Source organism: Halichoeres trimaculatus, unplaced genomic scaffold, assembly GCF_033239565.1.
Source record: "Halichoeres trimaculatus isolate MK-OKI-2021-1 unplaced genomic scaffold, fHalTri1.1 fHalTri1_scaffold_20, whole genome shotgun sequence".
NCBI lineage: Eukaryota > Metazoa > Chordata > Actinopteri > Labriformes > Labridae > Halichoeres > Halichoeres trimaculatus.
In genome coordinates, this window is record NW_027437198.1 from 16735423 (window position 1) to 16876089 (window position 140667).

Genomic DNA, 140667 nt, shown 5'->3' on the forward strand with positions numbered 1-140667 from the left:
CTGCCCCCTGCAGTTTGGAAACGGACACCAACTGACGCCATGCGGGTGTGTAAAAGCATAAAAGTCTCATGTGTTTTCTTGTGCAGATCTCGTGCGTCTGGTTTCCCCATAACACAGCTTTAACACTTTCAGACCAGTAGAAGGCAGTTAGATGATACCTGAGACCATTTGGAGAAGATGATGATGGAGACAGACAGGATGTTATTTGTATCACCCATAGACTGTATATAGAGTGGACAGCGTGGCTCCGCCATTTATCATTGTACGGTTTTGGAGCTAAAATTCCCCTGTCACAGGCGCAGCCATTGAGCAGTTTTCAGCCAGAGTCTGCGCAGTAGAGATGATGAAGGATTCTGGGAGAATCTGAGTGGAGCTGGGTGACAAAAATAATATATATTTTTTTCTTTCAAGAGTCTAATCACTTCTTGACTCTACCTCCAGACATATTTTGCAATCCCCGAAAAAATACATGAGAACGGCAGCTGTCAATCATCGTTAAATGTGACACAAAGCCTCATTTTTAACCTCGTATAACTAATGAAAAGGAAACTTTTTAGAAAAAAAGAGGACTTGAATACAAGAAAGCCAAATAATATCTTCAAACCACCACAACAATTGGACGTGAGAAACATTTCTACAAGGTGTATTAATATTGTAAAGTTTGACCACAGCCCATCTGAAATGGCTGGAAAGATGGATTTCTTAACCTATACTGCAGCCAGTCACCAGGGGGAGCAGTTTTAGTGGAGACCTCACTTCGAGCCGAGCAAGCAGATGTCCATTCTTTTTACAGTCTATGGTATCACCACAGTAAGAATGATAGTATGGAGGATACTCAACATGTGCTGGTTTCAAAAAGTACTTAAATCTTTAAAAAGCTCCTGCGGTTGAAAAGCACCAGAAGATGGAATCACACACCCAAATCTTTCACACCTTTTTCAGTCTTCATATAACTTGAAGGTTGTTGGTAATAAATAAATGTAATACTGTGAATTAAAAAAATCACTGCAGCAACAGTGACAGTTACAAACATCTCCACTAGCTTCACTAGCTGTAGAGCAGCCAGCTCAGCTGTACTGTAGGCAGGATTTAAAACTTTGGCCTGTAGGATGAAGAAGAGATCAGAGAGGGAATAATGAGATTCATGCTCTACCTTCCACAGCTGTCATGGGAAATGTGCAGTTGTTGAACAGGAGGTGGATAAGCTCTCCGCCTTGATCTTAACTCTTTGGGAATATCTCAAATGCCTCCTAATATGCCTGAGTGAGAAAACAGGGGAAAAATAAGTGAGTCATTGATCGTGCCGCGGGGTTTTTCACAGAGTGTGGGCTGAGTGCGACTGAAACAGGAACGCGCTGTGGCTGGAAGTGGACTCTGGAAGCAGAGATGGGGTTTGCTCCAGGAACAGGAGAGTGTGGACGGTAAGTTCAGTCTTTGAAGTCTAACTCACTAAACTACTCAAAACATTAGAAAACTTTTTTTTTTCATAAACTTCCAAAAACTTAAATTTTCCAATGAAAACATCAGTTACTGTATAGGTTTTACTTTAAAGGGGGGTATCATGATTTTTTTTTAGGTCTTTAATCTGTTCAATGGCTTCACATGACTTACAGCTCATTAAAATTCTTAGTTTCTCACAATTTGTTCAGAAAAACATTTAAAAAACCATTATGTCTGTCTCTTTAAGGCTCCACCGCCCCACAAACCCCCATCCCTCTGATTGGCCAGTCTTCTTGGGGGCTGGTGGGGGTAGGGCTATGAGCAAACCTTGGTGTTTGAAGCCCACTCAGTGTGTCATGATCGGTGAGGAGATTGATATGTGATGCCATTTGATGGAGCATTTATTTACAGACAGATTCAGGGAATTTTTTTCCAGACTATGGACATGAAAACCTTCTCAGCAGGCTCAACCTAGCAGCTAATTGGAGTTGGTGCAGCTGAAGTAGCTAAAAAGAAAAATAAATTTTTTTGGTTTAGACTGAAACGCTGAAGATGATCCAAAGTCATAGGACGGATGAATGTAATCACAAAATATAGGGAGTGAGATCAAACACGTAAACCTGAAAGCACATCAGTAAAAACCTGCACCATCCCTCTCCCTCTCTTTGGCAGGAGTTCAGCAGTTTTGTTGAGCAGAGGGGGAAAGTATGGAAGCTGTCAAGGGCCATATGATGCTGCCTCTGCAGTTTACACACAGACGGGAAGAGAGATTGATGACAAGGACACGCTGACACTCAGAGGACGGTGAATCTAACACAGAGCTGAGTTTAAAGCAGAGATAAAAACACACTCGATAAGTGACGTGTGTTTCCTTTTACCTGAGCTTTTAGCAGTCTAATGTGTGTGTGTGGTAAAGGTCAGAACTGTCTCCACTGCCTGGTTGACCTAGATTCAAAAGGCCTCTTGTGTGTTCTTGTGATGGTGTGTAACATTCGTATAAGTGTGTGTGTGTGTGCGTGTGGATTCGCCTGCCGCTGTCTGTATAATCCTCCTGGAAGCGTTTGGTTTCCAGCGAGAACAGTCAGAGACTGGCTTCGCAATACGCATGACCTACATCGACTGCTCACTGCATGCTTAAGACGACACGAGAAGTCACATTTACTCTGTCTTCCTGCAAAATGTCTGTTTTTCAAGATCCCCTGAGTGTGTGTGTATGTCTGTAAGCATCTGTAAGTGTGTGTTTGTGCTCAGCAACACACAACGTAGCTCAACAGTTTGGTAATGATGCTGGTTTCATGGAAAATGCTGTTGTCACATTAAGGCGAGGATTAAATTCTTCTTAAGCTTCTCTCACCAGGCTGCCTCTCTCCAGGTGGTTAACGGAAGAGGTGTAATCTCACACACACTCTTATACACACACATAACACACAAAGCATTACAGGCGCTGAAAAGCAGTGATTCAACATGCAGAAAGTAACAGGGTAAATCTCATCCTGCACGTTTTTTAACACACACACATACACACTTTGTTGTGTGCTTTTTGGAGCAGTAATTAGAGGTGCGACAGCCCGACAGGTAGAGGCGATGATAATGGGCCGCAGCTATTTCCATCTCTTCACCTCTCTGTCTCGGTTTCACATATTTTCTAACTGTCAGACACCCGACTCCGGTCTAGGAGGAACTGTGATGTTCCTACACACATGTACACACACACTCCTACACTTCTCTTCCCCTGGTCGCTCTCCAACTCTTTTCTCCATTGTTTTTGCTTTTTTTCTCTCAGCTGTGTCTTCTGTCTTCCCTTTGTGTGTTGAGTTGATGTCAGCATTTCCGTCAGCACCGTTGCTCTCGTCAGCCAGCGCCACAGACGAGTGGGAAGGCAGGCGGCAGCCGTGTTTCAAAAAAGGAACATTAATTGTCCATTTGGGATTCGACTGGGGAGGCTGTACCTTAGGTTTGTACGTCTGCGCCTGTCTTCCTTCGATGTGACGTCACTCTGCTCTTGTCAGACCGCAGGGCAGATTATAGGCTGTTCTCTGTCATGCTAGCAAGTAGATTAGCATTAATTAGAGAAAGATAATCTTATCACAGAAAGTTCAGTCTATGCCAGAGCTGTGCTTAGTGAAGAGGAGTGAGAGTGAAATCTAACCGCCTTCTACCAGATGATGGAGGCTGAACTTTTTGGACTTGATGAATCAAGCACTGAGCTGATGTTTATGCCTGTTTGTGTGTCTTCCACATGTGAATCTGACAGCTGCTGTCAGCATTTATGTCCTCACATGAAGCTGCAGTGTGCGTGTGCTCACGTTTGTGTCAGATTGAACATTTCATCACAGCAGTCTTCCATTAGAGCCGACAGGACTTAGCATATTATCTATCATCGACAGCGAGCGTCCCTCGACCTTGAGAATCTCACACAAAGACGACATGTTGAGCATTATTCTACTCAGGTGTTCCTTTCTCTCTCCCATCTAGCCATCCTTCTATCACTCATTCGCTCAGTCTGTTCCCCTCCTCTTGTTTCTTCTTTCAGCTTGAAAGGATCCTGCTTCAGTCACTAGACCTCCCAGCCTTCAACCACTCATGCTAGTCTCGAATTAACCTCACTCAGTGGATGTGTCAGGACGTTTTGTCTGGATTAACCTGAGCTTTCAAAGGACTGTCACATCCATTGAAGAGAGACGGGAGTGAAACACCAAAAGCTTTATGCTCTGTGACAGCGGAGGCCTTCACATCAGTGTGTTCACAGGTTGGCACATTGTTGTTTGGACAATGTAAGCGTAAAAAACATCACATCACAATACTGTTCTAAAATGTCTCATTTTAACTTGTGGTTGGTGTTTGGTCTGCTGGAGATGACTATGTCTCACACAGAAGGAGAATTTAGATGTTCTTTAACCTGCAGTTTGCAGCTCTGTGAAGAATTAATGTTTGAGATTGGTTTCAGTGACCTGTAGAATCAACAGTGTTTCGGGATCAAAGACTCCATTTCCCATGAGCCCTGGCACAAAGGTGCACTCCCTGCAAGACTTGTGTTGTTTTGGAAGCAAATGAATGAAGAGCAGATCCTCTTTTAAACATTACTTTTCTTTGTTCGAGACAATTTCAAGACTTAAGACAGCTAATGTTAATGTGCTGGAAAGTGCAGTTTGTAAAGTGACCACTAGAAGGAGCCACATCAACCAGGTGCATGCATTCTAGCTGCTTCAGTGCAGCTTACGACAGCACTAGATCTCTGCTTTCTTGGGATTACATAAATGCCATTACAGCTGCGTTGTGGCTCCAGGGTGAAGTGATCTACGTTATTCTTTGACATTTGCTTAGTAAAGTCGGTGAAAATATGACCTGGGTTGAAAAATACAGGAATTCAGTACCAGATATATAACATACACTGTTTGATACACCTGTACATCACTTCTGTACTTTTTAATATAGAAACACGAGGGTGGATGAGAGGAAGTTTGCAATGAGTTGGCATCTGGATGCTAGGATCTTACATCAGTGGTGCAGAGATGTACATTTAGGAGCTGTTTATTCACCCACACACACTCTCACACACTCTTTTGTTATGGGCCGCAGTGGGACGACTGGGATGTGCACGGGTTACATATACAGTGTGTCCACCTGTTATCCTCATCCACTGTTTGCTTAAGAGTTCAATCAGCCAATTGGACGCCTCCATCGCAAGCCCACCCATGTCCTGTTTTCCGCCCTCTTGTGACTCACTTCCACACACACGCACATTTTAACCCCTGTGTGTGTGCGTGTGTGTGTAGGTTACAGATGCTGTGAGTGAGCGTGCCTGTGTCAGCACTTTATGCATCTTCAAGGATATGCAGCGAGGTTTCCTGCAAGAGTAAACGTGATGAATGCTCACACTTACATGTGATTATGTTCAGCTTTGCAGCTCTGTGTACATTATAAGTACTGTGTGGAAAATATTGGACAAACGACAGCATGTGAATGCATGATTTTGTTCCAGCTTTCCCAAACCAAAGCTCTTTCAGTTGATAGATTAAGGATGAAGTAACTCTCAGCTTTCTGAGACAGCAGTACTCAAATAAATAAGGTGATTTTAAATCATTATGACATGCATCTGAAAGAATAAACCAAACATAGATGTGTTGGTGAATGACAGCTGATGCTACCTTCAGAAAGGTTTCATGATGTAACGTGAGATTGCTTGTGGTAGGATGAAGATGAAGGACCCGCCTAATGATCATATGTTTGAAAATCAATACTGCAGCGTTTGAGTCAGATAAAGGTCAAAGTGGTTGAAGATTCAGCAGATGGAGGGCACTCTAATGACACACTAAGGCTCAGAAATCAATGACATGTTGTTGCACATGTGTAGTTGTGTGTTATTTGGATGCTAAAGGCAAGAGTCCCACTGTATCTGAAGGTCGATGCTATCCAGAAAGTCAGTGGAGAAAACACTAGGGGGCGTTTGAGGTCCCAGTGGGTCCAATGTGACCGTTTCCTCTTCCTTTATTCCTCCCACATGGAGATCCAACCAATCCATACCATCCAGTTCTTGCTCTCCTTTGGCTGCTGTATCGAAGACGTCCATCGGGGATGGGGGATGGTCCAGGATGCTTGAACTACACAGCATTTGGCTGTGGAGGTCATCGATTAATGTCAATCCACCGCCAAGCTCCACCCCTAGGAGGGGTGTACCCGAGGTGCTTTCCAGAAAGTCCTCTAGGCGTCCACAAGAGATGTACTGCTTCTCATCCATCGTGTCGGCCTGGGTCTGAGACTCAGGCTGCACAGAGCTGGAAGGGTTTGGATGCTCTTCAGACGTATCTTTTCAAAGAGGAAACACAAGTTTAAAATAACTTTTTGCTCACAAATCATGAAGGCACTCAGAATACAAACATGACAGAAAATATTGTTGTATAATATAGCAGCTCACCTCTTGTCTGCAAAATGCTGTCTATAAGATTCTCTTCCTGCCCCAAACCCTGAGGACACAAAGACACATGTCTTTACGGAGCTGCATTTAGTTTATTTTAAAGAAAGACAGTCCGCATTTGTGAGCTTTGTACTTTGCTGTGAGGAGATGATTTAGACGTCTGGATGGAAGCTGGACTCACAGGACTCAACAGGACGTCTGAGCTGAGGCACATCTCCTAAAAGAAAGGAGAGTAAGTGAAATATGAGAAATGTAAACATTATTACAAAAACCTCCCAAAGCCAGATAGCTCATAAAAACTTCTATCAGCACAGAGGAGTCGTTGTCTTTGTTCGTCTTCACTTGACAACATTAATCATATTAATCTCGGATGTCGTCAGAGCAATTAGCAAAGCAATAATTATCAGCATCATGATATGGTCGCACTCCATCATGAAGTGATGCTGTCACTGTCTCAAACATCATTAACTTCCTCCGCTGTTGGACTCGCTGCAGCAGGTCTCATCTCTCTCTTTATGGAGCATTAACAGTCTGCTCTGCTGTCGTTCCTCTGATGGAGGCTGTTGAGCCTTGTTGAGAGTTGAAGTGTGTGATGAAATATACAAGAGAGAGTTGTAAACATTTGAGTGTTTCTTTATCATTTAAACGTTTAACATCTGCTGCTTCATTCACTTCGCTTAACTGTTCAATCTGATAAATGATTCACAGGATTGGTGTCTTGATGACGACAGACTGTTTGTTTCAATGAATCACATACCTGCAGTTGGATGTGATTGGTTGTGTTGTTCTCAGATGTGTCAGTCCTCTGGTTGTCAGTGTGATTGGTCAGAAAGTGGTTAACGTTGTTGTAGGCGACCAGAGTTGGAGTTGAGTCTTGCGAAAGGTGTGTCTGGTTGAGATTCCACTGAGGTTCCTGCAAGACCCACAAACTTTAAGAGGATGGAACTCTGTTTTTTCACATTTAATGATATTCTTGTGCTGAAAATTAGTGATTTGACAAAATATAAAGCAGAAACTGTAAAATCTGACCTGATAAATATCCTTAGCGGCAGAGCTAGGTTGCCTCTGCTGCTGTTTGAGCTCTCTGTGAGGTTTCTTCTTCCTCTGGAGCATCTGCTTCTGACTGTCGTGCTGTCCCAAATCTCTCCGTGTAGCCTGTTGCTGTAACACTGTCAGATTCGTTTTCCGGAGGTGTGAGTGTTTCTTTGTCTGTGTGATCATCTGCTCTGGCTGGATTCTGAGATGAGTTTGCTCCTGCGACTGTCGAGTTTGGGTGGGAGATGGTGTTAATCCATGAGCATCTGGTGTTTGCAAAGTTGTTTCAGACACAACTTCCTCTGCCTCTGTGCTTTCTTGTTTGACTTTGGTAACATTCATCCCATGTGTGAAGGGTACATGATGAGAGAGAGGGTCACCAGGCTTATCAGGGGGTTCCTGTTTGACTCTTACAAGAACAAGCGACTCGTGTACCTGCCTTTCTCTTTTCCCACGCTCCAGCTGCATCTTTAACAACTCCACCACCCTCTGTATCTGCCTCAGCATCCTGCGCAGCTCCTCTATCTGCTTGTCTTTTTCCTTCAGCATCTTGTCTTTGTCCACAGTCACTGCTGGAGCTTTGTCATTCATGTCGGAGCCAGTTGATAGGACTGGGACGTGCTTCTGCAGACAGGCTGGCTTTAAAGAGAATTGACAAGGTGCTGAGGTGAAGCACGTCTGCTCTTTTTTAATATTTGCTGGAAACAGAGCAGCTGAACACGCCTGCAGGCTCAGCTGGGTGTGAGGTGAACCCATCTGGACAGAAAAAGAGAAAGAGAAAGGAAAACAACAGGAAACCTTGAAATTAAATTATAAATAACTCCAAAAGTCTGGAACTGCTGAACTCTTCTCTGTCAGCCTGTAAACACCAACCCTGAACATCCATGCTAAAGCTAAATGCTAACGTTTTTGTGCTAACATGTTTCAGGCTGAACATTAACATGGTAATATCAAGCTAAAGCCTATTTTGCAGAATGTTTAACATGACAATGCTAATTATTAGCTAGCATATGTTAATTAGTGTGGTCAAACGGTGATGTTAACATTCTTGAGTCAGGTTAGTGTCTAAATGTTGCATTTTCAGACTGTTAACATGTTAATGTTTACCTAGCAACTGTAAGCTAGTACATTCAAAATAACAGTGTTAAAATGCATATATTTGGAAAACATCTGTTTGCTAGCATTTATGCTATTGTTTACCTAGCATGTATACCTGTTAGATGCTATATTTTTTGAAATAACAGTGTTAACATGCTAATGTTAGTTCAGTTGACCTTTGTTCATAGCATGTTTATGGATACACATTTTTTTTAAAATCAAAATTAAATTTTTATCACCATTTCCTTTGTTTGGTCACATTTAAAACCACTATCTTCATGACTCATGGAGCTCAATGTCACAGATATGGAGGAAGAAGAGGCTGTGCTGTCACTGCTCCCTGAAACACACACAGACATAATTCTTACATCCTAGTATTGGAATAAATAAAACATTTTTGGCGCTGTTTTCTGTCATATTTATCCTCTAACACTGTGCATCTCTGATGGATTCAAACACCTGAGTGAGCGCTCCGCTGTGGCTGAAGCTCCTGCTGAAGCTGCTGCTGATCTGATGTCTTGTTGTTGTTGATGATGGTAGTAGTTGCAGCAGTTTTAGAGGATTTTCCTGCTCCCCCTGTTGTCAGCCCTGTGACTCCCCCTGCTGTTAGAGAGGAGGTAGTGTCACTGCCTCCATTCACCTCCTGGTAGCTCCTCAGTCTTTCAATGAGGTCTGTTTTAGTGCCTGAGACTGGCAGGCTGCGCAGCTTCAGCTCTGACTTCAGCTCTGCAACCTGACAGGAGATAGAGAGATGAAGAGTGAAAAATGTACCCACTGTGCACTCTCTAAAAATAATGATGTGTTTATGTATAGTTCACCTTCATTTCATCCAGGTTTGGAGGTAAAGATGGCATTTTTATCCCAGCTAGAGGAGCACCACTGTGGCTTGAAGAGGCGGTTGAAGATGCAGTGACAGTTAGAGGTGAGGAGAAGGTGGTCATGGAGTCAGAGAAGGAAGAGGGGGATAACTGCTGATCTGTCTGAGGCCTGTTAATGAGAAGAGGAGAATAACACACAAAGTTTTCTCCTTCAGACTAAACACTGGGGGACTGGTCTTCCACGGTGGATAAATGATGAATGATTACTTGGCCGGCGCCGGCAGGATGGCGTGGTAGCTCTGCTTCTGCTGACTGATGATCTGGAGCTGCAGGAAGAGCTGCTGCTGCTGGACGATTTTGGCGTAGGATGAGTCCAGATGAGGAGGAGGCTCTTTAGCTCCTCTCTGGTCAGGAGGGACATACTGATGGTACTTCAGCTTTTTGACCTAAGAGGCATCCGTTGACAAGTATTACAGATACATCTTTTAGCATTTGGTCGGTCTTCTGTTGATTCATAAACAGAAATCTACCTTTGGCTTGTCCTCTTTTGGCTTCTTCTCTTTCTGTGAAGAGTAGTCAGAGTTTGTTTTGAGCTGAAGCTGAAAAAAATGAAAATGTATTTTACAGGTATGAATAAATCTGCATAAAAGGATCCTTCCAGTTCAAAAGGGTAAACAGCAAAATTATCCCTCATACGGTCATGTTTCTGGCCACCAGACTTCTTGTCGCTCCGTTTTGGTCTCTGCCACATTAGCAGAGAAATATCTGATTTTTTAGCAGCTTCCAGGTCAATTAAACAATATTTACAGGACTACCAACCGTGTGGACATCAGTAGTCTGAAGTAGATTTGTTATGACAAACATTTCATACCTTACTCTGTGATGTCACACATGCGCTTTGCTCAGGTGATGCTGCTGTCCTATTGGTCACCTTCAATGAGGGGGAGGATCCAGGGATCTGTTTGTGTGAGAAGAGCAGAAAGATTGACCTCATCAGTAGGGATGCACCGACGTGACAATTTAAGCTGATACCGATATCTGATATTAAAATATTATTGATATTGGGAAAAAAAAAATCTGAGATGATGTGTTGAGATAGTTCAGAGAGATAGAGTGGTGCAATCGTGAGAAGAGACAACCATGGATGGAGCGCCCAACATGAACGTAATCAAAAAAGTACATATTGTCGGTTTTTTGATCAAAACAGGAAGGAAGACATAGGAGAAGAGGGTCCACTCTTCTTAAGTAGTTTTGGTGTTTATATAGTCATAGAAAACAATATTATTTGGGTCTTGAGAGATCGTTCAAGATCTCAAAAAACACGGGCAGCTTATGAGTAATCGGCCAATAACGATGTGTTAAAAAATGAAGAACATTGGTCAATGCCGATATTGATACAGGTATATCGTGCATCTCCACTCAAAAGTACTTAAAAAGATACTTTTATATCCTACATTTACTTAGGAGTCAGAATTTTAAGTCAATAGAGTTTTGAGATTTGACACAAATCTGGATCTCAGAATTTTGCCTTTTTTTTATCTTTGACCTCAAAATTCCAACTTTGACCTCAAAATTCTGACCTTAAAATGCTTTCTTTGTTCTTAGAATTCTGACATTTTCTCCTGGAAAAAAATCTGAATATTAAAAAAAGGTTAGAATATTTTTTTGGTTTAATTTTATTTGTGTCGGATGGTAGATGGAAGTATCAAATCCATCCTGGATGAAAAATATAGAGCTACATTTTATGTTGTTTTGTATTTTGTAATGCGTTCACTTAAGAACCAGCCTACACATTATCAACTCTTTCACCTTCTCTGCAGTGGACAGCTACCTGTGTAGAGGACAGGGCACCTCCTGCTGACGGTGAGTTCAGGGGTAACAGTAAAAAAGAAGCCTCCTGGTTTACCGACTGCTCTGGAGACAGACTGTAACTGCTGTCCTCTTCACATGACCAGTTCCCACTTTGCAGGTTTTCAACTTGAGAGTCTGAGAAAGAGAGGACAGATACACATCGAAACAGGTAACATACATGACCTTTGGGTTCACTGGCGCATTCTTCACCCCCCCATCAACTATAATTCAAACAAGGTGTGCTGCTGATGCAATCCAAAGCCAGCCAACTGATATTATCTTAACTGAAAAGTGCTTCTGATGCTCATTGTGAATCCAGCACGAGCCAAGATTTGTCCCTGAGAAAGTGTTCATTCATCCAAGTTTACTTTTAAGCGCTGCCAAATGAAGTCTGTCCTGCCATTCATACTGTTTCTGAGAGACCGATGGTATCTGTGCTTCGTTTGCATGCAGAAAGTATCAGTGCACTTCAGCCTCTATTTTAATAACCATAACAAACCTCAAAACTTTCATTCAGTCATTCTTAAGATGTTTTTTGATAACTTTGAGAATCTCTGAACATATGGTCAAAACCAAAAGTTCACATGCAGGCTAACATATGATTCTGACATATTCAAGCTCCTGTTCCTTCTCCCTCTGGTGTCACATAATCGTCTCATCAGTCTTCAGACTTCTGGGTCTTTGCAGAGCTTTAAAGAGAGAATACCTGCACATCTCACAGATTGAAGATAGAGTCCTCTCCTTTGGAGGTAGGCCTGTGTTATTTCATTATGGAAGCTGTCGTGGGCTGGAGCGATATAGAATGACCCGCTGGTCATTAATTTAACACCAGCGGGGGGATGATGAAAAGACAACATGGGGCTGATTTAACAGCCTCAGATTCAATAATGTGCTGACGTCCGTGCTGCTGCTCTGGGCCTGTGTGGCTCTGTGTTTGGTATGTTTGTATCTCGGAGTGTCACGTCTGAAACTCAGATTTAATGTGATTGTGGGATGTTTCGCAGTGGTGGCAGAGATGGATAATCCTCTGACACTGTACATTATTGAATCTTCCACCCAAGCATCAATCAGGCAGCTGGTCTCATGGTCTCCGATGTCTTTGTCTAATATGATACACGACTAATACAGGAGTAGAGGTACACGATGGTGAAACATTTACCACTGGAAAGGTCAAATTGGGATCGCTATTTCTGTCCCTGATCTTAATTGAGAAAAAAAGTCACTAGTTCCTGGGTAATGTTACTGCAATTGAAAAACACCTCGAGAGAGTGTCTTGTCTTTCAAGGTGGAACAAGATTGTTAGAGGTTTCCAAACTCAACAGAGTAAACGTGAAGAATAATACTCTGATAGAGGAGTGTATTTATACATTAGATGGCAGAAGTTGAGCTGAGGATGAGAAACAGTCCAGTGTAAAGTTAATTTGTCAGAAAACAGATCCAGAACCATTCAACTGTCTTTGACGGCTTCCGTGTTTCACTTTTGACAGCCTGTAGGAGAGCAGAAGAAACACTAAGCACGTCTGCAGTCTGGCTCGGCTCACCTGTGATATCCTGTTCACTGCTGCAGGAAACGGGTTGGATGTTTTTGTGGATCAGCTCAACGGAGCCCGGCTGGTGCTTAGAGATCTTATCACTCAGATCATCAGCAAGGCGAGCTCTCTTCTGCTGCATGTGCCTGGCCTGAAGCAACGGCTCTGCAGATGTCTCTGGAAACAAACAGAAAACAAAAGGAAATGTTTCTGCAGTGTGTGTGAGGACGCTGAAAAGTAAAGAGTTTGTGGGACTCTCACCATCTTGGACGTGTGTCTCCAGTGTGGAGGTCTCTGGCCTCTTCCTGATCATCCTCTTGAGGATGTCTTCAGTCTGCATCAACAGATTATCTGTGCTCATCTGGACTTTCTTTTCCAAGTTTTTTTAAGACATATTTAAAAGTTGAGAGTGGACGACAGTTCGGATGGTTTATTTACCTGTGTTTGTTCCAAGCTGAGACTCTGATCATGGCAGGAGACAGAAGTTTCCAGAGCTAAGAGAGTAAAATAAGGGAGGGAGGATGTAAACATTGACGTATGAGATATGAGGACTTTCAGACGGATTCCTCACACAATACGAGATGAGGCCGCTTGAGCAAAGGAGCAAAAATCAACTGTCTCAACTAAAAGCTAAGAGTCTGCATGTTAACTTCATAATGAGGGTTTAATTTAAAGTCCAATGTTCTGGAAAAATCGTGGCAGAATATGTGTTGTTGCTCTAATTCTTTGTGACTACACTGTACATACACACACTCACACTCACTCACACACACACACACACACACACACACACACACACACACACACACACACACACACACACACACACACACACACACACAAGCAAGCGCGGGATGTGACCAGATTAGCAACCCTCAGGGGAGACTGCTGGTACCTGCACAAGCCTGAGTTCACGTCACTGAGCACTGTCACACTGCTGCTACACACTCACTCCTGCACACCCCGGGGGACATTAACCCTCTTAGACCTTTTCACCATCCACAAGGCGCTCCGCGGGCCTCCTTTAGGGCGCGTCAACCTGCCTGTCAGTCACATACATCTGAGATGAGTGTCAAGACACACGGGAGAGATGGATGAGCGCATAATATGGATGGAGGGTCAAAGTGGAGAAGATGAAGGAGACGATGGGAGGGGAGATAAATGGTGAGAGGCAGCTGGAAGAGGAGTGGAAAAACAGACCAAAGGGGGCATGAAGAGAGGGAAAGAGTGGTGGGATGAGGTCAGGGAGAAAAGACCCCATTATGTGCATGAGTGGCTGCATCATGGCTTCTTGCCAGACGGCTGCATGCTGCATCCTTCCCTCCTGATTCAACCGCTGCGCAGGAGACAATTTTTTTCATGTTGTTTGAGAACTTAAGACAACTCTCCTGTGGATATCACTCCAGGGTCTGACAGATCAGCTCTTTAAACCCTTGCTCTGTCTCTCTCTCAGCTCCTTCTTATCTTTCATTTTGTTTTCTCTCCCTAAATAAAAAGAGCAAGCAGGTTAAACTGTAAACTCTGAACACAAGCAGGAGGAGGATTTGAGTCCGAGACTGCGAGCGGAGCCGCAGCAGTCCGAGTTGTGGAGTTCTGCTATCGTGATGATCTCTACCTTTCAGCAGACTGCTGGGGGGTAGCTCAGGTATGATAAAGGTCATGTGACGGATGATAGTAGCTAAAATGTCACTGACTAATTGCTCTGCCGTGTGTTAACTTCGAGCTGAGCTCAACCACCTTTAAACTACAACCTAAGCATCCTCAAGAGCAGTGCTCTGGATCCTTATCTGAACTGAAGAGTAGGGGTGATGCATAGTGAGCGGGTGGATCGTGCCCTCAATACACCAGAATTATAATTTTACTTTGCTAAAAACCACTGAAATTATTTATTTATTTATTTATTTATTTAATCTCTATTCTTTCCCTCAGTGCCCCCTTTAGTAGCTTCTTATATCTATTTTTCTCACACTGGTGATCCAGAAAACCATTGTTTCAATTCAATTCTATTAAAAGAAAAACTTTATTCACCCATGAAGGACAATTAAAAGCGCATAGAGCAGTCAACAAAGCTAGGAACAAACAAACAGACCATATTGCTCTTTAATTTCAGTGTCTGAAATGCTAAAATGCTAGGTCCAAGAAGATTTTAAAAAGTAAAAAGTAATTGTTTCATCCTGTGTATGAAGAGCTGCTGTCTCTTTAAGGCCCCCCTATCCACGGACCCTCATCCCTCTGATTGGCCAATCTGCTGGGGTAGGGGTGGGTATCGATAACTGGTTCCTGTTAAGAATTGGTTAGAAATGGTTCAATCAGTTAACAACGTAAGCTTTATGCTTAATGATTCCCTTCTTGATTCTCTACATCATGCTGTAGTGGTTGGATCTTGTGTCAATGTCACGTGACGTGCCACACGTCAACCAGGCTCATCAGTCAGCAGCAGAATTTCCAAAGCAATGGGGGGAGACTGAAGTGATGGAAAGCTCGGCTTCACTTCACCAAAAAGGACGCCAACAACGCAAAGTGCAATTTGTGCGGCGTCATGTCATACTTATTTACTTATATTCTCAGTAAAACGTTGACGTAGGAAACCTGTAAAGCTAACTTCGTACAAGAAAATCCACTGGGGGAATTGATGAGGGAATCCGAACTGGCATTGATATCAGTAAAATTTTTGTTTGCGTATATCCCTATTCTGTTGAACTGTTAGGGGCAGAGCTATGAACAGACCTTGGTGTTGGAGGCCCACTCCTGATGATCCAGCATACTTAGCTAATGAAGCTACATCTGACCAAGTTTGGGTTGAGTTATTGACTACTTACACGGCACCGACTCTTCTTTGGACCGTTTCTGTCTTAGCTTCAGCTGGAGGACTGCACACAGAGACAGACAGACAAAAGAAGAAGAAGACAGAGAGGCAGAATATTAAAGACCGCCTCATTCAACAAAAACACATCAATGGCTCCTCAGATACCTGCCAAAGAAATCCAGGAGAGTACTTCCATTACTCACAGCTCACAAAGAGATTTAAATGAAAAGACAGTCTGCTGTGAACATGAGTAATAAAGGTGTGCTGTTCCATTTAAAGTCCTCTGCAGAGGTTTATGTTCCCTGTTAACTTAAAGTCCTCTGTGAGACAAACAAAGGAGAAGATTAAAGTTGTTATGATATTTCTTTATGAATACAGAGTCAACTGGAGCTCTGCACTTTCTTAAAGAAGAATATCACAGACCCAAAGTAAGAATAAACTCATGAGGGTGACACTTTTTCAAAAATCTCGTCTCCATTCATTCTGCTATTGAGCCTGTTCTGACTCACCGTGTCCCAATCCAACCTCCCATTTCCTCAGAGGACATGTCTGCAGAAAGTTTCTGCACCTAACTTTCAGGATCAGAATGTGACTTTGCAGGGAAAATGATCTCCTGCAGATCAGCAGCTCCTATATATCTGTGTCAGGACATCAGCATTACAGCAGGGTAGCGGCATGTAGCACCCGGGAACATTTTCAGGAAATGGCTTTTTTTTCATACTTGCTGCCCCTAGAATACAAGCCCACAAATATCTCAATGTGGTTTTGCAGAGTGGGTGAAATCATGTGGCAACTTCTGCTGAAAATGACACTTTTTCAATATTATTTGTAGGAGAGATGCAAAGGTAGAAAAACACCAAATAAAACATGGTGAGTGCTCCAAAAGTAGATGATGATAAAGATGAAGGCTCTGCACCAAATGTTTCCTGTAATTAACTTTAAATTTGATTGTAAAGGGACTGGATAAACTGATGGTACAATGTCTGCTGTTGTCAGGACCAATCAACGTCAGGGGCAGGGAAATCACCGGGAATCAGCCCAGGAAGTTACCAAATGAAACACATAACAGCTCAGATGAGACCCGAACCGATACAACAGTTACATTTTTAGACGTCCAGTGGGTATGAAAACTTCTAAACAGTCTTTTGGAGCAATTTTCTCGCCATATGTTCTCAACTTTTTCAAATTTTCAATCTTCTTCTAACTGTGTTCAGTCTCCTCCCACCCTTGAGGGAAATATACAGCTTTTTAGCTAATGAATACTCAACTCTGTCAGCTGCTGCTCAGATAAATTGTGGTGTTTTTTGTGCAGAAAACAGCTGCAGCAAGAAACACATGAAAGCAGTGGAGAATCCACCATGTGGGAGGATGATCAAAGTCTCCATTTGGCATCTTTATTTCCCTAGAAACCCACATCCAAAGCTCCCCCCAAACCTCACATTTCCCTCCTAATGTCCCAAAACACAACAGTTATCAACCAATAGGTGCCGGCTCCAGACATGCCTCTAAATGTTCTCTTTCAATCTCACTTTTTATTTTTCTGCTCATCCTCTCCTCTGTTTCTCTCCTTTTTTTTCTGCAGAGTAACATCAAGATGGTTCAGCAGCATCACCCTCATATCTCTCTGGAGTCTGTCATCATGAAAGCAGCTCTGTTGAAGTCAGACTCCGCAGACAGTCCCTCTGCGTGTCCTGCAGTAACCTGAGGTAAAACATTCATCTTCCTTTGATTCCTGTGATGTGGACGTTGCTGACGCACGATGGTGCACTTTCTCCCCACGGCAGAGAGGAAGATGTAACGGACTCCTTCAGGCAAACATGCGCAGACCAAAAGTCCGACACAAACAGCTGAATAGAATATCAAACATGCAAACATTAAAAATGAACAAATAAAAACACATCAGACAAGCAGGAACACACACTGTATCTGCTGCAGATGTTTTGTGCCAAGAGACAATAGCGAGTGATGCAACGTGCTGAATCATAGCCTATTCTTGGAAAATGTCACAGCATGAGAGCAAACGCACCTTCAACTGTCTGAATCTTACAGGTCTACAGCTAACGGGCTACAGTTGTTCCAAAGTGAAACAAAAACAGAGTGAATGTTTTACGAGAGAGTGTTTGAGTCAGAGTGAACACTTCATTCATGACTTCAAACTGAAGCAAAACAAGGAACGCTAAGGGTTTGTGAAGTTTGGATGCATATTTTGGAAGCTTTGGTCGACAAGGTTAAGTGCAGACCCTTGACACTCAGCAGATGACACTCAGCACAGAATCCCCCTATGAGAGGCTAAGCTAGAGTCAGGAGAAATGCATACTTATAGTCCAAAAATTTTAAGTCACAGCACTTCCTGTATTTTGCACTCTCTGCCCTCCTCCTCTTCCTTTGGCTCTCTCAAACACTTTTCTATTTGTGTCTGTGTTGTAACCACTGGGAACCTGATCCCTCTGGACAGGCACTTAAATTAAAGTGAACACTACTGTAAATCATCAACACACACGCTTTAAGACACCAGACTCTCAGGAGGGGGTGAAGAAGTTCAGGGAAAAAGAAGACAGTTTGATTCATGAACAAAATCAAGACTTTAAAAAGTTTTAAGGCCAGTTAAAAAAAAAAAAAAAGAGAGAAGAATGAAAAAAAACAAGATCCTGATTTTGGAGTTTTATACCTCATTGTTACATTTTGCACTTTTCTGGATGTCTTTTGGAGTTTGCAGAGTTTTTCTTTGCTCAGACCTGCTCTCAGCCCAGCTTCACTCTGATACAGTAAACAGGTTGCTGGGTTCACGTGCCTGAGCTGGCAGAGACCCAAATGTAACCCAGCCACCTGAGGACTATTTGAGCCACCTGACACCTCAGTGTGGCTGAAAGTGCAGGAGGTTTATACAGCAAGAAAGAAGTTCAATGCACTTTGCAATGTAAACCTGTTTATTAAGACAAACTGCAAACAACACAAGTTGCCTCAGTTTTTCTAAAGAGGACTGCAGCTGGCTTTAAAGCACAATCAAAATTATCTTGATTTAATTAAAAGGCAAGACATGCATGACAGTTTCTTTAACAATCCACTTATTGATTTATTGTTTTGCAGGTACCTCACCTTGTCTGAGACTCTGACAGGCCCGGCGCTCCAGCTCAAATCGAACAGCTCTGCTGTCGAGGTTTCTGTTCACAGGTGGAGTCCTGTGAAGTGCAGGGTCAGTGCGGACACAAGGTAGGTGATCAAGTATGGCCGACATGAGCAAACTGGGGTATCACTCTGAGAGAGACTCAATGAAACCTGCTTAATAATCTATTTTAAAATAACAGGTCAGCTCCAGCTGTGCACAGGTCATCTCAATCTACAAGTTTTCACATCCAGTTTACTCCTCTGATAGTTTTCCTGCAGATGTTGAAGACTCAGGTCTTTAAAGTCAAGTGTAGAATGATGTCGTCTTTGAATGAAAACAGTTGCGTCCTCCTTGAATGCTCAGATACACACATGAATTAATACTGCTGTAAAAAGAAGCTTCACAGCTTTACAGGCTGCAACCACAGGCTGACTGACTGATGTGTGTGTGTTAGTGTCAGATATCACTGAATACATGGTCCAGTCCAGCACTCACAGCTGTTGGTGTAATCAGTCAATCAGCTGACAGACACAAATACACACATATGAGCACACACACTTGCTGTGTTTCCTCTCACAGAGCACCTGTGATCCAAACTTGGGGTGTTGGTGGAGTGCATCTCCCTGAAGTTTTGCCTTTAGGCTGAAAAACATACATTTGAAATCCATGGACAGAAAAAAAAAAAGCCTGCTGTTTAAAAAGATAAAGGGGAGTAGCAGAATTTTAAATTCATCTTATAAGTAGTCATACTAAAACTGTGGTTGTGCCTTTCCCTCTGAATTCTTATTGATAGTATTAAAATTAGTATTATTATATTATTAGCATTGTTTGTATGTTAAGTATTATTAGCACTGTTTGTATGTGAAGTGTTATTAGCATCATTAGCGATACTCTACAGTTTATCCTTTTTATCTGTTTTATATTCATATGTGTTTTCTTTAAAGCTACCACCAGGGGGCGATATGTACTTGAGATAACTGAAGGCGGAACCTTTGTTCGCGCGAGAGTAAAAAGGTGATGACTGTTCGTGACGGACCAACATGGCGGCAAAACAAAATATAAAACAAACGTCAGGAAAATTAAATTTGTGAAAATAACAGATATTAATTCACAGTTTCAGTCTTACAGTTTCGTTATTTATCGTCTATACATATTTTTTTTTGTTTTACTGACAACAAACAGTAAAAAAAGACGACACCGTGTAGCTGCTGTTTCTGTTTAAAGACGTTTATTTGGGGCTGGCTGTTTGCAATGTGGGGCGAAATCGACCCTCCTGTGAAAACACAAACAAAGACGAGTGAAAATGAAGAAAAAAGGAAAACATCGTCAGAGGATCCACTGCAGTGCTCCCCTCCAACAGACACGCAACGTGACACACAGGTATGTTCAAAATCTCATTTACATTTATTTCTGGAAACACATAGGTAATCCTATCTCAGTTATTTTTTTTTATTTACGTCTCAACTCTTCAGTTTAACAGTCAGCCGGAGCTCGGGTGTGTGAACGCTATGATAGAGGCCATAGCTCAGAGTGGGAGCTCCGTGAAGAGCCAACAGATCGGAGACTCTGAGCTGAGCTTGAAGGAGCGCAGAGAGGAGCTGCAGCAGCAGTACAGGAGCAAGCCTCTGGTGTTCCTGGAGAGGTATCATGTATGTGGACGGACTTTAAACATCTGCATGTGTGGGAGAGGAAACAAAATACTGAATGTTACAAGATTAAAAAAAAAAAAAGTTAGGCTGCCTATATTGTCTACATTCTGTCAACTTTCTGTCTCCATCAAATGTTATATTTGCTGTTGCTATCACTTTTCTGCAAGAAGGCAACTTGAGAAAGGGCATTGTGGGTTTTCTGCACTCTCAGCCTGGAAACTTTTTTAAGAATAACTAAAAAAAAAAAACTTAACATGTAACTATTTTTGCTGCACTCCTCACCTCTTTTCTAGGCCTGCCTGAAGCCCCAGGACCTGTCAGCGTTTGCCCATGTGAGCTCAGACCCCCGGGCTCAGCACTACAGCAAAGTGATCCAGAGAAGAGCTGCAGGGTGCACCAACAGAACCAGGGTCAGAAACCAGCGATATGCTGCCCTCAGAGTCCTGCAAAGAGGTACCAGCATCAGAATACTCTGCTTAAAGTTTTCTTCCAGAGTTCCTGCAGCTCCACGTCAGTTTCAGTTTGGCAGTCATGTGTTTTTTCTTAAAAACTTAAAGTAGTGCTTCAAAAGTTTGTGAACTTAAGAATTAAAACAGTGTTCTGTCTTTTTACCTCCCTTCTCATCCTCTTCTTTTAGAGGGTCAGTATTTTAGTGAGGAACAGATGCGGATGAGAGAGCCGCTAATGTACGAACAATATATCGGCCAGTACCTGACTGATGAAGAGGTGAGTGTGTGATGCATCAGAGAACTTTCATACTTTAAAGTTAGGGTTAAATGAAATCAAAAGCAGACCTCTTTTTGTGTTATTTAAATACTCTTCTGGAAGTGCTCCCTCACTGAGCAGGGACTTCTAAAGAGGTAGATCAGCTACCCAGGAACTAAGTTTACGCCTAGTGCGGTTTTCAAAGGTCCCTGGTAAAAGCGCATTTAATAGTTGTACTCTGTTGTACCAGTTGCTTAAAGGAAATTTACACCCTGTGATTCAGGTGTTGGAGCGCTCCCAGGAGGCCATGCAGGATAACGCGCCGGGGCAACCAGCGGGGGAGACAGGAGGGCTCGCCCACCTCCTGCTCAACAGCTATCAGGAACGCCTCATTCAGAACCGTCTGCAGGAGGAGCAGGAGAGAGAGGATGGAGCAAGGGAGGAGGAAGAAGAGGATGAAGATGACAGTGAGTGAAGAGGTTTTCTTCCATCTACAGGTTTCCCTCACGATCAGTCTTAACCATCTCTGCCCCCCTCTCTCTTTTCCTCCTGGCTCAGATCCGTCTCCCCAGCAGAAGGGACAGGATCCGAGCCCCGAGGAGAAAGCTTTGCTCAGGGAAGAATTCATCACTCAGATGCACCAACGCTTCCTGGACGGCAAAGACAAAGACTTCAACTACAGGTGAATTTACTCTGTCAATGTCAATGTCAGTTTTCTTTAAATAGCACTTTTAAACCAGCCAGTGGCATACCAAAGTGCTTTACATTACAGGTTGGCAGAAACAATAAAAACTCTGAACTTTGTCTGCTGTGTTAATGACTAATGTTTATGAAAGACTTTATGATGTTGCTATTTTAAGATTGGAAGTGACGCTGTTTGACCTTTGCCGTCAGTTTTTTGTTCAGTCACTTTAACACACCAGTCATAAACCAGTTAAATAGTGACTCTGAGTTAAACTGCTCTTGCTGTTGCTGATTTTGAGAAAGATTTGAGGAGATTATTATTATTGTTTTTTTATTTTTATCATATAAATTACACATTTTTTCTCTCTCACACAGCGAGGTGGATGAGAACCCCGACTACGATAATTTGGATATCATCAACAGAGACGCAGAGGACAAATACTTTGATGAAGATGACGAAGAGGAGGAAGAGGAAGAGGAGGAAAACATGACAGAGTAGAGGCTGTGGCTGTTGAACACTTTGTGTTTGGATTGAACTGTAAATACATGTATACAAAAACAGGTTACGTTAAATGTTTTCATGTGAAATGCCCAGGAATAAACAACATTTTTGGGGTCTTTTGATATTTATATCAGCCTCCTCCTCCTTTCTTTATTTCATTCTTAAACAGGTCTGGTTAGTTTAAACTGGAGTGATCGAAACCTGTTCGAAAGCTCCCTTGTTATGTCTTTCTCTTTATAAGCTGTAAACAGAAAAAGATTTGTGGTCATCAAAACACGATCAGGGACATGATTAAAACAAGATGTTATTTGTTGATTAGTTGTCCGATAGAGCTGTTATACACATGTAAGAATATATTATTCACCAAGTTTTCTCTGTCCAGGAAGCAGGTTTAGTAAAACAGCCCGTTAACCCTGAAATTAAATTAAAGGGACTGTGAGAACTATCTGTCTAAAGTAAATGGCATCAACGCCTTTGGCCTGGAGGCACACACCACCTTGAGGATATGACTCATAGCAAGGCACATGTTTATTTTGAAACAAAGTTTTGTTGTGCTGTTGTTTAAGACATGACAACAAAAAAACTTTGTAGGTTTGTACCGTACAATAGTAGCCAGCCATATGTAGCGCTACTGACAGCCTGTAACCTCACTCTTCATTTTATTGATAGACTCTCAAGTTTGAACAGACCACTGCTGAATAACTGTTTCATGTGGGTTGGAGTGAGCATTAACATAAGCGGTTTAGCCCTTGTTTTAGCCTTAAGCCTGTGCTCTATCACTCTTGTTTAGCTAAATAGCGTTTAGAAATAACCTTCTTTGGCGCTGACTACATCATTTTCAGTTGTAAATTAAAATCAGGTATAAATCTAGAAGGGAGAATTTTTCAAGATCACTTCGAAATTCCTCACAGCCCCTTTAAACTGAAGCAGAACCTACTTTATGAATATCAGCAGTCGCCATGATGTACTGAACAGACTTAATGTTGAAAAACTCAGAGCAGCTGTTCAGAAACAAAAACTCAGTGTTCTCCATTTAAGAGTCAACCATCTCAGAGTTTATTGAACCTGCTCCCTGAAATAGATTCCTAACACTGAGTCAAGATGATCATCAGCGTACTTTGAAGGCTGCTGTGATATTATGTCATTCTTTATGGTCCCTTTTGTGTTTCTTTATTTCCAGAGTGTAGTATTCCTCCTGTAGCCACACCCCTTGATTTGCATTTTTAATTTCTCCCTTTTCAGCTCATCGGGGTCCATCATGTCCAGACAACAGTTGGTGGGAGGCCCAGAGGATGGACCCTCATCCATGTCAGAGGACTCTGTGTCGGGTGAGACTTGGGAACCACTGAGGGGAGGATAAGACAAATTACTGAGCATGTTAACAAAACATGTTGTTCATCAGGATAAAGTAATTGTTTGACCTTACTCATTCTGCTGTTTTACTGCTCTGACTTGTGATATATCTGTGCAGGTGGCGGCTTCTTTTGTGTGTAAACTCCTGACCTCTGATATCTGAAGTTCTGTAGGAGGCCCACCACCAAGAATACAACAATAAATCAGTTATCTTTGTGAAAGAGAACACATATGATCCTTCAAATCTTGAACTATCTTCACTTAAAAAGAAGAGTAATGATTTGATGTTAACCTTCCCCACAGCTTGTGCTCAGAGCAGTGGCAGGCAGAACAAGTGAAGCTGTAAGGTTAGCATCAGGGTCTCCTGCTTGGTGCAGGATTTCAGGTTTGATGTTTGCTTCCTGTTGAACTGAAGAATTTACTGCTTTACTTTTGATTTCGCTCTCTATATCTTCTATTCTTTCATCAGTCTGTGCCGACTCCTCTTCAGACTCTCCCCTGTTTCCACCTTCAGAGATGCCAGCAGAGATGAGTGAGGGACCACATGGTGTAACAGAGTCAGAGAGGTCAGCTGGTGGTGGAGTGGTAGGATCTTCCCCCTCTTTTATTTGTGTGAAATAACATACAGAGATATACTGATGATACAGAACATAGTGACCAATGACTCTAAGTAAAATAAAATAACTGATTTAACGCACTGAAAGCTGCTCATTCAGTCAGACTTGTTACAACATCCTTACTTACCTTCCACTGATTGCTCTGAGTTAGTCGGACTGTCACTCCTTGTCTGAAACAAGAACGCATACAAACGCTCGTCAAAGCAATTTTAAATATGCCCAAAGTCTTACTGTTCTTATCCACTATGATTACTGAATTCATCTTTTTTTAATCTGAAGAAAGAGCTGCTGTGGGTCAAACAAAATAAAATTATAAGAACTTTTTATGACATCCAACATGTGTCCTGATATTTTACGCCTTTGACCGTTCAGAACACGCTCTACTGGTTCTTCTAATTAGCAGTGCTGAATATATGCCGCACCTTTTCTTTGTCTTACCAGTGAAACTTTTCTAAAAGACATTTTAGTTTCTTTTTCAGAGTAATTATCTCTGCTCTTGATAATTTGATTTCTCTTCCTTGAAAAGTAAGAGACAAAATTGTCATACATTGACATAAAAGTGTTTGGATTGAGTTTGTGTAAAAAAACAAAAAAAGTAAATAAAGTTCAATTAATAAGTGTACATCACCCAACGAATCATCATTGATGTTTTCAGCAGCAGCCAAATCTCTACCACTTATTTTTCCATTTTCCCTATCCTCCTCCTCCTCTTCACTCACGTCCTCTCCTGAGTCGTCTCTCCTGTTCTCAGTCTGTGGGCTTCTCTCCTCTTCCCTCTCTGACTCAGCTCTTAACTCATTGCTGTCTGGAAGCCAGTCTTCATCCTGACCATCCTCCTCAGTGTCACTCTGACGCTCTAAAGGGGAACAAATAACTTAATGCACACTTCTGATACTTTCATATGCTAAACTTAACATCCATAAAGCTTATTGTGTACTTTTATTTTGGTTTAAAGAAAGAAACAAACCTTCAGAGGAGCTGTCCGATGAGTCCCTTAGTATAGGTCTTTTCTTCTGCTCATTGAATATTGTAGAAAAAACAATGCTCTAACAGCTGTTTGATGAACAGTAGTTTGAATTCTAATGTTGAGGTACCTTTTTAGTCTTAGCTCCTCTTCTGTTAAACCCCTTTGTCATTATTTGCTTTTTCTGGGATTGTAAGAAATTTATTTAGCAGATATAATGTTGTTTTTTTTGATACAAAAGGCTCTGTATAAAACGCTTACCTCAATCCAATACTGCAGAGGTTTATCTTCACAGTAAATACTCGCTTTCCATTTTTTACTCGAGCCTCTCCCCCCATTTTCTTCAAACTCTCGAGGCAGAAGCCATTTATCACCACACTTGATACAGGCCTCACCTGAACAGTGTGGACACACAGTAACATACATTGGAGATAAACTAATACAAAAAGAAAGGTAGATGCTATGCATCAGAACTAAGATCACAAAAAGTTTAAGATATGTTTTACCATTTTCAAATTTTTCACGATCCAGGAATCCCTCTTGGTTTCCACAAGTCACAAGTAAGGTTTTTGTCTTTGGCAGTGGTTGTTGGGATCCATCTATTTAGAGAAAAAAAAAATTGAAAACATTCATCATACCAAGTTCAGTGAGTTGAAGTGTTCTTTGTTCCGTGTACAAGCCCTCACAGCACCTTTAAAACATAATGGGTTGTTTTTTTTCTATAAGACGTTTTTGAGTGTCTTTAAAAAGCGCTATAGAAATCTAATTTATTATTATTGTTATTATTATTAGTAATAATAATAATAATAATAATAACAACAACAGTAAACACTCACTGTGCTCTCCTTCCCTGGTTGCTCTGGATGAACTTGGCTGCTCGTTGTCTTCCGTTTCTATCCCATTTCTCTGGTAACTTCCTTCTTCTTCTTCATCATCTTCTTCTTCTACTACTACTAGTACTTCTTTTACTACTATTACTTCTTGTCCTCCTTCATTATAATCCACAGGGGGTCTTTTTCTCATTTCCATCCCCGGTTAGTCGTATCATAGCACCACAGAAAATTGTTTAATACTGACGTGAAGTTATCACGTGACGTGACCAAAACAACCTTGATCAATTCAACGACTAGTAAATACGTAAATTTAAAAAAAAAAAAAAAAAAAAAAAAAAAACAAGACCAAAAGTTTAAGTTACAGACTTCGGGAGACAGAAAACAGGCAAAAAGTTATCAGGTCTACGTCTTCATCTACGCCAAATAGGATATCAGCATTTCTTTACGTTAAACCCTAATACGTCAATCTCTTGGTGGGAATTTTTCAGAACTTCTGGTTACATTTTAAGCATAATTTGTGATCGTTTTATATTAGTATGCGTCTTGAAAATTGTATAGTAAATATTTAAAAAATATATTTAATTTTTCAATATGAACATGATTATGAATATGAATAAAATATAGGCTTACTATTAAAAATAAATGTTGAATAACTTCGGATTTCTAATCACCGCTGCCTTCAAACATAGAAACTTGTAACTTGTAATAATAGATGGAAAAAAAGCGACCTACCTCCGCTCCGGTTAAAGCAGAAAACAAAACCGACGGTTTGAAATGTTAAGACATTACAGTCGGACTGACTCATTCCGATAAACGCGGACTTTTGGGGCCCGCCCAGCGGGTAGTGGCGGGTAAGGTAGTGTAACCAAGCTTCCACCAGATGGCGCCGTCAGGATGAAAATAACTAACAGTCCGTATCCAGCTCTTTCCTCACCCAATAAAACCCTTAACCCTCAATAAAACTCAGGTGAAAATCTTTTATTGAATATCAGAGTAAGATCATGACAGCTAAGGATACAAACAATAAAGAAAGCCTCCATTAAGCCTTTATGCATTTTTTAAAAGTTTATTTACATTTTATACGTTTTCAAACAATTATTTCTTTCTCTGCAACAGATTCATAATCACAATACTGCACACTCTCCCAAGTATTACCACTTTTTTGGTGAATCATTCCATTTTCTGTTCCTTAACAAAAAAGTAAAAAACAAAAAGAAACAAAATACAGTACCACAGTGTCATGATTTACAGGTAACATATATGGGTGACAACCTTTTTTCTTGTGAATTCATGGCTTTTCTGGAACAGATGGACTTCATTTAAGAGGCACAGCGAGTGCTACACAGAAACAGGCCAATGTCCAAAGTAATCATCAAAGATTTTAAAGTCTTACATCAAAAACATGGCTGACAACTGACTGCGTTACCTCAAAACCATTCATTTGTGATACCATATATGGCATGATAAACATGATAGATGGAACCATGTATTAAATTGAAATTGAAGCTGCAGCTAAGAGAGGAATAGAATATTTACTGTTGACAAAAAAGTGAAGGCCCAAATGACTTGATATTTTGAAATGTCAAAATTAATCTATAAATGTAAAATAAATTTTAAAATTGGTGTTTTATTATAATATCATTGACATCCACTCAGCCATGAAGTCTTTATTTTGAGCATTACTGGTTGTTTTGAAGCCAGAGTCTCTTTACAGTTTCACCCACCTCACAGATTTTTTTCCTTATAATGTTTTGTAAGCAAAGCAATGCGATTTAAAAAAAAAAAAAACTGTTTTTAGACAGACTATTCTCAAAAGCAGCAGAGAAAGTTAAATGTAAAACAAAATAATTTGAGGGAGGGCAAATGAGGTCACTAGTGTCAGCATATCAATAAAAAATATCTGTTTCAATCAGTGGGTCTTAACATTTCATAAAAAGGTATCCTCCATAAACCAAACCAACCAGAGCAATAGCTGGAACGGCAAAGGACAAAAGTTCGATGGGCCATTCAACCTTCTCTGCAGTCTTCCTGGCGTTGTCCTCCTCTTCCCACCACAAATTCCTCTTTGCATCCTCAAGCTCTTTGCCCTGGTAACGCTCCATCAGATCTCTCTCCATGCGTTCAATCTCCTCAGCTCTCGCCTTCAAGATATTTCCCTGTCTTTTTCTGAGCTTCCTCTCCTTTACAGGATACAGGTCAGCGTGGTAACGCTTGTCTCCATTCAGGGCCACCAGGGTCTGAATCTTTGCGATGAAGCTTGAAACCTGTTTCTGGTCCTGCGGGTCTTTGTTGTTGAAGACATGGAAGCCACCGCTGCACTTACGAATGAAGTTGCGGAGGTTTTCATCGCTCTCAGAGATTACATCATTTATGGTTTTTCCTTCCAAGCGATCCCCATGGGTAAACAGAACAATGGTATAGTCCCAAACTTTTGGGCCAAACTTTTCTTCAATCAGCGCCTGAGTTTCTTGGTCCTCCTGAGTCATCCGTCCAACAGGGACTACAAGCACGAAGGCGTGAGGTTCTGGTTCCTGGAGTTCGATGGACTTGAGGATCTTTCGCATAGTTTCTTCCTTTTTGCTGTCCTTCTCAAAAAGGCCAGGTGTGTCGATGATAGCGACAGGCACATCCACACACTTGTCTTTGCCATCAATTGGCACATGACTGACTGTTCCTTCTCCTTTTTCACAGTGTTGAGTGACTCTCTGAACACTCATGTCTGACTTGAACTCTTGTCTTCCGAGGATGGTGTTCCCACTGGAGCTCTTCCCCACACCGCCCTTCCCAAATAACATGATCTTCAAGGTCTCTGTGAATTCAGAGAACTACATTTCAGTTTAGATCATGCTCACTTTGAGTGCTCAGGTCAAAAAAAAGAAAACAGGAGCATAGGGGGAGGTGTAGAGTGGAAGACTGCAGATAAGAGCCTGGCTCTTTAGAAACTTACGGTAGAAAAAGAGCAGCTATGTGGGTTGTCTGTGGGACACTGAGTAGAGCTTGTGCTTCAGTAAAAAGCCTTTTCTCTTTAAAGACCAGACTCTTTTCCTCCCTATATTTACCCATTTATACAATGGAACAATGGTGAATATTCATACTAAACCTGTCCAGATTTCCAAACTCTTACAAATTCAAGTGTTTAGGAAATCTCTGAATCTGTTAACCGTTCAATGAATGCATGTTCACTTGTAGCAATGGCATCGATTTTGTTTTGAAGTTTAAGAAGTTGCATCAAGTTTCTGCAGCTGAAAACATCTCACTTCCTGATTTGGCTCTTACACAATAAAGACACTAAAATTAAAAAGTAAAGACAGTAAAATGCACTCAGCACCTCAACACCACGTTCAGCTGTAAAGAGTTTAATATTTACGGTTGCTTTCTTGGCTACGAGTCACAGCCACAACTGCTTCTCTTAAACGAGTTCAGCTTCGGCTGAAACACACCTATGCAAATCCAGCCCAGAGCCGATGTTAAAGCCTCAGACGGACCCAAAGAGAGTCATCAGCAGAAAATCAAATTCAGAGAGAAGTCAACTGATGACTGAGACACTTTTTCTATCACCTAAATACATACAAATACTAAAACTAAGGCCATGAGTAGCAGAGATGTGGGTTGTTCCCACTTTGAACAAAAGTGAAACCCTTCCAGACCAAGTTCAGGTGGTTTAAGGTAAGACTGACTTAAATCTTTTCATTCATACTTACTAGCCACAGGCTCCTCTTCCTGTTTTTTCTCCTCCATCATCTCAGGGTCTGAAACAGATCCAGCTATTTCCATTACCCGAACAGGCAAAGACCAGGTCCAGACGACTGTTAAAGCACTCTGTGGGCAGCTGTTGAAGCCAAACTAAGGTATGCTGTGGTTGAACTCCTCCCAAGTGCTGTTGGGTGAAATTATGCAGAGACAATGGAGCAAGAGTGCCCAACCACACCCATGTAACTTTGAATGCAGTGGTATTAATAGATACAGGTTTTGAAATGTGAAACAGGGCACATCATTGGCAGCTGGCCAGCAGAGGGCACTATATCTGGCTGATCCAGTTCAGTCTCTTTCATCTGTAATTATTCACAAAAAATTTTCCTCTTGAACAAAGTTTGGAAAAAAAAGCATACAGAGTTATTTGCATTATCAGCAACCTTTATTGTTAACGCCATCAAACTTTAACCACCAATACTCAAAAGGGCGAATTCAGAATTGCTCTTCTGGGATTATTTCTGCAATGCCAGCTCAGGTGGCTATGTGTATTTCTTGCCCCACCAACACTCTCTTATTGGCTACTTGTCTTTGCTTCAGGGGCACACACACACACACACACACACACACACACACACACACACACACACACACACACACACACACACACACACACACACACACACACACACACACACACACACACACACACACACACACACACACACACACACACACAAATATGTAATACAAAGCAACAACATTTTATGTTCTGTAATGATACCACAAAGTAAAGAAAAACCACTACCATAGTGTGCCATTTATCAGCATGCAAATTTAAGGTTTAATTACAGACAGCATCAATTGTTCATCATTTAAGACAGTGAAAGCACTGAGGAATACTGTTTATAAGTAACATTTATTAGTTCGATTGCATTGTTTTCCTATATCTAACCATTTTTCTTGTGAATTCATGGCAGTTTTTCTGGAACAGATAGACTACCTGATCTCCCAAATCATTTCCACAAGAGACACAGCAAATGCTATAGCAGAAAACAGGCTGATGTTTAAAGTGTATACCAGAGATGTGAAAGCCTTGCAGGAAGCACATGACTATATACTGACCATGCATGACCTCAGAACCATTTATTTATGTTATCACGTACTGCATGATAAACTTTATCCAGTTTATTCCGAGCAGATGGAACCATGTAGTAAATGAAACTCAAAACTGCAGCCAGGAGAGGAATTAAATAAATAAAGCCAAAAACCAAACCAACAAGAGTGATAATTGATAAGGCAATGACTATGATGGGCCATTCAACCTTCTCCTCTGCAGTCTTCCTGGCGTTGTCCTCCTCTTTCCACCACAAATTCCTCTTTGCATCCTCAAGCTCTTTGCCCTGGTAACGCTCCATCAGATCTCTTTCCTTGCGCTCGATCTCTTTGGTTTTCTCTTTCAGGATGATCTCCTGTCTTTTTCTGAGCTTCCTCTCCTTTGCAGGATACAGGTCAGTTTCGTAACGCTTGTCTCCATTCAGGGCCACCAGGGTCTGAATCTTTGCGATGAAGCTTGAAACCTGTTTCTGGTCCTGTGGGTCCTTGTTGTTGAAGACATGGAAGCCGCCGCTGCACTTACGAATGAAGTTGCGGAGGTTTTCATCGCTCTCAGAGATTACATCATTTATGGTTTTTCCTTCCAAGCGATCCCCATGGGTAAACAGAACAATGGTGTAGTCCCAAACTCTTGGGCCGAACATTGCTTGGATCAGTGCCTGAGTATTTTGGTCCTCCTGAGTCATCCGTCCAACAGGGACAACAAGCACGAAGGCGTGAGGTTCTGGCTTTTGGAGTTCGATGGACTTGAGGATCTTTCGCATAGTTTCTTCCTTTTTGCTGTCCTTCTCAAAAAGGCCAGGTGTGTCAATGATGGCAACAGGCACATCCACACCCTTTTCTTTGCTATCGACAGGCACATGACTGACTGTCCCCTCTCCTTTTTCACAGTGTTGAGTGACTCTCTTAACACTCATGTCTGACTTGAACACATGTCTCCCAAGGATGGTGTTCCCACTGGAGCTCTTGCCCACACCGCCCTTCCCAAATAACATGATCTTCAAGGGCTCTGTGAATTCAAAGAACAACATTTCAGTTTAGATCATGCTCACTTTGAGTGCTCAGGTCAAAAAAACAAATCAGGAGGATAAGGGGGGCATGTAGAGTGAAAGACTGTTGCTTTAGAAACTTAAGCCCCATTTCCACCAAGCAGTCCAGTTTAGATCAGTACAGGTACTGTTTGGATTGGTTATGCCTGATCCTGTTTGTATTTCCCCAGCTAACCATGCCCCCTTCTTGGTCTACAGCGTGTAAGCTGGATGCTGATAGACGCATCAGTTACAAAATAGTGTGACACCATAGCAGCGCGACAGTGTACCCTGCTAATAAATCCAACAAAGAAGAAAAACATTATAGTAACCAAAGAGTAATGATGGCAGACATCCAGCATTTCGTCCTCTGTGTGATTGGCATGTGGCCCTTTGTTACAAAGCACAATCAAGCTTTGTTTCAGAAAAGGCTGTGTGCCATGAGAAGAAATACGGCAGCCACTGTTGGACACTAAGTGATGATTCTTTTGACCAGTGAACGGTCTGCAGTGTTGTAGCTTCACCTTCTGGGGTCAGTTTAGTTTGGCACCCCAAGGGCCACAAAAAGTGAGACAGCTTGCTGGGATGAATTGAACTGTACTGAACTGCTTGGTGGAAAGTTTAGTTACAGTAGTTAAAGAATGGCCATGTAGGCTGTCCTCATGATACACTAACTAGAATAAAATGTCCTTTATTAATCCGTAATAGAGCTTTGGCTCCAGTAAAAAGGCCTTTCGCTTTACAGATCAGGGCCCCACTTCCTGATATTTTAAACATTGATACAAAGGGACAATGCTGGATGTTCATACTAAAGGTATGCAGATTTTCAATCAGTTCCACTTTCAAATGTTGAAGAAATCCTTGAATCTGTTAGTTGCTCAAAATGTGCTGCTCTGAAAAACAGCACAAGATCTACAAAAAACTGATAAGGTCATAAAAATATCCTAAACAGTTAATGAAACATGTATGGGGTGGGCCTCAAACACCAAGGTCTGCTTTATAGCCCTGCCCCTGCCAGGCTTCTGGAGGGTTGGTCAGTCAGGGGGAATGGGGTATATGGCATGAAGAGCTTCAGCAAATGCTTTTTTATTTTTTGAGCTGTAAGTCCTGTAAAGTTACTACAGGGAAGTTTTAAAGTCACATTTTGTAAAAGACTAAAGGTCTGTTTTAAATCTCTCTGTGCTTTTGCATACATCTCAAACTATCAAATCAAAACAACAATCAGCATTTGTGACAGGCTGAAGTTATCTGTGTCTACCAAGCCAAAAAGTACAGACTTTTACAGCATAAAAACTTCTTATTTCCAGTCTGGTTTAAAAAACTGCTGGAGTCTGAATCGCTAATTTCTCTATGTGCAAAAACTGTAAGAGAGTGATTTTTTTTCTATTCTAACTCAGCAGTTGGGAAGATATTAATATCACCAGTTTTACAATCATGTGGCTGACAGGTCTGGTGCACTAAGGGAGGAGGCTTAAAGATCACCTGTTGAGTCAGCATGTCCAATATAGCCCCTGCTAACAATTAGTTTCATAACTTTGTAAAGACAGTGATGCTGCGGAGACCGTATTATACAGTATGTGGTTGAACGACATCTTCTAAAGGTGTTTTACGGTGGTCTCAAAAAGTATTTACCACCAAAACATCATATTTCTGTACACCTGCTACTGTGGCTTGTAGATAACAGAATGCGCCAACATCACGGGCACGTGCTTGTGAATGCATTCACTTGTGGAATGAACATCAATTTATTGAAGGAAGTTACAGGAAGCGCGTGAAGTTTCTGCTGCTGAAAACACCACACTCACTCTTGATGCGGCTCTTTCATAATACAGGCAGCCACATAAAATATGGGGTAGAGACTTTTATTTTGAAAAGATAATCTACAAGCTTTTCGTGTGTTGGTTCTTTACTTTTGCTCTTCTGACCACGAGGAGTCACAGCCATGGCTGCACCTCCTAAACATATTAAGTATAAACGCATCGTACTCCGGTAGAACTGTTTCAATGGGGATATTAACCTAGTATAGTGTCAGCAGTGATCGTGTGGCGCCAATACAGCACAGAGCTGATGTTAAAGCCTCAGACAGACTAAAGGGAATAATTACCTGAAATTAAATTCAGAGAGAAATCTGATAACCGAGACTCTACTTTTCTTTTACCTTAAGACGCAGGCTCAGTTACAGAGTTTTGAGTTGTTCCAGGTAAACAAAAGTGAAACTGTTCACTTTCTTTGCAATACTGATTGAAACGCTTTTTTTCCTCTATACTTACTAGTTTCAAGCTCCTTTTCCTGCTTTTCCTCCTCCTTCACCACATCAGATCTCATGGCAGAAACAGATATTTCCAACACCTGAACAGCCAAATACCAGGTCCAGGCCACTTTAGGGACAGCTTCTTAAGCTAAACTGAAGGTACGTAACTCCTCTGGAGTGCTGCTCTGTCAAAGTGAAAGTATGCCGAGAGGAAAGGCAGGGCACTTCCTTATTTCTCTCAGCTATAGCTGAGAGAAATAAGGAAGTGCCCTCCACATGACTCTGGACTCAAATTCAAAACAAGTTTTATTTGCATGAAGTCTTTTTACTAAAAGTAGCAGGTATTTCTTTGACATTAAGGTTCATGCAAAGATGGGAAACAGAGTACCCTGAACAGAATAAAAAGTTTGAGTTCTTTTCAGCCAAAGTCCTGAAAGTTTACACTCTGCACATTATAAAACTTAGTGCTACATTCTGAACACTGTAACTAGTGAGCTTCTTTCTGTGCTAAAGAATGATGGTGAAATGACTCCAGGATTCATTTTCTTTGTCTCTGTTTATTTTGGCGCACAGACAGAACCACCATGTAAACACAGACCTAGTTACTGCGAGTGACAGTTATGCAACCTCAGGAAGTAGGAGCCTTCCTTTTCAGTTCAACTTGTTAATTCATAGATTAAAGCTGCAAACACAAACTTTAAGGATGCATACTTTTCAACGGAAGAAACATTCAGTTGAGGGAAACAACTGCACATCTTTGTCCATAATGCTGCAGAGTCTTTGTTCATTTACAGTCTAAGTTGTTAGAAATTAACACTCACTTCTATCTGATTTACTGCACACTCAGGCTCAATTTGTAATTGTCACAGTAAGTTACATAAGTGTGTTAGCAAGACAACACATCACTTGGTCTTGTTGGTTGCCACCTCTTCTGTAGGGATAAAAAGAATCATAGCCACAAAGATCCCAAATACAAACAAGAAGTATCTCAGAATATTCTGGAGGTAGTTTTTCTTCTTGGTCTTCTGTTCTGCTTCGACCCTGGCTTTTTCCTCTTCAGCCATCCACAATCTGTTCTTCCTTATCTTCAGCTCTTTCCCCTCGTGGTGCTCCTCCAGTGCTGCCTCCTCTCTCCTGATGTCAGCATCTCTCTCTGTTAGGATGGTCGCCTGTATTCTCCTGATCTTCTGCTCCTTTTCAGGATACAGGCTGGTGTCAAAACACTGCCCTCCGTTCAGGGCCACCAGGGTATGGAGCTTTTCTATGAAGCTTGTCACCTGTTTCTGGTCCTGCGGGTCTTTGTTGTTGAAGACGTGGAAACCACCACTACACTTGCGTATAAAGTTGCGGAATTTTGCATCGCTCTTGGAGACAATGTCGTTAATATTTTTGTCCTCTAGGAGATCCCCATGGGTGAACAGCACGATGGTGTAGTCCCAAACTCTTGGGCCGAACTTTGCCTCGATCAGCTCCTGAGTTTCTTGGTCCTCCTGAGTCATGCGTCCAACAGGGATGATGAATACAAAGGCGTGAGGTCCTGGCTCCTGGAGTTTGACACGCTTTAAAATCTCTCTCACAATCTCATCCTTGCGCTCCGGCTCAAAAAACCCAGGTGTGTCAATCACAGCGACAGGGACATCCTCAACCACCCCCTCTCCTTTTTCACAGTATCGAGTGACTCTCTGAACACTCATGTCTGACTTGAACTCGTGTCTCCCGAGGATAGTGTTCCCACTGGAGCTCTTGCCGACTCCACTCTTCCCGAGGAGCATGATCATCAGCTTTTCTGTGAATTCAGTGGACAAGGAAGGTTTCATTCAACTTTTTTTTTCGATCGTATTTTCTCAGACTTCCATGCTGTCAACATTAATATTGTGCTTTAGCCTGGATGTGGAGGGAGTCACTGTTCCCCTGCAGTAGCTTTACCTACTGCGAGGCTTTAAACCATCTTTTATTGTCTCTATCAAATTTATCAGGATCAGTTTTTTCACAGAAGGTCCAGAGATGTATAAACCCCTATTACTTATAATTAATCAAAGTTTATTCAATTATCATGGCCTCTTTTTAGTCAAAATATGTTTGTTGTAAGAACAATTCCAGCTGGCCACAAACAGGAGGATTTTAAAACAAATTTAGGGCCTGTTTGCCTCCCCTAGTGATCAGGGGGTGGCCAAATTATGGTATCCTAGCAGCCGACTGGAAACAACATGGACGTAAAATCAGTGATGTCACCCATTTGTTTCTGTTGCTGCATTTTGAAACCTATATGTGGAATAACAACCACATGTACAGCTGTCCAGACACCAGCCACTTTTTGAATCAGGCTGTATTAGAGCTGAAACAAGTCCTTGAATGATTCAAGGTACTCAATTACAAAAAATACTTGAGTAATTTTTCCCGCCTCATGGAATCGTTTAATTTTAAAAAAGACCAAAGAATGGTAAATCAAATACAGCTGAGGCCATATTAAGAGACTTTTCAGACCCCTCAAGCTACCTCTTATACAAAATAGCGACTAGCAACAAATCTAGCTTCTTTTCTGGAGTTTGGAGACTAATGGGTCATTCTACAAAACAGGTGCCATTTGGGTCTGCAACATTTGATGAGATATACAAGGCACAAAAAATGTGTCAAAGTGTGTTTACAAATTTTGGAGCTACCAAAGCAAGTGCTCTTATTTGATATGCTGTATCAGAAAATTCTATTTCTTAAATAGACAAATTTTCATTTGAAAATAACTGCTCTTTAACTAAACAAAAATGTATTTTATCCAATTACTCAATTAATCGGTGGGATTTTCAGTAGAATACTCAAATACTCAAATTTCGATAGCTGCAGCCCTAGGCTATATCCTTTTTTTTCTTTATTTATTAATTTTTTTTATCTGTGAAAATATGCTTTTTGAGTAAACGTGAAACTGCAGTTTTTAAAAATACTGCAAAGGTTTTAATTATTTAGCTAAGGAGTTACCACTCCTATATATATGTATATATGTATATTTGTCAAAATAATTATCAAGTGTGGAATCCTAAATAGCACGTGTGTTTATATGTATGGCTCTGACAGAAGACCAGCAATAATCAATGAAAGGAGCAGATTGGAATGTGCTGTAGCTCTAAGCATGGCAGTGAATGAAGATTAAACTGCTGTCAGAGCTAACAGGAAAAACTTAACATGAAGCAGTTTGTGGTCTCTTTTAAATAGTTTCTCTGCCTCCTTTGTGTTGCTGCTGATAGAGATAAACACCAGGACAGCTGTCAGCTTACTAGGCCCACCGTATTTGGTTTAATTCTCAAGTCACGTTTGATCACGCGAGCTTATGTGAGATTTCATGTTTATGCAGTTTTAAGCGAGACGTGATTAAACAGTCCTGGGTTATTTCATTAGGCAACAAAGATATTGAAATATTTTTAGTGTTTCGTTGTTTAAATCAGAAAGACTTCAACACTGCAGCAGTTTGAATCCTACTCACTTCTCTCCTGCTCCAGCGGCTGCGCATCAGGTACCTTTTCTTCAGCCATGGCAGACACAGACCGAGCTATTGTGCCCACACCAGAGCGAGAGAGTTAATGAATGTTCTAGAGTCACTTTGTAGTGCAAGTGTTAAGTCTGTTTTTGAAGTTTGACGAAATTCGAATCACGTCTCTCCTCCGTGTCCTTCCAGCTGCGGATCCAAAGTGAAACCGAAAGTAAAGGGGGGTACGGGGATGTAACCAGTGCGTGTATCTTTCTGAGGTTACAAGTTCAAAGGTTTGAAAAACTCCACATGCGTTTTCAACAGGTTATAATATGATTTTTATTTTATTTTATTTTAAATCTCAATAAAAATCTGAGCAGAGATTCCTAATTTGGTGGATGAACTTCATAGAGTAGAAAAATAACTCCACTTTAAACAGCCTCTGCGTTTTAAATCACGTGACCAATGTAAACTAACGGAAGATTAGCTTTGGTGGTGACCTATGGTAGTGACACTTTCCGCTTTAGTCTACTCCAGTTATGACAGTTTAACTGACAAAAAGTGCCATCTAGTGGCAAAGAAATATAACATTTTAAAGACATCTGTGCAGAGACAACAATATGAAAAGATGGGTTCGTTCGATGCATTTATTCATTTAATCTGTGTTTTTCATGTAAATAAATGTAAAAGTATATATCGCAGTCTCGGTTGGTGTTAATACAAGTGTTTGGCAGTTGTCTTTAAATAATTAAATCAAAATTTTGCATTTTTTAAGAAAAAAAAATGGAATTGGTAATTCATGAAGTTGTGTAAATAACCACAGATTACCCTAATGAAAAGGTGAAATCAATTTAATCTTTTTATAACAGGAGTATAAATAGAAATAGGCGTTTGGACATATTAATTTTGTCTGAACCGATATCTTGAAATCTAAAGGATCAGTTTGAAAAGTGAACAGCTTGTATAATTTCATTCTTGTTTATTCACATTAGGTAGAGGAGAGTGAAACTCCAGGTTCCAAAGTCTGAAGACCTGCCATCCAGCTCTTTCTCACTTCCGATCAGCCAGTCTCTGGAGGAGGGCGATGACTGTGTCCTGTTTGGAGGAGAGCAGCTCCAGGGCTGTGGCTATCCTCCCCAGAGACTCCGCCATCCTCGTCTCCCTCCTCTCGCGCCTCTTCTCCCTCGCTTCCACCCTGCGGCGAGCAACACGCTCCAGGTAGGTCTGTTCCTCTTGGCGCCTCAGAACTTCCTGGAACATGACTGTGCTGCATTGCTCCTGGTTCTGGTTCTGACCATCAGCTCCTGACAAGACCGCTGCAGATAGCGAGGTGGAGAGAGGGGACGTAAGGCAGGAAGTGTTGGGGGGTAGAGAGTTTGAGAGGCCAAGGAGGCTCTGATTGGTGCTGAGGCGAAAAGGGATGACGCCTGATGAGAGTGACGGAGCTTTGCAGCCTGTGTAGCGTGATGTGTGGAGATCTGTGGTACTCGTTGAGTTGAGGGAAGCAGTTGTAGATGCTGCCTCTGTGAATACTGGAGTTGAGATAAAAGCTGGAGTCGGCACAATGGAGGCTGGATGAATATTTGTAACAATTTCGTTGTTTAGCCCAATAAGTGGCTTCAGCTCAGGAGAATGTGTGGGGCTAATGGTTGCCGAGGTGATGGCACCAGAACCACAGACCATCTGACTGCTGACTGCTCCCCGACCTGCTGAGGCCACATCAGGGGAAGTAAAGTCCCCGTTAGGGCGTATACTGGAGGTGGACGGGGCTACTTTGGGCTTTGACGCTACCTTGGCTAAGGGAGTAGGCTGTGAAGAAAAGGTGTTTCCTGTTTTGTGTCTTTTATTGTTGATGATCTGAGAGCCCACAGTGTCACAGAGTGTGGCGTCCATTAACTGCAAAGGATGAAAACAGGAAGTCAGAGACAGATAACAAGAAACCTGAGTTACCTGAGATGTTGCTGCCTAGTAAAGATTTTGACGTTATTTTCCAAAGTAATCTAACCATTTTGATATTTCCCTGTGTGAATAAAGAGAGCAGAATGACTCTGACTTACATCAAAAAACTCCCAGGAAGTCTTTGCGTGTCCTGTCTCACGGCTGCGGTCTTTGACCCTCTTGTATGTGACGATGAGGTTGTTCCACTTGCGGCGGATCTTTTCGACAGGGAGCACATGCCCTTTAGAGGCCATCTCCTCCTGGACACTTTGAAAGAGCTGAGAGCGTTCCCGGGTCTCGTACAAACCCCATCGGCGGCCCACTGCCTCGATCAGACACAAAACAGCTTTGGAGGAGAAATCTGAGCCGGTGGGGAGCGTGTTCTCTGGGGGAGCGGAAGGCATAGCTGAAGCTGGGGAGGACACAGATAACATTAGTTAAAATTTGTCACAAATGGTGATTTTTGTTTGGGTTTGATCAATGAAAATACACTTTTAAAAGCACAAAAAGTAGGTTTAAGCATAAGTATGCACCTTGAGATGTTTCTATGGGTTACAGACCAAAAAAACCCTACTTTTCTTACACTGGTGTTTTATAAAAAACCCTCATTTCAGCCACTGTCTGAAACACCTTGTTTCAGCTACTGTCTTTTTAAGGCTCCCTGCTCTACAAACACCCTTCCCTCTGATTGGCCAGCCCTTTGGAGGACCTGGCAGGGGTTGCCTGACAGCTACTGGCAGACCTTGGTGTTTCAGGCTGGCCCCTTGAACCCAATTTGTCTTGTGATGATCTTGAATTTACATGAATATGTCACGGTTTGAAAATCTCCACACGCTAAGTATGAACATCCAGCATTGATACTTAATATCCAACTTTAAAATGGAAAGCAAAATTACCATCTCTTTAGAATGCCATGTGCACCCTGTCAACCAGATGTGCATGGCAGATATTTTAATAAAAGAACAGGAGTCTCATAAGACTCACCTGGAGCTATCTTCAGGTATGTTTTCCCCTCCCCTGCTGTGGTAAAGAAGCGCTCTGTGCTCACACGATCTAACAGAAAAATAAATAAGATTAAGAAATTAATTTTATATAGAATTACAATTTTAAAAGATAAGGTGAACTTTACTGGCTTAACTTATGACAGCATATCAATAAACCAAAGAGTAATTAGAGGTTGTAGAATTAAAAAATAAAAAAGCTAAGTAATTCCTTACTAATAGTTTAGCCTTAAAAATACATAAACTGCTTTTGCTTTAGGACTAAAATGGGCCACCATACACATTCTTTCACACAGTGTGGATAAACAAATAAATAAATTCACAGTAAAAATGCTCCACAATAGAATGTACGGAACATAACCGCACTGTTGATTTGAAGAAACACTAACGAAACAGACAGAAACAGTCTCGGAAACATGATTATGAATGAGCTCATGTCTGCACTCACACAGCAGCACAGACGAAGTTGTTGCAGCTGCATGCAGCTCGGCGTCAGCCAGCTCCTCTGCAGCCTCCTCTTTTCCTCCCCCTCCTCCACCGCATGCGGTATCTCCGCAGGGCGCAGGCGGCTCCTGACTGCCCAAAACCAGCGCAGATGTGTTCTCATCGACAGCCTCGTTCCTCACATGCATCGCTGCGACGTCGCTGCAGCCTCTCGGCAGATTTCCCTCCATTTCTGACAGACAATCACATTTGGGTGGGAAAAAAAACGAAAACAAATGAATTCGTAAGGATCACAAGTTTCATCCAGCGCTGCAGATTTCAACCTCTGTGTTTGAAGTCATGACTCGCGTGGATTGGGTTATCCATGCGCGTGCTGGAAAAGCGTCATCCGCTGCATGTTTTTCACAAGAAGCGGAGAAATGGCTGCGTTACCCCCCAACAGCCGACGGATGCGCAGAGCAGCTGCGCAGCTCTCAACACAGATTTGCCACTGTGACGTCAGCTGACCGAGAACAAGGGCGGTGGAAAAGCAGGAAGTTGGGGGTTCATGTCCCGAAATATAAGCCTTGTTCTCCCTCAATGCATAATATTTATTGAACAAAATACTCCCAGAGACGTCTACTGGCTCATGTAATGAACTTAATACAGCCATGTTTTTATCAGTTCTCAGCACAAGTTATGACTGTTTTTGCTGTTTGTTTTGTGTTGACAGGCAAATGTCACAGGAGCACAGTGATTCATTAACAGTATGCTTTAATGTGGAAAAGCTAGTCAGCTAATTGTTGTCCTTTTTCATTTTATAGAAGGGAAAGTGGAGGTCATCAAAAATCACAGGCTGCTTTAATTGCACAAAGTTTATAGCTAACAAGAAAAAAATCCAAACATACAAACAAAACCCCTAAAATGCCTGACAACCATTGTGGAGGTATTTTATGAAAGTCATAAAAAATGTTGTAATTCCCCCAGTTTTTGGTCAGATCCTGTTGTCATTGGTTTTTCACACAGACTGTAAAAAAAATGGACGTTATCTTGTTAGGCTCACAGTGAGGTCACCACAAAAACAGCTCCTTTCGTGACTAGCTGCAGGAGCCTATAGGTCAAAAAATCCATCTCCTCAGCCATTCCAGATGGCTGTGGTCAAACTTAAAAAAATGAATGCACCTCATAGAAAGATTTCTCACACCCTTTTGTTGTGGTGATTTAAAGATATTATTTAGCTGCCTGGTATTCAAGTCCTCTTTTTTTTCTGAAAAGTTTCTTTATCCTTAGTTATTACAGGTTAAAAACAAGGCTTTTAACGTCTCTTTTAACACTGACTGACAGCTGCTGTTCTTGTGTATTTTTTTCAAGGATTGGAAAAAATGTCAGGAGGGAAAGCTAAAAAGAGATTAGACTCTTAATTCATAAATATATATATATATATATATATATATATATATATATATATATTTTTTTTTTTTTTTTTTGGTCACCTGGCCCCACTTAAATTCTCTCTGAGTCCCTCATACTCACTACTCTACTGCGCACTCTGGCCGCAGAATGGCAGTTTCACCGACAGGGGTATTTTGGCTTCAAAATTGTACAATGGTAAAAGGCAGAGCTGCGCTGTCCACTATACTCCATATATACAGTCTATGGTTTTACAAGTCAAATTAAGTCCTCTTCTCATGCCTTAGATCCAGGGGTGAGTCTAGAATTTTTCTTTTTGGGGGGGCGCAATTATTATTAATGAGTTACAGAACAATGTTAGTAGGAAGTAGCTTCATTGGGACCAATGCTGTTTTTTGGAACATGTCTCGCGGGCACCTTATGTACTTCTTGGGGGCGTTCAGGTGCCCACGGGCACTGTGTTGGTGACCCCTGGGCTACAGTTTGATTGAAATAATACACATTGTATGATTAATAGTACAGATAGATGGTCTTCAAATAGTGCATGTGGTTCAGGTTTTGAAACTCAAAATAGCTGGTGCAACGCCCCTGCTTACATCCAAACCTTAAAAAGAAACATCCAATCCTCTCCCTGTTGTTGGGTTAATCCAAAACATGCAATGTAAGATTGTCTCTGACTGATTGGATCAACAGTTCTTTGAAAATAAAAGTATTAACATCATATTTCATGAGTTATACTTCTGGGCAAGAACAAGGTGTGAAAAGCCTTTTTATTACTATGTGAGTAAATCTGCAACTGATATAACAAATACATTCAAAGTCATAACAAGTTTCATACCTGAGCTCATTCCTTAAAAACATACAGCAGAGGCCAAAGAAAACAAAGACTAAATCGCATTCTTTAAAACTAAACCTTCTGCAAGAGTTAACAAACAACTTGAAGCAGGTAAGGTTTCCTGTAACAGGACTTTTTTTAAATCTACATATAGACAAATAGCACCACTCCTTGAGTCTTGCAAACACGTCTTCACTGATTGGGTACATGTGTTAAGTTTAAAAGCATACATTAAAATATAACACATGATCAAGATATATATAAAAAAAACAGTAAAAATGTCTCTGTGGAAAAGTTAAATGCTTTAAGATAATACCGAGTTGTTTTTGTACTCAGGTAGGGGAAATATTATTTTTATTTACATGTATATTTACATGAAAGCACATTTATTCTTCAATCTTGAACACTTTCTTGAGTTCCTCTTCAAATAACTCCTTCAGTGTGTTCCCCATAGTCAAGTATTTAGCATTCCTCTGCAAAACAACACGTGTTAGTTAAGATTTCATAAAAATAAATCTTGATTTCTGTATGATTCCAGGATTTAATGACACTGTGTATTACCTGGTTGTACAATGCACAGTTGGTAAAAATGAGGTGGACATCAGCTACAAACTCCCCAATGTTTTGGTAAAGTTTGTCCTCAAGTTTTTCTGCTATTCTTTTCAGCCACATCGGAGTGTTGATCAGTGTGGAGTAGTCCGCCAACTGTGGGTGCAAAGCAAAAATAAATTGACTGGTAATATGATTCCTCCATTCAGTTCATATGAATTCAAAATTGTTTGTATTGTTCCAACACAATAAGACCATTGAAGGGTGTATGGTGGTAGAAAAAAGACTTGCATAGAGACGTGGGTCTTCCTCAAATGTTTGTTCTTCATCAGCACTGAACAGAAACATGAGGAGGTACTGGCATCCCTGTTGATGTGAGAGAAGAGGCAGATTAATGTCACACTGAGGGCCAAAAGATGAAAGACATCAAAGATGGAGGATACAGGATCTGACCAGCATGCGTTCAGATATCTGTCGGGACATTACTGCTTCTCGTCTCAGTTTATCGGGGAACATCCACCTCTGAGCGGTTCTGAACACACAGAAAGTACACACCCAGGGTCTGTCGTCCCTGTACACACACACAAATACACATTTATATAATAATATATACTGAACGCAAAACAGTTAAAAGTTTGTTAATAGTGTCATATTCAACAACTTTGTCTTTTTTTATGATTTGCATGTTTGTTTTTTTCTCACCGTAAGGTGGCGTCCTCTACATGTGGAAGGTGACATGTCTGGTGGAAGGCACGTGGGCAATCATCACACAACACCAAGTCTTCTTCTTTTCTGCAGATGCAACACTCGTCATCGTTCTTCTGATCCTCCTGCAAAGTATGACAACACTCTGTTCACTCTCAGTGCAGCTATATGTCCAGTGATGTGACTTAAAATGCACCTTACGTGTCATTTTTTTTCAGCCTCCCTTATGTGCATTAACACCAAAACTGAAGTGTGCAAAACCAAATAACTGCATTATAACTGGTAGTTATGATGCTGCAAAAGCTATGAAGCTGCACCAGGTAAACATTGGTTTACAGCTCACCTCAAGTTCCTGCAGACATCTCTTAACTATTGTGGTATTTCATTTAAGACCATAGTGCAATGAACCATGATCCACAAACTCACCAAGTCTGTCTTATCTGGTCTGCAGAGTCTGCAGGTACACAGCAGAGAGTGTATCCTCAAGATTTTCTTCTGGGAAAGACACATCAACAGTTTCTTTCACTTTAGTGCTCTCTTTGCCAGCATCTCATCTGAGCTGAGAATTTCTTTCATTTCACTGCAGCCTTGAAGTGTCCTGGCCCCACTGAGAGCCTTGTTACCTCTATGAGGACACTGATTGGGTTTCCATCCCACTTGATGATTTTCCTCCAGGAGGATTCAGTCTGACCCAATACTGAATTCACAAACTCCTCTGGGGTCATCCATTTTGTTTCAGTACGAATACTTTTTCCACGTATCCCTGGAGGGGAGGACAAGTTCAGAAAACACACATGCTGCAGGGCCTGACTTGTTGATATGAGTTTTTTTTCTTTTACATTGATTTGGTGTGGGGATGAACTGAAGTTACCTGATGCAAACCGTTTTACATGTAAGACTGCATTTTGATCTCCACATGTAACTTTGTACACCATTTGAGTAGCATCGGTGCTAACTCCAGGCTGCTGTGTTTCCTCTGTTTCTTCTTCTTCATCATCTGTAAAAGAAAATCTTAAATCAGCTGATCCGTAGGCATGTTGGTATGGCAACAAAAAAAACTCACTCTAAGGAAACATTTGTTTCAGCAGCAGCACCGGAGATATTTGTTGAACTTCTCCCAGGTGATGAATCTTCCTCATCCTCTCTGTCAGACACTAAGAAAGGAGGCAGTGATTTAAATGTTTTATCAGAAGCATAAATGAGTCATAGAGATAGAAAGTCAGGTAGATAGGCAGAAAACAAACCTGTGATGAAGTCCCCAGGGAACAGTTCTTTTTTTGCCTGTCAAAAAGAAAATTTTTCATCTTAGACATGAAATCAAACAAGTCAGAATGTTTTCTTCATGTTTTCAAGTTTTTGGTCTCACCGTTTGATCTCCTCTCTTGTAGCTTACTGCTTTGAGGTGACCATCCTGCATGTTAAAAAGTAAAATGTTGATTCTTAATGTGCCAAACAGACCCTTTTTATATCGACTAGAAAACAAAAAATGAACAAACCTTTATCAGCACTTTAAGGGGAATATTGTTACATCGAATGCTGATCTTCCAGTTCTTGTATTTTTCCATCCCAGCAAACCTCTCAAACTGAGTTGGAGTAAACCACCTTTTTCCCACTGCGATACATTTCTCCCCTGAGACAGTAAAAGGAATTTAAAAGTGTCAACTTCAATTATGGCCGACTCTGAATTTGATTATTTGAAAATGAATCTTTTTTTCCCTTTAACTTTCACCTTGACCTCTGACCTTTTGCAAGTCTTTCCCTGTTCAGCATCCCTTCCTTCTCTCCACAGGTCACAGGTAGCTGGGATTTGTAGATTGGCCAGGTCCAAATGTCCCCTTTCTCTCCCTTCTTCAATGGAGAAGCTGCAAAACGAAAACTCTTAATTCAGATTTTTTTTCTCTAAACAGTTTCACGGCAGCACAGATAAAAATCTGACTTACAGAATTTTATTTTCTTTGACTTTTTCTTCTGACCTCCATTTGGCTGAGTCGATGGACCAGACTCTTCCTCATCATCATCACACACATTATTACTTCTCAGACTTTTTCTCTTTTTTATCACTTGTGTCTCTTCATCCTGCTCGTCTTCTGAAAGCTGCTTCTTCCTCCCTTTGTCTGTCTCTTCTATTTTCTCTGGCAGTTTCGTATAAAATTTGAAAGACCCTGCAAAGGACATATTGTTCATGGTTAGAAATACAGTCTATATAGGGAATCAGACTTGAGAGTTGTCTATGCATGTTTCCATTTCTTTATCCTGATTTCTTCCAGATTAGTTTCTCTCTATTAAGGTGTCAGCGATTACATAACAAACACTTTAAACGCATTAAAAAAGAAAAGAACCGTGGCATATAATCAGAGACTGACCGTCCATGAGGCTGTCGCGTAGCCTCTTCAGAGTAGGATACTGGTTCAGGATGATCTCTTTAAACATACATCTCCAAAAGTCTGTGATGTGCTGCGATTGCTCCGCCTCCAGCCAGTCCAGATAGTCATACAGAGCATTTCTCAAGTTATCTTTACTCTTCATATGACTCATCTTCTGCTCAAACAAAAACAGGAAGAAAGGAAGAGTTTTACAATCTGACAAAATAGCTACATCATGTTTGACAATGATTCTCTGTGGACTTTGTTCTCATTACCTCATCCTAACTCGAACAAAGCTAGGTTGAGACAACCTTTGTGTGATCAGTCGGTGGTTGGGGTTCAAAACTCTGACTGTTAACATTCATGGGGTGGACACGGAGTTGTTGCCAACCTTTATGTATCTGGGCGTACACCTGGACAACAAGTTGGTCTGGTTCCTTAACAAAGATGCCCTCGACAGGAAGGGACAGAGCCGCCTCTTTTTCTTAAGGAGGCTCAGATCCTTTGACATTTGGGGAAATATGCTGCAGATGTTTTATCTGTGGTGGCAAGTGTGTTATTCAATGCTGTTGTCTGTTGGGGAAGCAGTATAAAACGCAAAGATGTGAGGTGACTGGACAAACTGGTGTAAAGAGCTGGCACTGTGAATGTTACCAGGCTAGACTAGGGTGACCATATTTTGATTTCCAAAAAAGAGGACAATGGCACTGGCCTCGAGGCACAAATTCAGACAGGCTTCTTATATTCTTAATATTTTCACTGCCCCGTGGCTACTCCCGTCTGTGGAAACACCACAGTACTGGATTTTTTTGAGTGCTTCATGAGTGACTTCAACAGAATGGGGGGCTATAACACCTAGGGATGGGTACCGAATCAGGTACTTCAAAAGGTACTGGCCAAATTCTGTCAAAAGTACCGAGTACCGATTCATGTAAAATCAAAAGGTACCACGTTTAGGTACCTGAACACATCCTTGTGACTGTGAGGAAGTGAAAGAATAGTCGATTTTCCATGATGGACATGAACACAGCATTGCAAGGGTATATACTGAAGGATATATATATGTTAAATTGAAATATATATATATATATATATATACATAATATTGTTAAAGAAATTGATATTTTTTACCACATAACTACAAAAAAGTACCGAAAATTTGTACCGTTGAGTACTGGTACCGATTGCCAGGTACCAGGCATTAGTACCATATCGTTTCAAATGTGAAAGGTACCCATCCCTAATAACACCATTGACAATGGCTTCAGTCTTGGTGTGAACACTACTAAACTTTTTAGCAATGTCAGAGTCAGGAAATGTCTTTTTTTAGCAAGGCACTGGTGCAATCCATGGACCTGTAGCTGTTGTGGTGTTTTACAATATGAAATGCCATTGGACCCTCCGCTGCATTTACAGCAACCTCTGTTTGCCCAGGTCTAACAAAGAACTCAGTCAACTTTGCAGAAGAACTCTCACCTCGCACAGCTTTTTAATGTTTTTCAGTGTCCATGTGAGCTTTCAGATCTCCAGCACCTTTATTGGACACTGAGACATATGTGCCAGCTTTGCACATGGTTCACTCCGCCTCCCACTTGTCCCGATCGGGACGGCATGTCGGAAATTTTTTTTTTGCAGTTCATCTGTGAAGCTGCACTTACGCTTAGGCATCTTCCGTGCAATTCAGCTCCGCTGTCTAAACATCCCCGTCTTCTCCGCTCTCCGTCTATGTCTCTCTCTCTCTCTCTCTCTCTCTCTCTCTCTCTCTCTCTCTCTCTCTCTCTCTCTCTCTCGCCTACTCTCTGATCCTCTCACTCTCTATGTGTGTGTGCACGCGCAGAGCAGACCTGCCCACAAGGCAGCCTCTCGGTAAGTGACGCGCATCATAGTATTGTTTGCAAGCGCCGGTCAATTTACGGACGCACGTAATGGTCCTATGAAAAACAGTGAACACCGGACATTTTCTTGAATTTATTAAACCCGCCCGGACACCCCGGACAGGACGTAAAAAGTGGACATGTCCGGGCAAAAGAGGACGCTTGGTCACCCTAGGCTAGACTCACTGGGGCTGTGGTGGAGAGATGTTCACAGAAGACAGTAGAAGCCATTCTTAATTACTTATCCTCTTACTTGTCCACTTCACAATATCTTTGTGGACCAGAAAAACAGCTGCAGTTGACAGCTTATCTCTCTGCACTGCAGGACTGACAGAGAAAATCATTCATATTTGCTGCCGTTAGGCTCATAACTCTCTGGCCAGTGGGAGATGAGCAGCTAAATGCCTGAATTTCCTAGGATTAATAAAGTACATTAAATTCAAAGTCCATATGAACTCCTTATCTACCTTTACAAACCATAAACTATTGTGGTTTCAGAATCTGGCTCTGAATCAGAACAAATGGGTGCTGTCACAGGGGCTACATGCATTATGCAGATATGGTCTATTGTTGCCCTCTGGCCCTTGGAGACGTTTCAATTTAAAGAGTCTTACCGAGTAATTAGAATAATTCATATGGAGACAACTGGTTAATGCTGTGTAAACTGTAACTCTGTAGCTCTGTTAAGTTTAACTGCAATGTGAAGTACTGCTTAATGGCCTGTTGTTATTATACTATGAGGCCCGTGTTGAGCTGCAGACCACTTCCCGCGCTATTTCACAAACGCGCATGCTTCAATCAGAGCGGGAATCTTTCCGCTTCAGTGCCTCACCTTATACCTGCCCTCTGGGATTAAATTGTGGTCCCTGAGCTGGTTGAGTAGAGTACGTGGTCTCTCCACGCAGGACAATTCTGTTTTATGACAATGGAAAAACCGCAGCAGCTCCTCGGGCTCCAGGAAGTCCAGCGGATCCATGTTTGTGCAGAGAATCCTGCACTCCTTTGCAAAACCCTGGACCAAAAGAGGTGCTGTTTACTAACTTTTACATTCACTCCACAACCTTTATCATTCAGTCTACGTTCAAAGCGCGGTTTTTGGTGAGTCTTCCTCCCAAGTATTTCCTCCTTCCTTCCTCCAAGTTCCCTCCCTGTGACGTTTGGAAAATGAAACTAAAGACTTCCATGTTGCTCTCGCTGTGCAGTGGCGTTCTTTGGCAGCAGGGGGCGGCAAACACCACAGAGTTGAAGCGTTCCGACTCGTTTTGGACCTCTCCTTTGATGTTTAGACTTTGTTTTTATCTTAATTCTTTGATGTTTGGGGAAAATAAACCACCATGCCAAGGGTTTGTGCAAATGCAACAAAGTAAAAGCAGTTGAATCCCAAAATTTGGGTCAAGTTATACATTTACTTGGGTCAGCAGCTGAATTTCAATTATTCTACTTTGAATGCATCAAATATAAGGGGCTGGAAGAACAAAAACACAGTCTTGTGATTTGATTTTTTCATCTGATTTTTTTTTATGTTAAAGATATTTTAAAGATTTCATATGCTTTTTAAGTATTTTACACTGGGAAGTTTAATTAGTTAATAATTTGTTTAATCATTTGTCTCGTTGGATTTACCTAGCAGCCTTTCAAGAAGCACTCTTATATAAAAAAAACAACGCAGCAAAAGCATCCCAACACATCCAGCATTTGAAACAAGTATAATTTATTTCCAATCCTCAGTGAAGCTGTGGATCATAATCTTCATCATATCCTTCCAAGTCATCATAAATAACATCTGTGTGCTGCTCCTTACAGGTACGCACCACCTGCAGGATGGCAGCAAGGCGACGGTCAAGAGCAGACAGGTGAGCTTCAGAGAGGAGTGGGGCCACGGTGGCCAGAGGATCCTGGAGGAGAGATTCCCGCATGACGTCACTCAGACGGAAACTTGGGAGGGACAAGAGGCGCAGTCGGAGAAGGGTGGAGCGACGGATCCTACAGGTAAAGATTCAGAGGTTCATCAAAAAGTTATCAAATGATGATTTCTCAGATTTTGTTTGTTTTGTACCTGCAGCACTGCTTCAATGGAGCCAGAATGGTTGGCTCGTCCTGAGAGTGTCGCCCAAACCTGGAAAACATCAACAAAGATTTCAGTGGCTGCTACATGACTGTTACAAAAACCAATCAAAGGAGGCCCAGGTGTTTTGACTGGCTGCTTCATGGTGATACAGGTGAGCTGTGGTACTTACCCCCGCCCATTATCCAGGTGTAATATAAAGGTCTCATTGCCAAATTTCTCAAACATCTCATAGTGATGTCTGTCCATGTTGCCTTTGAATGAGGAATATTATCACACATGAGTCACATATGAGTATTATGATAATTCAAAGATGTTAATTTTGGATTTTGTAATTCAGGTTATGACTCAAAGATTGATTCTAAAATTCTAAACACTGACTCATGAGGAAATCCAACACGGTCATGTCTATGAGATCCACCAGTCTGGTGCCGTGGCTGTAAGGTGGAGTCTGTTTCACTGTGTCACAGTAGGTTTGGTCCTTCTCCCATCTAGGAGCAAAAGAAGAGAATCAGATAATAACATGTCACAATGATTCAATTCATTAAAATGAAAAATCTTTCTCATGATCTTCGTAAGTGTACACATGATTCCTCTAGCACACTTCGAGTTATACATCGAGCTGTAAATTCCCGAATATTTACATCAATATTAATTAAACTGTTTCAAAAAAGGAGAATTAAGGTTTAGATACAGTTTTGTGTTGCAATTATTCATCTGCACCACTTGAGGGCAGTAAAAACCCAAGCTCTCAAACGTAAAAACACACTTTAACTTTAAATCTGAGCAGCAACATGGTAGGTAAAGGTAAGGTAAACAACAACTGCAAACAGAATTATAACACTCACAGGTAAAAAAATAAATAAATAAATAAACAAAACAAACAAAAGCACTCAAAGCAGGCACAGCTGTCCCCAAAGTATTTATTTGTTGAACCCCAGTAGCCACTACCTAAGCAGTGACTACTCTTCCTGGGTTCCACTTACACAAACATCAATTTAAAATCCACACAAATTGAATTTTTATTAAGTTATTATGAATAAATGTCCAAGATGGAACAGATGAAGACAAAATTATAAATAAGTGACCGCACAACAACAAGCAGGGTACAAATTCAGGAGTGCTAATATAGATCTATTGCAAGTCCAAAAAGGTATCTCTCAAATGTTTACGCTAAATCCAGGAAATTAAATAAATACATGTAGTGTTGTACAAATCTTATAAATATTTTCTTACTTAAAACACATCAGAATAAGTTATCAGTGACATTCAAGATGAACATATACATGTAAACATATATGCAGCTAACTTACTTTGCTAACTTGGTGCGGCTATAAGCCCGCCTCCATGGTGACCTCCAGGACCTGCGAGGAGCTAAGGTGAGATCAGGCAGCATAGTTGCCAGGGAAACCTCCAGTGCATGGGGTGTACCACAGACAGGGTGTTCGGTTGAACAGTAGTATTCGCACTGACCATAGAAGCAAATGTTCCCAGCTGAAGGAAGGCGTAGGGACATTTAGAAATCAGCACTGACAGATCATACTAATGTTTATTGTGAAGCGCTGGGAAAAGTGTACCAGGCGACGTGAAGAAGGTCCTGGACAGTCTGTGGTCAGTGGTGATCTCCCTGACCTCTGTGGTGACGTTGATAAGTCGACCAACCACTGGTGGGATCCTATTGAACCCAAGCAACCTGGAACAGGAGCAGAGAAGGGAATAGACAAGTGTGCAAAAAATTGTGTATATATTATTATATGAAAAATTCATGAATCAAATAATTGCTCTAAAAAGTTGACTGTACCTATCCAAATGAAAAGCAGCGATCTCTGCGTTGTGTCTTTCAAAGTCTGAGAAGTAAAAGAGGTTCACATCCGTCTCTGCATCTCTGGCTTGTCTAGATGACAAAAACCACACTCATATAAATGAAGGTAACATGAAACATTTCACTGTTTAAAGAGTGTGTATTTTGTTTTCACATATTTTAAAGATGGCAACAAAATAACAATACTCCTTTACAAAATAGAATGAGATCTGTATGAGACTTGCTAAAATGATGATTTCACCACACAAGGATCTTTTAACTGACACAACAAGTCGGAGGAGTGGGCCTTAAACACCAAGGTCTGCCTCCAGAGGGCTGGCCAATCAGAGGGAAGGGGGTTTGGGATGAGGAATCTTAAAGAGACAGCAGCTAAAACTAAGGGTTCCAGAAAGAGGCTGAAATAAGGGTTTTCTAAAACACCAGTACGTGAAGCTTTAAATCATGTAAAGCCACCATGGGGTCACCAGAGGGACAAAATAAATCCTAAACAAAAAGGACAATACCTACTCTTTAAAGAAAGAAGCACACAGAATCTTACTTCATGGGTTTCAGAAGAGCTTGTCCATAGTTTGGGAACGACATGAGTAGTTTGAGCTGCGTGCCTCCAGGCTTTTGAACTGAAGGATAAACAAAAATAAAAACATCTTATTTTAACTAACCACTGACATCAGGCTTACTGTGTTACATCAGGTTACTACAGTGTGAGTTTATTCATTACTATTCAGGACAGTTGTACTGCCATTTGGTGAATATTACATAATTACAACACCAACTGCTACTGTTGCTCCCATTGGTGCATTCATTTCAACACAAAGACACAGATGCAATACTCGATGAATTTGTTTTCATGTGGTGTTACTTCCATGATCTTTATCACCCATAATGCATCATTCACCTGTGATTCATGTCTTGACTGTCTCTATGTTCGATGTCTGGATGCAGTTTTACTCTCGAGGCTAACAGAACACCCTGTATCATGAGCTTGTTTGTAATTTCAATGTCTTTTCACACCCTGAAACGTGTGAATCAGACACTGAGACACAGTCTTGGGTCCAAAACAGCCTGAGCTGACTCACCCACACTTCAGACAACAGAGAGATTTGAAAGATTTATTTGTGCAAGGGGACGCATTGAGCCCATATAACACTGGTCTTTATGCATCCAACAGATCAGCATCTGAAGACAGTACATCAACTGGTGTTTGTGTTGTGTCATATTGAGTTGATTCCAAAAGTATAAAGGAGGATTATTTGTACCACCCTCACGTGAGCTGCAGATTTCATAGATTATTTGTTTTCTTTTAGATAATACTTTTGCCATTTCCTTTATTAATCTCTGTGAACTTACATTGCATAAGGCTTTGTGTTCTGTGTGTGGCTGACGACGCTCAAAGTTTACTCCAATACTGCATCCATCTTCAAAGCTGCACAAACTCAGTTTAAACTGCAGCCTGTCTTAAATACTAAGGCACACTTTATAGAATAACCTGTCTCTACCAAAGGTTGTAATGGATTATAGATACGGCAATAAAACAAAATAATATTTTATTGATAGAACACGTAAATAAAAACTGATCCGTGGACATGAGGAGGAGGTCACATTTAATATTTTACCTGTGTCTCCTCTTTGTTTACTCTCCCTCCTCCCTGAACTAAGATGACTGAGAGGTTTGTCTGCTCAACCCTTGCGTCAGTACGCTTTTAATTTGTGCAAATTTATTTTAAAGACATTCAACATCTTTACATTTCTGAGTATTTCCATCAGTAAAAGAGCCGCAGCTGTGAGTGCTGAAAGGCTCTGTTGTGCTAACTGTGTAACTTTGACTGAATGTTTGTGTCAAACTGTGATATCGTCTGTTCTAAAACTGAACTTTGGCACAGTTTACTGTATTCACCGACTGTTGCCTCTGGCTCTCCACAGAGCAGCTTGTTTGTTTAAAAGGGATTAGAGTTTGAATGAGACGACAGCGTGTTTGAGACTTTGAAAATGTGTCATAAAACATTTAAGCTCAGCTCTGTCAGGATAATTCACACTGAATATTAGGTCAGTTTTATTTTTGTTCACTGCGCTGTTTTATGATCTGAGATTTAGCGCTGAGAACATAACCGGAATGATGACAAAAATAGGAATCAGTCTTATTTATCAGTCTCCTTATTCCAGTAGGTCCCCATCACAACAGCCTGAACATGGTGCAGAATACAGATCTTTATTGCTAACATTAAAAACTAGATAAATGCTTCTTACATAAGGAGGTCGAGCAGACCTTGGCAGGACAGAGAGTATAATTCAAGAGCGTTGCTGGCAGAATGTTTTCTGAACACTTTGTGTGCCAGTGAGATTTCATTTTGCCTCGCCGACACTTCAGGATGTATTTTTAGGGTTTTAATTTAATAATCCATCATCTAACACTTCTTTTGTATCTGACCTGACTTCTCCCCTTTCAGTCCCGCCCCCTCCCCTTTCTTTGGCCTACCAGCACCGAGGATACGCTGTGTTGCCAAATAGTGAGTCAGCTTAGCCAGGTTGGGATCCTTCCTGTTGTACAGCTCCCAGCGAGTGATGCCCAGGTGGAACCTCAGCCAAGGAGGGTGAGTCTCCACGTCACTCGTCCAGTTCACCTTGTCGTAGCCTTTCTCCTCGCTGGTGCTCTCCCTGCGAGAGAGAAAGAGCATCTCTGCACTTAGAAAGAGATGTGAGGGTGAACTCATACACAGGAAGACAGGAAGTGGACAGAACATTTAAAACACTAGGCTTAACAATGAAAGAGTAGTAAAGGAGTCAACAGATCTAAGGTTCTCAGAGGCCGATAAAAACAACATGGATGAGGAAAGGCTGATCATTGGGGTTGAAAATCCTCGATCTCTTGACTCTGGCTGTCAGTGCTGCTCTCTGAAAACGACAGACTAAAGGGGCCAAACCGAAAAGGAGCAGAGATATGTCTGAAACAAGTCTGCAGTAAACCGGTGAAAAAGTTTGATGGCACAAGAACAGCGGAGACTTTTTCCAATTAATGATGGCACCAGAAGCAGAACGGAGGATGTCCAAAGTCATTCTTTGGCATCATGAACGTGTGGACAGATCTCTTCGGTTGTCATCACAGAAATTATTTAAGAGAATATCGAACGGGTCCAACTGCGACTGCTCCTGTGCTGTCAACGTGATTTAAAAAGAAGCTAATGATGTCATCTATAATGTTCAACATTAAAGATTTAAGCCGTTCACTCCGTCTAAACTTCACAGCATCTGTAAGAGGTCGATGAAAGTTTAATCTGTTGGAGTTTTAAATGATTGATGACTGCTTTACTCACCACTCGCTATCACCATTGAAGGTGTCGTCCTCACTTCCTGAATCTTTTGCTTGTTCATTTGGCTGGACTCTGAGCAGCCAATCATCTTCTTGCAGCTCCGGGCGTTCCAAGTTGTACAGCGGGTGTTTGAACAATGCCTCAAGTTTGGAATGACCTTTTACCTTTTGGATAACTTTCCCAGCTCCGATTAGTTTCTTCTCTGTGGCGTCATTGAAAGAGTCTTTAGGGTGTGATGCCTTGGCAGTCAGCTGGTAATGCTCTGCTTTCTGGGGTACCGTGGGTTGTTTGTGCGAAGAAGAGGCAGCTGACGAAGAGGAGGAGTGGGAGAGGGACTGACGTTGCAGAGTTTCTGTTTTTGCAGAGGAGGATGTGGAGGAGTCGGGGAGGATGCAGGCCGTCTGGAGGATGGAGAGACAAAAAACTGCCAGGAGGAGGTGGAGAGTGAGGGACAGACACGCCAGAACCAGATAGATGGAGCGAGTGGAGCGACCCCGGCTCTGTCTGATCATGCTGCAGGAAATAAAAGAGACAGAGAGAGACGTTTAAAACCCAAACAGACCATGAAGCCCTGCCAAGCCTTCAAACATGATCATGATGAAACGTTTTCTGATGGTTGCATTGCACTTAAACACACATGCAGGAGTGAACAAAATAAGAAAAACACCATCTGAATACCAAGCTCTCCTTTGAAGTAGCTGGGCTAAAGCTGCTGCGTTAAGGTAGACGCCAATTAGTGATGTGCTGCCTGTGAAAGAGACCTTAGCGATGAGGTTAAAGCACAAATGAAGCACAAACAATGTAATATGGTGGAGGAAACAACCTGTCTGAGAACAAACAGAGGGAGCAAAGCTGAGAGTATCTGTTGTTGCTAGAATAATAACTAGTCACATGTAACTCAAAAAAAATGTCTAACTCAGCCTAAAAGATCTATTATCTAATGTGTTTCAGGCATTTGTATTCTCACTTAGTCATCCTAAGAAGCGGGCATTTACAGAAACAAGTGCTACAAGGATGAATTTAAACTGTCAGACAGAAAGGTGAGAGGAGAAGAGAAGCAGGCGCCCACCGTACACTCACTGCAGTGATGAGGAAAACTGTCACATAATCATTAACATCAAATCCTCAAAGAAAGAACAGCTCATGGAGAAAATCAATACATTATTGAACAACTTGCCGCTCCCAAAATCCCTGTGTGCACCAGGAGGCCGGAGGAATCACTTACATCTTTTTCCCTTCAAGACCTTCTTTCTTCTCTCTCTGTCATGCTCCCCTGCCTCTCTTAATGAGGCAAATTTCTGCTCTTCTGGTCTTTCCTACAGACTGCAGATAGCATGTGTGTAAATTTGTTATCAAGCGGTCACTGCAATGCAAACAGGAGTAAGAGGACCTTCATGTTGAGGTTGAAGTGACCTGTGTCTTTGTGACCCACAGGCGAGAGGGAGGGGATGACTTTATTCCTGCCAAATGATCCTGTCCTCTGACAGGATCAATATAGAGCGGCTGATAATGAAGAGCACTCAGAGGGTGACAGTGAGAAACGGTGAAATCAACAGCTTAACAAGCAGCACAATGCGCTGTTGGTGGATAAATTTATCAGATTTTCACTGATGCCTGCTTTTTTTTCCTGGACCCCAGGAGTCTTTGATTCTCATTTCCTGACTGCCTTTCATGTATTCTCTTAGAACAGAGGAGAAGTGTGCTCTCCCTACCTTTGCTTTTCATGCCTGCACATGAAAGAGAAAAGAGGTGTGCCCACCCTGCTTGACTTTTTATGTCTGAACATAGAATAGAGCAGGGTTATAAAAACTCAAAAACTTCTAGACAGAGAAAATGTGTTAAATCAAAGGTCCAGAACATCACAGTGTGTGTTGTGGATCTCCACCACACCCCAAAGGTGCTCTGGATTGAGATCTGGGGACTGTGGAGGCCATTTGAGTACAGGGAACTCATTGTCATGTTGAAGAAACCAGTCTGAGGTGATTCCAGCTTTATGACATGGAGCGTTATGCTGCTGGAAGTAGCCATCAGAAGATGTGTACACTGTGCTCATAAAGGGATTGACATGGTCAGCAACAATTCTCAGGTAGGCTGTGGCATTTAAATGATGCTCAATTGGTACTAAGGAGCCCAAAGTGAGCCAAAAATATACCCCACGCCATTACACCACAAGTAGCAGCCTGATACAAGGCAGGATGGATCCATGCTTTCATGTTGTTGAAGCCAAATTCTGACCCTACCATCCTAATGTCACAGCAGAAATCCAGACTCATCAGACCAGTCAACGTTTTTCCGATCTTCTATTGTCCAGTTCTGGTGAGCCTGTGTGAATTGTAGCCTCAGTTTCCTGTTCTTAGCTAACACAAGCAGCACCGGTGTGGTCTTCTGCTGCTGTAGCCCATCTGCCTCAAGGTTGGACGTGTTGTGCGTTCAGAGATGCTCTTCTGCAGACCTCGGTTGTAACCAGTGGTTACTTGAGTTAGAAATCACCTCATCATGATGGGCTGATTAGAAATTTGCGTTTACGAGCAGTTGGACAGGTGTGCCTATGAAGTGACTGGTGAGTGTATAAATATATATGTATATTTATACATATAAAGCAGGGACCAGCAGGAAGTGTGAACATAAATGAGTCAGTCCACTTCTCTTTTCCTAAACTGCCCTGGATGTGGATGTGTTCTTTTACTAACTCCAGCTCACACGTCTCTTTGTCTTGTCTCTCTGTGCCACTTTCTCTAATATACTTTCTGTTTCCATCATCCTTTCGACTGTCCCTTGCTTCTAAACTTTTGTCTGCATGTAGAGCCACAATATTAAAAGCCTGAAAGGCAGAGACTTAGTTGGCTTTGAAGTGTCACATGGTATAGCTCAACTGGAATGCACTTGATCTGTGCATTTCCAGCTTTGCTCAACCAATACACTCATTAGGGGCTGTGCCGCTGATAACAGAAGTGTCTTATCAAATCTAAGTCCCCTGTTAACTTATTGAAGATAGGCCCAGGTCTGTATAGGATAGCGTCTATGCCCTGGAATAGATGGTAGGTGTGCTCTCCCAGCCTCTGGCTTTCTTATTCCACATATTCAGTTATAAACTCTTTTAAGCTTCAGCACTTTGACATGCAGAAACTCTAAAAGAGCTCATATTGAATCTGATATTCATCTCTTTTTGTCTTTCTTTGAACATGTCCTTTTCTAACACATAACAAACCATTTATCACATCTCCTGCTCCGACCTTAAATCCTCTTTTCTGACAGTATACTCGCTCCACAGAGGGTTTTAAAGCCATTCTTCCACACATCGCTAATTAGCCAGCTGTGTTACTATTCATTAGCTGTGTTAGTGCTGAAAGAAAACCTATCATGTTTGTAGCTGCAGGTCCCAGATGATCGCAGTTTTAAACACCTGTTGTTATGTGCTGGTTCTTACCTTCTCATAACATGTTAACAGATGTTTCTGTCACAAAAGAGACAACAGTATTTACCCAAACAAAGAAAAAGACTGTGAGCAAACTAGAAACTCTAACATTAGCACGCACTAATCAGATGCTTCAGGATGTCGGCAAATCAAACCTAACAAGATATTTAGGTTTTATATTGCTTTAAATTCTCTCTCCATCTTTTTTTGCCTTCACACACTTTAAAAACACTCAAACTCTCACATTCAAACAGCCAAAACATCTTTCTTTAAAGCTTTGAAGCTCTGTTTCCCTCACAGCAGTCGCAGCTTCATGTAGGTTGCTTGGAAACAACCCAGTATTCGGCACCTAATTGGAGCGTGTTTGTGCTTTATCCAGCAGGCAGGCGGACGGGCAGGCGGCGACTCTGTTGTGCAAACTCAGGATAATAAGACAAAGTGAACTCAAGATCAGATCTGGCACATTAAAGGATGGAGAGCATCAGAGGGAGTGTGGGATCATGTGGAGGGTCAGGGATGAAAGCTTGTGTGTGTGTGTGTACTCTTCTCGTGTCCTACCTGTGTGTCTGGTTTAAAATCTGCTGACATGCTGAGCCACGGGTACAGTACTGTTTTTTGAAGGTGTGATAAGCGAGGAATACAAAAAGAGGGAATGTTTAATCATGTGTCGGGCGTTGTTTGAAGTGCCAGAGGCGCCGCTTCTCTCTGTGGTTTTCTGTGTCTTTGTGTTTAACCTACAGTGTCTGTTTGCAGGTATGTGTGTGCGTTTGTTTGTGGTTGAGATGCAAAAAGAAGCGTTTCATCATACACTGTTTGATGTGATGGAGAAAGCTCCTCGGTCCTCCTCCTCCGTCTCGTCTTCTCCTCTCTGTCACAGCTCGTCTCCCTCTCACCTGCTCTTTTCTGTCTTGCTTGTTTTTTCCCGCCTACTCCCTCTCTCCTACTCTCCCACCACCTCCTCCTCTCTCTCAGCTTGCAGGCCCACAGTCTTTGAAAGCATTGACTCCTGTGGCACTGGCTGCTTCTGTATGGATAGGCATAAATATTTCATCCAGAGAGAGAAAAGACGGATGGAGGCATGGGCTGAAGGGATGGGAGACAGAATGGGGAGGCAGAGGTGATGCAGTGAGGCTGGTGAGGGGTCGTAATAAAGACAAAGGGGAACAGATGGAGAAGACAAGAAAAAGGAGAGATGGAGGTTGCAGCAGATCGTCAACATAAAGAGAAATTCGGCTGGAATACAAACGACAGGCAGAGCAACAATGTGCTTGAAACACTCAATTTATTTAGAGACTCTCCCTCCTCCGTGAACGAGTCTACAAGTGGAGTCTCGTAGAAACCAACCGTCCAAGATGAGTGATTCTAATCCCTCTCATCTCCCACGTTTCTCCACTCATCCATGTTTTATGGCCTCTCTTTCTCCCACTCTTATCATCAATTTCAAGGTGGCAGATTGTGGGATAAACTAATCCTGCATGCCTCCACATGGGACAGTCTGTCATGAGCTGCAGCAAAACATGACGTGTTACTGGGAAAGAGAATCAGGAGAGATGTGAGAAAGAGAGACACGATAGATACTTAAGCATTCATGATGTTCAGTGATTTGAAACTTCATCTGACATCTCTTTGGTTAACAAATTCTGATTCTTCTGAACCTCCTGAGAAAAAGGAATATTTCATATTTGTGCTCTACTTTTGTTAGGTTAAATGTATTTTCACTTGAAACAATTTACGAGTTAAAAGTAAATTTTTTTGTATTACTAAAAAAAAACGAAGGGGTGTAAGTTGAAGCAAAGCTTACCTACTCACCTACCCCTCTTATCTCATAAAACAAAACAATGAAAAAAGATCACAAAATAGGAGAAAAAAGATCACAAAAAAGGTTGTTAAAGGAATAATTTCATGTGTTGGAACAGTAACCTTCGGACTTGAAATATGCAGCACAAGTGTTAAAACCAGTAGTTCCTGGAGTGTCCACTTGAGGCTGGCTGCAGAAACACCAGTAACCACATACACTCATTCAAAAAGACAATACTTCTTCACATCCTGGTTCAAAAGTTAGTTTTAGTCTAAGGACTTCATCTTACTAACCAAAACACACTATACATGTGCATTTCTTCTCTTTCCAAAATGCAAAGTGTTTCTATTGACCCACTGTTTCTATGTTTCGGCATAATACTGGATACCAAATGAGGACCCACCTTCTTATCTGGGCTTTTATGATTCACTGTGCAATGTGCAGGTCATGCAAACTCAGACACAGGATCCAAAGTCAGAGTCTGCTCAGTCTGAAGCAGGGATCAGATCAACAGGCAGAAGAATACAAAACAACAAAGTCCAACAGCTCCAAAAGGTCAGATCTAAAGCCTACAGCAGCACAATGTAAATCACAAAGTAATAAACAAACAACTGGCACAGCAGGAGGGGTACACAGAGAATGTATACTTAAAGGGAGTGGAGATGATGAGATGCACAGTACACACATGTATACACACTAAGATAATTGCAGATAATTGCAGAGGCGGGATGAAAAGGAGTTCACACAAGGTTAGTCTGAAACCAAACAAAAAAACAAAGAGACTTCAATAATAGGGCGTCATTACATTTTGTCTATTCTTTGGCTCCTGATTATTTTGTCTTGATTGTTCTTCTACCCAACCTCTGTCTACTCCTTTATTGGTTTTGTTTCCATCAGGGGTTTGGGGGTCATGGAGAAGAACCTGCAGAATAGAGCTATTAGTAACTTTTTTTATACAATGGTTACCTAACAGGGAGGTTTTGAAAATAAGGCTGGCCAGAGAATCAATGATAGGAAACATGCAGATAGGTTTTAAAAAAGCCAATAAAAAATTTTAAAGAGGGGGGCGTTTTTTTTAGGCCTCTAATTGAAACACTTCGTTTAAGCTGCTGTGTCTTTAAAGCTCCCTGCTCCACAGACCCCCTTCCCCCTGATTGGTCAGCCTCCTAGAGGCCTGTTGGGGGCAGAGCTATGGCCAGACTTTGATGTTTGAGGCCCGCAACATATGTCAGAAACCTATTAAGAGGTCCTTATGTGATGACCTTGTGAAGAATTTTTGGAGATCTCATGAAAATCTTGTTATGGTCTCATGTTTTTTTTTAGAACAAAGCATTTTGAGCAGTTTTCAGTCAGATTCAGGGATTCCTACAACGTAAGAATATGTGGCAGTTTTGAAAATCTGCAAAGTAGTTTAATATAAAGATAAATCATTGTTACTTTATATATTCATGTTAAAGATACAGGAAAGCAGAATACCCCCCCCCCCCCCTTTAAAGAGTTAAAGCAGCAGTAGAAAACCTGTACTAATTGACTATTTGACTCATTCAGCTGATTTGAGCTTCCTCTGCTTCATCGACTGTTTTCTGGCTTCGGTGTGATCATTATTACCCAATGACTGCTCACCATTGCTCTTTATTAGCACAGCTTTATGTGTGGTATTATGAGTGAGATCATTTCTGTCGTAGTTAAAGGTCAACAGAGACTACAAACAAATATTCAGGTCCACGCTGTGTACGTGTATAGAGACACTCTAAGACAGTCGATTTGTGAGTGTAGCTCACGACTCAGAGAGCAGCAGCAGCGTCGTGCTGCTAACACATGCTCGTGACTCTGGAGCGAGGAGTTTTAGAGTCATCACGTTGTGGATTTACACGCTCCATTACTCATGACTGAAGAGTGAAAACGTGGGATGTGGTTTTTTTATTCTTTGATTATTACAATAATAGTAAAAGGACACATGAGGAGTAGGAGAGACATTTCTTTTTCTCAACATGCTGATTGGAAGAAGCCCAGTCAGCAAACTGTGCTAATGCCCCACACGTGTTTGTGCTTTCATTTCCTGCGGGTTTGTGTTTCTTTGTCGCTTACATAAAGAGCAGAGGTGTGCTCACGTAGGAAATATTTGGTAGGCAAAAACACTAAAACAGATTTGATCGTCTCTTCAAGCAGAGCTGGATCATATCTGCTGTCTTCATTATTTTATAATGATACTTAATCCTTATGAAGTCTGGTCACTCGGGTCTTCTCGGAATAGTCTCACTTCATCTCGGATTCATTGGCCTGAATTTGACACCTTAATCTGTGATATTAAGTCAGACAGCCTCACAGAGAATCAAATCATTTACTTTAACTGTATGATAACAGCTCTGCTCTAAATGTCCTTCTACCTGTAGTTTAAAGAGGGATGTGTTAGATCAGTAAATGAGCGGGGGAGAAGGCTGGGGGAGGAACATGAGATGCAAAGTGGGTGACAAAAATGGAGGTAGAGCAAAGCTTGTTCCTGTCCAGATGGAGCCTCTGTGGGGATTTTGGGCTAACTCTCTCTGTTTCTGTGTGTGTGTGTGTGTGTGTGTGTGTGTGTGTGTAGATGTAGAGTAATGATTCTGGTACGCTGCCATGTGGAGGCTGAGTAGGTGGATTACCCACTCTGGTTCAAAAGGGAAAGTGATGAGTAGGTGGATTTAAGGATTTTGACAGAGAGTGGTGGTCAGGATAAACGCAACATGTCAAAATGCTTCTATCGAGGGACCGAAATGATTCTCTATAAGTATCAGATCAGAATATTATATACATAAAGCATGAAATGAACACAGTCCTCCAACACATGAGCATTCAGCAGACATGAAGGTAAAATCCAAATGCAGATGGTGACAGGCAAGCTGGTTGTTTGTCATCAACATGTAAATACGGTTTAGTAGTTCCTGGAAGAGCACTTTGTTTTCAGATTAAATCAGGCCTTAAGACAGAACTGTGACTGATTTCCAATGAGATGCTTTAATCAATATTTACCAGGACGTAGATTAAAAAATGAAAAGTCTTTTACCCCTCAGACAAAACGCAGTGAAATGAACACTTCATTTTGTGATCAACACACACGTCCTCGAGCTGCTCATTAACACGGAAATAATTAAAACAGCTTGAAGGCTGAATTTTCATCTGACGCTTTGACTCTGATATCCAGAGAAACTCACGGTGAGGAAAACCTCTAGACTGTTTCAAAACAGACTGATTAACGGGATATGACATAATATACATCCTTCAAAATAAACTACTTACTGTACTGTACTAAAAGGAAACCTCCCTCTTTGTTGGTCCATCCATTTCATGGATTATATGGGATTACAATCTGTCCATTTCTAGATGGAAAATTATGGATTAGATAGGGATTGGTAATCCAACAGGGAATACCATCTTCTGGCTGTTGAAGATATGGAGAAAGCTGGCCTGGTGGTTGGAGAGATTTTGTTAGGGGTGAAAGGTCACAGGTTAAGTCCCTGATGGAGTATCTGTTCGTGTCAGAGTCCTGTGCCTTCACACATAATGCTGCCCACTGCGAACGGACACAAGATTATTTATACCTCTATTCAATCAGCAAAGATGGCTTTTTCTAAGAATAAAAACATCTGAATGAAATTTAAAAAAACCCAGCAACTTGTTTAGCTGCCCTTGAGAATAAAAGCATGGAAATGAACATTTGTGAGTTAACTATTTAAGCTTTCTGAAACTAGCTATGAAAGGCCCGATTGTTCAAGCTACTCTTAGATTTAGTCTAAGTCTCTAGTCTCTAAAACCGCGTTTCCACCAGTTCGGTACGTCTCGGTACGGCGCGCATTTTGTGGTGTTTCCACTGACTTATCCCGAGACACATTACCGAGCTGTCCCACGTTTTGGGACCCTTTCGTTTGGATGCCAGACTGAAACAATCCACTCTCCGAAGGTGGAGCTACAACACTGCACAGTCTGTTGATTGGTCAAAAGAACCGTCACTTACCCAGCAGCTGCATTTCTCCTGGCAGCACACAAACTTCTCTGAAACAAAGTTTGATTGTTCTTTGTATCAAAGAGCTACATGCCAATCACAGAGAGGACAAAATGCTGCATGTCTTCCATCTGTGCTCTTTGTTTACTGTGTCGCGTTTTTCTTCTTCGTTGGATTTATTAGCAGGGTACACTGTGTCGCACTGCTACAGCATCAAGCTTTTGTTTAACAGCTGCAGCTCTCGGCATCCGGCTTAGACCACGTGAGGGCACAGTTTGCTGTGGAAACGCAAACGGGGTCAAGCTTAACTGTACCAAACCGTGCCAAACGGTACTGATCTGAGCCAGACTGCTTGGTGGAAACGCAGCTTCAGACTCTATTCTAAAAAAATGCCTGTATGCCCATTACATGTTGCATAATGTGCTGCAGAAATAGTTCAACCCTGACACTTGATGCTACTGATTTAAATTGCACAGACACACATCAGAAAAAAATCAGAAAGTCTTATCACAAAAAATCCTCAAGCCAGAGTTTTTAAATGCGTCAGATTTGCACAGGAGACAAGCAAACCCCTTACTTAACCCCTGAAATTTGATGCCAACAACACGTTTTAAACAATTGTTACAGAGACATTTCCCATCCCATGCAGTGACTTCCACTACAGATTCCTGTCTGTTTGGAATGAAGTGCTACCTGAAGGCCTGAGTCACCTATCCAGTTGAGTGGTGATTGTGGTCTAATTGTAGAAAAACGTGTGCTTAAATGTCCTGTGGGGAGCCACGTACCCTCCTGGTTGGTAAAACCCACTAAACTGCCTTTTGGCTAGTAAAAACTTGATAAACATCCCTCTTGGGAGGCAAAAACATGCACTTAAGGGCCCTTAGAAGCACTCAGAACTTAGTACCCATTTCAGTGGTGAGAATATGCTATGATTGTCCTTTTTTATTTTTTCGCCCCTGCCATTCAAAAAGTCTGTGCACACCACTGCATTGAACCTAGGGCCACCATTCAGAGATCAATAACCTCCCAACCTCTCCATAGCGTCTTTGATTACAGACCATCAACTGAGTTATTGAAGATTTAACTTTATTCGATACCTTGATTGTTGCCCTTTTCTTCTTCCTGTCTCAACTATTACATATGTGTCATAGCTTTAGTGAAAAGTGGGACATTAGTGTTTAAGAGGGTAAGATCCCATTTGCACGAATCAGTCAGAGTCAGTGGTAACCAAGCTAACAGGACTTTAACTCGGTCTCAATCCAATGTGTGTGACACCAGCCAGCTGGTGTGACTGTCCGGCATGAGAAGAAGAGTAGCTGATGGGCTTAAGTTGTAAATCCATTGCTAAAAGGGAGGATTGCATACTCAAGTGACGCTCAGTTGTGTCTCATCCACTTGAATGATTGAACAGATTGACCCATGCTAATCGGGGATTACAGGTTATAGGTGTCCTTGTTCTTTAACACTCAGTGCTGAACAGGTTAGTGACTGAATCTGTTGGCAGGTTATTTAACACTCACTTGACAGCTTAGGATACAGAGGCCACAGAGATGAAGACTCACTCATTTAAAGCTGCAACTTTCATACCTTGTGGCAGTGAAGGATGTATTTCATGCCTGCTCACAGCTATTTGTTTTAATATCTCTCTCTTACACCTTTGCACTTCATTTTTCCCCCAACGTGTCAGTTTGGTGACAGCTTCCTGGAAAAGTCAGCCCCTTGAGCTGAGTGTTTGCTGCTTTTGTAGCCAAAAGATGCTGTAGGGTGTCTTGGCTGAAGAAATGGTTTAGATATGTGACACCAGAAATACAGAAACGGTGACAGTTGACTTAAAACAGAGGAGATAGAAGAGGAAGCTGGGAGGTCTGATTTAGAAGAAAGACTGTCAGGAAGAGAGGGGGAGTAGGAAGTGAGAGGAAGGTGAGAATGGAGGATGGCACAGAGGTGGGGAGAGTAAATATGGAGCAGGAACTCAATATCTAAGACGTAGGGAAACACAAAAACAGCACACAGGGATAGCAACACTTACTACAAGGTGGTAAAACAGACCTGCACTTTTTTTTTTTGGCTACTTGTTATTTTTCATGATATCGGAGTTATATAACCCTTTAAAGGAGTTTGAGTGGTGCAGGAAGTGACTCAGAGATAAAAGTGATACCACTCGAAAGCCTGCCAGTGTATTAGTTTTTGCCTAGCCTAACCTAGCTAAACAGTAAGACTGAAAATATAACATTTAGCCAAGCTGTGTTTAAAATGACCAAAGAAATACAAACATTTCATAAAACTGCTGGCTGAATACAGCTTTTACCTCCGAGCTAACTGAGAGTGCTATTGTTAGCTTGGCTTTAGCATTCAGAAACAGGCAACATGCTATAACTGCAAATTCAGAAGCCATTTACCAAATAAACACTGCTTCAGACACTAATTAAGTGTCTGAAGCAGTGTATCTAATAATCTACTAAAGTTAAACACACTGACTGGAAACCTATCAGCTTTGGTGCCCTGACAGAGTGGAGGTAGACGAAACACATTTCTGGCTGAATTTAGCTGATAAGCTAACAAAAACTCCACTTCCCTCGAAAAAAAACTTTAATACTCCCTTCAAATTGCCTTAATCAATCATTTTTATGAAACAAGTTGTGTTATTTTATGTTATGGAGGTTTTAAAGAGTATATTTTCTTAGGCTAACTGGGTATACACATTTACTGCTTTCACACTAATATGCCGCTAACACTGATAACTTCTGTAACTTAGATAAGTTGTAAAAATTTTGGAGAGGCCTTAACGTCAGGCTCCTCTTTTCTCTGACCTTTTATATTCTTTAAAGTTATTTTATTAAATGTCATGGATGTTCTGTAAGCTAGTGTCTGCACTTATACACGTTAGTCTTTAAAGGTTTTTGGACACATAAAGCTCAGTTATCCATGTGCTTTAATACACCAGATTGTGCTGTCGATGTCCTGAACCCATTAAGCCTCTAAAACACGAGTCCCAGAAATAGATCCAGTAGTTTCATCTCTCGTTGGTACACAATAGATGGATGACTCATTCTGTCCCAAATACTCTTAAGTTACATCTCCACCTGCTTCACCTGAGGCAGAAGGCTGCAGGCATTTCTCCTTGAGCTGTGTCCTTAAAGAAGAATGAACAGATGACGAGGCAGAAGTTAGAGTATTCATCCTCATTGACTCTGAAAGAGGTTTTGCTTTCACTGCAGCTTTTATCACAGGTGTGTTTGGGTTATGAGTGTGTGTGTGTGTGAATGTGTGTCCTTTAAATAAAAGAGGATCCAGCAAAATTACCTCTAGCCTTAATTCTTAGTTTTCTGCTTCACGAAGAAGCCATTTCCTTGTCTTAAAATCAGGATTTTATTTAGATTTGAGGTTTTCACAAAGCACAGAACAATGCAGAACAACACAATACCATATAGGACATAGACATACTGTATTAATACGAACAACAACGTGAAAAAGACACATATGAATGCATACGCCAACAAAAATAACCTTTACCGTATATTTCAAAAGCTTTCAGTTCCAATAACTGTAAACAGAATAATGCCAGAAAAATAAAAGAATCTCAGACATCAGGCATCATGATAATAAGACTGCAGACTCAAAGGCATCATCAGAGACATTTTGAAGCACAGAGAGATGATTTTGACCTGATTAAGCATCAGTTTGGTAGCAACACACAAACGTCCAGAGCTTTAAATATTTAAAACTCTCAGGAAAAAACTGTGACGTTAAAATTGCTCAAAATACCTCACAAATCTTTAAAACCAGGACATTAAACTGGAAGATTGTTTACATGGGTACAGAAACCCCTAACAGGCACTTTCCTCTTAGGATTGTTGTCTAATAGGGAGAGCCAGTGGTTTAGAATATTTTCAAAATAAAAGCAGTGAAAAACAATGAGGAAAAAGCTTTTTTCTTGTACTGTACTGTACTAGTTAGCTATGTACTGTAGCTAACTAGCTAATTTAAATATTAGCATGTTCTTTGACTCTGAACAAAAGCCATGTGCAGAAAGGCAGTTTGTTTTTGATCATCTTTGACAATAGGTGAACTTTGGAGGTGCTTAAAGACTCATTTTGTTTCCTTGGTGCAGAGCCAAGCTAGCTATTTGCTGCAATTTTTGTTTCTTGATTCTAAGCTAATTTGGCCATCAGTCGATTTTTATATTTACCCTAAGGACTAGCAGAATAATTACTTTTCCTTTTCTCCCTCTTGGCAGCTTTTTGCTCAGATCTGACTGTTATTCCATAACCTCACTGTGAGGAGCAGACAAAATACAAAGTGATGAAGAAACTGAAAAGTCAAACCCATATCATTTAAATACACACCGTTATATTTCAAAGTTCATACTTGTCAGTCCATGCCACATAGATTTGTTTAGAAAACCCTCAAAGCGCTACACCTTCACCCCAGCTGGGCCCGACTTCCCCATCCTCTTGATCCCTCCCCCATCTGTCATTGAGAACTCCTCTTGTGTTTACTACACGGCTCCCCGGGGTCCTTCGTTGCTCCACCATGAACCTCAATGCCGTTCTCCGTCCAGGGGGCCACGCTGCCCTGGGTCACTTTGCCGCAGCGGGCCAGGCTTGCCACCTGGCTGGATGATAGAACCCGGTCCCAGAGACCCACCTGGGACAGCTCTCCAACCAGAGCCTGGGATGAATCAAAACCTCCAGCCAGAGAATCCTGGAAAGAAAAAAAATGTACTCAGACGGATTACAGAGCTGAAGCCGGAGAGGTGCCAAGTTATCATAGACTTATCTCTATTTACAGACTCTGGTGTTGGAAGCTCTTGTCCCTTAACACCATGAACAATGAAAAATTAATGGGTTTTGGGAATGCATTACTGCTGATAGAGATTCACCTCTTTGCTAAACATAAAGAAAGCCCATGCGTGTAGAAAGTGGACTATACTCTGACTGCCAAGGAAACCCAGAAATGCTGTCACTGAAAAATGAGAAACCTACCTTTACTGCAGCTCTAAAAGGTTTTACATGCTCTTATTTTTAGCTAAAGCAGAAGTCAGTGGGCGGAAAGACCCAGAGTCTCTGTGAGTAGAGCACTGTTTGCTTGCAGAAGTCTGAAGGGCAAACTTAACTGGATTTGTTTTTGGTAACACTGTTATGCATCCCTAATCATGTAAAACTTATTAGATTGTCTTTCTCACCTGTTCCTGCCCCAGTATGAGCACTCCTCCAGGTCTAATGTGATGTCCAGCCGCCAGTGCATGACCTTCACCCCTCAGCTTCCCCCCCTGGTACGCCTGCCAGGCGCCTCCCTTTTGGCTCCAGCTCACACAGATGTGCTGCCAGCTGCCTCTGGAGAGGTTCAGAGGCAACTGCGCCACCTAAAGATGTGAGAGAAAGAGAGCAGTTCAGATAAGATGTTTTTAGGCTGCATCTCCTCAGCTGTTTTACATTTCTCTGACATCCCTCATCTCACTCCTGTCTTCAAAAACGGACTCTTAAACATTAAGTCCTGAGTCCCAAAGTCACTGAGCCGCCTCCAAGGACACAGAACTTTCCCTTCAGGCGGGCATTTCCATAATAAAGTCACTGAATTATACCTTAATCTACAGCACTGCAGTACACACCTTGCAACGCTGTCAGGGCTGTAGATGAGTTTGTCATTTCAGCTGCCCGAATGACACTACTTAGCTTGTCTGCTAAATTGGCTCCTTCATTTGATGTGCTCTGCTTATTTGTATGCTAATGCAGCTCTATATGTGCTGTAATAGACATTATAGTGTCCTATCGAGACTATATTGCCTTTGATTTATAGCACTAGGATAGATACTTGAAGAGATAGCATGCCTTCGAGAAATCAGAAGTCAACCTCCTTTACAGTTCTGCTTTGGTTACAATGATTATTGAAATAAAGGTTTAACCTGTCAGCTTCAGGACACAAAACACTAAAGTTTCCAAGAGAAGTATCAGAGTCTGAGCCTCACCTTTGGAATCATCAACCAGTTTGTTTAGAAAAGCAGTCCCTTGTTTTAGATTCGCGTTCCCTTTCTGTTAAACTTCTATGAAGAGTTTTGCTTTTGATCTAACTTTTGTGGGAAACATTCACATTCACAGGCTGATTAATACCATACCCAGCAGATCGACTGTTTCTGTACCTTGTCGTTGATTAACAGCTCAGCGGCGGTGTGCAGGCCTTGCAGCAGCACGAGTTCATTGGGTTGCTCAGGAACTGCGTACGACAAAGGTGTCCCGATTCCTCCCTCTGCAGGTCGCAGCCACAGGCAGATGGTGAAGGCCCGGAGCTTAGGGATAGAGTGTTTCACGACAGCGTACATGTAGTTGGTTCGAGTTGGGAAGGACAACCTGTAGCCCTGTGGGAACGAATGCCCTGAGACACCTAAGAAAAGCAGAGAGAAATATTAAAGTAACAATAGTGATGATAAAACAGATAAGTTATATAAGTGATCTGGTTTTTCTGCTCTGTCTTCCCTTGAAAACATTCAATCTATTTTTTAAAGCAGTGCATGAATTTCATAGTCCTTCTGATCTTTCTTTCACATAAGCTAAATATAATTAATTCATCATAAAGAAAGCCTGCGGCTTGATTTGATTAGGGATAGTACAAAATGAAACACGAGGTATGCTTTATACTAGATTATCTCGTCATTAGCAGCTTGATTCACGATTCCTCCTTCATGTATCATGATATAAATGTCACACGTAACATGCAGGCACACATCTTTCTTTTCCTCACCCTGTATGTTAATGCATACCTTCCTCCAGTCCTGAAAGACGGTGTTTTAGTTTATTGATTCCCAGGTCGATTTCCTGTCTGTGTTTTTCTGTTTCTAGCCGCAGGGCTTTCCTCTCCTTGTCCAGCAGCTCCACCTTCCTCTCCAGCTCCCCCTCCAAGTCCTCCATCCCCCAGGGTCTGTCAGCACCTGCTCTGTGGCCCGGTTCACCAAACTTCTCAGGGCCACCAGACATCCCGCCTTCTTCTGGCGCCCCTGAGGTGCCACTGTCTGTCTGGTTGTGAGGGAATGGACCGATGTCTGACTGCAGGGGAGGGAGATGAGGTTTATCAGGTATTCAGTTTGCTTTTTTCGGGCTACAGCAGGGATTCTTACACATGTTGGTTGCATGCCTGCGTATAGAGATTCATTCGATCCAATTAATAATTGATTTTGCTGAAACATTACATAACACCCAGGGATACATCCAAGAGCTTACTTCATGAACTCTCACCGTTAAAGGAAATAAAACTATTTATTTTTTGCTCCACATGCATCCACCTTGAAACAGTACTTTTGTACATGTAATTGAAATACACAAAATTATTTTCTTAAATTTTAGAGTTGCTTGTGAGTTGATTTTACATCTCTAAAGAGGCACACACGCTTACTGTTTTTGGCTGACTACTCAAAAAATATAAAAGATCTTCCAAGCCATTTTTAAAACTATTTTTACTACTACTATATTTTTTAAGCGAATAGCTAAACAGATGACATAATTTAGCTAACTTAAAACAATATATCTAGCAAAAAGACAACAAGCATGGTTTCAGAGCTAATAGAATTTAGCTATCCAAAAACGTTAGCATTGTTTCAGAGATGACACAAAAACACATATCAAAGAACAGTTTGCAGGGCAGAGCCTACAGCATTCAACTAACTCAAAGCTGGCTAGCATCGTATTAGCGTTAACACAGTTAAGATAATTGTAAGAAGTGCTAACACAATTTTAGCTTACCCAAATACAGCCAGCATTATTTCAGCGCTTAAATAATTAAGGTAACCAAAAACAGTGACTATAATATCAGAGCTAACACAATTTAGCTCACTTAAAAAAAGTTAGCATGTCATATTTGTTTCACTTAGAAAGTTTTTGCTGATGACTTTCCCCTCTGTGTAACAGTCTCTCTGTGAGAGTAGTGCAGCTTGGATGTTACCTTTACAGGGTTTGTTTTGACATTTAATTTGACGGAGAAAATAACAAAAAAAGAACTGAATCCAAATGTCACTCATTATGTTTGGGGAATGAACAGATCTTAATTAAGCCGTACTGAGCCAACTCATTTCTACTGGGATTTCTTTTCAATTAAGTACAGCACAACAAATAATTGCAAGTCAGAAAAGGCTGCTGAGCGAACACACTATTTCAGTCAACACCAAATTACTCTGGGCCCTGCTGCATAATGGTTCACTGAAGTAAACAGCCATACCACCAGGGAGGGAACATGGGAAAACAGACTCTGCTGAATCTCAAAAACCTGCAGAGTTCAGTGTGTATTCACCCAGTATACGTCCAACAGTGTGGCTGAAATTCAGTTACCACAAGGGAATCGATACTAAAAAACACACAGTGCTCTGAAAAATACATAAAAGCCATACAGTGTGCCTTGTGCTCCCATGTATTATAGGAGATGATACAGCAAAGTCTGTGAGGGAGGGAATCATTTCATACAAAAGGTGGTACATGTGAAAATACTCTAGAAAAAGAGTGAATCTCATGAAAAGCTTATAAAAGACAGTTACATAACTGTTATTTAAAGATTGTGACAGAGTTCAGGTATATATTTTTTTCTATCACGAATGATTTGAAGTTTATCCTCATTTTACCCAGTTAAATGTGTTTCTATGAGCAGCCTTGAACCACTTTATTACAGAATAATGTAGAGCAAGGCTGCTGAATTACACTTTCAGCTGGAATAGAATTTAGAACACTCAACAAAGATAGGAATGAATAAAGATGGCTCAGTTGCAAGCTTCTTTCACACTGTTTATGCTATTCCATTATTTTTTCCTTTACTGGACTCACATGTGCAGGTCTTAATGGGGTCACTTGGAGGTTGCCTGCAGGCTAGATTTGTCCTGTTCTAATGCTAAGATGCTCTACTACCTGGGTATACATCTTGTGTGTGTGTGTGTGTGTGTGTGTGTGTGTGTGTGTGTGTGTGTGTGTGTGTGTGTGTGTGTGTGTGTGTGTGTGTGTGTGTGTGTCTGTCTGTGTGTGTGTGTGTCTGTCTGTGTGTCTGTGTGTGTGTCTGTGTGTCTCTGTGTGTGTCTGCTTATTATATCCACCAATAGAACAGGCATGTAGTCGTCAACCTGCAACCTAGTGAAGACTGGTGGGGCTAACTCTATTTACATCCTCAATTTTCTACCTTCATACTGGTCCATTAGTCAGAATTTAAATTTCTGTTTAAACACAGAGTAAATTAGTTGCCTCAGGGCATCCATTGTTGGCACAGCTGATGAGGACATTATTTTTACTGAGTGGTTTTAAGTTGCTGGAATGAGTCCATGGTGATGGATACCGAACAATTTCCTCTCGAGAAGGATATTGGGAATTCAGCACAGTTATTTGACCTGGGAGTATTCCCCAATGAGCGCTCTTGTTGTGTATTCATCCGAACACAGGATGTGATGTAAACACAGCCCTCTGCCACTGAAGTAGGCCAAGTACCTGCTGTACACAGGAACGTGATGGGGTGAGGGGAAGAAAAAAAAGAACGCACTGGCTTTGGCGTTAAAGGAAATCATGAGACCTGTGATATCCATTCATATCTTATCATGTCAAAGGAAGATTAGAAACCAGATTCATCTATTTCTTAACAAAGTAGAGGTTTATGTACATTACAGTATGGTGGAATAAAGATAACCAAATGCATAATCCATAAAGAAAATGACCCACAAAGCTATGTCCTATAAAAAAACAGTGAGTGAAAGTACTATACTGCAGAGAAGCGTGTTTGACAAATATAGGAAACTCATGAATAATGGATGATTTTTCCTCCGCCAAAAATGAGGTTATACATCATCAGAATCTGGTCAGATAAGGGCATGTTTCATGTTTCTCCTCCACCTCCTCTTTCACTCCCCCAACTTATTATTATCATGCTCCCATCCCCCCTCTCTCTGTCTTTCCTCTTTGCATCCCCTGCCTCATTTTTTCTCTTCAGTCGTTCTTCTAATTTCCAAACCCAGTCTGTTTTCTTGGCATGATGGTTAAGAAACATCGCCAATGCAGTCAACTCATGTATGATTAAAAGACAGTCCCAGATGACTTATTATGTTGGTACAAAATCACCATGTGATGATGAAATTAGGTCCAAGCGTTAATACATCAACTAAACTGCAAAGGAAGGAAAGATCTTTAAAACTTTATCCTCAAAGATTCTGTCCAAATTTATTACGGAAAAAAAAAATCTTTTAGTGTGTTTTCAGTGAGCAACTTCATCTAACGCTGTCCACAAAAAGCACCTGGCTTCTAATATCTGATATCACCTTCAGTGCCTTTTAGGGTTGCTCACTCGTTCTCATTCAAAATTTAAGCCCCTAGCTTTCAGAAACCACTCATGCCAGCCCAGTAAGTACTAAAAAGGGCAAAGAAAAGACTCTTACAGCAATTGATTCCCCTACTGATAATCACCTACAGTAAAGTGAAGCTATTACAGCAAAATGTAGCAGGGAACGGATGACTGCTAAACTTAGCTGAGGTTCAAAGTATTACAGCAAAATGTCACCAAAAATTGGATGTAGTACAACCAAAGATAGCTGATAGCTGGGAGATATTATGGAAAAGTGTAGCTAGAATTGGGTGTATTAATATAATATGAAGCTAAAGTTTAAGTTTTAATGGCAAAATCCTGGAATAATGGCCAAACAGAGCATAAACTGGTGAAAGGACAATTATATGTGATGACAGACCTGACCTGGAGGTATTACAGCAAAACTTAGCTTGAATTTGAGTTATTGAAGTACAATGTTGCTTGAGTTTGATGTATTAGACCAATATGAGGTTAGAGTTGAATTTAAAGGCAAACGCTAGCTCCAGCTGAGGCACAGCAGCATTTTTCGCTGAGTGCTTCTAGGGTTGGAGGTACTACAGCACAAGTTGGCAAAAAGTTTGTGTTCTACAGCAAAATGTAGCATGATTTGGAAGATTTGAACTGGAATCCGAAGTTTAGTTGTTACAGCGAGTTGCAGCAAGTTGAACTTATTAGCAGAATGTCACTAGAAATTTGGGTTTAACCCTTTAACTTGATGCCTAATTATTTAGTAGAACATTTTTTAATCCCTATACCACTGAAATTATGTTGAACTGGGTAAAACTTGATTGGGTTGTTTCTACAGCTTGAAATAATCCCTTCGACTATGTTGTTGTTGTTGTTGTTGTTGTTGTTGTTGTTGTTTGTTTGTGGTCTTAGTACTCCAACAACATGTTTTTTTTTACTATCTAATCTTGCTGGATGGACAGTTGAAGAGTGAAAAATTAAACAGACTTCATATCTCTTGGATTTCAAAAGTGACAATTAAAGGCTTTAAGGGAGTGAAAGTTGGTTAAAGCTAAATGTAGCTAGCAGTAGAAATTCTTGCAACATTGTCGCTACAAGTTGTACAGCAAAATTTTGCAAGACTTTTACCAAATAAGTTCATAAACACCACAATGTAGCAAGGGTTGGAAATGAAAAATGGACGTTTAGCCAGAGTTTGTGGGGTTTACAGCTAAATTCACCTACTAGGTGGAAAATTTGTCAACAAAATGTAGCTCGAGCTGAATTGATTATGCTAGCTAAAATCAAATTACATTTTATTTTAGCTAGTTTGAGGTTTAACAGCTAAATTGGCTGAATGTAGACTTAGCTACAGCTAAATTAATCTAAACTTAATTCAAACATTGCTACTCTTTGGATTCAGAAAACTTTTGTGTCAAAGGTTTAGCGGAAAACTGTAGCTAGCGTTACAAAATATAGTAGGAGTTAGGATTTTTCCCAGATGGATAGAGTTGGATGCATTGCTGAATTTAGCTCAGTTTGGGGCAGCCTGGTACAGCTTAATGTGACCAAAGATGGATGAATTATTGCGAAATGTGGCTTAGTTAGCGGTTTCACAGCAACACGTAGCCTTGGCTTGCTCAAGTTTGAATTACGGCAGATGGATGAGGAGCTAAAAGGCAAAAAAAAAAAAAAGGTTAAGAAAATCCATTGTTTTACAACAAAACTGGAGCTATACAAAAAAAGGACGTAATGAGATGGGTTAGAATAATTAAAAAGGTACTGCGGTATGTGTGTTAATTACATCCTAAGTGAATCCTGGAACTGGGTTATTATTTTTGGAGCAGCACTGCTCCTCCAGATTTAAGACCCTCTTTTTATAGTTTTCTGCAGGGGGGGATTTATGTGATCTCCTCTCTTTACCTACCTCCAGTTTCTCTATGCGGTCTTTCAGCTGTGTAATAGCCTGCTCCAGTTCATCCACAGCCCTGACAGTGAGCAGGTGGGCACTATCGGGCGTCGAACCCGGGCTGTCCCGCACCATGATCCGCTCCAGGTGCGTGTCATCAGCCGGACTTTTGCTGCCAAACAGTCCCGCTGCGCTCCCGCGTCTGTCTTCACGGCTGCCCCTGCCGTCCAGCCCCTTCTCGCACTCGGATAGTTTCCCTGTCAGCTCTCTGATGGTCCTCTGGTCTGTTAATATCTGGTCTTTCTGCTGCAGCACGGTCTGCCGGAGCTCCTCTGCTTTGGTGCGGAGGTAGCCCCAGTCTTCCCCTGCGTAAAGCGCTGGGTCGTCCGCTTGTTGCTGAAAGTTTTTCGGGTTGCACTCTCCAGCGGGTATCGGTGTGCAGATAAGTCGGCTCACAGTTGGGTCGTGTCCTGTGAGTCCAGTGACCCCGTCCAGCCCGCTGAGCCCGATGTTAAAAGTGGGGGCTTCTGAATCTGGTGTTTCAGAACCATGGAGAGCTCCCAGAGACCCGACTCGGGCCACGGAGCCTCCTGCAGCGGGGGTCTGCGCCCCCGTGTCCGTATACAGCGAGTGGTTGTCGGTTGCTGGTTGTTGTTGCGCCGCGGCAGCTCTGGAGGATCCGGTGTGCACGGCTGCGATGATGCAGATAACCGCTCCGATGAAGGCCACCATCCCGGCGGCCAAGATTATGACAATGAACTTCAGGGTTGCGGCGAATGGGATCGATTATTAGAAAAATCTAATAATTACACTCTGACTGCCAGAAACTGGAAGCTCCACAAACAAATCAGGCATAAATTCTCATTTTCTTTAAATGTAATTTCAGAAAAAAATATCCTCCTCACTTTTCTTCTACTCCACAAGAACATGCGATGAGAAAATGAGAGTTCCGCAACATAACTGAGTGATCATGGAGTCAAAAAGGGAGAAGAAAGCAGCCTGTGTTACACCTCCTCCTCCTGTGCAGCGCGCATGTCCTCGGGATTCAGGCGAAATCCAGCCTGTTAATACTGAAGCAGAATGAGGGGGAGAGAGACGGAGGAGGAGAGAGGAGAGAAAGGAGAGGGAGAGAGCTCTTTCATGCAGTGTGATTGACCACTTTTTGAGCATTTTGTCTTCCTCCTGTGGCCTAAAGATTACTTCACATCAGTGTTTCGAACACTAATGCCTCTTTTGCTTTCACTTCAAATTTCACTTGTTTTGTTGTGTGCTAAAATCCACATGCTGCAGAAAGAGCACATCTCTGTGACTTTTCTTTTCCACATGCTTCAGTTAAAGATGCAGATTCAGACTGGGTCTTCCCTGCTTGCATAGTAACCAGGAAATTGTTTTCCTCCCCCGTTGGCTGTATTATTTTCTGGCTCAGCAACATATTACAGGCCTGCTATAATGTAAGGCTTAGATGGCCATACATCAGCCTCAAGGCCCCTTGTGGCAGAGCAGTACAGCTGCAGAGATGACAGAATGATGGTCCTCTAGGAGGCTTGTGTGAGTGTGTTTCATTAAACCAGGCTCACCAGTAGAAATACATGTTAATCTCACAGCAGCGCTCAGTACATCATGACAAACAAATTCATGAGCAGGCACTAGAGATACTGACAGAGGGAAATGAAACACAGACAGACAGAGGCAGGTGTGAGAAAATTTTTCCCAACAGGAGGGATGTGTGTGAATAAAATTAGTGTGCAAGCAGTGTTCTCACACAAGCATTTAGAGGGATTTGAGCTAAGACTTCTCAAAGTTGCAGGCACTGAATGCTTTGTTATAGTGTGATGTGTGAGGGGGAAGATGTGCCGCTGAGTCTTATGGCTCTGTTTCAAATATACAGAGAATAAATGTCTGACTGCATGCTGAGAAAAGAATTCACTCATATCCAGTCCTTCTAAAACCTGCAAAATGCGCTGCTTTAATAGCCTTATTTTGCTGTGCTTCAGTTCCAAAGACGGCATCGAACTTGCATCAATTTAACATGTGTTTGTTTGTTCATCTGGAAATGGTGAGTCCGACAAGTAATTTATGCTTAAGCCATCTCACATTACTTAAGGATGGGGGAGGATTGAATCTTCCTGGGATTAAGTACACAAACAAAGATCCTCCAGATTGGTCAAACAACAGAATAGCATGCTAGTTGGTTTGTCTGTGTGTGTCTCTTGTAAGTCATTTTTTGTTGTCAGCAGAGAACCTTGGGTGATAAACCTTTGTTTTTGTTCATTCGTTCATTGACAACACAGAAAGAAGGGCAATAAAAGCTAAAATAATGCAGAAACAGTCACACATGGGGTGGCTTCATTGCAACAAATTTTACTTAAAAGTGGAAAGATGTTCTCCAAAATGGTGCCAAATTTTTGGGTACATATTCAGCTGTTACAGTGTGTGCCCCAAATACAGATCCTATTATCCAGATAGCCCCAGATAGTGATCCAATTATTCAAATAGCATCAAATATAGAGCCTATTATCCAGATAGCCTTAAATACAGATCCTATTATAGAATAGAATAGAAAATACTTTATTTATCCTCGAGGGGAAATTCAGAGGGAGTCACAGCAGCATTCAAGAAAACAAAAGTACAAAAGTGTATAGAAAGTGCAAAAAGGTCCATAACAAGATAGTTGATGACAGCTTGTCCATCATCCTCCAGTCAGCCAGCCTCCACCTCCACAGGGTCCAGGACTGAGCGTCTTCAGCAGTCTGTTCAGTCCTTCCTGTCTGCTCACATCAGGTGAAGTTCTTCCAATGTGGCATTCATGCCCAGTGTTAGCTCCATAAGCCATGTCTGTGGATAGAATATTGCTACTCTACCATCTGGTATTTCCTCTGTTGCTAGGTTAGCATGGCTAGCTTGTCCATCTTATTGGAGATAGATCCTACATTCCCAATAACGATGGATGGAAGGTCAGGTCGTTTCGTCACTTTTTTAGCTCACACCTTAGAACTAGCACATCATCCTCATCTCCTTCTCCTCACCTTGTGGGAAAACATCAGGCCTCGCACCAGTTAGCATCGACATGCTACAGACTGCTAACAGCTGATTTCACATGTAAACAATGCAGCAATGGTTACATGTAGGATCTCCAGACAAACACAAGAGGGAAAAAATAGTAAAAATATCACTGAAGACAAATCAGTTTGGTGTCTACGGCCATTAAATGAACCATACAAAGTAATGATCCACTCCAAATGCAACAATGATAAAAAAAGAGATGAAAAAAATCACAAGAAACAGACAAGGAAAAGAGAGCCGCTGTAACAGGCAGCCACAACTAGGTGGCACCTGGCAACAAAAACTTCAATTTACTTTATTGGGATTGCCCCAAATACAGAGCCTATTATTTCAAAATATAGAGGTGGCCCCCCTCAGATTATTTCATCCTTTGGCTAAACTGCATTGAATTAAATCATATCCTCTAATATCCTTCCATCACCTTATTTCTAAGAATGGCATCAGGAATTTCATGTTCTGTTTTAGTTATGGGTAAACAGCTAAATTTCAACTTGTTCTTCTGCATCAGATACATTTCTGGCTAGTTTAAGCTCTTGTTAACTGCTTTATGATACTGTACCTCTGCTCTTGGTTGATCACATTTATGTTTTGTCTTTTGGGACTCACCTGAATTAAACATTTCTGCCTGGAAGGCTGCAAGGTAAATTTTCAAATCCCTTCTAGAGAAAAAAAAATGGATGAAACATTAAATAACCGAAACAGAAGCAGAAACAGAAAACATCTGGAGTACAAAATTGACAAGTCAATTACCACTACTCCTGAAGAGAAAGTGAGAAAAGCCTGGGGAAAATAAATACAAACCGATCACTCTCCATGCATTAGTATTCAGAGTGTGCACTAAATGTCACTGCTGGCATTTTGCCTGATAGCTTTGCAGCAGCAGCAGCACTGAGCTCTTATTTTTCTCGTTTTCCTTATGCTTGTTGCTGTACTCCACCAGATGTATAATGAAAGATGCTTTCAGCAGTTCACAGTTTCATATTTTAGAGTGATGACACTGCAAACAACAGCTCTATACATGACGGTTTTATGGGATTAAATTGTTTAAAATGATCAAATTGAAAGCGCAATCTGTCGCCAGTCTGAGGTAAAGAGTAGTGCGTTAAAAGGCCAAAATGCTGTCTTCATAATCACTGTCCATTGCTGCTGATGTCCATAAAATCTGCAACCACCATGTCTGAGCTTTCGCATCAGTCCCCCCTGACCTTTGCACTCTGCACCGATGTTACAGCTTTGAAATTCCCTAAGTTGAGACATTTTCATCTTGTTGATGCACTTTTCCCACAGGATTTCGGGTCGGGGATTTGGCTAGAGCTGCTCAGTTCCTGGAAATGTGGGATTCCACCATGCAGAGGCAAAGTGGCTTTTGTTTGGCTTTATGAGTGAGCAGCTTTGATTCGAGGGTAGATACAAAGCTGTAAAATTATTGTGTCTTAAGACAAGTGGATTCACTGTTTGGTTCTCATCTTTTGAAGTTTATGCATGTCAGCAGATAGACATATAAAAGCTTTGGTCATAATCATGAGATACAGCAATATTTCATATATTTATTATATATATATATATATATATATATATATATATATATATATATATATATATATATATAAAATCTGGCTCAGAGTAGAAGTGTTTTTGTTTTGTGAAATTAATTTCCCACCAAAGTAAATGATATGTTTTCTATTATTACTTGTTGGAATTAAACTTTATGTGTGTGGTCATTTGGTAAGGAAGTGTTAGCCTGCTGTGGTGTGAACAGAAGAGGAAGAATTATCCTGTGTGAGTGTGTAAGAGGGAGAGAGGAGGCTGTTTGACATTCAAGTCATGTCTCAAGTTAGTTTATGGTGCCATCTAGTGTACAAGGCTCCCTCTCTTTCTCCTCCCCCGCTCCCTCTCAGGCCCTGTCATCCATCACACTGTGAACTATTAACCCAAAAAGCAAAGGTTTCACTGTTTTCTTCCTCACTTCCTGTCAGGACTCTCCTCCCCTTCATACTTTTCATGATGTGAAAAACACTCTTTAGTGCATCCACATCATCCCACATGCCTACACCAAAGTACACTGCTGACTGCCTCACATCGATTCCTCCTCTCACGGGTAGTTTATGTCAGAGGAAGACAAAATCAGCTCTCAGGTAATTCAAACCCTCAAATAAGGTTTCAACGCTGGGAGGATGATTCTAAATGAAAATAGTAGCTCATATCAGCACTGGATTCTGCAGTGAGCCATCAAAATGAGAATATGATAATAGCGTGCTGAGAACCTGAGTTAACCGTGAGATAGGCGGGGTTTTTAATGATAGCATACACACATAGACCTCATTGTGTTTAAACAACATGTCCTAGAAAAACAGAGATAACCTCCCACACTCACTTAGTGTCACAAGTTCATCAGAACACAATAATTTGCTAGGCGCCACCCTGTTGGCTATGGCTGCTTTGCAGCAGCTCTCTCTCTTTTTGTCTGTTTCTTGTCGTTTTTCTGTCTCTTTGTATTTGGAGTCGATCATTACGTTGTATGACTCATTTATTGGTCATGGACACCAAACTTTTTGTGGCTTCAGTGATAATTTTACTATTTTTTCTCCTGTGTTTGTCTGGAGATCCTACATGTAACCATTGCTGCATTGTTTACATGTGAACTCAGCTGTTTGCAGCCTGCAGCATGTCAATGCTAACTGGTGTTAGGCCTGATGTCTTCCCACAAGGTGAGGAGAAGGAGGTGAGGACGACGTGCAGGTTCTCAGGTGTGAGCTAAGAAGCGACAACATCGACCTATCCTAACTTAAGATCTATGTCCAATAAGATGGACGGGCTAGCTGTGCTGACCCATGAACAGAGGGAATACCAGAGGGCAGAGTAGCATCATACTATTCACAGACATGGCTAACGGAGCAAACATCAGGCACCAACACCATGTTGGAGGAGCTTCACCTGCTGTGAGCAGACAGGGTACAGGAGACAGAGATGGAGCATGACTGAAGAAGCTCAGTCCTGGACCCTGTGGAGGTGGAGGCTGGCTGAACTGGAGAATGATGGACAAGCTGTCATTGTCTATTTTCTTATGGACCTTTTTTCACTTTCAATACACTTTCTTACTTTTGTTTTTCTTGATTGATGCTGTGACTTGTGTTTTGTTGTACTTTTTACAATGACAATTAAGTTCTATTCTATTCTATTCAATTCTATTCTATTCTATTCTATTCTATTCTATTCTATTCTATTCTATTCATTTCTAACCTGCTGGTCTTTGTCAGGTTATAGCCCAGCTAGCTTTCAGCTCATCCCCTGTTTCCTCCCTGAAGTGTGAGCTCACTCTGCTCCTGCATGATGTGCGTATAACTCACCCTCTTTTTGTCTTATCTCCAGCCCTCATACTGATTTTACACTACAGATGACAACCCGGGAAATATTTGCTTTTCTTTCCATCAGCAAATCAAACTATTTGGTGATTCTGCTTAAAGCCTAAGTCTGGGCCAAAGTCTCAAAAATATCAACAACTAGAGGAAGAAGAAAACTGCAGCATGTGCAGGATAAGACTTTTCTATGATAAGGCAAATATGTTGGTTCAGTTTGTTATCTGAAAAGCATCAGCATGGAAAATGTGTATCCATCCGCTCTGGAAAATAGTCCCCAAGAGAGTCAACATCACCATTATCCCTCTTTAAAAATGAAGGTATTACAGCCTATGCATTACTTTACACATTACTGAGTAAAAACACTCTGCTAGTCTCACCCCATGTGGCAGGAAAACACACTCAGAACACACACACAAACATGCACACACACTCCTACAGCCAGGGTTTACAGCATATGATGGTGTGTTTTATAGTTCAGCCATGTTTAATTATTTACTCCAGTCTTTCTCAGTCCACAGCAGTGTCGATTACCAGCACACCCCTCTCCTCGCTTCAGTACGGTCAACTCTCTGTCTCTCAGGGGCTTTGCCACATTTTCTGGATGATTTAAAACCTGCAGACACTCTCAAGGCCTCACTGAGTGTTACACTGATATGGATATAAACATGTCGGAGATAAATAGTAGTCAGCTGCACCGCCTCACCTTGGGGATTTACTCGGTAAGTAATGGATACTGTGTGTGGCTCGAATTAGACGACAGACAAATGAGCCTGTGTGGTGAAATAAACAGGAAGAAAAGTCAGAGAGATTCTGACTTTGAGCTGGTGCTGTGTTTCTATTCAAGAAATTGGGACATGGAAATATTTACCAGTTCTCCCAGCTGAGTTTAACTTGTTTTGGACGAGTAAACACGGCCTGAATTCACAAAAATACATTACCTCTGTTTGGAAATATGAGTCTGAGGCTGCTTGAGCTTGTGCTCATAAATACAGATTCAATTATAGATGCTTGTATTGATCCTCCTTTAGGTGGGTCTTTAAGTTTCTTGAACTTCGAAAACTCAACTTAAAACTGGCGTGTATGTGTGTGTTTGTGTGTGTGTTCTGAACAGAACCTAATGGACGACTTCAACCCAAGCCTTCAGAGACTGTTGTCACTGGGAAACAGTTACGTCCAAGCTTTTCAGGGTAAGACCCAGAAAATCTGTTCCTGAGTGTTCCTCACATTCATAATGGTTTTGTGTGAAACTCCCACACCTACTTTTATAAGCGCTATAAAGGAAACAAACTGTACCGGTGTTGCACTAAATATGGGAGCTGTCATGAGTTTTATTTCTCCGGAGCTGATTCCAAAGTCCATTTGCCTTGGGAATATCCTGGTGATTAGCCGTTGTTATGGGCTTGTAAATAAAGCCTGCAGAGGCTGTTATGAGCACACTGTCAACAAGCAAACAAGGCAGCACATCTTTATTTTCCCCACGTAGTCACTCGGATATTAAAATGTAGACTTGGTCTTAATTTTCTGAAACATTTCTGTGCACTTTTCTCACTTTGATCCATGCAGCTAAGTTTCTTCAAAGTCAGGATTAAACTTTTAATTCGAATCTGAAGGAGCAAAACCTGCGTTTATGTTTTATATCTTAATTATCCTCATGATAATCACCTCTAATCCCTGCACAGCGCATAAATATGACTGGCTTCTAAAATCTGGGATGCAAATGAAGTTGAGGAGCAGGAGTGCAGTGAAGGTTTTATACTTTCTATTACTTTTTATAGGTTTTTTTTTTTTTGGTTGTTGTTTAATATATGCACAGAGGAACATCATCAACATCTGATTCACAGCAGCATGACTGCAGCAGGAGCCCTGCAGACATAAATACAGATAATAATCTCTCCTGCTGCCTTTAGCTCAGAGGCTGTACGCTCTTCCTTGTGCTCACTGCAGACACAAAGCATCGTGTCAGAAAGGTCAGGCCAGGGCGAGGATCTTATTTAACTTATGTTCTGTATTGATCAAAAAGAGGCAGCTAAAAAAGTATATTTTCAATAAAGGTGGTGAATTCTAACTTACTTTTATTAAAACATACACACACAGGTGTTCATTATGAAACCTATTTGTCTTGCAGCCTCAGGGACACTGGGTTTGAGTGGTGGGTTTTGTCTGGCGCCCCATCTGTCTGAAAACAAGGCATAAAATCAAAGAGGATGAGAGAAAACTAAAATCTCTGCACAGGTATTTTGTATTAAAGTTATCATTCAAGATACACCAGAGCAGTGGTGTGCGTGGGCGGTGGTGGTAATCGACCCCCTTATGGCCCAGCTGTTGAAAAACACATGCCAAAGGGCCTGCTTGGGAGCCAAAACAAGCACTAAAGTGCCCCCTTGGCAGGTGAAAACATTATAACCTGACCTACTGGGAGCAAAAATACGCGCTAAGTTTCCTTGAAAACACCTGGAATTTATTGCCCTCTTCAGTGGTGAGAACGCACTGTATGTCCCTTTTTTATCTTCTCCCCTGCCTTTCAAAAAGTCTGTGCATGCCACTGAGAGTGAGCTAAAGGTGTTAATGAGGACTTAACAGCAATATGACCCACCGTGCCCCAATGTCATAATCAAGAGCAACGTAAAAAAACAAGAAACAAGATGGAAGTGTCAAATTACAACCAACTTGTGTTCCAGTATACCTAGGGTGAAGATAGCCTAGGATCCCCCTTCAAGCGGGTGACCCGGGTTTGTATTCAGCCTGTGGCCTGTTTCCCATATGTCATTCCCCACTCTCATCCTGTTTCCTGCTCTGTACTATCTTCTCTAATTAACCCCTTGATGCATGTTGTCGTAAATGTGCAACATACTCTGTCAGGTCTTGATGCAGCTGAAATGACTTTTGTATCTCGTTTTTAGAATAGAATGGAATAGAACTTTATTGTCATTGTAACAAGTAAAACAAAATTGAAGTCACTGCAGCAATCAAGAAAGCAAAAGTAAGAAAGTGCAAAAAGGTCCACAGGAAAATAGATGATGACAGCTTGTCCATCGTTCTCCAGTTCAGCCAGCCTCTACCTCCACAGGGTCCAGGACTGAGCTTCTCAGTCATGCTCCATCTCTGTCTCCTGTATCCTGTCTGCTCACAGCAGGTGAAGCTCCTCCAACATGGTGCTGGTGTCTGATGTTAGCTCCGTTAGCTATGTCTGTGAATAGCATGATGCTACTCTGCCCTCTGGTATTCCCTCTGTTGCTGGGTTAGCATGGCTAGCTCAGCCATCTTATTGGAGATAGATCTTATGTTGGGAAAGGTCGATGTCGTCACTTCTTAGCTCACACCTGAGAACCAGCTCGTTATCCTCACCTCCTCCTCACCTTGTGGGAAGACATCAGGCCTTACACCAGTTAGCATTGACATGCTACAGGCTGAAAACAGCTGAGTTCACATGTAAACAATGTGGCCATGGTTACATGTAGGATCTCCAGACAAACACAGGAGAAAAAATAGTAGTATGACCTATGGATTCATATTCTATACATACCATAGATCATGTTACATCCATTATGGCATAATGTATTGGTCAGGGGATAAACTTCTCATGTCTATATGTATAACATAACTTAGTAATAACTTTTGTGTGTATTATACTCAAATTTGCAATCCCCACTCAATTTAACATCTGTAAGAATGTAAAAAACAATCAATTCAATCAAATCAACAATCAAATACAATCTATTTTTAAATTATCAATTAATTCAGGCAGTTAGGCATTAAAGGCATAAAAAAACCCTAAAAATCCTTGTGTTAAAGAAGACTCTATACCATAACAGTTTGGCTCACAGAAGGCATACAAAGTGAATAGTTATTTCTTTATTGTTTCATGGTGTGTATCAGTCACAAATTGAAACATCTTAAACTTCAGATACAGAGCCTTGAACTCTGCGTGACTCCACAGGGATGCTGCTCCTCCAGCACATTGACAGACTGTCTAACACTGGCCTCACATCCACTGATTCCTCCTGAAATTGCTCTGTCACTGACAATTTTCTAATGTCAGAATCAAATCTGACATGTTTTGCTGGAGTTGAGACGTGCTCCTGTCATCTGGATCGTTTCGTTCAAAGTGGAGTTTTTCAAATCAGTCAGGAAGCCTTCAGTGAAATAAAACATGGTTGATTTCATCTGAGTGATGACGAGATAGTTTTAGCAGTTTGGCTTTTCTGTGAAGCCATTTGTAATATAAAGAACTGTGAGGTGGAGTTGTAGTATATGTTTGTATTTCAGCTGACTCCTCTTGTTTTCTGTTTGTTTCAGCTCTCTCTGTTACAAGTGAGGCCTACTTCAGCGCACTCTCAAAGATTGGGGAGAAAGCTTTCAACAGTGTGTCTTCACGGCCGCTGGGTATGTGTGAACACACTCCTGTCCAATCCTAACAATCTCCTGAGCCCTTAGTGGGAAAGAAAAGATATTATTTCCTGGAGTACGATCCAGAATGTGAGTCTTTGTTCTGTTCGTGTTCGTTAAAATATTGACTCAGTCATCTTCAGTATCATAAAGACCAAAGTTCACATCTTAGCAGCTCTTTATCTCAATTCACGGTAAAACCAGAGCATACATGTCAGTGTGGTGAGACGTGCTGAGAGGTGACTTCACAAACTGTTCAAGTTTGTTCTGTAAGTTCAAACCAAACAGCTCTGCAGATTGAGTATCAGATGCCAGCGGGCGACATGAATAATAGATGATGACAGGCAGCAGATCGTGCTCCTTTAACACTCTGAAAGTGAGCCCTGTTAGTTTACAGGCTGGAAGTAAACACGTTGTCCAAATTGAGTCATTAGCACAGCCAGGAGATTTATCCCCTATTAGAAATTCAACATTTTCAGAATGTGATGCATCAGAGAGGTGAAACTTATTTTCTTTTTTTTGATTCTTTTAATACAGTTTTCTCTTTCAGTCAAATACCCGCTCTGTCCCTCACAAAAATTATCTTTATATCTATATATCTATCTGATACTAGTGAAATAAGTGTTCTCCAACCTCTACGTTGGGTATATGACATCATCACACCTGGGAACCCAACTAGGCAGCGACAGGAAAACGTGAATGTTTGGTGCATGTGATCTGATGTGAATTTTCTTTCAGGAGAAGTTCTCATTCAGATCTCTGAGAACCAGAGAAGACTCACTCTGGAGCTGGAAGGAGTTGTACGTAACATCAACAACACAATCAGCTGCAAGTCACACCTCTCAGGTGTTTCTTATTTCCTACTTTCAATGTGCGTATGTTTATTTTTAGTTCCGCTGGTTCAGCGGGGAGGTTCTTCAAAAGATGGACGACAACGTCAGACAGGACAGAGAATACATATCAGTGAGTGAAAGTTAACTGTTACCTAATAAACGATGCATATTTTACACTAATACATTTATATATTTTTTATACATAAAAATGGTTTAACTCACCTGAAAACCTAATTTGAAAGACTTTGTTGTACAATTGAACCACTTCTTGTTTTTAAGTGATGCTCTCTCCTAAACAGTGCTCTGCAGCTTTTGCGATCAGTTTCTTATTAACATCAAAGTGATTAGCTGCGCATGCATGCTTAGCTCAAAACTCACAGCTGCAGCATTTTTTTTAAACTCTGGGAGTAGGGATGGGTACCTTCCACATTTGGAACAACACAGTACCAATGCCTGTTGCCTGGCCATCAGTATTGGTACTCAGTAGTACCAATTTTTGAGTCCCTTTGTGTGTGTTTATGTGGTAATAAATATGAATTTGTCTCATGACAATTTTAAAGTGTTTCAATTCAACATATGTATTTCTCAATAACCTGCAATGCTGTATTCATGCCCAGCATGCATTTAGGTATCAAAACATGGTACCATTAGATTTCATGTGATACGGTACCCAGCACTACAGACAGAATTTGGTTAGCACCAATAAAAGTACCTAATTCGATACCCATCCTTGTCTGGGAGTGAGAAATTGTGTTCAAATGCACCGCACTGTTTGTATTTATCATTACTGCTGCAGCAGGAAGCAGGAAGCAGGAAGCAGGAAGCAGGAAGCAGGAAGACACTGCAGCAGCAAAACCACAGTGTGCCAAAAGTAGGGATGGGAATTGATAAGATTTTGTCAGTACCGATGCCCTTATCGATTCTGCTTATCGATCTGATTCTTTATCGATTCTCTTATCAATTCCTGTTGTGAATTTTCTAGGTACAAAAAGTAGCTTTACAGGTTTTCTGTGTCAACAACATTTAATTGAGTTTATACTGTAAGTGAATAAAATGTACTTGGTCCCTGAGTCTGGATATTTCTGGGCATAACTATACAGAAACAGGTAAAAAATTGCACACAATGTGACGTAAATGTACTTTGTTGTAATATACATTAATAATTCAAGTAGGCCATCTAGTGTCTCAAAGTGGTTATAGCAATGGTTTAAGTTGTTTGGAAGCTTTCCGTAGTTATGAAGTCAGCCATGAGCCTTTCAATTGTCTGTTAGCTTTTGACATTTGAAATTCCCAGTATATTTTACAAAGAGTTGATGTGATATGTTTCTGTGATGAAAGCTGAAATTCTATTCTGAAGCTGAAGTTATACTGATGTATTCTAGCTGCTAGCATATCAATGCAGTTTCCCATATACGTTAGCATCAAGCTTGCGCTATTTTGTTATTTTGGTAAATAAGGTGATTTATACCATTTCAAATGTAATGAATATGAATCTCTTAAGAGAGAGTAATGTACATTTCTTTATGAAGTCAGTTCTTCAGTAAAACTTCAAGCAGAAAATTCTGAATCAGAGTTTTCTTGGGAAACGTTATCTAACTGCTTAGCTAAGGTAGCTGCAGCAGACTAGTCGGCATAAGGCCCAGCGGCTCCGGCACAATGTAAAGAATTGATAAGGGAATTGTTAAGCACAAAGGCTAACGATATCGATAGATTGAAACATTTCTTATTGATTCTCAACAGAAACCAGTTTTTGATTCCCATCCCTCGCCAAAAAGGACAAAATAGCAAATACTACACATTGACTTTGTACCTTTACCACATTGTTGAAAATTTCCCCAGTTTACCTCACAGATGGTACAAAAAAACAAAAAAAAACAGTCTCTTTTGAACTGTACTGAATTCACGCAGACAGAATGTGTTTCTCTCTTATACAGGACAGCAGGAAACACTTTGAGATGGAAGTCTACAACCAGAAAACAGCTATGGAGAGACAGACGATGAGAGGAGCCAACCATGTTTGTGTCTTTCTGTGCCTTGAATCAAAAATCCAGCCTTATTTTACCTGAATGTGTCATTGTGTGCTATCTTAATGTTTGTGCCCCACCTGTGCCTCCTCAGGATTATGGTGAGTATGTGCATTTCCTCAGAGAGAGCTACAGGGAGGCTCTGAAGGAGGAGGAGAGACGACACCGCTTTGTGGCGGAGAAGCACTGCGGCCTGATACAATCCTTCGCGAGCCTCATGAATAAGGTATAAAACTTACCTCAAATAGCGTTTGTGGATTCAATATTTCATGGTTTGTTTTGGCTTATTTTCTGCACCAGCCGAGTGGGTCAGGGTTTGTCCCACAGCTCGGTGAAACAAATGCAGGAAATACAACACCAGAGAGAATTCCCAATGATGTGTAATGATTGTGTGATTTTATGAGTCTGTTGGGATATTCCATCCACATCAGACGAGCTGCTTTTGATGTTGAGATCCTGGTTTAGTTTGCCTGAGACTTTAGTCACAGTAACATGACGTCTCTATGAACTCTGGACCCCTGCTTTCTTTTTTATCACACCGTTTTCTGACCTGAATACCTAACAGCTTTTGTTCTCTGAGCTCAAACCTAGTTTTCACATCAAGGCTGTAATAAAGCCCTCTGAGTCTGCACCAGGGGGTCAGGACGGATGTTACACCTGTGCTCCTTTATCTGCCTGCACTCAGACCTCAAACACAATATCTGCAAAACTAACTGACACTGTTTCTAACAAGTCTGAGAGGCACAACACATAGGATAGGATTTAATGATGACTTTTAAACAGATCTGTGTCTCACAAACAGACAAAGGAGAGAATGACTTTGAATGGCTTGTTACATCTGATGCTTGTTTGGCAGATTGGAGGTTCCCTCCAGCAGACAGCTGATGCTTGGACAGATAAAGTGAATGCCACCAGAGAGCCAGAGGCCAGGCAACCTGCACCTGACTTTAACTCTGTGAGTTCAGAAAAAAACTTAAAGAAATATTATACATTCAGATGTATTTAAATCACTGCTGTGTGCTGCTGGTGTGAGATCTAATCCTGTTAATCCTGTTTTAAAGAAAAACTGCTATAATATTTTTGTTACAAGAGCTCCCTCTGCTGGAGCTAATAATAAGTATCCAGAATAAATCCCTGCTTTTTAGTGAAGGATTATTTTCAAACCTACAGCTGACTCAAAAAACAAGAGATGACAGACTTTAAGTGATGTCCAAACACTAACTTTAATCCAAATCCTTAAAGTCACGAATATATGCACAAGTATTTAAGCCTGACTGCTACATCTCAGAACAGTGGGATTAACACCACAGATAATTCACAAATTTAAACCATCTGCGTCTTTGTTTGAAAGCAGCTATTAAGATTCAAGTGCACGTCAAAGATAGCTCCTGAGACAAATCCTGTCAGCTTCAGTCTGCTCCTCGTTGGATAGTGACGTGAAGATGAAGCGTAAAGATTTAGATGTGTGACTGTAATAATAATAATCAGAGGATTAACAGGGATTATGTGTTGGTTTTGGTTTGATGTGAGATTTAGCCCAGAGGGAGTCAGGATGGAAAGATATCTATCAGAGTGGTTCTTTAACAGCCATGATAAACTTCACATGCAACACATCCTGCACATGAAGCCTCGGTTCAGATATCACTCTAGTCCACACTTCAATGTGTGTGTGTGTGTTTGTGTGTGTGCCCTCATTACATTTACTCACATCTGTGTTGTTTGCACCTTTGTTTCTGATTCACTGTGTGTGTTATCTGGTGTACAGATGGGAATGAGAGAGGACATGAGCCTTGGCAGAATGCCTTCAAGAGGTGAGCGTTCACTGTCACATGATGAAGGTTACATTACCAAGCTCTGTGCGTATTTAATAAATCATTAATCTGAATTATAAACCAAGACATGGTTGGTTGAGAAAGACAAACTTTTACCTTCTACCTTTTCTGGAGTGACTCTAAACCTCTCTGTACCTTCCTTATTTGTTTTTTGTTGTCACAGGAGTAAAAATGTTAAATATTCTCTGTAATACTTACTAGGACTCTCACTTTTTGACTCTTCTAACTTCACCTGCAGCAGTGTTTTTGTTTGTAGTTCTTCAGTTCCTCTTCTGATGCTTTAAGGAGTAAAAACAATGTTCCCTCCTTGGTTTGTTCAATGAAAGGCATCCTCAAATAATGTGATTTGCATAGAGGAAGTTATTACACAGGGGTAATAATGAATGAAGGACTAAATCTTGCTCTTTTATCATTTTTAATTAATCATTTCACCAGAGATTTTAAGTCATTAAAGAGGTTTTATCGGCTAACTTGTGCTTTAACAAACCATTTTCTCCTTTTGTTCTCTCCAGCTCCCTCTCCCCAGGGAAGCGTTTCTCACTACAGAGCAGAGTCAGTAGGAAGTGGCAGGGGTGGGGGCGATGGAGGAGGAATGAGCGTGAGGGCATTGGTGGACCACCAGCCTGTAAGCTTCGGCCCCACCGTGCTGCACTTCAGGAAGGGAGAGATGATCACCATGACGGTCCAACAGCCCAAGAACGGCTGGCTGTATGGACGCTCTGACAGCAGTTCACGGTGTGTGATGTTCCCATGAGAGTGTGTGTGTCTGTGAGTGTGTGAATGCTCTGCTCAACTATCTGCAGCTACCTGTGTCAAGTAGTTACCTTTTTTAAAAAAAAGTAAAGGTTGAAATGATACAACAAAAGAAGCTGAAACTTTTAGAAGAGTTGAGTTTCTTCGTGTCATTTTACTTTCTTCCTTGTTTCTTTTATCAGACCTGGATGGTTTCCAGCTGCATATGTGGAAGTGGTCGATGTTTTTCCGAAGAGCATGGGGTAAATATTAGCTTTCTTTGACAATCGAGAACAAAGTCCTGTTACGCTGACACATAGTTTCAAACCTGACAGATCATAGTGATGGAAAAGGCAGTTCTTTTCAGTGGCATCTGTAGCTGGTGGTGTATAATAAGCCAACGAGCTAATAACTTAGAACTACAGTTAGGAAACCAAAAGCTGCTACAAGCACATACATTTCATGACACCCAAATGTTAAATAAAATATTTGCTACTTCTTCAATTTTGGGGACATGAGAGGGAGCTGTAGGGGCGGGCTTGAGGGACACAGGACTCCCAACCAACTCCATCCTGTTGATTCAGTCAGTCGGTATCACTGACATGAGGAAAGGTGGGCTTGGGCAACTGTTACGTCAGAGAGAGACACACACAAGACAGTGTAGAAGGGGGAGCAACTGGAGGTCCAAAAATGAACGACTCTTTTTAGCAAGTGATTCAGTTCAGTTTGTTAGTTTGTTTTGAATGAATAATTCTCGAGCAACACATCACTAACAGATGAAAACCAACCTAGAGGTAGCAACAATCTCCAGGAGTAAACGGCAAATTAGGTCCAATGTTATGATAAAACTTCTTCTGATAGCCCAGCTAAGCATTAAGTATTGAGCAGAGTTAGTTCAGACAGGCCTCAAAGTCAAGCTCCTCCCCAGCTCCTCCTGTATTGCTGTGTCTGATTTTACCAGGGTCGTACGTAAGGGCAGCACGGGGCAGCACAGGGCACTCCATAGCAGCTGGATACCATTTAATTATTCCACATAACTATTCCACTTAAGCATGTGGAAGGGCAGGGAGCTCCCAAAACAGATCCATACTGCCAAATATGACTCACTGGATGTAAACAATGGGATCTTTTGACAACAGTGGAAGTTGCCTGACGTTGGCTCATTTGCTAACCAGTACCTGTATGACTCAGTTACTGATGCAGGACAACTTCTTTCATTTTGTCAGAATCCTGAAGTGTACAAAAATGCACTTTGGCATTATCATGATCCAAATTTAATGTGTCTTGTCATCAACATGTGTTATCAACACTCGAGTCATGTTTATGTGAGAAGCAGGAGGATTTGCAATGAATTATGCTACCTAACTGTAAGTGATAAGCTTTTGTCTGGTCTGAGACTTCATAGGAGCCCTATCACATGTTTGTACATCTCACCTTCTGCAGTTCAATGACCTGCAAGTCAGAGCAGGTTGGAAAAAGCGTTAATTTTTTATATTTTCATCTTTAAAAATAGATGAACAGACTTTAAACCAGAGACAAACCTTTTCCATGATGTTTACCTTTCTTGCTGAATACAGAAGAAATGTCGGAGTCCTCCAAGGCTGTTCCTGATGGCTTTTCAGCCCAACTTTTAGAAATAGGGTCAGAATGAATCTCAGGCCCTGGAATAATAACATGAACTATTTATGAGATTTGGGTGACCCATCGCTGTGAGGGGAATCAGCAGGAAGTTTCTAACTAGACTTTGCCAAGTCACTGTGGGTAGCTTAAAGCCCAAACTGCAGATCACATGCACGAAGCGTGACACTCATATCCTTTGATACCGCACGTCTTTAACATAGATAAGAATGTACCATTTTTTAATGTCTGCAGCTCGATTCGAAGCAGCAGCAGCAGCAGCATCAGCAGCCTGATGGACCAACCAAGAAGCAGCAGCCACAACCCAGCTCCACCCCCTCCACCTCCACCGACATCTTCATCTTCATCTTCAAAATCTCGGTCCAAGAAGGCGGAGTCCTCAGACCACAAGGTGCAGCAGTCAGTCAGTCTGTTTGTAATGAGATTATTAATCTTTTTTTAATTATAGATTTACACAACAGCTGGGAGCTGTTTTTTCTTTTAACAGCAGGTTACCCTTGGCTGAGCCATTATAAGGAACTAACAGCTTATCAATTCTTAATGGATCATTAACAAAAGCATTTTAAGAACAGTCACGATCCACTTTAAAAGCTGCTTCTGTATCCTGGTTTCAGAAAATTGTCTTAGAGTTTTATTTATTTTCCTTCATTTGAAGCACAGTTTAAAATGTTAATTGTCCACTCAGACATCCTCTCACATTTCTGCCTGTCCAATAAACCAATTTTAGCAGTTACTGATGGAGACCCTTTAATGAAAGGGCTTTAATGCTTTATGTTTGAAGCTGGAGATAAATGTTGTCCCGTTTCTTTGGCTCATTCTGGAACAACTGGGAATAAGTGTTGAGACAGTTGAACAGCCTTGCAGCATTAAATTAATTAAATTTTACACTGGCTTTAGAGCCCATAATAAAGTCCACAGATTATCATCAGTCATAAAATAATTCTTATTCGGAAAAAGTTATGAAACCTTATCAATTTGCTTTTGGCTTTTTAGTCACCGCTGATATATTACGTTCCTCTGATGTGCCAATATTTGGAAAGCATTATCAGCCTCTTTATTACAGCTCTTGTTATTCATTAATGATATTTTTCAGTCCCTCCAGCAGAGGAACTGTGGTAAGGTGCTGTTTTCGATGGCACCACAGCCGTCTTTCTGGTGGATGCAGGGAGGAAGCTCCAGCTGCTGACGGTGAAGTGAAGTGGTTAACAAGTGTTTGGGTTTGGCCCTTTAAGAGGCGTGAAAACATTTTCTGGAAACAAAAAGAAGAAAAAAAAGTAGTGGTGTGGTTTGTTACCTGCAGTGGCGTATAATCCAGCTAGAAGATTTCAGGTAGATGTTGCTGATATTTACCTGATTTCAGAGATGTTTCTGCATGGTTTGGGTGTTGCTCTTCTCTCCATCTCTGCAGTTCAAAAGTGATTTGTGTCTTTTTTTTCTGGACACTGTCTGAGGCTTCTGTGGGGCTGTCCTTACCAACTGAAATTTAAAGAGCAAGAGGTCAAAAGCTGCAGCCTGCTGAGCCTCTATTAGTGCATGTGTCTTCCTTTTGTAACTTGTGTTGGCCTTCACTAACCTCGACCTGTCCCATCATTTCTCCACAGAGATCAAAACCACAGCCATCCAGACCTGAGCTCTTTCCCAGGTAAGATTTATGAAACAGTGGCTCTTCTCTGGAAGCAGACAGGTTGTAAATGTTAGAATGAAGGCCATTCAGTTTCTCTGAAGATATTTTTGAAGTGTTTTGAACCCGTAAAACCTGAGAACTACAGAGGGCGGTTGTGATGGAAACAAGAGAATTGCTTTGCTTCCAATAGAGTTTGAAGTGCAGTTTAGCACAGAAACTCATTCAGTTACAGTCTCTGTGGAGAGTTATCACTACAGCTTGAGATGAGCAGCTTGGTCAATGGTGCTCGAAAAAGCTCAAATGTGTTGCTCATTTCTCTCCTCATAACCTCAACTGTCGGCCTCAAAGATTTTAGTCAGACACCCATCTTACACTTTTCTCTATAACTGTGTGTGTTTTACTTTGTAGGGGTACCAACCCGTTTGCTACAGTGAAGCTGAAGCCCACACAAACCAATGACAGATCAGCGCCACGTCTATACCAATGATGACATCATATTCCTTATAAAACTTCAATGAAGTTTGGTCCGGACCTTGGATGTGGGAGTTTATGAGAGAGATATGTTTATGGACCTTAAGTGGAGGTTATTTCATCAGCTGTGATTTCATACATCTTTGGTACAGTCTTTGCCAAAAATGTCCTGATGCAGAGAAACAAATTAAATATGTGTAAAAAAAAAATACAGATATTTGCCCGAGTACTGTACACCTTTTCTTTTAATTCTTGAAAACCATAGAACATCTATTATTGTTTTTTGTTTTATTCTGTGCTGCTTTTCTTCATGACTTCTTTAGTGGCCATAGTTTTGTAAATTTTATCAAAAAAAGATTAACATGTATTTAATTACCAACATAATAATTTGTGTAAAGATCTTTTAAGCTGCCTGCATCTGAGATGCTTTAATGTCAACATTTGAATGAACTTTATATCGTCTATTCTTAACTCAAGGACACTGTCTATGATGTGAATAAAATGATCAGTCCTAAACATGTCAATTATTGTCAGAGCTGATATGATTTTTAGCAGTTGCTGACATTTATTATGACCATGTTTGTTTGTATAGTTTTTACATTTTGAGCTGCTTCTCATTTTCCTAGTTAAGAGACAAAAGATCATGAATTAATATTCTTTGCGTTAGGTCTGTCCTGATATATTTTCACTTTCACTCTCATTTCCCTCACGTCCAACAACTCAATTTAATAAAGACGTAACTAAAAAGGAGTTTTGATATGTAAAAAACAACTGTAACCATCAGAAGAAAATTAAAGTTATTACCCTTCAAAATACACAAAGTTTTAATATTTCTGTACCGTACATTAAACGCTTGACTAGACAATGACAAGACAATGCTGGAAACAGCCCAACACCGCAAAGGTTTGAAGTGGATGGCATGTTTCACTGTTTAGAGTCATTATATGGTTTGTTTTATCTGAAAAACACCTGTAACATATTTATAGGACTCGAACAGCAAGGACAAAAGAAGTATCACTTTCTCCAAAAGCGGGCACCAAAAGCAAGAAGTGAATTACAACGCAAGGTAGTCACTTTACCGTAGTCACAACCGCATTTAATGAAAGAAGACTCGGTGACGCTATTGTACGTTTTTTAGGCGTTGCGTGGTCATATTGTTGTTTTTAAAAATAGTAAGGAGTGATACATCTTTACTTTATGCCATCTTCAACCAAGAAAAGAAAAATATAAGAGGAGTGAGACATCATACGTTATTACTATCTCACTGCTGCACGTGTCACGTGCAGAAGAGTGACAGGTAAAGGAAATTAACCAACGTGCCAGGCTGATACAATACCGGAAATATTTTCGCGGGATCAGGAGCCGGACCGGAAGCAGCCGGAAACGTTTGAAGAGAGGAGACGTGGAATACCATCACAAGTCAGAGTGAGAGCTACACTAATGAGTAAGATTTACACTTTTAGTCCCTTACTTAAATCTTATTCCCTCCTTCCATGTCTTTTTCTATCCTGTCCTGGTAAATAGAATACAAACTTTTACTATACCACTGCAGCTACAGCAAACAAATCTCATTAAGATCTCATGCTAATCTTAGAGTCAAGTGTTTTCTGCAGTTTTCAGATAAATTTAGGGATTTCTAAACCAAATGAATATGTATAAGTTTAAAAATCAGCACATATTAAGAATTAACATAACGATGTTGCTTTATATCAAAACTATTGCAGAAAATTACAGCGGAATACACCCTCTTTAAGTGAAGATCTTATTAGATCAGAGAAAATGCCTTCCCACCAAAAAACTCTATTTTCCCACTGTCATTTTTGCGAAACCCTCCATTAGGACCTGTAGTTAGGAACATTTCTGCCACTTGTCTTCTAAAGTGACGGCCTCCTAGCTTCAGATGTGTGTTTATTTGCTCAGGCAGTATAATGGCCTACTAAAAGAGATCAGGATTCCCGCGTCGCCTGTTTTGATCCTCCGCTGGGGATACTTAACCTAAATTGAACTCTCAGTTTGAATCCAATTGTGCTAATGGCTTGACGGCACGGTTCTGTAAAAGTAGCACGGCACTGTTTGAGCTGAGGCTCTCTGGCAGGTGGAATAATGTGGCCTCTGCTTTCTTTCTCTTGCTCTGTCTCAGAGAAGTGACATTCATAATGCAGTGTGGACTGCAGCAGAAAGAGGCTCCTCTGCTGTCTCTGAAGCACATTTTACCTCTACATCTTTCATTTTTGTCCTGCTTTTTAGTGCTTAGATGCCAAAGTCAGGGCTTATGAATGCTAATAAATCAAACTGGAGGCTAATTTTGACCTTTCAAACAACAAACGTTATTAATATATATAAAAGAATACAAACAACCTCATATACATGAATAGGTTACTGTAAAGATATGCTTCACTTGTTCGGCTTGATAAGAGTAAAAGTGACAAGACTGGAAAAAGGAGTGAAAAAAATCAGATAGAAGAATCACATCAAAGCATTAAGAGTGAGTCACCGCTTCTTCAGGCTTTGTTTTTTTCTTTTTATTTGATTCTTTCACAGCTTGACCTCTTTCTTCTTTTGGTATGTTTTACAACAGCTCATTACCAGAGGAGAAAGGGATGATAGATAGTAAGATGGAAGAAGTTTGGAGTGGGAGGGAGAGAAAGGAGTGAATGCAGGAAGGGAACGGTGCCAGAGGTGAGAATGATGCAGAAAGAAAAGGAGAGGTAAAGAAAGAGGAAGGGTCGACTTAAAGAGAGTAAAACAGAAACACAAACGAGGGTCATTCTCTTATCATCTCTTAAAATTTCTACTTAATGCTTTAAAATGTGAGGTTTGTTCCTGCAGGCATGTTTACTTTCTACACAGGGAAAGGAAGAAGAAACGCTTGTATAAAAAGGAGAAATAAATATGATAAATATAGCTGTGGGTCATCGTATTGCACTGCACTCAGTGAAAACAGCAGTGTGGGAGAAGGTGAGGAAGAAGAGTGCATGTGGCAGGAGTCAGCGGCAGTCTGGTGGGCTGGGAGACAGGGTGGGGGGAGTGAGGGGGGCGTGGGGGTGTTGGGGAGGGAAGGGGGAGCCAGCAGGTGTCAGGATGTAGCGGCGGATCGGAGGTGATCTTGGAGTGCCGTCAGTCACACCAGGTAGCTTCTCATTCTTTCACCAGGGTGGTGAACTCTGTGAGAGAAAAGACAGAAAGTAAGGAAATAATACTTAAACTAATGAAGGTCTTCAGCTGCTTTTAAAAAGGTGTCGTGCTTTTCTTAAGTTTGCATACTGCTCCTCTAGTGTCCCCCAGCTCCACAAAACACCTTCCCTCTGATTGGTGCTATGGGCAGACCTTGGTGTTTGAGACCTGTGTTGAAAGATCTATGCTCTTCATTCTCATTCCCACTGAAATATCTGATCTGATATTTTCTTTCCTCTTTTCTTTAAAATTTGAAAACTAAAAAAACTGTGGCTGGTAGGTGTCAGATAATTTGTGTATTAAAATTGCTTTGCAAAAAGAAACAGCACAACCTCACCAACAAAAAACACAAAAGCAAACACTGCAGCACAATTGAAGTTAAAAGAGGTCAGCTTTAGTGGTTTTTCTAATGGATAGTTATCCCAGTAGATAAAGAAGAAATTCAAAAATAAGGATATATTGTTTTCTTTTTTAACTTCAGCTGTGATAAATATAGCTCTGTGGGGGTCTCACTCATAGACTTTTTTTTTTTTTTTTTTTTTTCAAAGAAGACAATATCTTGCTAGGCCCGAATTGTGATCGCCACAAAAACTGCTCCCCCTGGTGACTGTCTGCAGTATAGGTCAAAAAATCCATCTCCCCAGCCATTCTAGATGGGCTATGCTCATAGAAATGTTTCTTACATCCAACTGTTGTGGTGACTTTTGGCTGCCTTGTATATGTATGGAGGGTTTGCACTCGTGTTGTAATGTTAACCTTTGTGTTTTCCATTGATGTGTTGTGTTGTTTTCCTTTTGCAAACCATTTTCAATTTGCATATCATCTGTTACCTTCAGGCCACCGTACTAAAAACGAACACATAGTGAAATACTGGACAGATATTGTGGTGTACTTAAAGATAAAACATTAGTAACTTGTTAGCTAGCATACACATCTACTAACTTTTAAATTTTAAGCAGTTCGAGGACCAATTTGTCAGTCCAGCTGATGTGAGTCTTTCCACTTAGTTGGGGCTGAACAGCCCGCACAGAAAAGGCAGCTTTTCCACCATCAAACACTCACCTCCACATTATTCTGATTTGTTTTAAACTCTGTCATCTTTACTGTGTTTACTTTAATGTACTGGATGTGGAGTGCGGTTGACGGATGGTGTGCTGAAGCTCATCTACAGCTGAGAAGCTGCTGCCTCGTGTTAGTGTGTTGGGTGGTGATAACTGTTCATTAAGTAGAGCAGCTCTAGTAAACAGGATGTCCCAATTGTAGTGTTTACTTTTATTTTGGTATCTGCCAATTGCCTCTTCTTTTTATTTTTGGTTATACAAACATAATGTCCAACACTCGGAACCCCAAAAATGTTTGTTTGGCTCGATAACGGTCTGATTGTAAATTATGGACACCAATAAACCCATATTTCTGAACATGTTCTGAGCTTGGCAGACTGAGTTTAAGTCCTTCAGCATTGTTGTTGCTTGTTGACAGTTTGTGTGACTTTACAACCCCCCAAACTGATTTAACTTGATGCTTACCGTCGACTCCGATCTTGCCGTCCCCGTCCTTGTCGGCTGCTCTTAAAAATTCTTTGGTTTCTTTGTCTGTCAGGTCCCGGCCATCTTTGGAGAAACCCTTCAGAACGTATCTGTGCAGAGACGGAATAGCCAAACAGAGCTGTGTCAGAGAAAACTAATGTTTAGTTTGTGGGAAGAGCTTTGTTGTTTCCTATTGTTTATGTGTAAGTGTATCTTTGTCTTACTTGAGTTCCTCCTCCTCTATATAGCCGCTGTTGTCGGCGTCCAGCACCGTGAAGACCTTCTTCACATCGTCGCAAGACTTGGCCTTCAGACCAACCATTTCGAAAAACTTCTTATGGTCGAAGGATTCAGGAGCTACACACACACAAAGATGCAGAAGGTAAGACATTTGCACTCCTCATCCTCATCCCATGAACAAATGCAGTGCACGATTAGATGTGATGAAACTCTTGGAGATTCTTTAGTGTTCGTCCTGTGTGGAGCTCAGGGATGAGACCCAAAGGCAAAGATCTATTTGTAATGAGGCAGCCTTCTAACAGGGTGGAAGTTAAATATTGAGAACATGTGTTTGCTGGAGGGCACATCAGTTCTGGGTCATAGAGCTCTTTCTGTCTCCTCGCTCTGAGTGTCAAAAATACATGAAAATACATTAAAGGTACAGTTGCACTCAAAATTATACATCCTCCATCACAAATCATGTTTATCACTAGAATTTACAAACGTTCAGCTGTTTGCAATGAACAAATCAGACAAGAACAACTTAAAAAGCTCAGCACAACTAAGATCTGAACATGGTATCTCCAGTTTCAACAAAAAGTACCACTTTGCAGTCACAAAATTACTCGAGCACGCATTGCCAACGTGACGCATGGAGAGACACCAGCTTCATCTTCAGGAATCTTTGCTCATTCCTCATGGGCAATGTTCTGGGGTCTGCAATGGCCTCCTTCGATACCTACCGTAGATTTCCTCTGGGTTTCAAACCAGGCAACTTAAATGTCCATTGAAAAATATTCTAGGACTTCTTCTGAGACCGAACCTTGGTGGACTTTGCGGAAGGTCCAACAATGCTAAAGCTTCAGCTTCCTCAGCGATGGCATGACGTTCCTTCATAGGATTTCCTCATAGTCGATTGAATCCATCTTGCGCGCCATAAGTTGCAGGTTTCTAGTGCCGGAAGAACCAAAGCGGCCCCAGAGCATCTCTAAGACACCGCCATGCTTCACTGTAGGGAGAGTATTCCTTCAACTTGTGCTTCATTCGTCCTCCTATTGACAAATGGGTGATCAAAAACTTCTGTGGTGGAAGAACTCCATCCTTTGGTCTTTGGCAACCAACTTTGTGAAGACTTGTCACCCAAGCTTTCATTTATTACCAAACAGCATGATCTGTGAAGAATTACTTTTGGTCTAAGCTAACGGTTTACCTGCAAATGCACCCAGAGCTTTCTTGATGTCATCAGCGTTGAGGATGCCGCTCATTGCCATCTTTGCTGTCAGAGAGAAAAAGGACACATAGGTTGAGCACAAGGTCACTAAAGAGCAAAGAAAGAACACAGAGACATTCTCGTATTACACTGGTGACACTCTGGAAATGGAGCAGGAAACCAGGACATGTGAGCAGGAGGTGATGAGTGACAGAATGTATTAGTGACAGTCTACGAGGACAAAGGGAGTGAGAAGAGGGAGTGGTGGAGTGGAAAGAAGATAAGGCAGCAAGGAGTAGAGTCTTCAAGATTTAAATACAGAAAATGTAATAAAGAAACACAGGAAGGGAAGGGGAGTCCAAACCAGGGTGATGTGCATAGTCATGTTTTCTATTCTATTAGAGCCCTATCCTTGAGATGAAAGAGGGTGAAGAGTTTTAGCAGGCCATATGAGTCTCAGCTGCGTCTGATATATCGCAGGAGAATTCACTCTGTCAGCCCAGTCCTGATCAGAGCATCCTCTTCTTCCTCACACCGTGAAAGCCGAGCTCAGCACTTCACGCTGCTTTGACTTTTTGTGTTCTTGAACCTGATCGCCGCATCTAAAGTCACCCTCCTTTGACTTTCAGTGCTGCCCCGCTCTCCTCTGTTATTTCCTGTGGTCACCTCGATCAAATCCAGAGTTAGAGGTTGTTGTTGTTTTGAAAGATTTTTGCAGCTTTTGAATAATATACTTCCATATCTTTGTTTTAACTATCTGCTAAGCTGTGTCACTAAGAGCTGAGCGCTGATATCATATCATTGTATTCTGTAAATATTCCTGGGGTGGTAGCAGTGTGAGGCGTTCGATATTTTCTTTAACTGTGAACAGAAGTCTGTTTACTCTCTTTGTTTACCACCAGGTTCCCACAATCACTGTTTCCTGAGTCTTACCTTGCAGAATCAGAACAAGGTATTACATGAAGTTGAAGCAGTGAAGGGGAAAACAGAAAGGTCACTGTGATAATTGAGGATTAATTTCATTCTTGTCTGTGCAGCATAATGCTGATCCTGACACTCCGTCCTTCTCGGTGGAAATACAGTCTAAGCATCCTGTACATTTCCACCTGTTACTAACCACACATTCGACATCATTCTCTCTTATCCCGCCTGGGGAAATCCAAATACACTCACTAATTTATTGTCTGCCATTTTGTGGTTTGTGGCTGCACTAAAGGCTAATAAAAACCCATAAACACTAAAAATTTTATCCATCTGGCTGGTGTGGGATTCAGTACTTTGCGAGCGCTCTCTGAGTTAATGATGTCCAAGGATTTATTACTTCTAACCCGGCCTGATCTGTAACTGTTTTGATAAAGAAACACGGATAAATGTTGTTAACCTCACACTCAGCTTCAGTGATGTATGAGCGTCTTTGGAGGTACGCTGTTATCTACTTTGGTAACATAATGCACGGCACACAGAGATCAATAAAGAGCGGCGCTGAAAGAGTGTGACCACATGGCCCATCCTTTGTCGTGATAAACACACAGCCTCTCTACCACTGACCTTTACTTCTCTGAGGTCTGCGGGTAGAAGAAACCATTCAGCGTGAAACGAGGAGGATAAGATTGATTTACTGAGATACCTCCGTGTGTGTGCTGCTAGTAGGACTGTATAAAGTATGCTGCATTTATTTATTGAAAGGGACAGTGTAAAGACCAGCTGTGGTTCTGTTTATCAGCAGTCTCCCTGCACGTATCTGGAACTCCTTTTCGCTCCGTTGTGAGTTAAAATTTGTCTTTTGTTTAAGTTCAAAAGCAAAACATTATCACCTTCTTTGACCAAAGTACAAGATCACCATTTGGACCAAAATGTACCAAAATCATCCTTATACTCCAGCCTAAAAGCTGAGTTTCTCCTTCTGATGTTGATTTCAGCTAAGGTGTTCCACAAGGCTACGACCTCGGTCCTCTTATATTTTTGCCCCTTAAAAGGCTAGATAAAGATATTCCCAAAATCTGTAAAACTCAGTGAAGATAAATCTTGGTCAGACTGCTTTTGTACTTCTTCTGATTGAGCTCATCACGCTAAAATGCCACCAAACTCAAGGCAGAAAACTTTCCAAATCTCTCGTGCTGCTCTCTGTTTCTTGGCTCTTATTGAGTCAACCTAGATTCTACGTTTAATCATTAAAGTTCCCCTGATACCTGAAATTGGTTTCATTTGAGCAAGAATTAGGTTTAGAGCTACTGGAGGTAAAGCCAACAAAAAGAGAACGTATTCTGAATATTAAAAATACATTAAAATTGATAATAATTTTTCATTTTCAACCTGTGGAGCAGGTTAAACTGGGGTTTCCCTGGTGGGACATTCCCATCATTTTGTTCCCTCTTCAGTGTGGGAAACCTAACCATGCTACAGGGCTGCCAGCTCCTCTCCTACTGTAACAGCTGCATGAACGTGTGAATATTCCTGCTTTTATGTGAGGGTGCCAAGCAGGCAGGGCGAGAAGGTGGAAAGCTTTAAAACAGCAACATGAGCCTGCTATGCTCCTTTAGCTGCTGTGTGTGTGTTTGTGGGAGTGTCTGTAAAAGTAGAAAAACACAGTTTGAAAGAAGAAAGTGAAACACACTGCACGCATAGACTCCTCCTTGGTATCACTGCGCGCAGTTTGTGAACTGGAGGTGAACCCTCTTCCTCCACATACTCCGTCTTTGAGGGGATTGTGTGTTAAGTTTCTCCCCTCCGTGCTGCTGTTGTATGATTTATTTAACAATAAGTATTGGTTTTTGGAGCGATTGTTTTTTTATGCCACTGATGCAGCCCTGGAGCTTCCTGTCTATAAGGTTTAAAGTGAGGTCACTGTCGTTTGTTTTCCTTTTAAAATCATGCATGAATAAGAAATAGTATCCACTCAAAAAACCCTTCATTACAGAGTGGAGGTCATAAATTCTCCTTGCTGGTATCAGATATGAAGTGATGGTGATGCTGTGCTGTTTTTCCTGAGTAATCTCTCAGATGTTGAGTATGAATCACACAGAAAGAGAAACAAGGATCTGTTCAACGTCAGGATTGGTTCAGCAAGTTTAGTCCAGCTCTTCAGATCAGAGAAATTTGTTCACTTCCATCAATAAGTCTTTAAAAGGGTTTATCTTTTTCAAAACTTGTCTGAAGCTTCTTTCATGAAGCACAAAATATTTAATGATAGCTGCTTCTTTCACCGCTAGAGGGGATAAAGACAACTTTGTGACTAAAAACCTGAGAAAAATAAACATACACCCAGGAGAAGTCTGATATGGTATTTCAGAATAGTTTGAAATATTAGTTTATCTAAATGATGTTTATAGTTTAGTCAGTGTCTATGAAGAGCCAGTAAAGGAGAAACTGTAATTGCAGCATTAATCTGAAGCCGCTGAAGAACTATTAACTGGACATTTGCTCGAATCAAAAGAGCCTCAGTGATTTTCTTCCTCTATATAAGCTCTTTATCTAAATTATTGATCTGAGGAGTTGATCTCTAATTAAGCTTGATGGTTGGATGTAGCCAGAACCTTTCTTTTTAGTGTGCTTCATTATTGTCTATTGATTTCACAGAGCTGCCGATAGAGAGAGAGCGTAAAAAATACACACGCCTGCAGCCACACACACGCACACACACGCACACGCTCAGCACAGTCAGGGAATGGGTTCGATAAGAGTCCTGCAGAGGCCTGAGGATCAGCTCACTGTTATCACTGCTGTCCACTGTCTAATCCTGGCAGGTACAGGATAGACAAGCTCAACCACACGGTTACAGCTTGGCAAAAATAATACTGTATGTGTGTGTGTGTGTGTGAGTGTGTGTGTTTATAATTGTACAGCGTTCATTGCTTAGAGCAAAAATCACTATCAGCATGCGAGTGTTTGTGAAACAAGATGTTGGCATACAGACAAAACGCCATTCAAGTTCTGTGAGTTAGCATGCTAACATTGTCCTGCATGACTCCATAGCTAACATATCAGCTTTTTAAAGAGGGAGTAAAATGACAATGCTGGATGTTTACACTTCACTGATTTTCAAACTGCTTCATATTCATAGGTTGTAGAAACCCCAAAATGTTTCTGTAAACTGATTAAAATGCCCTGCTCTAAAAAAAACTGCACAAGATCATCATGAGACCTGCAGAAAAGATGAGGTCATCGTTTTAGGATCTCCTAACTGGTTCACGACATGTTGTAAGGGCAGGCTTCAAACACCAAGGTTTGCCCATAGCCCCCCAACAGGCCTCTGGCCAATAAGAAGGAAGGGGGTTTGTGGGGCAGGGAGCCTTAAAGAGACAGGAGCTAAAACTAAGCCTGTTCAGACAGTGACTGAAATAAGTGTTTTCTTAAAAGTAGTGTAAAAAAAAAGAAATAGGGCTCATTTTCAAGCTTTTAATCATGTAAGCCTATATGGGGGCACCAGTGGGACAGGATTATGAATCAAAAAAGCATAATACCCCTCTTCAAGATATGGGGTCACTCAAGTTTTATAGATTCAAAATGAGAACGTGAGGGCCTGTTCACATTTCAGATTTGTCCAAAAGTTGTTAAAATACAACAACTATTTTTGGAGTAACACTATGGTAACTGCACCTCACTGCAGAATATGTTATCATATTTTTATAAGGCCCCTGTCAGTCATTGGGTCTTATATATAAACACTATATATTCATAATTGGCTGATGTGCACATGTGATGAATATGAGTGATTTTGTGTTAACACGGAAATTGTGTGCAGAGTAAGAACATTTCTACACATTTATTTGTGAATGAGGCCCAATGTCCTTACCCTTACCCCCAACGGTGCCTGTTGCTCATACCAAACATAATCAACTGAGACACATAAATCCAACAAAATAGCAAACTCTGATGAGATTCCAAACACATGCATGTGAAAGCAATCTGAAGCATGCATACTTAACATATTTACATGAAATAATACCGAAGCAATTAAAGACGTGAATCCATTCAATCTGCCTTTAAAGACTGCAGCATTGAGAACTGTGTAAAGCAGCTATTTATCATCCTGCCACACAAACAAAATATCAAACGTCCTTCTCATTAATTAACTGAGACAGCATCTTCCTTAGTATTACACTGCTTATGAATATTCATTCATATTGTGTGTTGACTTTATGGGCACGTGCAACATTTTTCAAATTCCCTGTGATCAGCTATTGAATCAGAGGAAATTAATTCTCAAGAGCAACTTCACCCCTTCCTCTGTATCAGCATTTTGACAAAGTTACGCTTCCCTGGAGCTCAGAGGGAGGCTGTATTTTATCTTATTAGGTATAATTAAAATATGACCTTGAAAGATAAAACAAGTGAGCTCTGTAATAAAACCACACCTGTGCCCTTATTTTGGCAGCAAACGCAGCTGTCTGAAGGTAATTGTCTTGTTGATGTACGATCTGTGTATCTTAATCCGATCTCATTCTGCAGAGGAGCTTGTTAAATAAGGTACATCACATTTCTTCAAGTGTTTCTCGTTCTGCCGACGCCTCCTACTGGTTCAATTTATCATCCATTTGATCACAAAGAAACATCCAGAGCTGTGGAATCTGTGATGTGAATACCAACCACCCACTGCAGATAGACCGTATATGTCCCTCATGTTAGAGTTAGAGGTATATTCATTCATTTCAGTTCCTTCTCTTACCTGCTTAATGCTGACGGATACTGACTCAGGGGAGAAAAGGACAGATAGACGCAAGAGGGAAGCCCGGTAAGTTTCAGGGCCTCCTCTGTCGGTTTTATACGTGACCTCCTGTACTATTTTTGGATGAAAAATGGGCGTCCAGTGATGCTGGGTTGCTCGTATCACTTTCCTGAGTGCTCTCATGCTAATCAAACCGTACTATTAATAATCATCAATCTTCATCTGTCATACCAGCCAGCTTCTTTTCTTATACACACCTTTTCTTGCTCCTCCTTTTCTCTTTCACTCCTTCCTTTGAGACATTTGATTTCACCACTCCATTTTCTCACACGTCCTCAGAGCTTTAATCCCCCTCTGGTCTGAACTCGTCCCCCTTCACTCTCTTTTTTTCTCAATCTGTCTTGAACTTCTTGGTTGAAGCTTTTATACCCTAAGCCTTTACTCATGCTTATGTGCTGCTTATAGTGTGGCTTTGGCATTCCACATAGGCAAGTGGAAAAGCAGGGAGCTCTCAAAGCATTTCTCGAGTCTAGTTACCATTATTTTCATTAAGTAAGTACAAGAAAAGAATCTCAGTTTGTATTTTAAATGAAAGCTATAACTGCATTAAGATGTACGGGACTCTTGAAAGTCTCTATGTTCTACTCTACAGGAATGAGGAAGGTATCCTCTTGCCTTTCTTTGCCAACCTCCAACAATAAAGCAGCAGGCTATATGTCCCTTTTAGATAGTGCAGCGCTCCCTGCACAGGAATCCTCCCTCGAGGGCACTTATAGATGTGAAGTGATTATAGATCACCGCAAACATCAGCTGTTTCCACCGGTGGTATTACTGAAGAAACCTCACAATGACATTTCAGGAGAGGTCGATACAAGACTTAAGGGCAACCATCAGTACGTGGAAGTCCTAAACAATCTTTCTTTGGAGGGACAGTTTTACGTGTGTTGAGAACATTTAAAAACAGGATGGCCATTTTTGTGCCCTGAGACTTCGGGCAACAGCTGGTATGATCTCCGTTACTGACAAGATACAATATTTATGAGACAGTTGCAAGATTTACGATCCATGCTTTATTGCTGTTCAGTTTTATTCTGGCTTGAATCACTTTTAAAGTGGGAGGGATTGATCGGGTAACACTTTAAAATAAGGTACACAAAACAGTGGCTACAAAATAGTAACAGCCAGTTAAAATATTTATGAGCAAACAGTCTTTGCAGTGGAAGAAGAGCTGAGGCTTTGATATAGGTACACAAATCAACCTGACTTTGGGTAAATTTGTCATGTATTGACCCATGTCTGCTTCACTTGGGGGAGCTTTAGGTCAGACTTCCACCAGATCTGTGTCTGGTCCATCTCAATTTTGTTGTGGTCCAGCATGGTGCTGCCCATAGACTGTATATAGAGTGGACAGCGTGGCTCCGCCATTTACCATTGTACGGTTTTGAAGCCAAAGTTCCCCCGTCACAGGCGCAGCCATTAGCAGCAATTGCAGCCAGAGTCTGCGCAGTGGAGACTGTGAGGGATTCTGGGAGAATCTGAGTAGAGCCGGGTGACAAAAATAATATATATTTTTTTTCTTTCGAGTGTCTAATCACTTCTTGACACTACCTCCCAACATATTTTACAGTCCCTGAAAAAAATACATGAGAATGGCAGCTGTCAATCATCGTTAAACTAATGTAATGTAATGTATAATGTCTAACTAATGAAAACGAAGCTATTCAGAAAAAAGAGGACTTGAATACAAGGCAGCCATATGATATCTTCAAATCACCATATCAATCGGACGTGAGAAACATTTCTATGAGGAGTATTATTTTTTTTAATTTTGACCACAGCCCATCTGGAATGGCTGGAAAGCTGGATTTTTTTTAACCTATACTGCAGCCAGCCACCAGGGGAAGCGGTTTTTGTGGAGACCTCACTTCGAGCTGAGCAAGCGGACTTCCTTTTTTTCTTACAGTCTATGGTGCTGCCTCGTCCATCAACGATCAGAGCCTGACCACAGGCAAGCTGTGGTCACGTGAATGTGGATTTTCTGAAAGCGGGAGATGGACCGACTATGGGTCTAGTGGAATAAAGCTGTCATGTTGTCGATCTTTTAAGCAGTACCATTCCTTTTTTGGATGCTGAACCCTTTTAATTGGAAATTTCACTGTGCTAAGACATTGATGACAGCTGGGAAATTGTAGCCTAACCCCTTATCATTCCCCGACAAAGGGGCTACAGATCAGAGGATATGGCGAACCGTCCCACTTTTTGGGACCTTCCCATTGGGGTGCCTGGCCAAACCAATCTGATCCTAGAATGTGGAACTACAACACTGCAGACTGTTGATTGTTAAAAAAAAAAAAAGTCACTTAATCTGTTGCATTTCTCTTTGCTGTTTGATTTATTAGTGAGGTACGCTGTATCCTGCTCTATGGCGTCACGCTATTGTGTAACTGACACATCCAACGACATCCGGCTTATACTACGCCTACCACAAATTCACAGTTGGCTAACCAAACTGTATTTTAGATGAAACCATTGAACAATCCTCTAAACCTGCCTCTTCTCCTTTTCTTGTCTCATTTTGTTTCTAACCTTGGCCCCCTTGTTTCCCTTTTCAAAAACTTCTTATTCATCTCACTCCCAGTCTCCTTCACAAACTTCAGCCTCTTCGTTTTAAATCTTTTGAACCTCTCCACCTTTTCTCTCTCATCTCCTCCTAAAACATCTTCATCTTATTTTGATGCAACCTTGTGACAACTAATTTTCTCCTCCTTCAACCCATTTTCCAGCTCTAAATTTATCACCTCCTGCAGCCCCCTCACAGCGGCTAAATAGCCTCTGAGGGTTACCTTGATCCCACGGTGTGCCCGGGTGCTTCTAACTGCTCTCCTTGGACTGACAAAGGGCTCAGCAGGGGGAGAGGAGAGAGACGAGAAAGGGAGTAGAAAGTGATGGAGTGGTGACAAGCTAAGCTGAGAGGGAGCTGGAGGAAGGTGATGAAAGAGGATGAATTAAAAGAGGGATGGCAGGAGAGGAACTCCAACACAGCAAAAGGGAAAAGTTGAAAGGGAGGGATGAGGTCAGAGAGGTGAACGGTGGATCCCACCAGGGTTTGTCAGGGTTTGATGATGAATGGACAGGGAGGAGAAGAAAAATCATGGAAACAAAAATTAAATCACAAGATTAGGTTAACCACTGAAGCAAACTCAGCTAGCAATGAAAAGGAGATTTAAAGCAGCTTAAGGATTTTCCGATGATTGGCATCTGTTTGATAATATGATAGACCTCACAGTGAAGCTTTAGCGTAGCAATAGTGACCCATAGGAAGAAAACTTTTTCAATAAACTGCCAACAAATCCACTCCATGGCCTGTGCCCAAACAGGGATTATAACACCAATGTTTCCAACTTCATTTTTGTAATCCCTGTGCTGTTTGAAATTCTGTCTCAGCAGTTTATCCCATGTTTCCATTTAAAAGGAGCAGAGAGGGAACATTGAATTGAAGAATGATGCAGAATTTACAAGGCGAGAAAAGAGAGAGAGAGAATCTGCATAAAGAAAAAAATGGGAGAGGAGAAAAAGAAAAGCACCGTCCCAGCAAAGACCGGACAAAAGAGAGATGGATAAATAAATAAATAGATGAATGGAAAAGGCAGCAGAAGAGAAGATGGGAGGAGTGATTACCCCCTTAATTGTAAGTCTGATTCAATTGGGTCTGCTGTCTGTTTGCGTGAACATGTGTGTCCAAAGCGTGTACTTTTCACGAAGCACGCTCCGCAAAGTTAATAATTGTTCTTCCTGTGTAAATAAAAAAGCTTCTTGTAATTCCCCTCCTCTTCCATGACACGATGCAGAGGGACACTCCTCGCTGCAGGGCCTGCACATATTGACAACTCGTCCTCAATCAGAATTACAGAGACACCAAGAGACTGAAAGAATAATTGACCTGTCTGTAGGGGGAAACTTCGACGGTGGAGAGGAGAGGATGATGGAGTGTGAAAGGCTGCATGGAGTAAACATTCATCAGCAGGATGTGATTTAGAAAGATGTGTAAGTGTGTTGACTGTCAGGCTTCTTTCAGTGTGTCTGTTTGGAAGATGAGATCCCTCAGGTCAGTGTTGGAACTACCAAAGCCATTAAGTGTCAAGGTTGTTTTCATCAACAGCATCTTAATCACCTCCATCAATATCCCCACCGGTGTCATCTGGTGTCACTGAGGTCGCCTCGCTACTGGCTTTGCAGGCTTAGTATTTAGACCTTTGAGATGATGTTGAAAACTCTCTACACAATACAGGAAGAAGTATTCACAGCTGTTAATGTCACTACAACAGCTTCACATTAGAGGGGATTACACTACAGCTTTAACTGTGTACCAAGATAAACACTGGAGCCATATGCGCAGAAAGGGAAATTATCTTCCGCACTTCTCCTGACCATCACCACTCAAAGAGGAGATATTTTGCTTTTTATACTTTAAACATGGACATAAAGTAACAATGCAGGATATTCAAACCTCTATTTGTGTTGAAGAAATCCCTTGATTGGTTTGTAAACTGATAAGAAATGCTCAGTTCTTAAAATAGCATAAAATCTTCTTGAAAACTTGCTGAATGATGAGCCTCACTTTTACACAGAAACTGGGTTTCAGCTGACCTGAAATGCAAACTTTAGTGGGACTTTTCTGAAAAGCTGCCAAAACAGTTGCTGTGTAAACAGTAAGCCGGCGTTTTCAGTGAAAACAATGACGTCACACTCCGCTTCGTGCGTGCGCATACAAAAGGACAACAGAACCATTGATACGATCGTCACTAACTACCGTGTTGTGCTTGTACTGCTCAATCTGCCGAATCTGCTGACTGTCTTTCAACAAAATGTGCATCTGTTACTCCACTTCTATACTTAGTATTCACCGATACACCAGATGATCGGCTCAACTCTACTTTGGTGGAGATCTCCCAAAAGCGGCTTCTTGACAAGACAGTTATGGCGCCGACTACAGGCCTGGCATGCTTACTACAGCATCTTCAGTACCTAGGCGTTTCCATGTAAACACAGATTTTTTTCACTGCGTTTTAGCATCTTCAGATGAAACACTGTTGTGTAAATGGGGCATAATCCTAAGACAGGTCCCCAAATAACAGAGACTAACCATCGCACTTTTTGGCACTCTTCTATAGGGGTGCCAGACTGAACTGATCCAATCTTGGAAGGTGGAGCTGCAGACCGTTGATTGATTGGAATACTCACTTACCGTGCAACAGTGGCTACATTTATCCTGGCGGCACACAGTCTTCTCAGAAAAAAGGCTTGATTGCACTTTGTATCAGAGAGCTACATGCCAATCACAAAGAGGACGAAATGCTGGATGTCTTCCATCGTTGCTTTTTGTTTACTGTGCCACGTTTTTCTTCTTCATTGGATTTATTAGCGGGGCACACTGTGTCGCACTGCTATGGTGTCACGCTATTATGTAACTGATGCGGCTATTTGCATCTGGCTCACACGCTGCCTACCACGAGGGGGCACGGTTGGCTGTGGAAACACAAACAAGACCAGGCTTAACAGAGCCAAAACGTGCTGACCTAAACCAGACTACTTGTTGGAAACGGGGCTAAAAGGACTTGCCAATCAGAGGGTTTATGGAGCAGGAACTCTTGAAGAACAAATGAAATATTTCAGACAGAGGCTCAAATAAGGGTTTTCTAAAACACCACGATAAGAAAAATAGGGATTTCTTTCATTTAAAGCTACTACTGGGGCACCAGAGGAACAGAATAAAGACTACAAGAAGCACAATACCCCCTCTTTGAATATTTTATTAGATTCTAAATGCAAAATAGCCTCTGTCTGAAGATGGAAAGATAAATTGGTTTCCATGAAAGTCCTGAATAAAGCAAAGCTTGGCTAACTCACTTACACAAAACTCTAAAGAGAGTTGCAGCGTGTGAAGAGGGTCTTAAGAAGAGATCTGGCAGAGGAGGGGTTGGTGTGAATTGCTCACTCGTCTTGGCCTTGGCTGAAAGAATAGTGTGAATTCAGACAACAGGTGTCTGGGAATAACCGACACCTGCTTCAGAAGCTATATGAGTACCAGCACTGAGATATGAGAGCGAGTGAATATTCAAAGAGACAGAGGATGAGGGAGGGACGAGAGAGCACACTTTTAAAGTAAATCTTTAAAGCAGGGTTCACTCTGGAAAGAGGCAGAGCTGTTTTATATAAGACTGGAAAAAGGGAAGTTGACAGAGGAGATTGATTTTCTTCTGTGGACTACAAAAGACTTCCACCGATCAATCTTACTAAATTGCCAATCCATGACAAACACTATCTGAGGATTCTTTACAAGGAGAACAAATCTGAACTGTACTTAAGTCACATTAACAGTGGTGAGGTTAAAAAAAAACCTTTCCATCTCAGCTAGACTCAGACTTCATACACACAGCTGCAAACACTAATTTCTTTAATGCCAGGATGGACAGAAGCACTCATACATTAGAAGTAAACACATGCCACATTCATGCATATGAAGCGTTTGACCTTGAATTCTGTGTGTACACAGAAATACGCCAGCTACGGTATGTGTGCTGTGTGAGCTGTAACGAATATCGAATTCCGACAAATCACTAGTGTCAGGCAATAAATAGGAGAAAATCTCTGAAGATTATTCCTCTCTTAAATCCTCTCAGACTCAAATTACACCAGCAGCATATGGGCACATCTGCACGTTATGATAATAACCAACAACGACTCTCTGTCACAGACGGCCTGATCCGTCTGTCTGGCGTTCATGTGCTCCTTTTGTTAATCCAAGGGCAGCCGGGTGTCTCCACTCTTAAAGCTGCTCTGTATAAAAGCACGGTGTTTGTGGAGAAATCAGCGCCTTATCCTGCAGATGTCTCACTGTATTCACTCTTTATGGACAGTATAAGTTTAAGAGTCATTCTAAGTGGATGGTCCATTAACACACATTATTCCAAGTGGCTCGCAGCGTGCCGTGCACTCCAAGCCAGCCGCACTGCAGTTAAAATCTAATTTCAGTCAAGGACTCATGCGGGTGAAGGAGCCTCTGGACATGACTCTGCCAGTTTGAAAGCAGAGGGAGGGACCTTTATCACTCCAGCTGTCAATCAATTAGCATCAAATAGATGCTGTTAGTATAACCCACATTAAATAAGGGTGCATGTGTGCAAAGTGACTTCAGTTTAAAGCTGAGCATGCACAGACAGGCAGGTAGTTAGTCGGACAGGACAGGAAAGGGGCAATCTGGAAGAGTTTTACAGCCCTGCAATGGCAACACATGAATGATGTCTTCCTCACTTTGTCAGAGCATTCATTCATGTGTTTAAGGTGTTAAAAATACTAGACAATTAAACCCCTACTCTTTTGCCCCCTCTATTTGCTCTGTCTCAAGGTCTACTTTACAAACTAAACTGTTCTGATGATTTTCAAGCACAGAAGCTCGTACAAAGCTCTGCAGCTCTGTGCTGTTTGCTCCAGTTTTGTGTTTGATTGTGACTGAGATTAGCTGAAAACATCCCCACTCTGTGCTGCACAGAGCTGAGCTGTGTGCTCTTATTCTGGCGGTGCTGAAGTCTATCCACATGACGTTGTCTGGGATGCCTTTCAGGTTCAGCGGGAGCAGAAGCTGCACACTCCTTTCTTGAGTCAGGCTCTGAAAGTGCTACCTGATTTAACCCTTGTAATGTCCTCCTGTGTGCCATACACCTTTTGTCCTTCCCACCTGGATTTACTAGTATTTTAAGCACATAGTATAAATAGTTTAATTTTGGGTTACACATTTAGTTGTACTTAATTCTAACCTATTACCAAGATTTTTTCTCTCTCTCCAGAAGTATTTGCAATAGAGTTTGTTTACAAAAAGGAAATCTCTGTTTTGACAGCAAAAGATTTCATTTGAGGTCAGGATGACACTACGAGGGTTAAGCTAGCTAGCTACATCAGAATACTGAGGACAGTTATAAGCAGTATTAACTTGCTAGTTGATTTAGAGTTACTTTAAAGAGAGATCCACAATCATTTGGTTTCTCTTGCAAATATTAGCATTTTAGCACTGGTAACAACCCAGTTCCTTGGCTACATTATTTATTCAGTTTAATGTATTTAGTTAAATTTATCTTCTTTATTTACTGACAGACATTGTCTTGCTACAGTTAGTCTTAGCATTTAGCCCCACAAAATTGCAAATAATGCAGAAAATGGCTAAAATTACCATTCTTTAGTGCCACATAATGCAACAAAAATACCTCAGTTATTATCTTAAGTAACATTAGCATGACAATCATCATGTGCTAATAAAGCCTTATTATAGCAGTAGCTATCTGGTTAAAAAAAATGTTAGATCACCTTGAATTGTGCTAAGATGCCCCACTTTAACTTTATAGGGCCTTCATTGAAGTACCTTGAAATTCAAGATTTTAACCATACTGTGTTATTGTGTTATGCAAGAATTTATTACTTTTGTGGAGTTTTTTAAAAAATTTTCCTTGTTTTTTTGGTGTGCAGAAGTGATCCATAGTGTTTTCCTCTTCCCATTAAGGGTTAATTCTTCTTAACTTTGATTTATTGATGAAAAAGATGTGATACGTTAACTTGTGATATTTTGACCCTGGGTTATATCATTAGCTCAATATAGCTAACAGTATTTCAGCGTCACATCCTGAAGGGAAAAATGGAGAAGGGAGGGAGTTTATTTGAATACATAGTAAACAAAGTAAAAGCACATTGACGATAAATCTTTGGGCACGTTTTAACCTCCAACAGTACAGGATTTATAGCCCACCTGTCGTGTTACAGACCACTGCATTTGTTGGAGTGAGATGAACCGTGATAGCTTAGTGTTCAGTGTGTGTTCCCACGTGCTGGGAGAGAGGTGAGCTTTGATATAGAGCAAGAGCACCTATAATTAAGTCAAGATAATGCACTGCCATCTCATGTGCATCGATCCGCTGCCTGCTAATGTCCCATGGTGACATGACTTGTTAGACTTATTAAGTGCACACCTACAACCACAGCATGAGCTTATTAGATAAGAGAGCATCCATCCAGTCTGCACACTTAGCTGCTTCTTCCGTCACTGAACGCAGCAGACGGTGAAGATGGTTTAATGAAGACAGGAAAACCAAGATTTTTCCCCTGTGGAGTCTGAGTGTCTGAGTGTAACAGGAAAATGTCAACCTGTGTTTTAATTAATGCCCTGCAAAAAGAGAAATTGGTTTCATTTTAATTCCTGGATTAAAATGAGTGCACCCTAAGTGGCTGCGGTGCACTTTTTAAAGCTGATAGTAGCAGAGTGCAGTTTATAATTGAACAGTTAAGGCAAGATGGAGCCAAGCTTTGGATAAACTTTACTTCATTTATGACTTTTCTTGAAACCAATTAAACTTTCCCTCCTCAGAAATTCTAATTATGACAAATGGAGACTCAGACGGAGGCTAGTGAACGTATCTGAAAAAATCTTTAAAGAGGGGTAGTGTGATTTTTTTATGTAGTCATTACACAGTTCTTCCGGTGACCTTGTTGTAGCTTTAAATTATTTGCAAAGAAACAAAAAAAAGTTATATTTCTCACTCTGTTTTTTAAACCCTTATTTCAACCCCTGTCTGAAATGTTTGTTGTACCTGCTGTCTCTTTAAGGTGTACAATCCCCCTTCCCTTTGATTGGCCAGCCCTCTGTAAAGCAGATAGAGGAATTTCTACAACATATGAATTTGTAGGGGTTTGAAAATCTGCGCGTATTTAGTGTAAACATCCAGCATTGTTACTTTATATCAAACATAAGAAGCAGAATACCCCCTCTTTAAACAATAGGGGTTTGATGTGGAAAGATCTAGGCTGATGTTATGTTTCATAGAGAAGAGGAAGAGGAGTATGGTGGAGAAGAAGACAGGAACTGTTATGGAAAACTGTTTTGAGCACTCAGCAGCCTCAGGAGTCAATTTCATCTTCAGTTTCTTTTCTCACGCTTTCATGCTAAGCTAGCTTTGGATCAAACAGACTGCGACTCTGCCTGCCCCTGGCTCACCCTTCAGCCTGCTCATCCCTCTTCACACACACTTACACTTACACACACTCTTCACTCCCATGCTCTGATACTTTCACAACAGGTTCATGACTCAGTTATCATACCTTTGTGGCCTTTTTGCCAGCTACACAACAAAACCTGAGCAGAAACACAAACTTGACGACCATGCAGAGAAGGTTTGCGTTTCTGAAATGAGGTACATCAGATTCAGAGCAGAGCGAGGGTTCAAACGATCAGGGATGTATGTTTGTTTGAACATGTGACTTTATGGCTGTGTGTGGGTTTTTTTCATGCAGGCGTTGTACTCCTCTTTGTGTGTGTGTGTGTGTGTGTGTGTGTGTGTGTGTGTGTGTGTGTGTGTGTGTGTGTGTGCTGTATCTTTTACATGTAGGCTGTAAATGGAACATAATCAGTATTGTATTCTCTTCCTGCATCGCCTGAAACGATAATGTAGGAGTGAGTGTTATTCAAACGCCAGCCTGCAGTCCATCCCCTGACCATCACGCTCAGGGAGAAGGGTGTGTGTGTGTGTGTGTGTGTGTGTGTGTGTGTGTGTGTGTGTGTGTGTGTGTGTGTGTGTGTGTGTGTGTGTGTGTGTGTGTGTGTGTGTGTGTGTGTGAGTGTGTGAGTGTGAGTGAGCGAAAAGAGACTGAGTTCACTAACTCACTGAGCTTGTGAGTGTGAATAATGATCAATACTTTGACCTTTGTTGTTGCAACTTGAAGGTTAGCCGGTGCACCCAAGGGAGTCAGTGTTTAACAGCCTGCATCAAAACTTAAACAGCACTTGCCTGCATGTCGGTGCTCAGCTCTGTTTGCTGTGCGTGTGTGTGTGCTGTGTGTGTGTGTGTGTGTGTGTGTGTGTGTGTGCAGGCTGCGGGGTGAATTGTAATACTCTGAAGATTCTTCACTTCTGTTTTCCTGAAAACAAAAAGAGATGAAGGGGAAGAGGATCCAAAAAGACCAACAGGCTGAGACCTCTGATCAAACTGAACCTGAAACAGATTTAAAACCAAATAAAAAGGAGCGACTAATTCATGACAGCCAGACTTTATAGGTCCATGCTTATGCTTCAGGAGTTGTTACAAGATAATAGAGGTGATCATGCAGCAAGGATACAGAAAAAGCGCAAGACAAGAAAAAATGCTGAGGCAGCAATGTGACTCACCACTAAAAGACGACAGTCTCAGAAATTTATTGTTGGAACAAGATCGAGGTTTCAATAAAGCCGGGCTGTCAGCCAGAGCAACATTTCCATGCAAGTGGCTTCCCAACTTCCCTGAACCACTAACTCTTTAGTCGATGCACCAACTGTACGTGCAGCCTGTTCCACTCTTTCTAGTGTGAAAAAATTTCCAGTGAATGTCAGGAAAGTTCTCCGAAAATTTGCATGGGGATTTCGGGCCGGGAATATTGGGAATTTTCTCGGTTTTGTTGCAATCGTCTTTAATTTATTTTCTAAAATTCCTGGGAAATTTAGAAAATTTGGGGGTTTCTTTCCCTTGTTATTAACTTTTTTCATAACAAAAATGTCAGCCTATAACAAACCAAAATGTTTAATATTTACACATGTATATGACCAGGTATATGCACTTAATATAAATCCCTGAAATTTCTTGTTAAAGATGCAATGATGAAGATCTATTTTAATTGGACTGCCTCGCTACCTTCTGGCCTCAAGTGTCATGCACACTGTCGTGAAGATGTAACTTTTAACAACGCATAATTCTGTATCCCTACTTTTGTTTTTAAAAAATTTGTTGTAAGTAAAAAAGTGCTAAGACGCATTAAATCATAACCGAGTCTTTCAAACTTTAAATGTTGTAGTATTTAAATATTTCAGAAACTGCAAAAACCTCTGAATTAGCATCAAAAGAAGGAGGAGCAGAAGAAATTTTCGACTCAGACTGATTCCTTCTGAGCCCTCGTCTCTCTCCAGTTTATCATTCAGGAGCAGCTTCTCTGTCTTCTCTGCCTGCATCAAAAGCAGCCTGCTGGAGTTAGGAAACACACTCATCAGGTCACGCACACTTTCACATCTTGCACAAATCACACAACACACACTCAAACCGACGGGCACACGCGTCCACAGAGGGATGGGGCTGTAGTAGTTGTTGAACCAGGGCCTGCCAGTGAAGCCTCTTGACGGGGAATCAAGGGTGACAGACGAGGCAGGTGAGGAGGGGTGTGGGGGAGGGAGGAATGGGGAGAGAGACACAGAGAAAGACAGGGGGAGTAATAAGGAGAGGCAAGTGATGCTGAAGAGGGGAGAGAAAGAGTGGAGAGGTGGGGTGAAAGAGAAAATACGGCATGACTGATTTCCTCTCGCTCAGAGCTGAGATGTGTAATTCAACTGCAGTGATGACGGCTTGATTAAGAAAGATGACTTCAGACCCGATCCACCTTCAGAGTCTGGTCTAAATATTACGGATGCATGGCCATAAGACCCACGTGGAGGCTAGACTGCGTAGCTTAAAAATTGATCTTTTAGTCCCGTAGTGCGTCCATAGGTTATAAAAAATTGGATGTAGTCTTGCTCGGTCGCCAAAAAAACTGCTCCCTCTGGTGTCTGGCTGCAGTGTAGATCAAAAACTTTGTCTCTTTGGTCATTCCAGATTGGCTGTGGTCAAACTTTAAAAAATTAATATACTAAGTAGAAATGTTTCTCACATCGGATTGTTGTGGTGATTCGAATATATCATTTGGCTGCCTTGTATTCAAGTTCTGTTTTTTTCTGAAAGGTATTGTTTCCAGTAGTTATAAGAGGTCAAAACAGAGGTTTGAAGTCACGTTTAACGATGATTGACAGCTGCCGTTCTCGTGTATTTTTTTCGGGGATTGTAAAATATGTCAGGTGGTAGAGTCGAGAAGTGATTAGACTCTTGAAAGAAAAAAAAAGTTATAATTTTTGTCACCTGGCTCCACTTAGATCCTCCCAGAATCCCTCACAGTCTTTAATGCACAGACTCTGGCTACACAACATCGGCTGCACCTGTGACGGTGGGTATTTTGGCTTCAAAACCGTATATAGAGTCTATGAGTGCGTCACAGTGAATGACAACCAAAGCCAGGACGTAATCGTGGCCTCTCGACAGATGTTAAGCAGGTCTGGTTTTTCTTTCTGTCTTATGCAATGTGCTGTAATTAGAGCACAGAGTGTTCTGCATGCTCACCAGGCGTTTACCTCCAGCTGTGAGAAAGAAGAAGCGTCAAAGGCTGCAGTTCCCGGAGTGTCCACTGGAGGCTGGCTGCAGAAGCACCAGAAACCACAGTCACACACCCCTTCCCACTCCTCCCTTCTCTTGTTTTTGGTCAAGGTTACACATGGAGCTCTTTCTTTCTTTCATTCATTCCTTCCTTCCTTAAAGCTGAGTGACGTCGTCTCTCCATTTCATCACACTCTGTGATGGCTTTTTCGTATCTCTCATTGCATCATCGCACCACTCTCTATTCAGGTGAGATGATATCAGACCCTGCGCTCTAACAGGCAGGTGTCTCTCTGCATGCAAAGTAGCTGCTGGAAGCTTCTGAGAAGACTTCACTGAAACAAGATGAAAGAAACTCAGACGTGACGGCCATCAACTCTCATCATTGAGGCCTCATGGTGAATTCTTGCTTATATTGAGAGGAGGTTTGTTCACACATACCTCTCTGCTGTAACTTTAAATTTGACTTTTTCTCTCACAGAGATAATTCTCAAATTCAAGGCAGAGTAAAGGAATCAATCTGAAGAGAAACTTTGTGCAGAGACTCTTCAGATGACGGTGATTACACACTGCGTCAGTCTGTCTCTGCCAGCTACACCATTTGAGAGATGCTTCACAGGCTCAGTGAGTTTAGGTGTGTCCTTGGATCTAACTTTTATCCATTTAATGCCAGAATGATTTTAAAGCACCTCCTGAGTAGTGTGCTGATATCATAGATTGGGACGTGATCCAGGCTGGGCAGCTCACACTCAGGCTGTGCTGGCTGCTGATGCAAATGTATTCGTTGTCTTCTTCCAGTTACAGTTTGGCTTCATCCTCTGCTCCAGTTTCTGCTTTGTTTTCCCTGTTTTTCTTTTGTAATTTAATTTCCCTCATTTGTCTCTGTGGCTCCTCTCCATCCTCTTGAAGCTGCAGAGACAATGTGTCCCTGCAACCCAAATTAACATCCTCATCTATCTCGCTGCCTCTGCATCCATCTCCTCCCTCTCATTTGGCCGTCTTTCCCCGAGCCTCTCTGCTTTTCTTTTACTAAAGCTTAATCAAAATTTGATCCTTCAATTTTCTCATAGCAACGCGCATCTCTGTGGCAACATCGTGCTCCCCTCTGGGCACATTTTGCAACCATTCTGTCAGCCCTCGAATCCTTTCTCTCCTTTTATTCCCGTCTTCATTCCTGCATTCCCTCCTCGCTGTGGTAGCATCATTTGACCGGAGCACACTGGCTCTTATAACTCCAGGTGTGGTGCATTCAATTATATAACCCCAAGAGCACCACACACACAGATACACAGATGCACACACACTTAGTTTCCCACATGACCAACAGGGGACATTGCAGCTACATGAATAAGTCCCTGAGTCAGGCGGTGGTGTTTCCACATACAGAACTCGCCTCCATAAGTTGTAAACATTTACTCTCATAAACACACACTCACACCCAGAAACACAAACACACTGCTGTGAAAACTAATGTGTGTTTTATCTTTGAGTCCACTCTTCCTCCTGCCAAGCCATTATCACTTCCTCCCCCTCCTCCTCTTCTTTCTCGCCTCCTCTTTTCTCTTTCCAAACAGGTTAATTCATCTCGCCGGTTAAACAGACAGCAGCATCGATAGTTTTCAAGCCTGCACGATCATAATTCTGCCTCTCAGCTCAATGAGGTGTACAAATGTCTGTTATAACTCCAGAGGAAGCAGTGAGAGCGTCTCTGAATAAATCATCTTTTAGGGTAAAAAGTCAGAGACCTCCTCCATTAATTACTTTTTGCACGAGTGTTTGCGAGGAGCAGACTTAAGGCACAGATTCACGCAGTTTCTGCATCTATCAAGAAATGAGAATAGCTCCATTGTCGGGGATTTCAATAATGCAAAGTAGATTTTGTATTACAGGGAGAGAAGCCAAACAATGCAGGCGTAAAATTAAATCTAATGTCTCATTGATGCAGTTTTCACTCTGCTAAACAATAGTGCTTTTGTCAAGTTAATACGGCGTCATTTAATGGATTTATTTGGATAAAGTTGGCTTTTTTTTGACGAAACAAGTTTAATTAGATAAAGTTTCAATGAGAGAAGAAAACAAGAACACGCTTCAAGATGTGTCATCTGATGAGACATGTTTTCAGCCTTCTTCAGTGTGAGGAGGGAGCTGCTGTTTGAGGTTTCATTTTGACCTTCACCTGCACAAGAAATCATCCATGCTTTCTCTACTTTCACCCTCTGATTTTCAAGTGACGGTTCAGTTTTCGATGTACTTTAGTGTCTTAAAAGAGCAGCAGGTTCATTGTGCGTGTGTGTGTGTGCGTGTGTGTGTGTCTTCCTGGCTGAAGTGCTGCAGTCTTCGTCACGCCCGGTCGGCTCACAGCGCAGTGATGTAAGGGTTTTGTCCTCGACTGCTTTTAAGACTTCAGTTTGGCCAGGCATTGTTTAAGACGAAACACTCAATCACGCAGACAGACGTCGATCGTAACGTGTATGTTTGTGTGTGGATGTGTGTGAGTGTGTGTGTATGTGTGTGTTTGTTGGTGTTGCACTCAGGGCCAAGCAAGCAGCAAACAGCTTGAGCCGTGAGTAAATGGGGTCAAAGAGAGTCATTAGTCACATGTCTGAACACCTCTTCAGGCTGATGGTCTGCATACACAAACACAGTTTGTACAAACGTCTCTCGGGTTATTCTTCAGACCTGGTCTCTGCCTCTCTCATATCCTGTCCCGTTTCCTCTAACGCTGTCACTCCTTCTTGCTCTCTGCCAGTCGGCCATCGCGGCGGACCTGTTTGAGTGAAGTGTTGACAGAGTTTATCCTCCATCCAGCTGACAAAGCGATGGATCCCAGGGGGTGATTGGCAGACAGGCCCGTTTGAGCAGATTTTAATAAGAGCTGATGGACTCCAAGGTCTGACTCACTTCATACTTTGGATGGTGGAAAGTACCTTTTAACTCTTGGTGACAGTAGGGCTGGGACAGTATGCTATTCTCGCAATTCGAGTCAATTACAATTTTTGGGGTACCAATTGGATTTAAATTGTGATTCTTTGAAATTTATGATTTTTGCAATTTTTAGTTTGCTTTTTAACACCAGGCCATGTGAAAAAGTGAAATGATGATGATAACATCTACAGACTAAATCAAGGGCCATATTTTCCCATAAAATGCACATCATGTGAGTCAGAGAGAAACATTTCACCCTCTGCTGGAGAAAAGTGGTAATATTTTTCCAATTCAGCTTCTAAACAAAGACTGAAATGAAGAATTTGAATTTTTAAAAAAAAGTGTTTTTTTTTTTTTTTTTTTTTTTAACAAAGAATCCCGATTTTGATATTGTCAAACAAAAAAATTCAGATGTATCAATTTTCGATTTTTCCTTCCACCCCTATCCATAGACTGTAAAAAAAATGGACATCATCTTGCTCGGCTCAAAGTGAGGTCGCCACAAAATCTGCTCCCCCTGGTGACTGGCTGCAGTAAAGGTAAAAAAAAAATCCGTCTCTCCTGCCATTCCAGATGGGCTGTGGTCAAACTTTAAAAAATGAATATGCCTCATAGAAATGTTTCTTACGTCCGATTGTTGTGGTGGCTTGAAGAAATCATTCGGCTGTCTTGTATTCGAGTCCTTTTTTTCCTGAAAAGTTTTGTTTTCATTAGATATACGAGGTTAAAATGAGGCTTTACGTCATATTTAATGATGATTGACAGCTGCTGTTTTCATGTATTTATTTCAGGGATTGTAAATATGTTGGGAGGTAGAGTCAAAAAGTGTTTAGACTCTCGAAAGAAAAAAGCAAACCACTCAGATTCTTCCAGAATCCCTCATCGTCTCTACTGCGCAGACCCTGGCTGCACAATTGCTTCAATGGCGGTGCCTTTGACGAGGTATTTTAGCTTCAAAACCGTACAATAAATGGCAGAGTCACGCTGTCCACTCTATATACAGTCTATGCCCCTACCCTACAGTGGCCTAAATGCTGCACTTGAGCTTAAAACATGTTGTATTAAAACAAATCACCTCTGGCTTCAATCACTGAGGTTGGAAAAAAACTATCAGTAGCAGAGATTTCATCACGTTTGATCTGTTTACCTGATAAAAAAAAAAAAATTCAGAGTAAGGTTAGGCGTGGATTCTTGAGAGATCACTAACTCTTGTTGCCCTTTATCTCAAAGCAAAGCTTCGTCAGATGTGCCCTGTCTGAAGTGTACTCCGTGACTTGTTTGTTGTATTATCTTACAACAAAAAGTCAAAGCTCCACTGATCAATAGTTTTGATCTGAACATGGAGTCTAATGACTCAGTGTGATGTGAAAGGGTCTCCTGTGCAGTGATCTCACTGCAGCAGCTAACGAGGTGAAGTTCTCAGAATCACGGTTACCGGGGAACAAACAATGAAGCACATCTTCATCATATCTGAAGCACACCCTCTGTTATCACTGTTTTACCTTTCATCCTTCATCTTTTGTCCCTGCATCTCCCTGTTCATTCATCTTCATTCATCTCTGCAGATTGCGTCCCTTTCATTTCATCTCTTTGTCTTTTTCATCAGCTTCACTCTACATTGTTTCCTTCCTTTTGGGAGGAAAGAATTCACTCCTGTTTCCCATTCTCCTCTGGCCTGACGCGTTATAGGCTACCCAAATAAAGAAGGGAAACACAATTTGTATTCTAGACCACGTCTGTGATGCGGGAGGAAAGAGAGAGGAGCAGGGAGGAGGAGGAGGAGGGGAGGGGGGCGATGAAGAAAAAAGAGGCAGTGAGGAGAGAGGAGGAAAGTCACAGTTGGACGACTCGGTAAATTCACTGGACGTAAAGTCGTGTGTCTGGGGACATTTGCCTACATTGTCCACAGATTTGTTTCCACAAAGGGAAGGAGGTTTAACCTTGAGTCCACCAGGCTGAGTCCATGTCAGAGAAGGTGCAACACGCCATTGTCCACGCGTAATGTCAGAGTAATGATTCTCCTGCTACTGCTAATGAGACAATCATCTCACAGAGGATCCTCCGTACATCTCATTCAGTGGTTTGTTTGTTGACACATGGCTCCTCTGGTGGTTGTTTGGAGGTTTCTAATTATAGCCTCTCAGTGGATTTTGACAATTGGATAATGATGCGTTTAGTGGAGATAACGGTTGCACTGGACGGACATCCACGCATCACAGCTCCACTCATACATGTCTGTGAGTGCTGGTGGCTTAATATGTGAACATGCATCAGATGTGTACTCAACTCAGTGAGCATGAGTGTTGGATACGTAACAACGGCCCAAGACAGGACGACTGGAGTTAACGAGATACCACATAAATCCCAGTGCTCTTTAAAACAGCAGAGGCTAACTGCCGTTGTACTTGGGTAAAGAACTAAAATTGTTCATTTTTTGATTCTTTATTCTCTCCCTCTTGTGCCCCTCTAGTAGCTTTACATGATTTATAGCTCAGAAAATCCCCATTTTTCTCACACTGGTGTTTTAGAAAACCTTAAAAAAGAGAAAAAAGAAAACTCTTTAGCCTCTTTGTTTTGGCTGCTGTTTCTTTAAGACTCCCTGCTTTACAAACCCCCTTCTTTCTGATTGGCAGGCTCTCTGGAAGTTCTGTCAGCAAGAAGCTATAGGTAGACCTTAGTGTTTGAGGCCCGCCCCTGCAACAGAACATAAATGGGTTAAGACTAGGGATGGATATTGATCACGGATTCCTGTTTAGAATGAGAAATGGTTAAATCCATCGACACCATCAGCCTTTATGCTTAACGATTCCTTTCTTGATTCTCTACATTACGCTGGAGCGGCGGTACCCTATGAGGACGTCACATGACGTGCCACATGTCAGTCACGCTCATCGATCAGCAGCAGAGTTTCCTGGACATAAGTGGGGAGATTGTAGCAATGTAAAGCTTGGCTTCACTTCACCAAAAGGATGCTAACAAAAAAAAGTCCAAACTGTGCAACACTCATAGACTGTATGAAACATGGATGTAGTTTCCCCAACTTCACCCGTCTGTTTCTTAAACAGAAAAATGAAGCACATCACGTATAACGGCCATATTGGTAGTGGCAGGGGCTTTGTGTTCAACTATAGGGTGCCTGTCGGTCACATGACCTGAGCTGTGCCTCTGATTGGGCGAGCTCGTGATCTTAATATCTTGCCCAGTTCGAAAAAAAATTAACCCCCCCATACTGAGTGTGCAGATAGTAGAAAAAGCAACTCAGACAGGAGATGTTTTTTGAACCAGGCGGTAAATAGGTTAATTTCTGCTTTGAAAACTGCTTTTTTTGGCTTGATGTGTATGTGACTCCTGGTATTTCCAGATCCAGGTGGTGCAAGAGTCGCAACACTATAAACATGTGAAAACATTTATGACACACTGCGCTAATTACAAGGGTGTCATGTCTTATTTATTCACTCATAAACTCAATAAAATGCTGTTTATACAGAAAACCTGCAACCACAGGAGGAATTGATAAGCAGAATCAATAATGGCATTTGTATCAATAAAATCTTATTACCCATCCCTAGTTATGATGCCCTTGTCATTTCAATCCTCATAAAGATCTCTTAAAGATCTTGTGCTGTTTTTAGATCTTGAATAGTTTAAAGATGTAGTCAAGGATTCATACAACATTTAAGCATGTAGCAGTTTGCAAATCTGCACACATGTAGTATAAAAATCCACCATTGGTTTACAACACAGGGACACAGAATATCCCCTCTTTTAAGTCTTTACACTTTCAATGCAGGGAAGAAGCTTCTTAATTCACTGTTTAAGGAGGCAAACTACTCTCCAAAGCTTGAATGAAAACTCAATGGCTAATGCTCTGGTAGAAACTGTGAAATAAATTGCCATTAACCTGCATCATGTAGTATCTTCTTATAGCTGAAGTTTTCCTATCCTATTGTGTCATGAGCTGACTGAATGGTCCATCCCTGTGTATGTATGTGTCTGTGTGCACGCGTTTGCCAGCCCTCCACAGTATCTGCGCTCTGCCTTGTGTCTCTCTGACCCCAGCAGTGATGCCTCAGCAGCAGTAGCTCACACCCTCTTGTCAGTAACAGCAACTCCTGCAGATCTTGGAGGGGGAAAAAAGCCAACTTGACCTTGCACCATAAAACCCCGACCAGTTACAGCAGTCTGAGCACACAATACTCCCGCTCAGAGCAAGGCATGTAAAATTCACCCACTCTTCGGCCCTCTCAGCCTCTCATGTTCACGCTCACACTCAGTCCATGCATGCTCCAGTGCTCCAGAGCCGTGGACCTGCCTCAGGCCTGTTTGCTCAGGCCAGTGTTCTTACAGAGCTGGAGAAAGAGAGCAGGATGGAGTATGGGAGGAAGCGTGCAGAAGCCTGAGGATGGGATGTGCACATTCATATAAAGGACAGAAATGTGCAGTCATTCATAAAGCTGCTGAAGACAGAGACAGTGTAAGAGAGTTATGGCTGCAGGGGAGGAAATGAATGGACACACACTCACACAAAGTCTGCACACTTCTCAAAGAGAAACATCTGAACATTTGATGAAAATGTAAAACACAGTCAGCAGCAGGGAAGTCTACAGACTAAAACTCCTGCATCTTAACCTAAGCATGACTCTGAACTGAAAGCAACATGCTCCGAACTTTGTTGCAAGTGTTTCTTCTGCTGCTTTCATCTATACCGCCTCATATCAGTGATAGGAATCTAAATGAAACATCAAAGTGAGAGTCGCCCCTTGAAATGTATTTTCCCGCCTTAAGCCCACAAAGGAAAGTAACTTCAATCATTTTTATCGTATTCAAACGAGTTATGGAGCCTATTGCCTCCATATTGATCAGAGAGATTCAAATAAATGCCTCTTGTGAGATGTGCTGACCTGAAAGTTGATCTCTCTACTTCTTGAAACTCTTTTCACTGTAATTTTACACATTTGAATCAATCAGTTTATTCTACTGTTGCATTCTTGGTAATGCAGTTTTTTATTGTACATCCTGCATGAGTTAATGTAGATAAAGCAGTGTAAATCAGTGACAGGATTCCTGCCTGAGCACTTTCTAACCTGCACTCTCCTCAGAGCAGGAGGAAGGAGTAAGACAGGAAGTTTCTCTGTTAAAACATTAGCTTGTGGTTCAGGTCAGTTCCAGGTCAGGCTGAACATTTTTAAATCTTGCTGGTCTGAATGAATCGGGGTTCTTTCAGAATGATTGCTCCCTTTCTCTGCTGAGATCTGTCTGCCGAGAAACTTTACAGTGAATCGGGAGATGAAAAAAAAAAAGAAGAAGCAGAGATTGAGGCGGAGCGTGTGGGTGATGGGATAAGGATTGTGGATTAAATTAAATGTAGAGTCAGGGAATTGGAAATGAAGGTCAGACTAAAGGGGAGGACTATAAGAGGAAGCAGATAGATGGAGGGAAAACTTCTCTGCAGCAGAGCTGCTCTTTGTTCCTCAGGGCTGGGATGGGGATCAGGATGTATTACATTCAAGGATGACTGATGGATATTGTTCACAATGAACGCTGCTCTGCGAGGCTACACATTTCCCCTCGCCTCGTCTCGGCTGCTGAAGTGAGCCGTCGATCACTTCATGGGTTCATAATGCGATTCCACCTGACCATCGACAGTCCAAAGCTCCTCATTAGCTGGAGCCCTGTTTAGATAACTGTTCTGTGCAGACAGGGCACCATGAGCTGTTAACATGCTTTTTCCATTTCCTGCTTTCTCTCCTGAGTTGTGCTTTGAGCTTCTATTACTTTGTATAATATGGCTCTGAAAATATTAGATTTGCAGCAGGGACAGGTGAAGAATTTAAAGTGGTGCCCCAGTTTGGGGACATGTTTCATTATTTGAGAAAGAACACAAAGGAAAAAAAAAAAGAGCCTGAAGTTACTCAGTCTTCTGTAGACCCTAAAAACCAAAGAAACTTGTTACATGTAAATGAGAAGTGCCATCTCAGGATGATTTGTGCATATTTTAAGGGAACCTGATGATTGTGAAATCAGCTGGACGAAACCTTGATGTGAAACCAACCCTTGATTTGTTTAATAATGTGAATTGTAATGGATATTACACAACCAAACCAGAAGTGTGTTTACATTTGTAGACCCAGGAAATATGTTACCTTGGGATCAATGCTGTTCACTACGTGAGCCTATATATACCTGGCCTTTGTTCTCCAAAGATGAAGGCTGTAAGTGGCTTTCATAATTAGGTCACATCATCATCCTCTTTAATTTTTCCCTTCTAAAAAAAAAAGCCCAAGCACTAAAATAAGAAAAGTCTCAATCCGTTTTTGCTCGCTCTCCGTCCCATCTGACCGCCAGCTTGTTAATGATCTCATTAAAGAGGTCGTGAGTTGTCTAATTGGAAGTGGGCTGACTCCTGTTGCACTGCGCTGACCTCTGTGACAGCCTAAAGTTAGAGTGGACTTTTTCACCTGGCTAAAAATATTCAAACTTCAACATCAACGCTGTCCTTAAAAAAGGCGACCAACCCCTTCAAATAGCTCCAACAACCTTTGGACCCAAAGTTCTCCCTCAAGAAAAGATGTGGAGGAACATTTGAGGAAAGTTAAGTCGCTAATTAGTGTGCATGACGGGATGTGTGAAGGAAGCTGCAGCGAGAAAAAAACCTCAAAGAAGAGGGAGCCAAATGAGCTGCAACACCTTTTAATCAAAGCAATCTGAAGAGAATAACACCTGAGATTTTACCTTTCTGTTTGTGCACAACACCTTCGCACGAGCTCACCATCTCGAGATGTGTGCTCACCAGCTATCCATCACTTATTCAATCATTAGCTTCACTTCAAAAACACACAAGTAAATAGACGTTGTTTCATGCTTATAATTACTCATCAGCTCTGTTGGCTCTATTTCAGCGCTGGTGCCACCCACACAAACAATGCTACACCACACACACACACACACACACGTCACACACGTCACACACACACATACAAACGGTAATAAGCCCCAGACCGGCAGCATCAGGCACGCTTTTCACTGATCATCCAGCACCCTCCAGATGCCGCCTGCTTCACACAAACATCTGTCCTTGACCTTGGCGATTAAGAGCCATCATGGCTGCCTCAAAGGAGCCTGTTGGCCAATCACAACCTTCTGTTTACACACATTAAGATGTCAGGGGCTTCTTTAAGGTGTGTAATAGAGTTGTGTTTGGGTGGCTGGCACCATTTAAATCAAGCCCTGCATGGACAATGAGCCAGTTTGTGTCAGTTTATCATGAGTTTCATTTGCAGGCAGCCTGATATCAGCTCAAAAGTTTTCTAATTGTCACATAATTTACTTCTTATCTTGGACATTTTATCATTCAGTTAATTTTATGTAACATGTTATTCATGTTTAATTCCTAATGTGAGTTAAATGGCAAAAGTGTGTGATATTAGCGAGAGCGGTGCAGTAATGATAACACACTGATAATTATAATCCAGTCACCTCAGCAATAAAACAAAAAACCCTCCTTCAGTCTTTTTTTTTTATCAGAACCTGTTTTAATTAATGTCTACTAACGAGAGCCCAGAACACAAGGTTAATCGTACCATCCGTGACAAAATCATCACAAGTGCAAATTGTCTCAGAGCAACTTCTGTGACGTAGACGGGAGCTGTGTTTTTAATTATGCAGACAACCTCTTAAGTGATGGAGAAACCACGGCAATGAGCAGACCATATGCTCTGCAGTCACAACTTATCTAACAGCTACAAATCAGAGCACAGGTGGTGAGGGATGAGGAGGAAAATTACGGGACAAAGATTAACGCTGACGGCTGATCTGGACAATGGCGGGATAAAGCAAAGCAGAGGAATGAAGAGGAAGGTGATGTAAATTAGTGAAGAAGTTTGAGGTCAGTAAGAAAACTGAGAACTACAGAAATAACAGGTGCAACTTTCCGCCCAATGACCCTTTCTTTATACTCTCACACAAACAACCACCTCTCCATTATTCCCTCAAAAATGACTTTCCTCATTGGGTTCACTGCACGGGCAGACTTCCATCACACTCACATTCACAATCCAGTAGAAAGGCAAAGCAGTCTGCATAATAACGCCAAAAAAGTAGCAGACTTAACTTTAAGCCCTTATATGTTTGGGTCAATTTTGGCGCCCCCTGTGGTCTAAAAGATACTTTGCAGATCTTTTTTTGTACATATAAAAGTAGTGTTTTCTGATGAAATATCTCATCCTGTTTTCCCTTAATGTCACGGTCACACCCAAAAATTGCAGCGTTAGCATACACAAACACTTTGAAAGTTTTGTATTTGCTAGCTTAATTTATGTAAATAATTTGCTATATGCAAGTACCCTCTATGTTAAGAGGTGGGGCCGGTTGCGAGCAAAACCTTAGCTGGAATCAAGTGGTAGACAACACTTTTTAGAACTGCTTCCATATAAACAGGTAGAGTCACAGAATTCAGGATGCAAAGACTCATTCAGCCAGTTAGCAAGTTAGCATGATTCTGCCCTGGAGATTCACGGTTTTCCTTTACAGCAGCCCTATTACACAGATTCTGTTTATAAACACAGTTTAAATAACCTTCAAAGACACTATTTTGGTCTGTGATGATTTTACCATTTCAGATTGTGTTTTAATAGACAGTAGAGTTGAGGTAGCACGCCTCATTTAAGCTAATCATTAAGTATGAAGACAATTTAGCATAGTCCCCTGAATAAACCATTGATCCAAGCCTGTGCTGGATCATTTACTCCATAATAGTGCAGTGGTAAACACAAAAGAATACTCATTTCCCCTGATGCTCAAAGGCAAGAGGAAACACAACTGACTAAACCCATCACAAAATACCAAACCATTACTGAGTATCAAAGCACATGATGCTGTTTAATGCTTCTCGTTGTATTTTTGACTTGAGTGTTTGAATCGTGAGTCTGTTTTTCCTTCCCCAAACAGTGGATTTCTCATTTTGTTTTTCAGTTTTTAGATGAAGATGTCCATTGAGTCCAGCAGATGTGTTGGCATCGGTGTTGGCGGGCTGCCTCTGAACAAAACACAACATGGGTAAACAAAAGTGGATAATGTGTCGGCGTGGAGAGGAATGTGTTTGGATCTATGAAGTGTGACGGCACAACAGAGACACACACATCCAAACTGGAGGGCCAGAAGAGCCACCTCAAACCAGCACTCAGAGGCACTTTACATCCCTCCTGTTAAATACCAACAAGTATTTAGTAAGTACTTTAATATCTTGTTCAAATATCCCCGTGATTTGCACACCAGGCTGATTTTTTCGTCCCTGGTTCCTGCAAAAACACTTCAGCATCCCCACAGCACAGCTCCACACACTATCAACTCCTCCTCTATCTCCCTCCCCTTTGTCCTTCTCACGTTTACTCCTCCTGTCTGTCCTCCTTCCTGTCTTCCCTCCCCGGCACATGCAGATACACATATCCAATTGTCTCCTTGCCACACACACACAGACACACACAAACGTTTCCTCCCCCTCGCTATGAGGTCTCGTCCCCGAAGAGCATTCAATCACACCTGAGTATTTCACACTCCACAGAGCCCCTTGCTCATTAAAGCGCTGAAATCCCATGAAATCAGGAAAAGATATGCTACCATGCATCACGGCTGACTTTTATATCTAATGGAAAAGTGGTGATAAAGTTTATGGGGACATGTTATGTGAGGTTTTAAAAGTTGAAATGGGGAGCACGGGGCAGCAGAATAGGTCGAGAGAGGTGTGTTGATGGTTTCATAAAAGCTGTAATGGAATGAGTTTATTCTGACAATAATGGCTACTTACATCTGTGCCTCACTCTAAAGTGAGGCTAGCTAGAAAACCTGCTCTTCTCTATGCTCTCTTTGTCTTCTGAAGTCTGTAAGATGGGTAACCCTCTTTCCAAATCATTTCTTCAACAGACCCATCTCTTTTTTTACACTCTGCCTATCCTTAGCATTTATGCTGTTTCTTGATTTGCAGATGATCTACAGTTATATCTTCTAGTCAGCTCTACTTGCATAATGATGTTTTGTGTACACTGTATGCAGATGATACACAGTTATATTGTCACTGAAATCAAACCAACTCTTGCAGCTGGGTTTCCCTTTGGGAATGCTTCAAGGTTTACTGTATACACTCCATTAATGGTCAGTATTTATTCCATGCATATGCGGACAATAAACTATGTACTGTTGCTGACCAACAGGACAGCTGTGGGGGTTTTAAAGGGTTTAATGAGGGGGAGATTGACATGACTACATTTTCCTCAAGCAGCCTTACATGCTGCCTTATGCCTCAAAAAACAAAGTAGTCCTCGAGACATTCGGGACTATTTTCATTCATTTGGGGGGAACACTGAACGGGCACCAAATACAAAGTTTCTCAACTATACAAACATTTTGAGCAGCACACATTGGAACACACTCAAACACTAAAAGACTAACATGAAAAGTGCCAAATCACCCTTGAGACACCCTCTTAATGATGAACACTGGGGGTGAGGCCTTGGAGAGCAGTTTCGTTTCACAGGACAGCTCTACTTGCATATCAAGATCTTGAACAACCCACTTTAACTTTGGAGCCACAACCTTTGTCCCTCTTCACCCCTAACTCAACCCTTAAGGCTGATTTATGCTTGACACATCCACAAGTCCACAGGGTCCGACTTCATGTGGACGAATGACGTCTTTGCACCTACGCCCCCTTGCGCGGTCCCTTTCACGTGGGAAATTTCTGCTCCGCACACACTCTAAAATTTCTAACCTGCCTGACAGAGCAGCGCGGATAAAATGGCGTAAGAATGGGATTTCCTAGTAGTCAAGTGCAGAAATACAGGCATCTGTATGACTCTTCACACAGAGATCACCATGAAAACCGGGTGGTAAATAATTTATGGCGTAAAATTGTGGCCACTCACGGCAGAGAAGAGAAATCGGTTAAAAAAACCTGGGAAAATCTCTGGGATATATATGTCATGTTGTAAGCATAGGCAAACTTCGTCAACTCTTCTTTAGTACTCTGGTAGACATACGTTTGTGATACAACGCCCCCTACAGTTCAGGAATGGGCACCAACGGACGCTGCGCAGAGGTTAAAAAGCATAAGAGCCTCCCCCATTCTCTAGTGCGAATCTCGTGTGCCTGATTACTGGACATCACGATCGCATGGAAAGCATAACACAGCCTTTACTCACCCCACCTACTTTAGCTCCTATCCATACTGCCCTGTTTGACCCCCCGTTCATCTCACACAACCTTTACCCCTAATTATGCCTCCCTACCTGGACCTTTACTCATCTCTCCTCCATGATCCCCATCTAATCCCTCCCTACCTTGACCTTTACCTATTCCACCCTTCCTTAGCCCATTCTCACCCCATCCTAGTTCACTTCAGCAATCAATGGTGTTGTCTTGTTAGCAAAGTTATACACTTCTGTCTTCTGTAGACCTGCATTTATTCATTGAATATTGATTTTTCCACCTTGCATCCAGTTAATTGAAATTGTTATTATCCATCCTAAAGGCTTTCATTTAATCACCTCCCAGCTTTGACCTTGACCTACAAAGCTCATTTGTACAAGGTCATGTGGTGCAGCCTGGCCCCCTAAGCCTAGATTTAAAATCCAGGGTGACTACTTTCTGCAGCAGCTGAGTCCCATCATTTATTGTATTGATTTCTTAATCTGTCTCATCAAGGTGTGTTATTTACCCCACAAGGTTCTGCTTGGAGTTTAACATCGAAATAAATTGGAACAGGAATTTTTGGTGGAGACATTTATCCACATTTGGATAAAATAGCTCAACACTTAGCCATTTCCACTCACTTTCATTTGGACCTGAGCAGGTAACCTTATCTTTTTCTCACCTTCCGTACCTCTATCTCTCCTCCCTTCCCATCAACTCCCTGCCCTCCAAATCTTGAGCCAAAGCTACTCCCTCCCCTCCTCCTTCCCCAAACAAATGTCACTTTCTAATTGGACAGCATGGGCGAGCCAGGAGAGCATCACAGTTTTGGACAGCTGTTAATCTCGGCGGGTTGCAGCGGGATTGTGACAGTGACAGCGGCAGTCTGGAGCAGCAGTGAAGATGACGCAACGAAGGCGAAAGAGTTTGCACATCTGTGTGCCATTGTGAGAACGGGTCACAGCAATGACAACACAGACTCACAAATTAAAAACGCAGCACTGCGACCCATCACTCTCAGCCTCTACATTCCTGCACCCTGTGATCAACATAATGCACAGACATACACCCTGCAGACTCATTCAAGCCTCAGCATCACCTACACAGGAGCATCATGGGTTTTTCTCCCTCTTTAATCTTTCTTTCTCTGTCTTTTTCTTTCTTTCACACACATACACACAATAAAGTAGAAGCACGCACACAGCGCTCAGGGAACCAATCACCAGCTCCTGTTTTCAGGTCCTGTTTGTGAATGGGATTTTTTACGGGAGAGGAGGAGGAGGAGGTGGTGGAGAAGGAGGAGGAAGGCACCGCTGCATTTGTAAGCATGCAAGCTGCTCTGCCAGAGAAACATTACCACCCCACTCTGTTTTTAAACATCTCTCTCGGTCTCTCCTCTGGCTGCTGTCTGATTCATTTTTTATGTTTGGATTGTTTACTCTTGAGTCCTTATTTCCATTTCGGCTTTCTTTCTACCTCCTTGAACTCTCTCTTACTCTTTTTTGATGCAGCAGACAATTCTGGCTGCTTCATCCCTTCTTTTCCCATGTTTCCCCTCAACTTTCCCGAGACACACCATCACTGTTACACCATCCTCATCCTCGTCCGGTGCAGTTTCTCATCTTTTTCACTCTCCAGTCACGTCACTCTGCAAATACTGCAGAACAGCTGTTTTTCTCTGCTACATCTTTGTGTCTCTTCCTGCTTTTAAAAAGAAGAGGATGCAAGAACATGTCATACACACACACATGCACACACACACTCTGTCATGCAGTGGACTCCTACCTCCAGTGACAGTCTTCGTCCCGAGTGCTTCTGGATCCTCAGAGGTTGAAGGAACAGCGGCGATGCTCGCGAGCTTCTGCCTGCTGAAGAAAAAGTGGAGGATAGGAAAGAGAGAAAGAGACAGAAAGAGGGAGAAAGAGATAAAAGATGAGACAGCAGAGAGAGTGAGAGGTATAGGAGGAGAGAAAGAGAGAAAGTGGACGGGATCAGGCGGGCTGTTCGAAGGAGGAGGAGGAGGAGGCTCTCACTGGCTGGAGGTGAGATGAAGGGGAGAAAGAGAAAGGGAGGGAGAGATAAAGGAAGAGGGAGGGCGCACTGGATTGGGATAGGAGGGGAGTGTGTGATGGTTGAAGGAGGAGGAGGAAGAGGAGGAGGAGGGATTGCAGGGAATAGAGGAAGAGGAAAGTTGGGGAGGCAAAGGAGAGAGGAAGGATGCAGTGAAGGCGATGAAGAAGAAAGAGGAAGAAGGCAGAAAAAAAGAACTATTAGATTTGAAAACCACAACTTTTCTCCAGTACAAGTGTAACCTTTAACAAAAACAGGATCAGAGCTCATGTCAGGCCGTCACACGTTTAGAACAATCAATTTGTTCCTCTGTCCACTGAATCACTGTAATCCCATCTCGCTGTAGAGATGCTGCAATTAACTCTGGAGCAATAACTTAGGATGGAAAAAAAGAGCACAGGAAGCAAGAAAAGATGAGGGGAGGCGAGCTGAGAGAGGAAGCATGAATAAAGTGTCAGACAGGACGTGGAGAGAGGATGAGGATGATGGTGATATACTGAAAATCCACTTGTCTGTCGTCTGCCTTTCAGGCGCTTGAATCAGGGGAACCAGACATGTCAAGTCCAGCATCCCTGAATGCACACACTCGATCATAGATGATAAAACAACATGCCCTCCAGGCAGGGACCAGGACCAGACTCCCTGACTGTGTAGGAGCAGACAGAATACAACAGATGCTAAAATGTGGCTGTAGCGTCTGTCCCAATTTATCATAGCTTTTTTGGGACACAGAGCGGAAAACCTTCTTGCTCACTTTGAAGGTTTTTATGTCTTTTTTTTCTCAGCTTTACTTTGTCTTTGGTTCATTTTTTTCTTTTCTTTTAGTTCACAAAGAGTTACTTAGTTGCTTTGCGTATTAACTCTTAGTGAACATTTTGCCTTTGAGAAATTGTTTGGTTTTGATGTGATTATTTAAATGGTTATTTTGGTCTTTTTGAACCTCCGAGTCATTACTGGTGTGTTGTCTGTGCTCATTTTCCATCAGATGTCAGTCATCTTTGTGGTCACATTTTAAAGGTCCCATATAATGCAAAAATTACTTTATTAAGTCTTTTAGTGAAATTTGTTGGTCTTTGGCTTTCCTCCTAGCCCACGATATGAGATATTTTAATGACAAAACCTGTACTTAGAAGTGCTTGTGAATGTAAATTCCTGACCTAAAAATAGCTGTTTGGATTGTGGGGATTTGCCGACATCATCGATTCCCTTTTTTGACCAATCGGGAGCAAGACTGAACTGATTGGTCCACTGGAGCAGATACCCCCAAACCCCCTCCCCGTTGCTGCTCCAGCAGTCATCACTGCCATCACTGCTTTGTTTTTGGCTGTAAACAGCCACATAGTTCCATGCACAAGCTTCCCATCTCAGAAGAAGACAAGACTACGTGGCTAGAGTTCATTTATCAAGGAAATGTGCCAGCTACACTCAGTAAAACTGCGCATGTGTGTGCTAGTCACTTCACGGCCGACTGCTTTTCCAACTTTGGACAGTACAACAGAGGGCTATCGAATAGACTGGTCCTGAGTCCAGGCCCATTACCAACCATCCGCCAACAAACCTCAGACCCTGAAAATGTGAGTATTTTAAATGCTGTGTGCTGTGGAGCAGACGTAAGAGCTTTTCCTCAGTGTCCCCTTGCCTCTGTGTTAGCTTCAGGATGCTAACTGTAGCTGCGGTAAGCCTGTTGTTTTAGCCTGTAATGTTACGGTAAACGAGCTTCGCTGTTTTCTAAACATTGTGCACTCGGAGCTCATGGCACTGCTCTCAGTGACACGGAAGAGCAGGGCGGTATCAGCCATGGCTCATTTACATATGAAGACCACGCCCACTAAATCAGACCGCTCTGAACAGAGGGGCTATGAGAGCCTGGAAACAATGCTGCTGTGCTTGATTTATTGGCTTTTTGGACCAAAACATGTTACTACCATTTCATGAAGACATCAATGATCCATATTAAACTGCAGAAAAGGAGCATAATATTGGACCTTTAACTCTATGGTTGTCATTTAAATGGAAAACATAAATCCAAAGGTGAGAAAACACTCAGGGCCTGATCCACAAAAATATCATGCAGCTTTTGCAGGCCCAAAACAAAGCATGCACAAAGGGTTAAATGCTCCATAAACTGTGTCTCTGTGCATCAGTGTTGTTTGCACACTAAGATGACCCCCCCTTTCTCTTCCAGCTTTTCTGTTTGCATTCCCTCTCCCAAACATATGATTAAAATCACAATGAGATATTCTGACTTCCTTCACCAGAGGCTTTGTCGATTTGAATCCTCTCTGTATTCTGTTTTGTGCAGGAGTGCGGCCATGTCTGTGCGCTCTCTGAATCCCTCGCTGGGTGCACTGATTAAGAGCAGCATGCTAAAATACCTCCCGGACATGGTTTGGAAA

The 140667-nt window shown here is 41.6% G+C and overlaps 11 protein-coding genes across 16 annotated transcripts in view; 3 read left to right on the forward strand and 8 right to left on the reverse strand.

Moving 5' to 3' along the window:
- Positions 1–4673: 4673 nt before the first annotated feature.
- On the reverse strand, positions 4674–18727 carry LOC141809372 (myocardin-related transcription factor A-like). Its single transcript, XM_074696362.1, has 17 exons — positions 18589–18727; positions 15506–15556; positions 13125–13180; positions 12948–13020; positions 12699–12863; positions 11138–11292; positions 10178–10264; positions 9837–9905; positions 9574–9752; positions 9307–9475; positions 8948–9221; positions 8728–8828; positions 7385–8146; positions 7113–7268; positions 6489–6572; positions 6356–6404; positions 4674–6246 (listed from the first exon to the last, which is right to left on the reverse strand). Exons 1-17 carry the CDS (start codon positions 18725–18727, stop codon positions 5813–5815), a joined length of 3003 nt encoding a protein of 1000 aa, XP_074552463.1. The 3' UTR covers positions 4674–5812.
- Positions 18728–19424: 697 nt separating this feature from the next.
- On the forward strand, positions 19425–22252 carry ccdc97 (coiled-coil domain containing 97). Its single transcript, XM_074696502.1, has 7 exons — positions 19425–19978; positions 20071–20247; positions 20541–20700; positions 20885–20973; positions 21236–21419; positions 21511–21634; positions 22012–22252. Exons 1-7 carry the CDS (start codon positions 19850–19852, stop codon positions 22133–22135), a joined length of 987 nt encoding a protein of 328 aa, XP_074552603.1. The 5' UTR covers positions 19425–19849; the 3' UTR covers positions 22136–22252.
- Positions 22253–23730: 1478 nt separating this feature from the next.
- Positions 23731–26101, reverse strand: LOC141809373 (sp110 nuclear body protein-like). Its single transcript, XM_074696363.1, has 6 exons — positions 25909–26101; positions 25579–25671; positions 25334–25467; positions 24828–24964; positions 24236–24278; positions 23731–24092 (listed from the first exon to the last, which is right to left on the reverse strand). Exons 1-4 carry the CDS (start codon positions 26099–26101, stop codon positions 24899–24901), a joined length of 486 nt encoding a protein of 161 aa, XP_074552464.1. The 3' UTR covers positions 23731–24092; positions 24236–24278; positions 24828–24898.
- Positions 26102–27824: 1723 nt separating this feature from the next.
- LOC141809375 (GTPase IMAP family member 8-like) lies at positions 27825–37602 on the reverse strand. Its single transcript, XM_074696364.1, has 6 exons — positions 37463–37602; positions 34897–35776; positions 34010–34059; positions 30733–31720; positions 29607–29734; positions 27825–28714 (listed from the first exon to the last, which is right to left on the reverse strand). The coding sequence occupies exons 1-6, from the start codon at positions 37509–37511 to the stop codon at positions 27825–27827; spliced, it is 2985 nt and encodes a 994-aa protein (XP_074552465.1). The 5' UTR covers positions 37512–37602.
- On the reverse strand, positions 37463–41276 carry LOC141809463 (uncharacterized). 2 transcript variants are annotated; one of them, XM_074696497.1, is made up of 4 exons: positions 40835–41276; positions 40370–40438; positions 39505–39797; positions 37463–39343 (listed from the first exon to the last, which is right to left on the reverse strand). In XM_074696497.1, the coding sequence occupies exons 1-4, from the start codon at positions 41058–41060 to the stop codon at positions 38498–38500; spliced, it is 1434 nt and encodes a 477-aa protein (XP_074552598.1). In that variant the 5' UTR covers positions 41061–41276; the 3' UTR covers positions 37463–38497. The 2 variants fall into 2 exon arrangements, with proteins under 2 accessions (XP_074552598.1, XP_074552599.1); XM_074696498.1 differs by lacking the exon at positions 40370–40438.
- Positions 41277–42990: 1714 nt separating this feature from the next.
- On the reverse strand, positions 42991–49733 carry LOC141809461 (nuclear body protein SP140-like protein). Of its 3 annotated transcripts, none has more exons than XM_074696495.1 (16): positions 49378–49733; positions 46672–46846; positions 46282–46470; positions 46051–46170; positions 45805–45938; positions 45675–45719; positions 45553–45589; positions 45403–45462; positions 45180–45305; positions 44932–45071; positions 44735–44803; positions 44306–44433; positions 44057–44174; positions 43895–43969; positions 43616–43759; positions 42991–43527 (listed from the first exon to the last, which is right to left on the reverse strand). In XM_074696495.1, exons 1-16 carry the CDS (start codon positions 49519–49521, stop codon positions 43441–43443), a joined length of 1791 nt encoding a protein of 596 aa, XP_074552596.1. In that variant the 5' UTR covers positions 49522–49733; the 3' UTR covers positions 42991–43440. The 3 variants fall into 3 exon arrangements, with proteins under 3 accessions (XP_074552596.1, XP_074552595.1, XP_074552597.1); XM_074696494.1 differs by having other exon boundaries at positions 46249–46470; positions 49378–49732; XM_074696496.1 differs by lacking the exon at positions 49378–49733 and adding an exon at positions 46947–47328 and having other exon boundaries at positions 46249–46470.
- A 536-nt stretch (positions 49734–50269) lies between these two features.
- Positions 50270–56259, reverse strand: LOC141809376 (extracellular serine/threonine protein kinase FAM20C-like). The gene is made up of 10 exons (XM_074696365.1): positions 55741–56259; positions 54906–55084; positions 52971–53049; positions 52412–52504; positions 52188–52303; positions 51924–52104; positions 50992–51101; positions 50783–50864; positions 50602–50661; positions 50270–50528 (listed from the first exon to the last, which is right to left on the reverse strand). Exons 1-10 carry the CDS (start codon positions 56247–56249, stop codon positions 50270–50272), a joined length of 1668 nt encoding a protein of 555 aa, XP_074552466.1. The 5' UTR covers positions 56250–56259.
- Positions 56260–66982: 10723 nt separating this feature from the next.
- Positions 66983–78143, reverse strand: nptxra (neuronal pentraxin receptor a). Its single transcript, XM_074696270.1, has 5 exons — positions 77117–78143; positions 71687–71969; positions 71069–71310; positions 70115–70294; positions 66983–69633 (listed from the first exon to the last, which is right to left on the reverse strand). Exons 1-5 carry the CDS (start codon positions 77828–77830, stop codon positions 69403–69405), a joined length of 1650 nt encoding a protein of 549 aa, XP_074552371.1. The 5' UTR covers positions 77831–78143; the 3' UTR covers positions 66983–69402.
- Positions 71862–97383, forward strand: baiap2l2a (BAR/IMD domain containing adaptor protein 2 like 2a). Of its 3 annotated transcripts, none has more exons than XM_074696271.1 (15): positions 71862–71998; positions 84032–84239; positions 84632–84707; positions 87817–87903; positions 88645–88706; positions 88798–88869; positions 90674–90754; positions 90858–90989; positions 91620–91718; positions 92529–92574; positions 93108–93330; positions 93531–93590; positions 95200–95356; positions 96567–96607; positions 96998–97383. In XM_074696271.1, the coding sequence occupies exons 2-15, from the start codon at positions 84174–84176 to the stop codon at positions 97074–97076; spliced, it is 1281 nt and encodes a 426-aa protein (XP_074552372.1). In that variant the 5' UTR covers positions 71862–71998; positions 84032–84173; the 3' UTR covers positions 97077–97383. The 3 variants fall into 3 exon arrangements, with proteins under 3 accessions (XP_074552372.1, XP_074552373.1, XP_074552374.1); XM_074696272.1 differs by having other exon boundaries at positions 71870–71998; positions 84101–84239; XM_074696273.1 differs by lacking the exon at positions 84032–84239 and having other exon boundaries at positions 71904–71998.
- Positions 97384–99557: 2174 nt separating this feature from the next.
- Positions 99558–138242, reverse strand: LOC141809789 (parvalbumin alpha-like). Its single transcript, XM_074696979.1, has 5 exons — positions 137987–138242; positions 103190–103255; positions 101985–102117; positions 101761–101870; positions 99558–100224 (listed from the first exon to the last, which is right to left on the reverse strand). Exons 2-5 carry the CDS (start codon positions 103248–103250, stop codon positions 100199–100201), a joined length of 330 nt encoding a protein of 109 aa, XP_074553080.1. The 5' UTR covers positions 103251–103255; positions 137987–138242; the 3' UTR covers positions 99558–100198.
- csf2rb (colony stimulating factor 2 receptor subunit beta) overlaps positions 102077–140667 on the forward strand; it is a 53956-nt gene continuing 15365 nt past the window's right edge. Inside the window, exons 1-2 of the mRNA XM_074696978.1 lie at positions 102077–102142; positions 133991–134244. The gene's annotated coding sequence lies outside the window, so the exon portion shown is untranslated. The remainder of the gene's footprint in view (positions 102143–133990; positions 134245–140667) is intronic.

Coding starts and splice junctions, on each gene's coding strand:
- LOC141809373 (XM_074696363.1), bottom strand. CDS start 26,101: ATGGAAATGAGAAAAAGACCCCCTGTGGATTATAATGAAGGAGGACAA. Junction 25,672..25,908: donor AACCAGGGAAGGAGAGCACA/GTGAGTGTTTAC, acceptor TTCTCTAAATAG/ATGGATCCCAACAACCACTG. Junction 24,965..25,333: donor CTCTGCAGTATTGGATTGAG/GTAAGCGTTTTA, acceptor GTTCCCCTTTAG/AGCGTCAGAGTGACACTGAG.
- nptxra (XM_074696270.1), bottom strand. CDS start 77,830: ATGGTGGCCTTCATCGGAGCGGTTATCTGCATCATCGCAGCCGTGCAC. Junction 71,970..77,116: donor ACCGCATAGAGAAACTGGAG/GTAGGTAAAGAG, acceptor CCTCCCCTGCAG/TCAGACATCGGTCCATTCCC. Junction 69,634..70,114: donor TCATACTGGGGCAGGAACAG/GTGAGAAAGACA, acceptor TTTTCTTTCCAG/GATTCTCTGGCTGGAGGTTT.
- LOC141809375 (XM_074696364.1), bottom strand. CDS start 37,511: ATGGCTGAAGAAAAGGTACCTGATGCGCAGCCGCTGGAGCAGGAGAGA. Junction 34,060..34,896: donor GTGGCAACCAACAAGACCAA/GTGATGTGTTGT, acceptor TTCTGCCATGAG/ATCTGATGTGGTGAAGGAGG. Junction 29,735..30,732: donor AACATAAATAAATGGTTCTG/AGGTCATGCATG, acceptor TGGCTTCAACAG/CTGCCCACAGAGTGCTTTAA.
- baiap2l2a (XM_074696271.1), top strand. CDS start 84,174: ATGGATATAAACATGTCGGAGATAAATAGTAGTCAGCTGCACCGCCTC. Junction 95,357..96,566: donor CGGAGTCCTCAGACCACAAG/GTGCAGCAGTCA, acceptor ATTTCTCCACAG/AGATCAAAACCACAGCCATC. Junction 96,608..96,997: donor AGACCTGAGCTCTTTCCCAG/GTAAGATTTATG, acceptor TTTACTTTGTAG/GGGTACCAACCCGTTTGCTA.
- LOC141809376 (XM_074696365.1), bottom strand. CDS start 56,249: ATGATCAGACAGAGCCGGGGTCGCTCCACTCGCTCCATCTATCTGGTT. Junction 50,865..50,991: donor CGTGTTGGATTTCCTCATGA/GTCAGTGTTTAG, acceptor CCTCATTCAAAG/GCAACATGGACAGACATCAC. Junction 50,529..50,601: donor CCATTGAAGCAGTGCTGCAG/GTACAAAACAAA, acceptor CTTTACCTGTAG/GATCCGTCGCTCCACCCTTC.
- LOC141809463 (XM_074696497.1), bottom strand. CDS start 41,060: ATGGAGGGAAATCTGCCGAGAGGCTGCAGCGACGTCGCAGCGATGCAT. Junction 40,439..40,834: donor AACTTCGTCTGTGCTGCTGT/GTGAGTGCAGAC, acceptor TTTTTCTGTTAG/ATCGTGTGAGCACAGAGCGC. Junction 39,798..40,369: donor ATACCTGAAGATAGCTCCAG/GTGAGTCTTATG, acceptor TGTCCTCCCCAG/CTTCAGCTATGCCTTCCGCT.
- LOC141809461 (XM_074696494.1), bottom strand. CDS start 49,521: ATGGATCCGCTGGACTTCCTGGAGCCCGAGGAGCTGCTGCGGTTTTTC. Junction 46,171..46,248: donor GTCAAAGAAAATAAAATTCT/GTAAGTCAGATT, acceptor TTCGTTTTGCAG/CTTCTCCATTGAAGAAGGGA. Junction 43,970..44,056: donor AGATATCTGAACGCATGCTG/GTCAGATCCTGT, acceptor TCACATCAACAG/GGATGCCAGTACCTCCTCAT.
- LOC141809789 (XM_074696979.1), bottom strand. CDS start 103,250: ATGGCAATGAGCGGCATCCTCAACGCTGATGACATCAAGAAAGCTCTG. Junction 102,118..103,189: donor AGCTCTGGGTGCATTTGCAG/GTAAACCGTTAG, acceptor GTGTGTGTGTAG/CTCCTGAATCCTTCGACCAT. Junction 100,225..101,760: donor CGGCAAGATCGGAGTCGACG/GTAAGCATCAAG, acceptor TTTCTCTCACAG/AGTTCACCACCCTGGTGAAA.
- ccdc97 (XM_074696502.1), top strand. CDS start 19,850: ATGTGGGGCGAAATCGACCCTCCTGTGAAAACACAAACAAAGACGAGT. Junction 20,248..20,540: donor TGTTCCTGGAGAGGTATCAT/GTATGTGGACGG, acceptor CCTCTTTTCTAG/GCCTGCCTGAAGCCCCAGGA. Junction 20,974..21,235: donor AGTACCTGACTGATGAAGAG/GTGAGTGTGTGA, acceptor CCTGTGATTCAG/GTGTTGGAGCGCTCCCAGGA.
- LOC141809372 (XM_074696362.1), bottom strand. CDS start 18,727: ATGTCGGCCATACTTGATCACCTACCTTGTGTCCGCACTGACCCTGCA. Junction 15,557..18,588: donor CTGTCAGAGTCTCAGACAAG/GTGAGGTACCTG, acceptor CTCTGTGTGCAG/TCCTCCAGCTGAAGCTAAGA. Junction 8,147..8,727: donor GTGACCAAACAAAGGAAATG/GTGATAAAAATT, acceptor TTTTCTGTCCAG/ATGGGTTCACCTCACACCCA.